Source organism: Peromyscus leucopus, chromosome 8b (genome assembly GCF_004664715.2).
Source record: "Peromyscus leucopus breed LL Stock chromosome 8b, UCI_PerLeu_2.1, whole genome shotgun sequence".
NCBI classification, from domain to species: Eukaryota; Metazoa; Chordata; class Mammalia; order Rodentia; family Cricetidae; genus Peromyscus; species Peromyscus leucopus.
In genome coordinates this window covers 104858886-104980781 of record NC_051086.1, presented here as the reverse complement: position 1 = coordinate 104980781, position 121896 = coordinate 104858886, and the positions used below count along the sequence as shown (strand labels likewise).

General features: G+C 54.4%; 1 protein-coding gene, 2 long non-coding RNA genes and 1 other non-coding gene across 5 annotated transcripts; 2 read left to right on the top strand and 2 right to left on the bottom strand.

Annotated features, from left to right (window-relative positions):
* Positions 1-11902: 11902 nt before the first annotated feature.
* On the bottom strand, positions 11903-12009 carry LOC114680648. Its single transcript, XR_003732803.1, has one exon. It is a non-coding gene; the product is annotated as a U6 spliceosomal RNA (small nuclear RNA).
* Positions 12010-20460: 8451 nt separating this feature from the next.
* Positions 20461-79324, bottom strand: Bahcc1 (BAH domain and coiled-coil containing 1). The gene is given in 29 exon segments (XM_037201317.1): positions 20461-23006; positions 23168-23404; positions 24554-25725; positions 25871-26047; positions 26209-26328; positions 28472-28580; positions 28716-28791; positions 28890-29004; positions 29088-29235; positions 29315-29422; positions 29582-29883; positions 29966-30144; positions 30804-31096; positions 32046-32160; positions 34867-34995; positions 35595-35731; positions 35862-36064; positions 39220-40038; positions 41243-41573; positions 41736-41983; positions 42243-42401; positions 42532-42603; positions 42606-42721; positions 43030-43138; positions 43360-44079; positions 44082-45110; positions 47987-48109; positions 57116-57295; positions 78936-79324. Coding segments are annotated over 29 exon segments (7911 nt in total). The 5' UTR covers positions 79114-79324; the 3' UTR covers positions 20461-22799.
* Positions 29151-34198, top strand: LOC119087008. Of its 2 annotated transcripts, XR_005090423.1 has the most exons (3): positions 29151-29239; positions 29369-30764; positions 30928-34198. It is a non-coding gene; the product is annotated as an uncharacterized LOC119087008 (long non-coding RNA). The 2 variants fall into 2 exon arrangements; XR_005090422.1 differs by having other exon boundaries at positions 29369-34198.
* Positions 79325-97142: 17818 nt separating the features above from the next.
* Positions 97143-98261, top strand: LOC119087007. The gene is made up of 2 exons (XR_005090421.1): positions 97143-97179; positions 97285-98261. It is a non-coding gene; the product is annotated as an uncharacterized LOC119087007 (long non-coding RNA).
* Positions 98262-121896: the final 23635 nt, after the last annotated feature.

The following is a 121896-nucleotide window of genomic DNA, read 5'->3' as shown; positions in this document are numbered from 1 at the left end:
TAATCTTTGCTTATTTCCTGTGTTCCTGTCTCCCTTTCTAAAGAAGGACCCTCTAGAATATTTGTTTCTATTTACTTAACTCTGAGACAAGGTCTGACTATGTAGCCCTGGCTGACCTGAAACTCAAAAGAGATCTGGCTGCCTCTGCCTCCTGTGTGCTGGAATTAAAGGCGTGCATATACACTGCTCCTCCCCACCCCCCCCTGCCAAATATTTGTTTCTCAATTGGCTCTGGTGTGCAGTTGGAAAGAAACTAGCTGTGGCTTGAAAAGAGGCTACACATTCAGGTTGAGTTTTGTGTGTCATATGCATGTATATAAAGATGTGCATGTCTTTTTGTGCACACGCAGAGCCCAGGGGTCAATGCGGGCTGTCTTCCTAAATTGCTTCTCCACTTTATTTATTTTTTCATTCATCTGCTCACTCTCTCTCTTCCCCCCACCCCCACCGTGTGTGTGTGTGTGTGTGTGTGTGTGTGTGAGTGAAGTTACTCTGTATAGCCCTGGCTATCCTGGAACTCACTCTGTATACCAGGATGGCCTGGAACTCAGAAAAGAGCCTGCCTCTCTGCTTCCTAACTGCTGGAATTAAAGATGTGCACCACCACCATCCAGCTAAAATGAAATTAAGGAAACAACAAAACAGATTTAAGCATTGATATATAAGCCAGGCTGACCTCAAACTTGTGGCGATTTTCCTGTTCAGCCTTTCAGTCTCTTGGGTGCGGGGATTACAGGCACGTGACCCCACAGTGAGTTTAGAATTAAATTCAGAGTGAATGTATGTCCACACTCTGTTGTCAGCTTGAGGTAGACTGGGAAGACAGAAGGTGTGGGACGTGGTCTCCCTTAGTGAAGGGAAAAGGGGGTCACTTCCAAACGCTTTCAGCAATATAAAGCTCAGGAGCCATTTAAAAAAAATCGCATATATGGTTACTGCTATTCACTCAAAGCAGGACACACCCACACCTGGATGTGTACTGTTCTTACCCTGAGTACCTTTAGTGCTTAAATCCGTTAAAAACCTCATCTTAATAAACTGCATCTCAGAATTCTGGCTTCATCTGGGTAGTGTGTGAAAGGATGCCTCAGACAGCTACAGGCATCAACGTGGAGCTGTCTTTTGCTCCCATTACAGCTGACAGATTAACACAGATTTCCTTTCTCCCCTGCCAGGTAGGCCTGACTCAGACACTAGCTGAGGGAACAGGTTATAAGTCACTGTGTACTGGCCACAAAGGAAGGAGGAGCCAAGACTGCAGGTAGAGAGGTCCATGGAGGGAGGGCCAGTGTCCCCGAAGTGAATGCTCTTGGTCCTGGAACCACTTGGAGGTTAAAAGGGTGAGGCAGGTGGGGCTGTGAGTTCCCACGTGTCCTCAGGGTTCTGAGTGAGAAGAACTACGCAGTGCAATGCAGTCGTGTGACACTCAAAGCTGAGGACACACAAAGCTTTACCTTTGGTCCAGCCAAGGGTCCACAAGCCCCACCCACCCCGTGGTCGGCCTGCCTTTGTTCCCTCCCTCTATGGTTTGGGGTTCCGGATCCAACCAGCTGACCCTTGCGGAGCAAGGTCCAGGCCAGGGAGGGTGTTATTGACCGCTTGAAGCGGTTCTGCTTGGCGTTGGAAGGACGTCCTCTGGTCCCGTGGCCTCAAGTGCAACCCGCTGCTACTGTGGCCTGGGTCGTCTCCTTCATCAGGGCGGAAGGAGTCCAGGGCAACGCGGGGGGCCAGCGCAACCCCTATGCACCCCCGGGCCGGGGCCCTCGCCGAGGCTCCCCCGCGCCCCGAGCGCGGCCCCGGCGCTTTGTCCTGGGGTGAGGGGCGCGCCCCCGCCGCCAGCGAGCGCCGAGTCACGTGGGGACTGCGGGACCCATCAGCCCGCCCCGCCGTGAGCCTCGGACCTCCCGGCGTGCGGGGCCCAGTGCGCACGCGCGAGGCTCGGGCCCGCCGCCTTCCTAGCGGGCGCTCGGACGCTGTCCGTTGATTGGCTCGGGCTGCCGTCCTCTCAGCCAATAGGCGCGCGGCTGCTGGGCGGGCGTTTGGCGGGGTGTGTGCTCCTCGGAGTCTCCAGGCGAGGTGCTGTCTCCGCCTTGACTGCGGGCCGAGAAGGGAGCCCCTGCAGTGCGAGCCCCTGATTCCGGACGCCCTGACCTTGGTAGTTCTCCCCCTCTCCTTGTTAAAGGAGGGAGGCTGAGGTTGTAGCCAAGAGTGTTTGCCTAGATGTGCAAAGCCCCATAAAACTGGGTATGGTGGCGCCCGCCCGCAATCCCAACACTTGAGAGGTGGAGGCAGCAGGATTAGAAATTCAAGGCTATTCTTGGCTACATTGGGAGTTCAAGGTCAGCCTGAGCTACATAAGACCCTGCCTCAACAAACAAAACAACAGGGCTGGAGAGATGATTAAGAGCACTGGCTGCTCTTCCAGAGGATCTGGGTTCAGTTCCCAGCTGTCTGTAACTCCAGTTCTAGGGTATCTGATACCTTCACACAGATGTACATGTAGGCAAAACATCAATGCACATACAATAAAAATAAATAATCATTACTGCTTTAAATTGAAAGGTGCCATAATGGACAAAAAGATGGAAACTTGTCCACCCTGGACAAATGAGTAAGCAATGGTGGATATACATGTCCTAACAACAACAGAGACCTTGGTAAGGTCCTGTAGTAAGCTGGCTTTTGAAAACATGCTATGAATAAGGCAATCACCTAGGACAAACGCATGAAACATCTAGAGTAGGATAATTAAAGTGCTTTTTCTTTCTTTCTCTCTCTCTTTCTTTTCTTTTCTTTTTTTTTTTTTTTTTTTTTAAGACCGGGTTTCTCTGTGTAGCCCTGGCTGTCCTGGAACTCTCTCTGTAGACCAGGCTGGCCTTGAACTCACAGAGATCCACCTGCCTCTGCCTTCATAGTGCTGGGATTAAAGGCGTGTGCCACCACTGCCTAACAAAGTATTTTTTAAAAGAGTTACTTATTTTTTTTAAAGATTTATTTATTCATTATGTATACAGTGGTCTGCCTGCATTTATGTCTGCAGGCCAGAAGAAGGCATCAGATCTCATTATAGATGGTTGTGAGCCACCATGTGGGTGCTGGGAATTGAACTCAGGTCCTCTGGAAGAACAGCCAGTGTTCTTAACCGCTGAGCCATCTCTCCAGCCCCGAGTTACTTATTTTTAATCTATGTGTGTATTTTGCCTGCATATATGGTGTCCATGAGGACTAGAAGAGGATATGGAATTCCCCTGGAACTAGGATTACAGATGGCTGTGGACCAACACATGGGTGCTGAGAACCAAACCTTGATCCTCTGCAAGAGCAGCGGGTTCTCTTAACCACTGAACCATCTCTCCAATACTATGATAACTTAAAGTTGGAGAGGAGATAGAGGGTGGCAGAGAGGTGGCTTCTGCTTAATGAGGGCAGAAAGTCCTGCCATAGATGGTGGTGTGACTGCACAGCACCGTAAATGCACTTAAGGACATTAAAGACACTTTAAAAATTAACACTGAAGTGTACGCAGACCCCGGCAACCTGTGAATTTTATGTTATGTGTAGATTGTGTTTCAGTTAAACTGTTACAAACTTCACTGCTTATGGTGGAAGCAGTCCCTGCTCTCCATCTAGATGTGGCAGGATTTGGTTCCAGGAAGCAACAATCATCTGTGGGTGAGCCAGGCTGTGCTTCCCTCCAAGAGGAAAATCACCAATGCCCACTGGGCATGTGCTCCTTAGCTCAGGCTAGCAGCGGGGCAGGAGAACTCCCTTGGAAGTCACCTACTTGAGGGCTTTGGGGAAGTCAGAGTTTGACGAAGGCCTTATTTTTTTTTGGGACACAGCCTCAGGCAATGATGATAAATCAGGCTGGGCTTCTGACATGGTGCTCCCCAGCTCCCTGAGGAGTGCTCGCAGGCTGCTTCTTGCTTTCAGTCTCTATCCGTGTATTCCTCCTAATGTGACAGCCCTAGCTCCTGACTGGGCAGGTTCCACTCTGGGTCGGTGACCTCTGGCTCCACCCCTTCAGGACCCTAGTGGAGTCGCCCGAGAAATGTCTTTGTGTGTGTGTGGTGCTTGCATATGAATGTGTGTCTTCCAGGGCAGTGTGCCAGGTGTCTTCTATTCTCTGTTTGAGACAGAACTGCTCATGGAATCAGAAGCTTGCTGGTTACATTAGGCTGTTTGAACCCTGGGCTCTCAGAATTCTCCCGTCTTCCATCCAGTGCTGCTGGGGCTATAGGGCAAGTGCACAGCTTTTCACCTGGTGCTGGGGGTTCAAACTCAGGTTCCCTGCTTGCAGGCCAGTGCACTTAGCCACCGAGCTGTCAGCCAGCCCTTTGGTTGCTGTGTGTGTGTGTGTGTGTGTGTGTGTGTGTGTGTGCACACCACATCTGTGTGGGAGAAGTCAGAGGAGGGCATCAGATCTCTTGGAGCTGGAGTTACAGACAGTTGTGAGCTGCCTGACATGGTGCTGAGAACCAAACCCAGGACCTCTGGAAGAGCAGCAAGCACTCTTAACTGCTGAGCCATCTCTAACCGCTCTGGTTTGTGTTCTCAAAGCAGGTCGCACTGTGTAGCCTAGGCTGCTCTCAGACCCAGGATCCTCCAACCTCAACCATCTGAGTTAGGATCACAAGTGTCCACCATCACACCCAGCATAAGAGACATCGTACCCTTCCCTATCCACTAAACCGTTCGTTTTTTTAGTTCCCACGTTGTCCACGACCCACATCAGGAGCATTTGGATCCTGGAAGCATTCCCAATCCAGATCCCACATTGCTTCCTTCTCTTCTCCCGCCAGCTGCCATACCGAAAATGACCGCTGGAGGGCGCTCCCACATCGCTCCTACTGGCCAACTGGCTCCTATGGGAGGAGGGCCCCTGTGTGTGCGCGCAGAAGATTGATTTCCAGATTCTCATACTCAGATTGTAAACGCAGAGCCAGAGCTTGGGAGGTTCCAGAAGCGAGTTCAGACTAAAGTTCCCCAACCCACTTGGCGGCAACTTCGTGTGCCAGGCTCGAGGTCATTCACTAGGTCAGGGAGGCAAAAATAGGGAAACAGCTTTGAGCACTAACGCCCCGTCCCTTTTCCCTCTGCCTGCGGTGGGCTGCTTGGGTGCCCAGTTTCTTTGCACGACTGGAGTCATGTCCAACATGGATGAAATAACGCTGCCAGATGCTTACAGGCTGCACATGTGCAGACCAGCCAAGGCCCTTTCTCGAATCCCATGTGGTCTGTCACCAAGCCTTCGACACTGAACACAAAGGCAGACGTGGGGTGCCCGGTGACGGCGACTTTCATCGTCACCTCTGTCCTGCCCTTCCAGCCTCTTGGCATTTACCTCCCTTTTATATCCCCTCCTGGAATAGCGTGGTCATGTGGTCAGGAGTCAGCCCACACGTGGGGCCCATGACTGTGGTCCGGACACCTGCAGAGGCTACTCCCACCTCTGCCTTCTGGCCCTGTCTCCGGTTATTTCCTGCACTCTTGACCACCCCCTCCCCTGCCCCGCCATCTCATGGCCAAAGCTCTCCCAAAGCATTCTGACCCCGGGGCTCCTGATTACTTCAGATCCCTAAGTACTCTGCCCTCCCTGGGGGTTTACTGATGACATGCTCACTAACGGTTGCCTGATTTCCAAGAACAGGGATGGTTGGACTCTCAGGCTGTGACTGCAGGTGACCACGCTGTGGCGTGGCGGGGAGCTCTGCCTGAATCGGAGCACACCCCTCCCTCATCAACACTAGTCCTGATCTTTGGAGAAAGGCACTCAAGGCCGTCTAAGAGCAGCCTGGACAGGAGGGACATGGTAGCAGCTTAGGGCCCCAGGAGAGGTCTGTCCTAGTCAGCCGGTCACAGAGTGTCTCGTATCTAATTTTTATTGTCTGTCTGGCCTGAAGAAGAGGATTCTGCTCCTGGTGGGTGACCCAGGCCCTTCCCCATACCTCTACCACAGTTTCCTTTCTTCCACTGTCCCCTCCTCTATATGCCCGGGAGGCCTCATCTCCTGGATGCAGACTCCCAGCTCTTGTAGAGCCCTCCAAGACCAAACTGCTGGCTGGCAGCGGGAAAGCCCGAATGCTGGAGGCCTGAGGGCACACAGCCCCCACTGGCTCCCCACTGGAGTTTTTCCCACACCAACCACCTCCAATAACTTCCACTCTCTTATCAGCACAGGCTGTCTGGTCTCAAAACAGCAGGGAAAGGGGTGTGTTTGAACTTCATGGGGTCGGGTTGTCTCAGGAGCCTGCGATACTGCCCTCTTCCATCCCATTCCCTGTTCCCAGCCCCCCAGGGAAAAGCACAGATGTAGTCCAGCACCCCATGCTTAGGACGCACACACCTGCCACAGGCCTGGGGCTGTCAGGGTGGTCCAGAACCCTGTACTGCTTGCTAGGGATGCATTCTGAATGCCGATATAGGTTCTTTTAGACTCCCAGTTCTAGGAGGGTGACCTTGGAAATGCCCCCACTCAGGCCAACCTACTCTCTCCTCCATCAACCTAGGAGCTTTTCCAAGTCCATCCACGCATGTCGTGAGGATGCTGAGGGTTCCCAGGGCCTGATCCCTTCCCTATAGGCCGTGTGCAGAGTGGGCGTCTGTGTCCAAGCCTACGGCACTGTGGCCTCTCGGCAGTGAATGCCTGAAGCCATGGCTTTGCTGGGGAATGTGCTGAAGCAGTTTCTAAGTGAAAGGTGTTGAGACCAGAGGTTGGGAGAACCATACCTGAACCCCTGACCCCCCAGTTCAGCCTAGAGCTCTCTCTCCTGCTGCTGGCTCCATGCTTCTGAGGCCGCCACTTTCCACACCAGTCAGAGTCCACACCCACTGACTGACTGAAGAAAGGGTGGGCCAGGCGGTCATAGCGCACGCCTTTAAGCCCAGCAGAGGCAGGCAGATCTCTGAGTTTGAGGCCAGCCTGATCTACAAAACGAGTTCCAGGGATGTTACACAGAGAAAACCTGTCTTGAAAAACCAAAAAAAGAAAGGAGAAAGAAAGAAAAAAGAAAAAGAAAAAAAAGCGGGTGATTTAGGAGAGGGTTAGCACGGATGGGCAGTCAGGGCGGGAGTTCTGTCCCATTCCCACCCAGCCCAAGTGAGTCTTGGCTAGAACAGGGAAGCTCATTCTGGAAACAGGCTCAGGTTAGTAAAGACCCTCTCTAGGCAGTTCCCCACGTGGCCTCTCTTAGGAAAGACCAGAGCCCTTATATCACTGAATGTTAGGTTTTAGAAACATCCCGTGCTTGCTGCCAGGTCCTGTTCTTCGCCACAATTCCTACGAGACAAGGAGAAAACGAGGATAAGAAACCCGGGAACACAGAATGAAAGGGCCCGTCCAAGGTCAGACCCTGAGAGGGCTGCGTTGCAGGCGGCTGTTCCTAGCTCGCGTGTGCGAACAAGCGGGGGGTTCCGGGAGGCGCGCGGGGCCGGAGTGGGCCCGCAGGTGGCGGGGCCGGAGCGGGCGCGCGGCGCGGGCGCCAAGAACAAAAGGGAGCCCCACTCCCGCCCCGCCCGCCCTCGCTTGGCCAATCGGCGCGGTCCGAGCAGCAGAGGCCCTCTAATTGGCTGCTCGGCGACCAATCACGCGCCAAGGCCGAGAGCCCCTGCGGCCCCACGTGGGGCGATGCTCCTTGCTAGGGAAGGGCGGGGCAGGGAGCTGGGGCGCGCACGGAGCGCCTCGGGGACCTGACGGCGACCCGTGCTGCCCTGGGGATCCCCTGCAGTCCCCAGTGGACCTTGTAGCCTCCGGTCCCCATGGGGGCGTCGTCAGGCTCCTTCAGCGCCTTGGGAGTGCAGAGCCTCCCGGTCGGGCGCTAGTGGGGCCAACACGGGGCTGTCCCCAGCTCCCGTGGGAGGTGATGGGGGAGGCAGAAGAGCGCCACCTGGGTTTGGCTCGGAGGCTGAAGCTGGTGGGGTGCGGGGAAGGAAGACACGGTCCTGCTGTTTAGTGGCGGAGGCATCAATTCATTCTTGGATGGAGTCTGGCTTTGACACCGCTCATGCCTGGGGACACAAAGAGAGGTGGCCCCTGTTCAGGCTTGGGGGCTAGCCTCCCTTCCAGACTACTCCAAGTGGAACATACAAGGATGTTTTTTGATACGGGCAATTGATACGGTCTTACATTTTTATGGCACCCTCAGACGGGACATTTGAGGAGAGTTGAATAAATGGAAAGTACATGAATTAAAGGGGAGATGTGATGTGTAGTACCCAGGCTAGCAACGAAGGGAGCTGCCACCACCCCAGACCTGAGGGGCAGCTGCAGTGGAGAAATAGAGGCCTTGGAAAGGGGACACTGTGACCTGGCAGGGAGGTGCTGGGTGGTATATACTTTTCCCAGGCTTTCTGGTGCTTCCTACTGACCGAATCCAGGCCCAAGTTGGAGCAAGGGAAGCTGGGCTGCCATTGTCTACAATCAGTTTCTGCTGTGGACAGGGGGGTGGGGTGATGGTGGTGTGTCAGGGTGCTGGGGTCCAGCAACAGGAGTGCCTCCTGCACCTGCTCTCAAGTGTAAGTAAAAGCGTGTTACAAGACTTTGGGTTTTGTTTTGTGAGCAGTAGGTAGATGCAGCATAGGTGGACCCGTGTGTCCTACTCGGGCCGGCTTGTGATGGATAGGTGGGATTGGGCTGAACTTTTTTTTCCCTAAAGAAGACATCTCATGAGTGGCAAAGTGAGACAGATGGAGGACGCTGTTCAGGCATCTCGGCTGCCCTCCTAGATGCGCCCTCGCACTAGGTCCTTTTACATGGCCGCAGTGGGCTCCGGGCAATAGTGGGACCCTAAGTCTGTCTCGGGGACTTGGATTCTGTTTACGGGTGTCCTTTCCAGGGCTGCTGTGTCTCTCAGCACACACCGGAGTTTACCTAGATGACTCTGAGTGAGGGAGCATTTATTAATTTAGTAAGTCTTTTAGGAGAAGTCTTTCCGTACCAGGATAGGCTCAGCCCTGGGGATGCCCAGGAAAAAAGGGCACGATCCAGGCTTGGAGAAATTTATGGTTCATTGTGTGGCCATAGTCAAGTCCAGATGAAGTGCTGGAGCCTCAAGAGGTCCAGAAAGGCCTCTTGCAGAATGGGGACAAGGGAAAGATTTGGTGCTTGAGGCAGCTTTGAAAGGCAGTTAGGGGTTGGATGGTTGAGACGGTGGAGAAAGGGATGACCCTAGGTGTCCCAAGAGTGTGGCATCTAGCAGATGTGGCTGTGTGCAGTGGACCTCTGACACGTGGACTTTGGGGACACTGGCGATGCCCCCTTCCATGTGGTGACACTGACAGGATTATTGGGTGGGCTGTAAGGAGGATGTGCTGTGTGCAGCCCAGTGTCTCACAGTGGGCAGTTACAGGCTCAATGCACATGCATCCGCTGTCAGTGCGGGCACTGGTTGCAGTCGGGAGGTCTTTGTGGCATGTGAGCTGAGTTGTCCGTGAGGACTGTGGATGATTTCAGGTAAGGACAGCTTTCTTGCTCTTCTGTCACATGCAGAGAGCCTCATCTGTCCCCAGTTGCTGTCCTGTAGTGTAACAGGTCTGCCCGCAGAGTCCTCAGCCTGTCCGCTACCCCAGGCAGTCTTCTGTTGGGCAGGGGCAGCAGAGACAGGACTGCGCTGCTTGCCAACCCCAATTCCGCTGTTAAAAACTGTTTGTGGGTCTGGAACCAACCGTGTTAGGTCCAGATTAGGCTGCTCTGATGCGCCCTCGCACAAGGCAGCCAGAGCATGGTGCTTTGGTGGTGACATGGGCAGCCTCTTCAGTGGAGCAGCCCTGGTTGTGGTGCTGGGGTACAGGTGCCCTGGGCAGTTGGAACAACCACAACATGCCAGGAAGAGAAGACATCATCTGATGAGAGCACAGAGAAGATGGTCCGGGGTGGCTGGAGAACAGTAGCTCAAACTGGGGGTGGCGCTATAGAGCCCAGAGCCTCCAGTGAAAGCCAAATGCTCTGAACAGGGAAGGAGACAGGAAACACAGAGGCTGGTCTGGTGGTTATGGTGAAAAGACAATTCCTGCAGACACACATGTGGCAATGTGACATTAGACTGATCCATTGTGTGTCTGTCTGTCTGTCTCTACGCATGCATGTATTTTGTGGTGCTGGGGATTCACCCCAGGGCCTTGTATGTTCTCTCTACCTCTCTACCACCGAACCACACTGCAGCTCTGCCTCCTATTCCTAAATGTGCAAGGTAGAACTTCTGCCCTGGTGTCCATGCCCCGCTCCCTGAGGCAGGAGTGCTTTTCCCCGCCTGGCCTCCCTGGGGAAGCCACTCACTGTTGCTCTAGTACCCAGGCCTTTTGCTCTATAGGACTGGCTCATGCCCCACAAGCGCTGAGGCCACCGTGTGGTCACCGGCTTCTGTGAACATCCAAAGTCACTGGGGCAGGGCGGCAGCTCTCCGGGAGGAGGGGCTCGTGGCCTCATATCCTTTCAAGCATTTTGTATTTCCATCCATTCCTGTCAGTCATGGGGGGAATCCGGGGGAATACATGTCACTCCATAATCTTCCCAAAGCTCCAAAGGAGTCTCTCACCTCTGCCAAACAGTGCCCCTGGGGAGACCTGGTGAGTGTGTGTGGGGGGTCCATGCTCCACTTACTTCATGTCTGAAACCAGAGTTCAGAAGAACAGGCTGGGCTTGGGTCTACTGCAAGAAGGCTTTGGTATCAACAAGAACAGGACCGGGAAAGAGGCAGCAGGGTGGGGATGGGCAGAGTTCTGGGTCAGAACAGACTCAGCAGCAGGTGCAGCCTGGGAGCTGAGGACAAGATGGAGATGTGTTCTTGTGCCCAGACCCCTGAGTGCTGGGCACACTGTGGTGAACACCCAGGCAGGAGGCCTGCCATCATGTTAATGACAGTCCAGAGAAGGCAGCAGCCGAATAAACCCACAATAAATACATAATTGCAGACTGCGATGAGTTTTCCATGCTGTTAGAAGGCCTGACCTGGCAGTGACATTAAACTGTAGGAGATGGTGGCCTCAGGGACTAGAGTGCAGCCGGGACCCTTCAAGGATATCCCAGCAGAATGGGGTGTGTGTGTCCATCATCAGAAACACAGGTTCTTGTCTCATCATTCTACTGTTCTCAAATGTGGCTTCGTTCTCACAATAAAGAGGGCAGCTAACATGCCAACATTTCATCTACATTCCAACCAGCAGGAAGAGAGAAAAGGCACAGCTCTGTGTTTAAGGATGCTTCCTGTTACATGTTCACCATCTTGGGCCAAAACTCAGTTTCACGCTGGGCATGGTGATGCATGCTTTTAATCCCAGCACTCAGGAGGCAGAGCAGGCAGGTCTCTATGAGTATGAGGCCAGCCTGGTCTACAGAGCAAGTTCCAGGACAACCAGGGCTCTGTTACACAGAGAAACCCTGTCTTAGAAAAAAAACAAAACAAAACAAAAAATAAACCCACTCAGTTTAACAGCTGCATATAGCTGCCCGGGAAGCTGGGAGATGTAATTTTTACTCTGAAGGAAAAGGGGAAGGTTGGTATTGGGGCTCTTCCTGGTAGCTTAAAAAATGCTGATTCAGAAATCAGGAGATGGACAGAAGTCATTGACGCTCTACAGCCACATGCAGGACTCAGCCATGTCTTCCCTGAGGCTGTCTGACCAATGCCAGCTTTATCACAGACAAGGGAACTAGCTCCCAGAGAGCTGATTAGTCTGCCCAATCCAGTCGGGGACAGCCTAATGTGAGGCAGGCTAAGAAAGCCCAGAACTTTTGATCATGGGGCGCTCTCTCTCTCTCTCTCTCTCTCTCTCTCTCTCTCTCTCTCTCTCTCTCTCTCTCTCTCTCTCTCCCTCCCTCCTCTCCCTCCCTCCTCCCTCCCCCCTCCCTCCTCCCTCCCTCCCTCCCTCCCTCTCTCTCTCTCTCTCTCTCTCTCTCTCTCTCTCTCTAAACAGGAAACGCTTCATGGATCTGCATGTCATCCTTGTGCAGGGGCCATAATAATCTTCTCTGTATCGTTCCAATGTTAGCATGTGTGCTGCCAAAGCAAGCACAAGACGCTACTTTCCTCACGTTCTCCTTCTCCTTGGATTCCTTGAGAGGTCAGTGCGACTTTATTTTATTTATTTATTTGGTTTTTTTGAGACGGGGTTTCTCTGTGTAGTTTTGGTGCTGGATCTCGCTCTGTAGACCAGGCTGGCCTCGAACTCACAGAGATCCGCCTGCCTCTGCCTCCTGAGTGCTGGGATTAAAGGGGTGCACCACCACCATCCTTTCTTATTTTTTGAGACAAGGTTTTACAGTAGCCTTGGCTTGGAACTTATTTTTGTAAATCAGGCTGGTATAACTTACAGCGATCCACCTCCCTCTGCTTCTCAAGTGCTGGTGGGATTAATATGGTGTGCGCCACCATGCTACCTGAGCCTTAATCTTAGCCACAGTTATGATAGTTGCCTTGGGCACCCTCTGGTCCAAAGGAAGGAGTGCTGTTCTTTCTTGGTCCTGGGATCTCACAGGGATGCTCTGTTTAATTTGAAGCTGCTTCAGGACATGAAAGAAAATGCATGTGGCTCCACCCAAGAAACTACAAGTCAAGGTGCCCTCCTTTCCTGAGGTGCCTCCATTCTGAGTCTTCCATGTTGTTCCTGGGCAGAGCTGCAGATGGGAAGGCCATGCCCTGGTGGGAGGGCCAATCCTTATCCCTGGGATCAACCCCTGTGGTCTCCCCTGTCAGAGCGCAAAGGTCCCTCATCACATCAGCACATCACAGAGGAGCAGTTCTGAGGTTCCCTGTCCACAGGCAGGCCAGTCTGCCAGCCCACATCTTATCCTCCATCTCCCTTGGCCATGGTTGAGAGTCCTTGTCCCTGAGCCACCTGGTGACATGCCATAGTCCTCATGCTGCAGATGGCTCGGCTCTGACACAAGAGCAGAGGCTAAGCTCTAGACACTAGTGTGCCAAGAAAACTCCCAAATTACAGCAGGCTTTTTGGGACTGCCAGCCCCCAAATCTTGACAAGGAGACTTCATATTAATTATGAATGTCTGGCCTTAGCTTAGGCTTGTTTCTGACTAGCTCTTTTTTTTTTTTTTTAATAATTTATTTTTATTTTATGTGCATTGGTGTTTTGCCTGTGTGTGTCTGTGCAAGGGTCCCCTGGAACTGGAGTTACAGACAGTTGTGAACTGCCGTGTGGGTGCTGGGAATCGAACCTGGGTCCTCTGGAAGAGCAGTCAGTGCTCTTAACCCCTGAGCCATCTCTCCAGCCCCTGACTAGCTCTTATAACTGAAATTAACCCATTTCTATTAATCTTTGTGTGGTCACATGGCTTGTGGCTTTTACCTCTTCTTCTGCATGTCCTGCTTCCTCTGTAATCGGCTGGTAACTCCGCCTTTCCTCTTCCCCAAGACTTCTCTGTCCCCAGAAGTCCCTCCTAACCTCTTCTTGCCTAGCTATTGGCCATTCAGCTCTTTACTAAACCGATCACAGTGACACATCTTTACACAGTATAAAGGATTATTCTGCAACACCAACTCCTCTCCTTATTCCTGTCTGTGGCCAGGCCCTGCCCCAGACCAGCAGGGCCCTGGGTACCCAGGTAGTGGTGAGGGGCCATGACTCATCTCCTTGTGAAACTATTCTCACATTCTATTGCTGTGGAGATAGGTGGGGTGCTCTGCAGAGAGATCAGGGTTTGTCCAGTTCAGAGTAGTGTCCACTAAGGCCAGAACAAGTTACTGCCTGTGCTATGATGGAAGGGCCCACAGAAGCATGATATCACATGTGGAATCAAAGTATGAAGTTGTTTTTTTTTTTTTTTGGTTTTTTGAGACAGGGTTTCTCTGTGTAGCTTTGCGCCTTTCCTGGAAGTCGCTTGGACACCAGGCTGGCCTCGAACTCACAGAGATCCGTCTGCCTCTGCCTCCCGAGTGCTGGGACTAAAGGCATGCGCCACCACCGCCCGGCTCTTGTTTTGGTTTTTTTGAGACAGGGTCTCTTGTAGGCCAAATTACTTGCAAACTCTCTATGTAGCCAAACTAGTCCTAAATTCTGATCCTCCTGCCTCTCCTCCCCAAGTCCTGGGATTACCAGTCATTTGCCAGTGGGAATCAGTGGGAATCCAGGACCACTGGGCACATTACAGAGTCCCATGATGGGGTCCTCGGTGCCCACAAGCCCATCAAGTAGGTCTCTTCATTTACTCATCTGGGCCTTTGGTGATGTGCAGAGTCAGGCACAGGCCAACATGTCTTCTCCCTTCTATGCCACCAACTTCCTTTAGCCTCAGACACAGAGACAATTGCCCCATGCTTTTTATGTCTTTGGAGGTTTGTTTTGTTTTGTTTTCCTGCAGAGAGGCACTATAAGGTCTCAGATGCCTACTTGAGGCTGGGCTACCACCCTACAAGGAGCTGTTTGCAAAGCTGGGCTGCCACACTTTTGGCTAGCGGGCACTTCTCAGAGGCCATGAACGTGCCGTGAGGGAGAGCAACGCAACACGACCTCTTTTGTGCACATCCTTTCTACCCCATGCAGGACAGCTGGGTGCACCTGTTTGTGGCCCAGGGGGCTGAGGCATATCCAGTATGAATTGGACAGTTGGATTTCACAGTTGCTGGACTTAACCAATAAAATCTAAATTAGTAGGTTAAATTCAACTTCAGCTAAGGAATGAGTCATTTTTAGCATATGTATAGCCCAAATATTTCACGCAACATTTATGCTACAAATATTTGCTCCTTCTCTAAATTAAAATGAAATTCAAAGTCCTGAATTTATTCAGCACTTTACCAGTGGGTCTGGTTCCTGCCAGAATGTGCTGGAGGGATCACTGAGGGGCTAGGTCTATAGTGTCCCTTCATGACCATTCCCAAGAAACACTTAAAAGCTGCCGTTCTCTAGGATAAAGCCCTGATTGGCTCATCCTGGGTCAGGTGCCCACCCCAAGCCAATCACCATGGCTGGGGGAGATGGAAGTGCTGTGATTGGCCTACCCTGAGTCATGTGACTAGAGAGGCACATGGCAGTCTACAGAACCAACTGAGAACAGGGAAGACTTCCCAGGAGTCTGTAGACACTGAGTAGGCTCTCCACTATAGCAGCCTGGGCACTGAGGCTGGGGGTTTAGATGGGTTCCAAACTTTGAAGTCCTGCATGCTAGAAGCTAGAAGCCTCCTAGCAAGCGCCTCAGAGCACCATCACCTTTGAGGCACTCAAAGGCTAACCTCAGGCTGCCTGGTGCCCTGGGCCTCTTCCTGTCAGGCTCTTCCACACCCACCTCCAGCCTCTGCATTGGCCCTCTTGCTTGGGTTGTCCAGCTCTAGTCTGGCAGGCGCCCCCAAATGCGAGGCATTCAGGGCTTCGAGGTGCCCTAGGCCTAAGAGCTTCACTTAGGGTCAGAGAGGGCAGCTGAGGACCTGGAGGGGGAAATGTAATTACCGAGCAGTGTGGCGTCTCCTCACTTGCCTGCTCACCACAGCCCGAGACTGTTTCTCCTAAGTAGAAACAGATTTCCCAACAAGGGGCAAGATCATAAACTTCTTTGGAGGCTCCCAAATAAAAATGGCTGTTTTAACTTTCCCTCCTCAGCAAACCAATTGCAAGGAGGGCCTCTAGGCCCTCCCACGGCTGGGCGGGGGGCTGCGTGGAAACTTGGGCAAGGTGAGGCCTCAGGTGGGCTCCACATCAGCCTAAGGAGGATGGAAAGACAGACAGCTCAGAAGGAAACAGGCTGTGTTATGCAGGTCTGGATCACAGCCTTGTCCTTAGAGCTCCTCTCTGATGGCCAAGATACCACCACAGGACTCTTGGTAGTATGGCTAGTCCTGAAATACGGAGCAGGCTGGAGGTGCAGGGGCTGTGAATCTGCTGCTAAGGGACTGAGTAGAATGCGGTGGCCTGGAAGGCCTAGTCTATTCTTGTTAATTTCTCACACTCACATTCTGCAGATGTGTGCCGCCTGTCTTGGGGTGCCCCACAAACAGATAAGAACCATACTGAGAGGAGCCTGTGGACTCCACAACTGGAATGGCACTCGTGGAGTATCCCTGGACACTCACTGGAGGCCAGAGATGCAGTGGGGGTACTGAGCCCACAGGGCTGCTTTCCACGTTCTGCACCCTGCAAACCCCCCTTGGCCTCAGCAGCTGCTTTATGTTCCGCCGGGGTCTGCAGCTCCTCTGGCTTCAGGAAGGCCCTCCCCCAAGCTCTCAGGACTCCAGTGGGCTGTATGGAGGTCAGACGTGTCTAGAATGCAGAAATGCCGTAAGTGCCCAGAGAACTCTCCTTTCCTACTGCCCCAGACATACAGTGATGGGATGAAGGCAAGGCCCATTCCTGTCTACACAGCCTGGGTGCTCTCCAGGGTTCCTGTGGGTGGGAATGGGGGCCAAGCCCCTGCAGAGGGGGTGGGGACTGCAGAAAGTACTGTTTGCTCCCAGGGCACAGCCCCTCCCCCACTGCCCTGTCTAAGGCAGGATGGTTTCCAGCCCCTGGATCCACTTCTCTCCTAGGGCCAGCTCTATCTGAATCCCAAGCCCTGAGTCACCAATCTGGCTTTTTGGTCCACGCTCCTGGTGAAGAGGGTGTGGCTTCTCCAGAGCTGTGCATGGGCTCACAGCATCCCTCCATCCCTTCGGGGGTGTGGTCCTCAAGTAAATCTGATGAATATTTTCCTGAGATTGGCTTGTGGGGAAAAGGAGATGTGCAGGCTGAATGACCCAGTTGGGACCCTCCTCACTTCTGGACACCTCTCCCTACTCTGTCAACAGCCCTCCTGCTCTGCATGTCTCTGCCTCAGCCTGCCCAGTTGGGGGACCCGGGACCTTCCATGCTCCTGTCGTTGCTCTCCTCCCCACCCCCGCCTCCCACACAAGTGTGGAGAGAGAGGTCCATCTCAGACCTATCAGGTGGGCACGGCAGGCAGATGATACCTTTACATTTAGTGCAGCTCTCTGAGCAGATGAGTAAATGCAGGGCCCTCATGTGTCTGTCCTACACCCCAAGATAACCACTGTCACCTAGTCCTTCCTGCTTAGGAGAGAAGCTGGGACCACATCTCTTGACAGGAGGTGGAAACCTATTTTCCCTATGTCCAGTTGTCCAACTGAGGCCTCATTATGTCTCCATGTCTGAGTCCCACCAGGAGATGTTCAAACAGTGAACCTGGGAGTATAAAGGTGTTTTTCCTACATGGGAGCTGAGTTCATGGACACCCCTGGTAGGGACTGGGATAGCCATGCCCACATGCTGGTTCCAAACTCTTTTGCCTGTCTCCTGGAACCCTCACCCTAGTCTCAGAGCAGGTTGGGGACAAGGCCTGTGAAATCAGATAGCAAACACAGCAGGTCCTGGTCTTTTGCCTCGCCTGCCTCTCCCCAGAGTAGGCTGGAGGGCTGAGTCACTGCTGCTCAGGGGACAGAGTGAGGACTGATGTGTCTACCTGGAGGGAGGTTCATCACTGCTTGTGCAGTTTTGAGCAGGTGGCCTGTGGAGACCCAAGGGGTGTGTGGTGTCCAGGTGTGGCCCAGAAAGAGTAAGGCTGGGTCTCTGGTTGTCAGAGGAGAAAAGCTGTGGCTCCCGAGGACCTCTGGGAGGTGAGGGGACAGTCCGGAGGGAGAGTGAGGTCACCTCTGGAGTCCCGGTACAGGCTTGGCCGCAGGAGTGGTAAGTGCAGGGAACTACAGTCATTCTTCTGGCCACACATGCGTCAAGGCAGCCCCTCCTTACCCGTCTCTTGCCCCTCGATGCACAGGGTGCTCAGGCAGGGTTGTGACCCCAGGGACTCCGAGCACCTCTTGAAGTTGAGCGCCGGTGAGGGCCCCCCTGTCTGGCCTAAGTAGTTTCAATGCCCCACCCAGCCCCCAGCAACCTTGCCAGGGCTGGGGCCCGGCAATTAAAGCCCCTCGTCTCCAATTGGTTTGTAGTATTAAAAACGAATTGCGATCGGCCAGGTTGTCATTTCTACCTGATAAAACATCACTTTTATTGATCTCACTCACCCAGGGCCATCATTTATCTTGCTTCAGCATTTCACATAATGGCTCGTTTGTCTTGCTCAAAGTGTAGTCTTGCATGTTTAACCCTCGGGGCGCCGCAGCCTGTGTCCTCTCCACGTGCATCCTGCCCTTGGACCAGGCCCTGTTCTGAGGGTAGCAGGTTCTGGAAGGCCAGGACCACAATGTCTGAGGCAAGGTTGGAGGAGGGAGGAGCAGAGGGAGCCTGGAGATGTGCAGCCAGTGAAGCCTGCTCCGGCTGACTATGTCCCACCGTGTCTCCTGGAGCTCCTATGGAGAGGTCCTGAAATCAGGCACTGACTCAACTATGCTGGGGTCAGTAGTCGCCTGCCTGGGGCTTGTCCCACTTGGGTTCTGTGAGCAGCACACCTTAGTCCTGCCTTGAGCTCCCCCATACCAGGGCCTTTGTCTTGGTGCAGAATCCCTCCTGGATTCTGGGCCAGCCTGGCCCCTTTAACCCTGACCCAGGGCCACCAAGAAAGCCCCATCCTGCTAAGGGCCTTTAGTCTCTGCCACCCTCTGGCTCCACCCCCTCCCGGCCACTGTCTTCCCACTACCTGCTCTGCCCTCCCTGGGACTCCCTCCTCCAGGAAGCTGCCTAGATCAACCGAGGGACAAGCAGAGCCGCTTGCTCCACCCACCACGATTATCCCCATTAGTTCTGGAGCCCTGTGCAAGACACAGTCCTGTTGTGGGCCGGAAATGGCAGGACCCACCTTGTGGTGCTGTGAGGGAGTTTGCTTGGCCACCTGGCCCCAGTGCAGCTGCTGGCCAGCTGTCCCCAGTCTCTCCCGTCTGCCTGTCTGGGGTCTTGGTGGCTGGCTGTTCAGTTGCTCCTTGCCATGCTATTGCTCAGCACTGCTGGCTGCAGTGGAATTGGTTGGATACAGGAGAGAAGCCCAAGGCCTGCTGGGGGTTCTTCATGCCAGGCTTCACGGCAGATGTCACCGACACCCTCCAGGCTCTGGTCCACCCACTTTCTTGTATCAGAGCCTCCTTGTATGACCTCCTGAGCAAAGCAAACTTTTTATGTGTTCTCTCTCTCTCTCTCTCTCTCTCTCTCTCTCTCTCTCTCTCTCTCTCTCTCTCTCTCTGTGTGTGTGTGTGTGTGTGTGTGTGTGTGTGTGTGTGTATGTGTGTGTGTAATGTTACTGGGAGTAAACTCAAGGCCTTGCATAGACTAGGTAAACGTTCTGCCACTGAGCTACATCCCAGCAAAAACAGGCTCAAATGGGCAAAGGATGCCATGGTTAAACGTTCTGTCTCGGGGCTCGAGGAGCCGTGCCGAGGGTCAGCCCCACTCTGCCCATCAAGAACCCAAGCTCCCGCAGTTGGACGTCTCGTCCACAGAGGGTCCCTGAGCCAGGGGCCCAGCGCAGTGCAGCTGCATCCCAGACTCAACCTGCACCTTGTCGCAGTGTCCACTGCGCAGCTAGGAAGGACAGGACACCTGCCCCAAAGGTCGTGACCTCTGATCATCTCAGAGTCCACAGCCCCACACAAAGCTATTATTCCACTACCCCAAGCACCTGGCTTTGTGGCCCTTACCTACCAGCTCTTGGTGGGACTTGGAATCGGTTGAAGGGAGGATTTGGTGGCAATCTTTGTAGCAGGTACCTGCTGGACCACACAGGCATTAGACCATATCCTGCTTCCACAAGGAGCATCTCTGACCAAAGCAGTTCAGTGGCAGGCAGGCAGGCGACAGTGGAGAGAGAGACCTAACCGTCAGGCAGGGCTGTGTAGACGCATAACCAAGCCCTCACATACGGAGGCGGGAGGCGAAGGGCCCAGCCCCGCTCCCAGAATCCCATCTGCCCTGGGTCCCATCTCAAGGTATCTGCAGTGAATTACCAATCAGGGCTGTCTCGCCTGGCCAGTGTTGAGCTTTCTTAGGGTCTGCAGCCTCCTGATTAGGGGACACACGGTCCTCCCACTCCCACTTTACACCCATTGCCTGACTTAGAACTTTTTACCCCCTCCCCATCAAGAGACAGGCTCTTACTATGTAATCCTGGCAGGCTTGGAACTTGCTACAAGGACCAGGCCAGCTTCAAACTCAGAGGCCCATCCACCTCTGCCTCCCGACTAAAGGTGTGCACCCTCACGCCCATCAGGCGTTATGAGCTATTCTCTGCATGGCTGTCTGGTAGAGATATTTTTGTTGAACAAATCCTTTCAGACCCTCACCAAGGCAGCGTTCACAGTATGGAGGAGTGTTTGGGGCCGCCCTTCCCCATCGTCCTGTGTTCTGTGGGCTCCACGTGCCTATCTGAACCAGTTCAAGCTGGACAGGTGACCAACCCATTATTCATTCATACCCGACTAACAAGTCCAGCCCTAGGGTCAAGAAGGACTCGTGACTTGGGTGGGGGTAGGGTGGTGACTCTAAACTCATCTAGTCACTCAGTCTCCTCCCAGCCCAGACAGGAATGACCACGTGACACACAGACAGGAGGCAGGCAGAGTCACAACCTGGACTACCGAGCACCTGTACAATAGTTCATATATTTATTCTTAAGCAAGTTATCAATAAAAAATTTAATACTAAAATGCCTTTACATAGAGTTTGCTGTTCATAAAACCTTTTGTGTTTTTTGTTTTGTATTTAGTGTTTACATTGAAAACAAAAATCCGACCAGCCTCTTAGTTTACACATTTACAAGGATCGTGCTTTCGCCACGGTTAGCCACGGTTGGGGAGAAGGGGTCACGCCATTCACGTGACACACAGAAAGGAAGGGGGGGATAAAGACAGATAGAGAGGAGAGCGGAGCACAGGGAGAAAGAAACATCCAGAAGGTGGCCCACAGAGCGGCCTTTCCACTTGCTCCTGCGCCCTGGGTACTGGGGTTCCGAGCAGTGTCTTCCTAGCTCCAGCCTGGCGCGCGTTCCTTCGCTCACCGTCTTTCTGATTCCCTAGCTGTGAGCAGGACCTTGGTGGTCATCGCTTCCGATGACCACCAGGAATGAAATATTGCACTCGTGTGGAGAACAGAAAGCCTCAGGGTAGGGGGACAGCCAGGAATGGGGTACCCTTGGTTATGCTGTGGGTCACCAAGAGTGACCGTTTGGGCAATTAGTGAGATAAATGAAGTCCCTGGAATTGAGATAGACTCCTGGTGGGCCTGAGCAAAGGAAGAGAGGCTGAAGGGTCCCAGTTGGGTTGGGCTGGGTGCCCATCAATGCTCCTTGCTTCCTGGGAAGCGTTGGCCTGGTGGGACATTGGGGAGCACAGTGCTGCGCCACAAGGCATTTTTGAGGACAAAGGCCTTCGGTCCATGGGTCCAGCCTGTTCTTTCCATCAAGGGAGAAGAAGGGCTGCTGAGCTTTCTGGTACTTGGGGCCAGGGTGCGGGTACAAGAGGCCAGCAGGGACTCTTGTTATACACTCCATGCATGAGCCTGCCACGTCATCTGCCCTAAAATAGGGCCAGAAGCTGTCATGGGGTGGGGTGGACAGGGGGGCCCCAGGACCAGGGGCTGGGGTATGACAAAGGGAACCAGATGGGCCTTGTCCCCTTGGGTGAGCAGCACCTGACTTTCTACTGTTCTCTTTGACTCCAGTACCTCCGGCCCAGCCTCATCACCATCCACACTTGAGGTTAGTCAGAAGTGACGGTGCCCCGGGGAAAGTGTCGAGTGGGGGAAGCGAGTCTTACTGGTGAGGAGGTACTTATGCAGAACTGTGGACCAGCCCTAGGTGGGCCCCAAATTCTGGCCCAGAAGGGACCTGGACCAGCTGCACCATTGTGGAAGCCCTACTGCTCTTGGGAGGAGGCAACTGGTGCCCTGGAGCACAAGGAAGGGGATGAAGTGGCAGGGTGGAGGGGGTGGGGGCCAACTACACCCTGCTTGAGTGAGGCCAGGCTTCTCTCCCTGCAACAAACTGGCTGTGGAAACGGAAACCAGAAATAACTTGGAATATCCAGGAAAGGAAGTCTAAACATCCATTTTTCTTATTGATACTTCAAAGTATTTGTTCGTTTGTTTTGTTCCAAACAGAGGTAAGATCTATATGGTGCCGCCGTACTCCTGGGCTGCAGAGCGGGGCAGGCCGGTCCTGGCTGTTCTTATCTTGTGGCCGGAACCCCTCTCCTTCCGGGGGCCTTCATCACTGCCCCCACCCCCAATACTTTTATGTATGGGATGTACTGAAAGGAAATAAACTGGAGTGTAGTTTCCTTCACATAGTTGGCCCCCAAGAGACTGGAGGGTATGATTGGGTCTCATGTGACCATCCCATGGCCTTTGGCCCCCATTCCAGCAGCCTCTGAAGTCACAGATGCCCCTGTTGGAATTCAACTAGGCTGAGAACAGTGCATTTCCAAAGAAAACCCCAGGACAAAACCCTACACACATACATACATACACACACACACACACACACACACACACACACACACACACACACCGCCCTGCACGCACGTGTGCATGGGCGCACACCCACCCTTGTCACGAAGGTGGGGAAAAATCCTTTTCCATTTTTTCCCCATAAAACTTCCCCACAGAAATACAATATTTACATAGAGAAATAAATAGACAACACACCTGATTTCTGCTTTCCCTGGTGGGAGACAGTCGGAGGTACTAGGGAAATATGGCTTGGATTCTAATCTCTCGAGAACTGCGGTGCAGTGGCAGAGCAGCCGGTCTGTGGGACCAGCCGGCCCTCCCTCCCTCTGGAGCAGGCTAGGATGGGACTGGGGTCCAGCCTAGGAGCTCTCTCCAGAGAACTTCAAGGAGAAGCCTGACCCCGCCTGAGGGGGTTGCATATTTGCTCAGACCAGCTCCTGGCTAGCTGACCTCTTGGCTGCAGCCGAGGCAGCTCAGCACAGGATGGGCACGCCGTCAGCTGTCACCAGGCGTCCAGTGGTGGGGTCGTAGGTGCCCGCCAAGTAATAGAGGTCCTGCTGGTCCTGGTACTTGCGGCCCCGCATCATCTGCTCGTACTGCTCCCGTCCTACCACCTGGCACTTGTGGGAGATGGTCTGCACGTCGTTCTCATCCTCGTGGCAGGACTGGTACAGCGCATTCTGCGGGGAAGGGGGCAGTGTCGGCGACGGTCTCAGCCGACACCCCCACACCTGGGGACGGTCTGGGGCTTGGGAAGGGTCACCAGGACAAGGGGATGTTGGCTGTGGTCTCATTACTGGTCTCCCATTCTCCCAAAGGCACCTCAGCTCCCCCCCCTCACCTTCCCATCACTCTGGCGCTTCCCCAGCTTGGTCTCCTCGGGGTGGTAGAACCACTTGACCTTCACCACCATGTTGCCGCCCCACGACTCCCACAAGCTCTCGATGCGGCCGATATAGGGCAGGTTGGGCCGTCCGGCCGACAGGAAGACCGCACAGTCTCCGATGCGCAGCGTCTCCTTGCCTCTGACGATGGCCTTGTAGAACAGTTTCCTGGCCTTCCCCTTCATGCCTCTCCTCTGCAGACCAGCAGACAGACACACAGTGGTGAGGAGGGACCCACGGACCTTAAGGAGAGGTGGTAGCCAAGGAGACAGAGCATGCAGGAGGCATAGATGGCGTGTCTCTGTTTGCGAGGGCAGAAAACGGCCACACAATGGATAGAGAAGGGCCCTGCCATATAGTCCTTATGAGGTGGGCTACACTTGGATTCTCTCTGCATATTGGTCATGACAGAAAGACTGTAACAGAGTCCAAAGGCACACAGGATCTGAGGGCAGAAGCATGTATGAAATGTTCACTGCAGCTTGGTTTACAAGGGTGAAAAAAAAAAACAACCCACAGGCAGCTGAGCAAAGTGGTACGCTGTGTCTTTGATTCCCGCACTCAGGAGGTGGAAGCAGGCAGATCTCTGTGAGTTCCAGGCCAGCCTGGTCTACATATTAAGTTCCAAGCCAGCCAGGGGTCCACAGTGAGACTCTGCCGCAAACAAACAAAAATAACACAACACAAACAGAAAGGCTACAAATAAGCACAGGTCCACTACAGACAGACACCGGCAAAGAAAGCTGTGCGTCCGTCCGTCCATCCATGCAGTGGTGACTTGTAGCCTCCCAAAGCTGGCTAAGCAGCAGGAAAGGCTTCTCAGCACCGCAGCACAGCGCATGCAGAGCAAGCACAGCGCGCTCCCACGTGTGGGTCGTTTGTGTGATCACACAGGGAGGCCACGGCTCTAATGCGCAAATCAGTGCTGGTTATCGGTCGTATTAGAGTACTGGTGGTGTTTTGTTGTTGTTGTTGCCTTGGGGTTTCCAAATGCTTTGAGATTAAAAAAAATTATGTCTATGTGTGGATACCCCTGAAACTGGAGTTACAGGCAGTTGTGAGCTGCCCTGTGTGAGTGCTGGGAACTGAACGCAGGTCCTTTGCAAGAGCAGAATTTGCTCTTTACCACTGAGCCATCTCTGGCCCCTGAATGCTTTATGTGCAAGTGGAGAAGAAGAAGGAGGAGGAGGAGGAGGAAGAGGAGGAGGAGGAGGAGGAGGAGGAGGAGGAGGAGGAGGAGGAGGAGAAGAACGACAGAAGAAATGTTTGGGGTCTGAGGGTGGAAGCGAGCCCATTTCTCTGTTGACACTATGCTCTGTGCATCAAGGAGACAGGCCCCCTACCTGTGTGGGGTTCCCGGACCACTTCCAGAGCTGCCGGGCAGGCAGGAAGGCTGAGATCTTTGGCCGGTTTTCCACGGAGGGCAGCCGCTGCCTCCGAGAAAGCTCTTTGGCTTTGGAGAAGCTCAGGGCCTCCTTGCGCTTGAACTTGGGTTTGCCACCACTGGGGCCAGCACCAGCACCTGCACCAGCCACTCCGGCCCTGGACAGGAAGCAGCGCTGGGCGTGGGCGTGGGGGCTGCTACCCTTGGAGCGCAGGGCTTCTGGGGGGGCCAGGAGGGCGGGTACAGGGCGGGTGAGACAGGTCCGCAGCAGCAGGGCAGGGTCCTCATCATCGGAGCTGTAAGAGGAGTCCTCGTTATCTGAGGAGCAGAGGCTGGAGGTGGACATGGAGCCTGAGGAAGAGGATGTGGAAGAGCCAGAGGAGGAGGAGGACATGGAGAGGCGGGTGAGGAAGCGGGAGGGCACACCGGCGGCCAGCCCCGGCCCGTCCTCATCCTCATCTGAGTAGGAGCTGGGGCAGTCACTATCACAGGGCAGTGGGTACTTGCGCAGAGCCAGCCCCATGGGTAGTGGATGCACGGGTGCCCGTCCCTTCTTGTCCTTGCCCATGAGGGCTGGGTGTGCATAACTGGGGCTGGCCAGAGGCCTCCCCAGCTTAGGTCCAAAGTCTTTGTCGCCCATGAGCAGAGCCTTGCAGTTTTTGTTCTTGGGAGAGGTCACACCCTCATGGTCCAGCTTAACCAGGAACTCGCCGCCTGCCCGCCGCCTGCCGGCCTTTTCCGCTTCAGCCCGCTCAGCCTTCTTGGCCCGAAGCAACTTGTGGGCTCCCCCTGGCAGACCTGCCCCGGCCCCTCCAACAAAGGGTGTGTAGGAACTGGCCAGGCTGCTGAAGGAGTCGGCACAGAAGCCGTTACCAAACACAGGAGCAGCCATGCTGTGCATGGGAAACAGGGTCTCCCGGGCCCGCAGTTTCTTGGTGCTTCCATTGAGCTGGAAGAGGTTCTGCAGCACCCCGGGCCCTTTGCCACCCGCTGCTGCGGCTGCAGCCACTGCTTTCCGCTTGGTCTGAGCCACTGCAGACCAGCTCAGCAGGGGACTGCCCCTGCGGCCAAAGAAGTGGTCTGAGGACCCCGTGGGGGACTTGGCACCTGAGGTTAGGAGGTCGACTTTACCTGGGGGTGGGAAAAACCAGAAGAGTCAGCTGTACCTGCTGGGCCCGCCCAGCTGTCTCCACTTACCCACCAGGTCCCATGTGCCTCCCAGTGACCACACTCCCAGGAGCCCTCCCTTCCCAGTTCTCAACAGTTCTGCAAGTACCAGCTTTGTCTTTGCTGATGGATTTCTTCCCCAGGGTCTTGGAAGCTTCAGGGCCATCCTGCACTTTAGGGGACAGGCTGGGAGAAGGAGCTTCGCCAGGCTGGGGGGCCTCATTGGGTGCCTTTTTGGTTCTCCGGCAGCTGCTGGACACCAGCAGGGCTGGAGAGGGCTCTGTACCTGTGGAGTGGATGAGGGTCTCATCACAGGCCTGCTGGTGGGTGACTGCCACCCTTTCTGAACATTGGGAACATTTCCCGTGTTAGTGAGGCCCAGGTAGAAAGGGCCTCGGGGAGCTGTAGAGGAAGGAGCGAGAGCCCCACCCTTAGGTAGATGCTCACACTGGATCTTGAAGTCTGGAGGCAGCAACCTGATGTTAGAGACAGCTATGTGGCCTGTGTCTCCGTCGTCAAACTCGACCACGACAGAGTCCAGGTCCTCTTCTTCATCACTAGAAGCACCTGCAATGGGGCATGCCCTAAGCACGTGGCCAGCCCGGCTGGCCAGAAGGCAGGAGAGGGCAGGAGGACAAGGGATGCTGAGCCAGGATGCCACTGCAGCCCGACTACATTGGCACTCTGATAAACCAGTACTACTTCTGTTGGCCACCTGGTACTATAGCCACACACAGACCCACACACAGGCCCACACACACAGGCCCACACACACAGGCTCACACACAGGCCCACACAGGCCCACACACAGGCCCACACACACAGGCTCACACACACAGGCCCACACACACAGGCTCACACACAGGCCACACACACAGGCTCACACACAGGCCCACACACAGGCCCACACACACAGGCTCACACACAGGCCCACACACAGGCCCACACACACAGGCTCACACACAGGCCCACACACAGGCCCACACACAGGCCACACAGGCTCACACACAGGCCCACACACAGGCCCACACACAGGTCCACACAGGCCCACACACAGGCCCACACGCCCACACACACAGGTCCACACACACAGGCCCACACACAGGTCCACACAGGCCCACACACAGGCCCACACACACAGGCCACACACACAGGCCCACCACACAGGCCCACACACAGGCCCACACACACAGGCTCACACAGGCCCACACACAGGCCCACACACAGGCCCACACACCACAGGCTCACACAGGCCCACACACAGGCCCACACACAGCTCACACACACAGACCCCCCCACAGGCCCCCACAGGCCCCCACAGGCCACACACAGGCCCACACACAGACCCCCCCCACAGGCCACACACAGGCCCACACAGGCGCACACACACAGGCCACACACACAGGCCCACACACAGGCCCACACAGCAGCGCACACAGGCCCACACACAGGCCCACACACAGCACACGTACACACGGCCCACACAGGCCCACACACAGGCTCACACAGCACACACAGGCCCACACACAGGCACACACAGGCCCACACAGCCCCACAGGCCACACACAGCACACGCACACACAGCCCACACAGGCACACGCACACACAGGCCCACACACAGGCCCACACACAGGCACACGTACACACAGGCACACATACACACAGGCCCACACACACAGGCTCACACACAGGCCCACACACAGGCCCACACACAGGTCCACACAGGCCCACACACAGGTCCACACAGGCCCACACACAGGTCCCACACAGGCCCACACACAGGCCCACACACACAGGCTCACACACAGGCCCACACACACAGGCTCACACACAGGCCCACACACACAGGCTCACACACAGGCCCACACACAGGCCTACACACACAGGCTCACACACAGGCCCACACACAGGCCCACACACACAGGCTCACACACAGGCCACACACAGGCCCACACACAGGTCCACACAGGCCCACACACAGGCCCACACAGGCCCACACACAGGTCCACACAGGCCCACACACAGGCCCACACACACAGGCTCACACACAGGCCCACACACAGTCCACACAGGCCCACACACAGGCCCACACACACAGGCTCACACACAGGCCCACACACAGGCCCACACACACAGGCTCACACAGGCCCACACACAGGCCCACACACAGGCCCACACAGGCCCACACACAGGCACACGCACACACAGGCCCACACACAGGCACACGTACACACAGGCACACATACACACAGGCCCACACATAGGCACACACAGCTTCCGGACACACACATACACACACACACTGGAGCGAAGACCTCTCTCTGCAAGTCCCCCTAGGAGTACCCAGTGGACTCTTGTCCATCTGCCCAATCATCTTTAGACCATGAGTCTTCCTGCCCTCAGGGCCTTCCATGTCCTGTTTTGCCCAGGGCAAATGGGCTGGGATGCACACTTGATGGATTTGGTGACCCAGGTACTGGGATTCTGGGCCTGCTGATTAGCTGGACATGGGAGTCTTCCCTCCTCACCTCTCACTTTCTCATGGCTACTGGTGAATTCATCTTACTGTCCGTCCACTTACAGCAGACCCAATCTGCCTTGCTCCAACCCCCAGGAGAGGCTGGACTGTGTGGGTAGGAGGAGCCCTTCCCTGGAGCTCTAAAGGTCACAGAGGGGCCTTGGCCCTAGTCCTGGCCTCGGGTGTACTTACCTCGAACCACATTGCCTGGATACAGGCACCGAGACTTCTGACTCCAGTAGGCGCAGACCCGGGTACCAGGCGGAAGGTACCTACTGGACTGTGGCCGGACATCAAGAACCTGCAGGGAGCCGTGGAACAGTAGCCTATGAACAGGAGGGTCGGGCCACAGGGCTCACTGCAGGGCCAGGCCAAGGTCTTCCTAGCGGTGAGGAGAAGCCACTCGGCTTGCCTCCCTAGGCAGGAGCCACCTTACCGCCTCCTGCAGCAGCTGCTCCAGTGAGTAGATCCGCTGCCGGTTCCCTCTCTCGCCCTCAATGACGATGCTGTAACTGAGGGCGTGGTAGGGGCACATGAGGCTCCTGCAGGAGTCCCGCTGCCCGACAGGTCACACCCAGCATGCATTCCTCCCACCAGGCCTGGGCCTCACATGTCGGGGGGCTGCAGAGTCCTGACGCTGCCGGCATACAGCAGGCTGTCCTCCTTAGGGATGAGCACAGGCAGACCGTCCTGCAGGTCCTCCTTGTGGATGGTGCAAGACCGTGCTGCAGGGGAGGACATCAGTGCTGGGCCTGGGCCCGCCCTCCATTCCCTCCCCCGTCAGCTGGCGCCTCTTCAGCCTGCTTACCCAGGGCGGCGCTCTGCTCTGCACTTAGCTGGACACTGGCCTCCTCCTCTTCCTCTTCCTCATCCGAGAAGCTGCTGTCGTCGTCAAACTCGAAGTCGTCCTCCACAGCGAAGCTCTTCAGCAGCCGGCTGACGGCTCGGCCCTGGCCCTAGGTGGACCACAGGGGTCAGGGGAGGAGGCTGGAGGGGCTGGGCCCCACTGGGCTCCGGGCCTGGGAGGGCTGCTACCTGCTTGCTGGCAGTCTCTCTCTTCACCTTCGTCAGCTTCCTGCTCTTTCCCAGGATGGCCTTGGCATTGCGGGCCGACAGGGCGATGGACAGGGCCCCATTCTTCCGCTGCTCAGGAGAGGACGGAAGACAGCAGTGAGGACCGGAACGGCTTCTCTCGCCAGCGTGGGCTGTGACTCGGGGTTGAGTGGGAAGGCGGGGAGGCCGGACTCTCCCCCTTTGGATGCCCACTGACCACCCTGATGCCCACTTGACCCCCTGGCCTACCCTCAGTACTGGCTGCAACATGGCGCTCTTGCGTGTGGCTCTCTTGAGGCGCTCACTGGCAAGTTTGCTGCCTTCCTCTCGGCAAGCAAAGGTCCGCGTGGGGCCGAAAAGGGCATCCCTGCTGGCGGCAGCCCCAGGCTCCGCACAAAGGCCACTTTTCGCCTTGCCCTTGGCTTTCTTCTTGCCCGGTGCACCTGGGGGCCTCCGCCCTGGTGCCCGCTCCAGCTTGGGGCCCCCCTTGCTTTTCACTGTCCGTCTTTTGATCTTAACCTCGCCCTCAGGACTGGATAGGCGGCAGGCCCCTGTGGGAGGGAGGGAAGTGGTCACTGGGACTCTGGTATACAGGGTACACGGTAAACCGGTCTGCTCTGGTTTCTTGGTTACCTAGCAAACCCTGCCTCTCCTTTTTCTTCTTGGCCTTTTGGTTAGCTTCCATCTTGACCACGGAGGAAGGTGAGGGTCCCAGCAATGCCACACCGGCCCCCGGGTGCAGCACCAACCCAGGCTCCCTGGGAGCCGCCTCCGTCCCCAGGAGTGCCTGGCAATCCTCACTGTCATAGCCGCTGCCTGGGGGACAGCAGAGAGAGCTTGGTAACTGATGTTGAACCTGGCTATTTGGGGTGGACCTAGGCAGTACGGCCAATGAAGACATCATCGTCCTCTGGGCTGCTCCGGGGTGGGGGCAGGAACCTGGGGTATTTGGCAGGAGAAGGGAATGGGGTTTTCTTTCCTGCAGTCCCACCTTGCAGAACTGAGCTCCTCTCTGGGGAGTCCCTCCCTCTCTGTGTCCGCTGGCCCAGCCGGCCCCTTGCTTCCTGCCCCCAAAGCAGCGTTTCCCTCTGCCTTCTCTCAGCCTCCGGCTCTGGAGGAGGAGCTGAGAGGGAGGAAGCATCTATTTGTCCAGGCTGTTTCTGGACTAGTCTGCTGGGGAAGGAAGAGATACCCCACCAACTCGCCGGATGCTGAGGGCAGAGGTGGGGGAGGCTATTTTTAATGTGTTTCCAGGGTGTGTCCAGAGCTTCTTGCTGCCCTGAACGGAGAACTACTGAGCCCTGGCCTGGAGACAAAGGCCTCTTCCCCAGCCTTTCTCAACAAAAAGTTGTCCCTGGACCTGTCCATCTCACAAACTCCACCTGGTTCCTGTGGTAGCCATGACCCCTGTGCACCCCTCCTTCAGCCCCAGGTGACCACGGCTCAGGCTTCAGTCACTCACACCACCAACTTGCCTGCCTCATGTGCCACAGCCACTGCTGGCTGGGCTGGGAAACTGGGCATCTCCCTGCCACTGTCCCCATCGGGGTGTGGCCGCTGTGCCGCCCCTGACACCGTGACACTCTTGCCTCTAGAGAGCTTCTGCCGGATGCGCCCACCTGGGGCAGCCTCTTTGCGCTGGAAGGCACCGAGGCCAGCGGGCAGCCCTTTGCTCTTGACTCTCGGCTTCAGCTGGGCCACCTTGTGGGCCACCGAGGACGCCAGCGCGGCCTGGCCAGCACTCTTCTTGCACCGGACCTTCTCCTGTGAAAGGAGGTGAGAGCTGCATGCTCGGCACGGCCCCAGCCGCAGCCCGACCTGCGTGTGGGTTTCCCGTCACCGTGGGGCCCAGAAAACAGCATCCCCGGGGACCTGCCCTGAAAAGGGCCCTGAGGACGTCTGGCCTGGGACAGGGGGCTGCCTACCGGGGCAAACACCACGCCCATCTACCTCCCCCCTCCCCCCCATTCAACTCCGGCTGGTAGAACAGGGGAAGCTGAGATCCGGAGAGCTCCTGTATATCATGGGTATATGCTGTGCGCTTTTGTGAAAAGAAAGAAGAGCTCCTCAGGCAGGGTGACCAGCCAGCGTCCCGCCCATGCCTACAGCCCGTAGGAGGCAGAGAGGGAGGACAGCTCCAAGTGTGGGAACAGCATGATCCACAGAGCAAGTTCTAGACAATCAAGGAGTATGGAGACAGAAACTGCCATCACCACCACCAGCAGCAAACCACCCCCAAAACAAGCAAGCGCGCGGGGGGGGGGGGAAAAAAACAAAAAACAACAAAAAAACCCCAAAACAGCCTTCTGATGTTGGAGGCAACAGGACCGGTAATCAGAGGCCCGGGACCTTGGAGAGTGAGAAAAGTGGGAGGGCCCAGGATTCCGCCCGGTGCCGTGGACGTGTCGAGAGTCAGGCACTCTGCGGGTTCCTATCCTCAGTACACTGCCATGCGTTTTACTTCTACTGGAGTGTGTACGTGGCAGGGGATGGCTCAGGGGACCAGTGACAAGCCACACAGGGGAAGCTGTTGCCAGTGAGGTGGAGCAACCGCCCCCCTGGCTACTACATCTGCATATCTGTGGCATCACTTCCTTTAATCAAGGTATCAGAGGCTCACGAACCCTGGCAGGTTCACCGAGCTCAATGCCTCATTCCTGACGCCGCATGTATGGTGCCCACCTGAGGTGAGGGCGGAGGTCTGGAGACTCACCGAGGAGGCCGACTGCAGGCCTGGGTAGGCACTCTTTTCCAGTTTGCTTCTCTTCCTCGTGGGCTCGTCACCGCGTAGCTCGGCACACAGCAGACTTAGGCTAGCACGCACAGCCCTAGGGGGAAGGCAGTGGTGGGCACAAGGCCAGCCCAGCAGCCGGGCCTGGGTAGCATCCTTCACACAGTCCCCGGGCGTGTCCCGAGGGGCAGCCCATGTGCCGGACACGGTCTCCCGTCTCACCTGCTAAAAGCAGGCACTGGGGGTGTCCAGCCAGTACTGAGCCTCCCGGCCAGTCCCTCCTGCCTACTGACTACCACCAGCTCCTGGTGGTCCTTGGGGCAAGGCTGTGCTGGAGATAAGACGTCTTTCCCTTCCTCCACTCATCTTTCCTCCCTGCTGGGTTGGAATGCCCTTGGGGTGTCCAATCATGAGCCAGTGACCTAAGGCCCAGGCAGAGGGATTTGGGAGCTGGTGAAGACATTGGGGGTCCCTGGGATACACCCCAGTACTTGTGAGTCAGGGTTGTGTAGTAACTATCTAACCTCAGTGTTTGGGGTCTGTGGCCTCACTCTCCACCTGGAATATGGGAGAGTAACATAGGCTCCTGTCTGTGGAGCTGGGGTAGGGAATCACTCAAGTCTGGGTTTGGCCCTCAGGATATGGCCAAGTAGAGGCACACACCTGTAGTCCCAGTGCTTAGAGGCTGAAGCAAGAGAGACTATCAGAGCCAGGCAGGAAGACCTGGTCAGACCTTGGCTTTGAAAAAAGGCGGGGAGGGAAAAGGATATTGGGATACAAATATGGTCCACTTCCGGCAGGGCCAGGGTGAGGACAATAGGCAGGAGTAGTGGACTCCTAATCCTAGACCTCAGAGGCTTGCTGGGGGGCCGGTCCTCGGTTTAGGATCCTGTAAAGGAGGCTCACACATCAGTGTCCATTTTCCAGATGGGACCAGGAAACTGGTTCAATTTTCTTGGGGGTGTCGGCCAGTACTGAGCTTCCTAGTCGGTCCTTTCTGGCTGCTGAAGCTCATGGTGGCTTCGGGGCCCTCCCCGAAACTCCTCCAGCTTTAATTTCCCCATGTCCCATGGTGAGCTATCTCCTCTAGGCTGATAGTTAGGTCAGGGGTCAAGATAGTCAAGCAGCTAGGAGGAAACAGAGGGATCCTGCGTGATCCCTCTATATGGCCTGAGTCTCATGTGGGCAGGCTTATGTCTCCCAGACATCCCAGTGTGCTCAGTGTATGATTCCGTTTCCTTCCCAGTACCCCACTTCCCACGAGGAAACCAACACTGCTTGTCTGCCTGTGGCTGGGCAGAGGCTGGGCTATGGCCTCCCACCTGCCAACCCCTTAGCCCTCACAGTGCAGAAGGAAACTGGGTGCTCAGGAAAATGGGGACTGAGGGCCTGGCCCAGCCCTGACCTCATACGGCCAGACACCACTCTCCACTTCCTGTCCGGCAAGGAGGCTGGACCTGTGAAGGCAGAGGCGACTAGGCAGGAAGCCCCTGCCGCTCCGGGAGCCTCCTTGACCCCCGTTTCCTGCCGCCTTTCCTGGCCTCACACTTCCTGCACGGAGGAGGCCTAGCCCTGGGGCCCAGGGCCTGCTACCTCAATGGGTTCTAGAACAGGGCTTGAGAGCCCAGACAGAGGCTGAAGGTGGGGAGACTGCCAGGAAACCCACTCTTCGGAAAGAGAGGAACCTGGCTGTGGATCCTTCCCAGCCTCAGGCTGCTTGCTGACTTCTCTGGGTCACGGGAGAACTTGGCTGCAAGGTGGCCACAGGTTAAGCTTACTTACTGGAATTTAGGCTAGAGTCTAGCATGGGCAATGTGGCTAGAGCTGGCCAGGGACAGAGAGGACAAGGTTTGGGGGTACATTATTGCCCTCGAGCAGGCTCCCCAATGTCCTCCACTGGACCTCAGCCTCCAGGGGCCTATCCTGCTCAGCAGTCCCCAGGCTACAGACTGTTCTCAAAGGAAGGCCCTTGAGGTCCCTGCTGGGTGACACCTGGGTAGGACAACGGGACATCTCAGTGAGGCCCCCCAGCCATATGGTGAATCCCCTCCATTGCCTGCAGCCCACACAAACTCCCCCGCCCATAACCTTCTCTGCATTTGCTAATGTTTTGTGACATAAAGCCCTGAGATTAATTTTTTGCCTCTGTCTTAATTGAAGGAACCATTTAGTGCCGATTTAACTATTATTACCAAATCATCAGGATTGATGCAGTGCACACGCGTGTGCGCCAATCGTGTTTGGAGGAGCTCGGAGGATTTATGCAAATGGGCCTGCCGGGAGAGGCAATTTGTAGCCTAGAAGGACAATTATACCCGGCCCGGGAGTGCGCCAACGACTGCGCCGGGCGGGTAATGGATAATAACATCGCGCGGCAGCCGTGAGCAGCAGCGCAGCGTGACCAACGACTTTATACAGTGCAGATAAAGAGCCTTTTACGCAACGCCGCCTCGTATGCAAGGGGCCAGGGCTGGCTGGCGGCTCTGGTGGGGTGATGCCACCGCCTTAGCCACAACCAGGTCCCCAAAGTTGGTGGAGCCAAGCCTAGGCCGTGGCTTCCCAGGAGGGGGCGCTGATGCTGACGGCCACGCCGGGAAGACCATGTCGGTACTGGATGGTGCCAGTCCCCAGCAGGGATCTATCTGTTGGACACTTGTCAAGGCCTCAGGTTCTGAGAGGGGACACACCAGGCCTTCAGACGTTGTGTGCAGGGAGCCAGCAGTTCCTGACGCCATAGAGGAACTGTGACCCTCCGTGGTGCCCAGGCCTGTCCCACACTCCTGTCCCCATACTCCAGACTCACCTGGCTTTCCTGCCTTCACTCCTGGCAAGCTGGCCCCCGGGACGCAGAGTGGGCAGCGAGCTTGAATGTTTGCGCTTCCTTGGCCGGCCAGGTCCCCGCCGTGCAGGACTCCGTGAGCTCTCCTCTCTCCTGAGGGTCACAGGGGGTATGTTAGAGACTTCAAAACACTCCATCCCGAGGCCCACTGGAGGGCACTGCCCCGCAGAGGCATGTTGGGACAACAGTACTCGCCAAGCGTCATGGGTGGCAGGTTGGAGAGGCTCAACTAGGTCCCTGCTGCCCGAATCTGTGTAGGAGGGCAGCACTCTCCTGCTGCCCGAATCTGTGTAGGTGGGCAGCACTCTCCTGCCTCATCTGGGGTCTAACTGCCTTGCACACACTGGCCAGGAGGCTCCCATTGCCCCTCATGCAGCTGAACACGTTTCTTCTCTCCTGGAGTAGGTCCCAGCTCCCTGATGGCTTCCTAGTCCTCAGTCACACTCAGTGGCTTTAGCCACCATGGCCACTGCCCCACCGTCTTGCGGACAGGCCTCTATACGCTGCCTCTGCTGAATGACCGGCTCGTCCACCCAGACTTTGCCCCTCGGTTTGTCAGCCCAGGTCTCCAGGCCGTTCCAGCTCAGCCTCTGCCCACAAGGTGGCAAACAAGGCCAGGAGCTGCCCTGCAGAGCCTCCCCATGCACTGGGCTAGTAGGGAACAAGGGTGCCACCCCCACCAGGTGCCATACTCATGGTCATGCCTGCGCTGCAGGCGCGCCAGCTCCCGCTGCTTCTCCTTGTAGCGCCTCTGCAGCTCTGCCAGCTGCATGCGCATCTCCACTTCCTGTGTGTCCAGGCGGTCGATGGCAGCCTTCAGGGGACATACCTGTGTGCGAGAGTTCAGGAACCTGAGCACTGTGACCAGGCCGCAGGGTGGTGTGGGAGGCAGCCAAGGCATGCAGAGCTCTTCCCACCTGTCACGGCACTGGGTAGTGTGTGTCAGGGTTCTCACTTACGGGCTTGGTTTTCGGGGCCCAGGTGTCCTTGCGCTGCAGGATCTGCATTCTAGGGGTGAGCCTGGGGCCTCTGTCTGGGTCGGCAGCTGGGGCCTGCGGTGAAGTGACTGAGTTGTCCAGGCTAGCAGCCTCCACCAGGGACCAAGCTGTGGCCAGTGTGGCCAGGTGCTGCAGGTTGAAGGCCAGCACATCCTCATCCTCTGCTGGAGGGAGAGGTAGGGGTCACACGCTACCCCTCCAAGAGGCTTTGGTGTCAGCTCCCTTCCCAGCAGTCCCAGCCCGGAGCTGCCCAAGTTCCTCAGGATGTGAGAACCGAGGGTGGAGCCAAACCACAGGGAACAGCCTGCCTGCCAGGCCACAGTGCAGGGCGAGCAGGTCCACGCAGGCCCAGGACAATGTCTACAGGCCTGCACGTGTGCACCGCTCTTCTGGACACTAGGAAACGAGCCGACTGAGGACGATGAGGCTTACACCTCAAACCAAGCACAAAACCAGGCAGGCCGATTCTCCTCAAATCCGGTGCAGCTGAGCTGTGCCCTAGAGCCTGACTTAGAGTCACGTGCAGCTACCCACTCCAGCCTGTCCTACAGTCCATCCACCCTTCCACCAGCATGAGTTAGCAGCTAACCACAGAAGGAAAACCTGGGTTGGGACAGGGCAGAGGGTAGCATGGATTCAGGGAAGAGACTTGGGGCACAGATGCCGTGAAGGACTGGGGATGACTGAGCTGATCCCACAAGGACATCTAAGAAGGGTCACAGACGCAATCCAGGAGGAGCCCAGTGGGGTCTGAGTGGAACAGCAACACCCCACCCACCCACCCCGGGGCAGCAGGCACCGGATCACTCTGGTCAGTCGCACTGACCACCTTCTGCACCGGAAGGAAGTGAGGCTCCTCAGAGACAGCTGAGGCTAGAGGGCTGCGGGGTGACTCTGGAAAGCAAGGAGGGGCTCCGAGCGTGACGACGGGGGCACGCGGAGCACACCCAAGGGCTCCACCACCCAGACCCAGGCAGTTTGGTCATCAGAACCAAGGGTGACAGCAACGGACCACTGCAGCTGAAGACTCTACACCAGGAAGGGCGCTGAGGTCAGAATGGCAATGCAGAGAGGAAGAGGCCTCCACAGCTCCACGGCGCCTCTGCACCAAGGTTCCGCACCACTGAGGGGCAGGCGAGAATCATCTGCACCAGGCGAGCCCAGACCACCAGTGACAAATCAAAACTTCAGCCCTCTTGACAGTGGACAGATGCCTTGGAGAGGTGAACACAGCTTGCCCTGGAGGCCCAAAATTGTGCTACTGGAATCTAGTCAGCAGGAACATCAGGGAAGCCCAGCGGAGCTGCCCCACGGTGATGGGGAACACCCATGTCAAGTACATGCGGCAGGAGGAGGCAGGAGGAGGCAGGAGGAGGCAAGGGTTCACAACACAGGGAAAGACTGGAAGACCAAGGACAGTCTCCCTTAAACGCTGCTTCTGGCTGGGCAGTGGTGGCTCACGCCTTTAAGCTACACTTGGGAGGCAGAGTCAGGTGGATCTCTGTGAGTTCAAGGCCAGCCTGGTCTACAGATCGAGTTCCAGGACAGGCACCAAAATTACACAGAGAAACCCTGTCTCGAAAAGAAAAAAAAAGGGGGGGGGCTGCTTCTGTGATGCCAGGAGGTATCTGCACAGGCAGCTGGCAAATACCGAAACCTTTCAGCATAACTTTTTACCGTGGGATACCTTGCAGCCTAGACACAGGTTGTAGGTCCCTAGCAACGAGAGAGGAAGCAGGCCTGGCTTTCTCTTTAAGAGGAGGGCGGCAGATTCCTTCACCATCTGCAAACCTAAGTCAGATGTGAACCCTATACTCCTTCCTTTGCCGTGGGTGCCCTTGAGGCCAGGACTTGGCACAGAGGGCTCTGCCAGGCCTGGGCCACCCAAGGGTCTCCCTTTTTTCCGGTACCAGCAGCCTGGCTCAGCACCTACTCTTCCCATTTGTCTCCTCTCAGATTGTTTGGTGGAAGAAGCTGGCCTGAGTGACTTCGTAAAGCTACGATTCCAGCAATGGCTTAGGATCAGTCCATTACGGGGCCGGGAGAAGGGTAGGGTATGGTACTCTAGGAGGACCAGGTAGGTGGACATGGCATAGCTGGGCAGCTGCTAGGACTCTACTTTGTGGGATCACACTGTGACTGAAGCCACAGCACGGCTTGGCAGCTACAACACCCACACTGGATACGCACCCCACCCCCGTACAGCTAAAGGTATTTACTCCATGAATGGACTCCAGTCTTGCCAGCATCCACAGGCAGTGTGGCAAAAGCAAACCCTGTGCCCAGCATCTGATTGGTGTCTCACGAGTCCCCCTCACGCTACTGTACAACCTTCCTATGGGAGGCCCTGGTAGCTTGGCTTTGACACAGGGCACCCCACATGACTCCAGTGAGGCCTCAGCAGGGGTCCAGCCAGGGTTCCTGGTCTCTCAGGCTCTCAAGCTACTCCAGGGCCTGTACTTCCTGGCACTGCCCATCCCCTCCCCCGTAAGAACAGGGGCCTACAGGAAAATCAGTTTTACAAGAACATTCCATCTATCTCCTCAGAACGCAAAGACACAGGGGCCTTGGGAGCTTTAGGCAAAAGGAAAACACAGTTGAACCCGAAGACTTTGTACATTTTGCTATAAATAACATGCTGAACAATGGCTGGCTGGGTGCTCCTCAGTGAGGGACTTCCTTTGCAGCCCCAAGGGAAATGCTGTTTCCTTGGCACTGAGGTGGGGGCTTCAAGCACAGGGCAGCTGGGGCCTGTGGGGTCTCTCTGCTGAGTAGACTGTTCGGGCTCCAGGCCTCATCCTATTGTACTTCTCTGAGGGCCTCTAAGTGGTTGGCTGGGTGAGTAAGAGCACCTTGTCCCAGAAGTCGGCCTGAAGCAGGAAACCCTGCAGCCGCAGCCTGTGAGATATATGGGAACCCTCCTGAGGCTTAGGGGTTCAGCGATCCCAGTCTGGTGCCACCTCCCTGACAAAGCAGTAGACTGGGCTTCCTGGCCCCTCTCCTGCTCCTAGGCCCTCATCTAAACCTCTGCCTCAGGTCTCAACATCTTCTGCTTGAACCTGCCAAAGAGGAGTGGTCCTAGTCCCAAAGGTCCTGCCCAGAGTCAGTGGCTCCTCCAGGCTAGAGTGGATTCTGTGGCAGCTGGCACAGCTGCATCTGATTTCCATGAAGGAGGACCCATGGGGGCAGGAAGATCCCCTCCCTGGGGTTTTCCTTTCTTCAGGGACAACTGCACCAGGTCAAGGCTACTACTATCCATGTCTGACCTGAGGGTCCAGCTCCCAGGGTTCCAGGGAAGGATGCTGCAGCTGGGGCTCACCTTGCATGGCCAGTTCGCTCTTCTGCCGCTGGATCTCCAGGTCAGCTAGCTCACTGAGCAGGGCAATCCCATGAATCCCTGAGGTATGGGGCAGAGGGGCCGTGCTGAGGGGCACCGAGGCTGCTGGGGTCTGAGGATCTGGCAAGTTGATGTCAGGTAGGTCCCCTAGGTCCACAGTGGCAGCCACCAAGGCATCCAAGCCTGGCAGCGCTTTGGGTGGTGGGTGGCTGTGGTTGGGAGTCCCCCAGTCCTCCTCTGAGTCCCCCCCATTCTCCTCCAGCTGGGCTTCCTCCTCCTGCAGCTGGGCAGCATCAGTGACCTTCTGTGAACCTTCATCCTTGTCCAGGGCAACTGGGCTCCCTGCTATCTGTTCCAGTGCTTGAGGGGTAGCCCCCGCAGGGGGCCGTAGCACCCCCTGATCCATAGTCCTCTCGTTTTGCATCCCTCCCTGAGTAGAATTAGTCTGGCCAGTAGCCTCAGTGCCCCCTCCCTCAAGGAGGTCTCCAAATCTCAGTGCTTGTAACCCTTCAAGTGGACTGGGGTCCTCTGCCTTTCCTGGTGGGAGTCCCTGCTCGACAGGGTGGGGTATGATGGCAAGGTCCTGGGTGGTCTCCCTGGCCCTTGAGAGCAGCCCGGGCTCCTCTAGGCTCCTGGGACTGCAGTGGGGTGGCTCCCCAGGTAGGAACGTCCTTGTGGGCTCAGGCCGAGTCCCTGGGGTAGTGGTTTGCATAGTTTTGGGGTCTGGGAGGTCAGAGGAGTGCACATCTGCAGGGAGGGAGAAGTCCACACCAGCCGTGGGGGCCAATCCTGGAGGCAGGTCTGTAAAAGAAGGTACAGTGAGGCGCCTGCTGGGAACGGCAAAAACATGTCCCCACTACAGGATGGGGAACAGAAGCTTCCTGGCCTGAAGGACACGAGACACATGGATGCAGGCCATGCTACTCTGAGGTGAGGCTTCAGAACCAGCACCAATCAGGGACCCACAGGGATGGACCCTCAGGAGCAGCTCTGGTGTGGCTGTCTGGGAAAGAGGGTTTGGTTTTGGTTTTTGGAGACAGGGTTTCTCTGTGTGGCCCTGGCTGTCTTGGAACTCACTGTAGACCAGACTGGCCTCGAACTCACAGATCTGCCTGCCTCTGCCTTCCCAAGAGCTGAGATTAGAACCAGCCTGGCTGGAAAAGAGAGGTTTTTTTTTTTTGGTTTTTCGAGACAGGGTTTCTCTGTGTAGCTTTGCGCCTTTCCTGGAGCTCACTTGGTAGCCCAGGCTGGCCTCGAACTCACAGAGATCCGCCTGGCTCTGCCTCCCGAGTGCTGGGATTAAAGGCGTGCGCCACCAACGCCCGGCTGGAAAAGAGAGTTTTTAAATCACGGTATTTGAATTGGGGTTTTCTCTGATCTAAAATAAGTTGGCAGTATGAGCGGCATTATGTCCTATTAATTTAAGACGAAACAAAACAAAACACTCAAACACAAGACCTCTGCTGACTCGGCCTCCTTACTATGGAACTGGGACAGGCTTTATGTTCATCAGATGGGTTTCCAAAGTGCTCAGCCTGATTCAGAGAAAATCATAGGCTACTAGGAAGGTGGTGGGTGGCAGACACAGGATCCCAGCACAGCCACTTTCCTTGCCTCAGGCAGGGCAGACTGTTTCTCTGGCCCAAATGGTGACACTGTCCCTTCGCTCAGCTTTGTTAAAAACCTGGGGTTCCTGGCTGGGGACGGGTCCCCAGTCTGATGCCACCATCTGTGGCAGGCCAGGCACGCCACCCCTCACCGCTCCCTGCACTGGCCAGTGGACGGGGTGGATCTTGTTCTTATTTGGCCCCATTTACCCAGAGTAGAGGTGGCCTAGATCTGGGCCGTTACACTAACCCACGGGTCAGAGGAGGATTGTCGAGGGGGACCAGAGGAGGAGGAGAACTTCACGGCCTCCGTATGGGAATGCCTGGGTAGAGGAGTGGCAGCCCCACCCACCCAGTAGGGGTAAGACTCGCCAGACCAAAGCGGCTCATTCCCTCACCTGGTTCCAGCGTGGTGAGGTCGGCTCCAGCCCGCTGGCCCTCCCCGCTCTTGTCCTTGGTGCTGGGCACCTTGGAGCCAGGCCCTGGGCTGCCAGGAGGACAGACGGATAAAGTGCAGGGGGCGCTGGGACGAGGTGGTGGCGTGGGGCAATTAGCCGGGGTCTTCAGAGTGGGTGAGTGGCAGCAGGGTGGCAGCTTGACCAGGTCTGTAGTGGCAGATGAGGGGGTGCCCTTGGCCATGGGGGTTAAGGCAACTGGCTTGTGGGTGGACTTTGGGGCCTTCTCCTGGGCAGGTTCCTCCAGCTCCACGTGGCGATCCTCAGGCTTGCGCTGTTGAGTGGGGGGAGAGGATCAGACGGCCACACCCTCAGTACCCCAGTGGCCCACTGCTTGGTGGGAGACATGCACGGGTATCCTGGGGTCATCTGCATGGGACCGGAGGGGTAAAACAGTCTTGGGTCTCAGGCTGAGTGGCGGTTGGGAGCATGGTACCTGGAACTGGACCGCTCGCTGTAGCTCCATGGCCTGGGTGGTCCGCTGCTGCTGCTGCTGCTGCTGCTGCTGCTGCTGTTGCTGCTGCTGTTGTTGCTGCTGTTGCTGCTGCAGTGCATACAGCTCTTGCTGCCTAAGCAGCTGGGACCGAGAGTACACTGGGAGCTGGCCAGGGTGCTGCATGTGTGAGGCAGGGCCCCGGGCCCCATACATGGGGGGCCACAGTGAGGCCTGGTCCATAACTTCAGCTGCGGGCAGAGCCAGAGGACTATCAGTTCCAGCTAGAAATGAAGGACCGACCTGGGCAAATTTCCCCCTTATCAACCAGCTCCATCTCCCTTCAACCCTCCTGAGCCCATCCCTAGCCACATGCCTCATAGTTCTCTCCTGGGTCTCAGTCAGCACTTGCCTACTTGGTCCCATCCCTCCTACCAAGACTGCGGCCCTCCTCAGATCCACTGCCAACAGCCCCGCATGCAAACAGCCAGACTGGAGAAGAGTCCTTACCGAGTGTGTGAGGGGTAGTGTGGGGCGTAGGTTCCGAGGGCAAGATGACTAGCTGTGGGGATGCATCCTGGGGAAGAGGAAACACTGAGGGCATGGAGCCGGGCACAGAAGCTGGGAAGCCAGGGGGGAGGTTCTGGTGCAGGGCAGGGTGTCCGAGGCCTGAGGAGCAAAAGTGTAGTGTTCAGGCCAGAGAGCCCACATGGAACTCAGGCTTCCCACTCCTGGGTGGCCAGGAGAGGAAGACCTCCAACCCCAAGACAGCCTCCCAGTCTGCTCTTGGAGCACTGACCATAGGAATGTCCCCCCATCCACAAGGAGGGACTTCGGGTGCGGGGCAGCCAGTGGGGGTGGGCAGGGTGGGGTGGGGGGCCGGGTCCCCGCTCAGCTGGCCGCCTTGCATCATGAGGTGGGGGGGCAGGTCTCCAGGACAGCTGCTTGAAGGGTGGATCCGGGCAAATTCCACGAGGTCTTTGTTGTCTCTGTAAGATCATTAGCGTCAGCTTGGCCCCCTCCCTTGCCCTAGCCAACCCCAGCCCCTCCACAGACTGTCAACCTGCAAGGGGAAATGGAGCTGGAAGGCTCCTAGGAGACCCCAGGCCTGGGCCTCAGTTCCCAGCAGCGGTGCTGCTGGCCGAGGGTAAGTCAGCAGAACCCTCTGGGAATGTTGGAATTCCGTGTATGCCCTGCACATGACAGGCCAGTGCCTGATGCCATGGTTATGACACCTCCCTTCCTCCCATGAGGACTCTGAGCGGGCAAACCCTCCAAGGGCCTCCACTCGGCTTACTGTAATAGCAGTTCGCGGCCAGGCAGCCCCAGGCGGTCATCACATATCCGGGTCCTTTCCTCCTCACTCTCCAGGTCCAGCGCATGGGTAGCACGGGATCCTCCAGCAGCTGCACAGAGTAGAGATGACAGAAAAATCAGGCTGTGGTATCCAGAGCCACTGACTGAAGCACACCTTGAGTTGGGGGCTGATGCACTGAGGCAGGGTCCCCTGGCCCTGGGGGTTTTGGAGGATCTTGTAGGGGCAGAAGTGGGGAGTCCGTGGGGTTCACAGGCAGGGAAGGAACACTGGATGCCGTCCACCTCGCTCCCCTGACCGAGGATAGCATACCTTTGAAGGAGGGGGCGGACCTGCCCTGCCGCCCACTGTTGGTACCGTAGGCCGTGTCGGGTCTGCTGACCGTGTCCTTCTGCCGGGCCAAGGCCACCGCAATGCCCACAGGTGGCTGCCGCACTTCCCCGTCTCCATGTGGAGCCTCGTGTTCCCGGCTGCGGGCACAGTCGGGTCTCTCCACTGGGCCTGGGCCCTTAGTGGCTGGGAACTTGGCTTCCTGCTGGACACAGCTGGCCTTGAGGCCACCCAGACCCACAAAGGGGGCCTTCTGGCCTACGACCAAGGCTTGGTTGCTGTACTTGAGCAGGTTTTTCATGGCCGAGACCTCATCTGGTGGAGTGGGGAGCTCCTGGGACAGGAGGGTTGCCTGCTGCAGGCCACTGCCGAAGGGGTCCAGGTAGGCACTGCCCTTTCGTTCCTCGCTGATGGCCATAGAGGTGCTGTGGCTCGTCTGGACACCCCATGGAGGTATATGTGGCCCACTATAACCCAGAGAAGCCAGCTCCACAGACTTGCGTTTAGCCTCAGCACCACCGCCTCCTGATTCTACCTCGGGAGCCACCAAGTGCTGCTGGTGCCGGATCCTGGCCACCTTCTGGGCCCCTAGAGGGCCAGCAGGGACTTCTTTGCTGGCCATTTTGTCTAAAGTGCAGCAAACCTGGGTGGCCTTCCCACTCAGCGAGTCTTGGTGATTGGGCCGGGCACAGTCCTGCGAAGCGTAGGCAACTCGAAGTAGCCACTTTTGTCCAGACCACCTTTGGGAAGTCCAGGGAAAGGGGCCTCGGGGCCTGCACCGAGGTACTCCAGGCCCTTCAGCCGGGTGTGGAGGGCCGCCTCAAAGCCCCCAGGTCGCCGTTCACTCTTGCCCTCGGCCTTTAGGTGGGCGTAGGAGACGCCATAGGGTGCACCATGGTCGGGGGCCATGGCCCCATCCAGGTGCCGGTCCTTGCCATCACCTGCCACGGCACAGGCCTCTGCTACTTGGAAAGGGCGGCTCTTGTCAGCCAGGTGTCCCACAGAAGGCACAAAGGTGGACCCGCTGGCCTTTAGGTCCCGGGAGGAGACTTTGTCCTGCAGCGGGCAGAGCCCATCTGGACCTGCATGCAGCTGCAGGCAGGGGAAAGAGCCTGCAGGACCTGTGCTGAGGGGAGGGGGTGGCCCGGTAGGCAGGCCAGAGGGTACTGTGTAGGACACAGCGTGATGCAGCATCTGCCGCCGCTCCAGGCACTCACTGAAGGCTGGCCCAGGCTCCACAGGGCCTGCCACCTCCTTGGCACAGCGCCCAGGTGCTGCCACACCCGTGCTGGGTCGGCCTAGCATGCCCCCTGCGCAACTGGCCAGTGAGGCCTTGCCCACGTCACCATTGAGTACCTTGGTGTTGAGCAGGCAGGAGGTGAGGTGCTTGGGGCGGCCCTCACAGGACCCCCGGGGTGCGGGGCCCCCCTCCTTGCAGGGCCCCTCGGTGGGCATGGGTGGCACCAGCTTTTGTCGGTCTTTGCCGCTGTCCTCCTCTGCCACTGGTCGTTCTCTGCCCTCCGCTACCTTGCTGGCTTTCTCTTTGCCCAGCTCTTTACCCATGAGGAAGCGATCGAACTCCTTAGGACCCTTCTGCAGCGGGGCAGCCTCAATGCGGTCCCGGCTGCAGGATCCGATGGGATGAGCAGGGGCGGCTCGGGGCACTCCAGGGAAGTTGTGGTTGGCAGGTAGGATTGTGGGCTGTGGGGGCAGGTTCCGCAGGTAGAAGTTTTCTGTGAACCAGAAGTGCCAATGTCAACAGGAAGTGGGGAGCAGCCAGCCATGAGCCTAGACTCGCGTCCGTCCGTCCGCAACCCTGGCAAGGTTTTGTTTTGTTTTGTTGTTTTGTCAAATCCAAGAGGGGGCTGGAGAGCCGGCTCAGTGGTTAAGAGCACTCACTGTCCTTGCAGAGGACCCAGGTTTGGCTCCCAGCACCCACCTGATAACTGACCACCATTCCTAACTCCAGCCTCAGGAGAGCTAACACCCTCCTCCGACCTCTGTGGGCATCAGGCACATAAGTGCTGCACGTACGTACATGCAGGCAAAACACTCATGCACGTAACATGAAATTTTAAAAAACCAAAAAATATGTTTGAAATCACAGACACATACCTACAATATAAAACCACCACCTTCAACTGTTCGGTTGGGGCAGGCCCCCAAGTACAGTTGGAGCATCACCACCATCCACAGCCAGAATTTTACCAACTTTCCGAACTGAAGCTTCCCTTCTAAACACCGGCCATGCCCTTCTCCCCTCCTCTGTTTTAGCCCTAGGAGGCTGGAGTTGCAGGACCTTGGCCCTGTCTTTTCCTAGCCAGCTCAGTGTCTTAGATTTTCAGGGTAGAGGTGGGTATCTCTGCCCCCTGCTACCTTGCTGGCTTTCTCTTTGCCCAGCTCTGCCCATGAGGAAGCGATCAAACTCCTTAGGACCCTTCTGCAGCGGGCAGCTCTACAAAGCTCCGGCGATGTGCATCCTAGAACAAGCGCTGTGGACAGCCAAGTGCCCAGGGGTGCAGGGGCAGTGACGCCTGTAGTTCCTGCCCCTCTCCGATACCAAGTGCTGTGACTGCCATGCTGAGAGTCAGTCCAGCGTATCTGAAGATGGGATGGTGTGGGAGACCCACCTCTGGGGCATTCTGAGGAGCGCCCCCCACCCACCAGACTGCAACATCTTTTTTGACTCTCTCAGATTAATAGGATTGGGGCGGGGTTGTGGGGGGACCAAAGTAGGGTGGACAGGAAGTGGTCTCTGGTGAGACAGAATTACCCCCCCTTGCATCCCAACCCCAGCAGCTCTAGGTCACCCAGCATGCGGATGGTAGCTCCTGAGGATTCCCTCTGCAGTTGGGCCCTGGATCTGGGGCAAACCCTTCCTGTCCAGTAGGGTCAGCTCCAGGCTGTCATCAGTAAGTCCTGGAGACACCCACTCTCTGCCAGCCAAACTAGAGCCACATCAAGCCTCTGGTAGACCCTAGGGGCAGCCCTGCCTAGCTGGGTGGGTGGACAGCAGGACCAGGGCCCTAGCTAAGGGAAAGCACCAGGCAGGGAAACAAAAGAAAAAAACGTTTGCAACTTGTAAAACTGTCCTCAGTCATGTAAATTCCTTGTCAATTTCCTCTAATTAGAAACAAGGGGGAAGGGGAGAAGGAGAGGGGTAGCCCAGGAGAAACCTAATTAGCTCAATTTCCAAAACCAAATAATGTTCTTGGACGAAGCTCCACCACAATATTGTGAAAGCGGAGAGGCCTGGCCAGCAGCCGCCAAGACACCAGGCAGCCCTACCGCCCCGGAGGGAGTCCCTGGGCCCAGGTTCACCAGTCTGGTTTCTAGGGCTTAGCCTAGCCACCTGCCCACCCTTGACAGATGCTGTCAAAACAGCTGCAGGCATGGGGGGGGGGGGCTGTGTGACTAAGGGCTTGGTGGATCCAGCCCACAAGCGCTCAAGTCTGATCCCTGGGAGCATGTGGCTGGGCTGTCTAGGATGGATGAAACCAGGCCCCTAAGTGGGGCTGGGGTAGGCTTCCTGGCCACACCCCAAGCAGGGTAGCCTGCACCATTCACAGCTAGCCCAGTACTAGCAAGGCCAAGGCTATTCTGAGCTTCAGAGACTCTAAGGCTCTTCCATGCCCAATTGTGCAGAACCATTCCAAGGATCCAGACATGCTAGACACCCTCAGGTCCTTAGTTCACCTTTCTGGTCCAGGAGGGCTCCCCAAAGGCACTCCGTCCATATCTCAGTTCCTAATGACTACAGGCAAAGAGAGGGCACTGCCCTCTACCTCAAGTGGAGCTCTCTAGGATTTGTTGAAACTTCCTACCCTCACTCACTCTCCACCCACTGCACATCAGTGCCTCGTTACATGGGAAGCGCCTATGTCTCGCACCCCCTGGAAGGCCCCTGGCCTCCATCTCTAAGTTGACTTTACCTCCTCAAACTATACTTAATCAAGTGGTCCCTCCTACAGCTGGGCTGGAAACGAGGGTCCTGAGGAAGACAAGCCTCTCTCTGGTGTGCATTCCTGAGGCCACCAACTCTGGCCTTATGGGACTCTATGTCTGGGTTTGTGTCTTATCTCATCATGGGGCCACCTCAAACTGAAGCGTGGCCACTAATCCAATGCCAGCCCTGCCTGGGTCTAGCCACACCACAGAAGAATGTCCCAAAGTGCAAACAGCCCCCTACCCCAAACAAAACACCTCCACCTAGAGACAGAGACTGAAATCTCTGGCTTTAGCCCCAGCCACCTCTAGCCAGGTGGGGGCTGATCCCTGCTCTTGTAATGCCTGCTTAAGGAACCGTCTCATGGGATAGGGGCTGGAACAGGGGCTCCTGGCATCTAGAACTAGCTCAGACCCAAGAGTAAGTCAGGGATGCAGCTTCTGTACCGACCCCCAGGACACTTCCTGTCCTGATCCTTGGTCCTAGAACTTGTGGGCCAGCATGGTTGCTTCAGAGTGCCCTCAACTAAGTGCTGCGCCTGCGCCTGCGCCTGGCGGTGGTGCTGGGACTTCCTCCTCCGGGCACCCCCTAGCCTGGGGAGGGAGCCCACCCAGCTCACGCCCAGCATGCGATGCACCCCACACCAAGCCCCACAGCACTTGCCTTTTTGGGTTCCATAGAAACGATGTTGCCCATAGAGAACATTGCTGTTTCCATGGTGATCCAAGTGGCTCACGGGTAGGAAGGTAGATGCCAGACTCCCCGAAAATCTGGGGTACGCAGGAGCTAGGGAAGCAAAGCACTGGCTGTAGAGACGACCCTTAGCGCCCTGGCCCTTACCACCCTGACCCCAAGGAGTCAGGAAGTAGGCAGGCAGCCCGGGAGCCGCACCCCGCGGAGCCTGCTCACAGCCCGCCAGTGGGAAATCAACCCATCAATACATCATATTAACTCTGACTCGACTAACACCATCCCTCCGGTGCGGCACAAATTGAATTGCGGATGGGCTAGGGGCTGGAGGGGGAGGGGCTGGAGGGGGGAGGGACTGGAGGGGGAGGCTGCCTTTGGCTCCCTCCCGGCAGTGCTTGGCGTGGCTGGAGCTTCCAGGCAACAAAGGGGCTTGGAGGGCCGGCTTGAAAGGAGGAATGCAGTATGGACTCTCCATGAGTTCTCAGCCAAGGGAGAGCAAATCAGAGAGGGCCTCCAGCCTGCACCCTCCACAGGCACCCAGGAAAGCAGATGGTCTTGGTAGAGTTGTGCTGTACCCCACAGCTGGTCTGGGTGACTCACACTCGAGGTAGCTGAAGCTAGGATATGGCCAGTTCCCACTTGTTGGTAGCCACGGGTCTCTCCCCTCAACTGGCTTTTCTATGGGGACCCAGCATCACATCTTATGTTCCTGCCTACAAGGCCTTAACCCCAGCTGCTCCCTGTCTGCCCCTCAGAGGCAGCCAGAGTTCTGAAGGGCCGTACCTACATGGCACAGTAATGCTGACCACAGCCTAGAGCCAATCCCACCCTGCTGACCTCAGGCCTACAGTGGCTCTTGTCACCTGGAACAATGTTCCTTTTCCCCTCACCCATGAGGTCCCAGCTTGCAAGAAAAATGACCGATCCCTGACAGCAAGCCTGAGGAGGGGGCACAAAGCTGTAATACTGCGAGCTGGAGAGATGGCTCAGTGGTTAAGAACACTGGCTGTTCTTGCAGAGGACCTGGGTTCAATTCCCAGCACCACAAAGTGGTTCACAATCACCCATAACTCCATTTTCAGAGAACCCAACACCTTCTTCTGATCTCAGTGGGTACCAGGCATACACGCGGTACAGACATATATGCAAGCAAAATACTCACTCACATACATAAAATAAAATCAGTGCATCTAAAATATTTTTGAAAAGGAAAAAAAGCTGCAGTATTGCAGACTCCTCTGGGGAGGCTCAGAATTGGAGACTCGGAGTGCCACCAGCCCTAGTACTAATGGCTTCTTGGCTGGTCCCTCCCATCAGGCCTGACAGGAGCCGGGGGACCTGGACCTCCATCAAACCCACCAAGGAGTCTTGGCTGCTGGTAGCTACTACCCCTACCCACTGCTGTTACCAAGACAGTTGCTAAGATATGGGGAGGGGAACTTATGTCTCCTCCAGTCTGGCTCACTGGCTCCGGCAGCTGGCTTTCTCTGTTAAATGGGGTGAGGGATCTTCGAGGACACTGGATCAGACTGAAACCACCCCTATAAGGGACTGCATATATCCTCAGCAGCATCAAGGTCTTCAGTCAACTCAGTATGAACCTAAAGGCCAGTTGTGGGTACACGAGGTTGGGGCGCCCTGAGGCCTGTTGTGAGCATTAGGCAGAGGCTCCTTGGGGGTGAGCTGGAAAACCTGTAGGATCAACTCAGAGATGCTCTGCCCGGTGGGCAGGCATTTCCCCGCACTACAGAACAAATCAGAACAGGGCAGCAGGCTGGGCCCAAGTGGGGTCTGCATATATGCTGCTCTGGACATGTCCCCATGGTCAGGCATCAGGACTCTCTCGGTGTCATGGTGAATTCAATGACAAGTCTCGCTGGAGACCTGCTTCACTCAGCCTTGCTTTACTTGGCTCCCCTGATTCTTTTACCACAGAACTCCCAGGCTGTTGAGGTGGGGACTTCTTTGAACCCCTCATGGATGAGAGTTTAGGAGAACAAGGTGACATCCTGAAGAAGCAGATCCAGAGCCACATGACCGCTCTCTGGCCATGTCTGTCCTGTCCCACGTCTCCAAAAGCTGATCTGCCTGGATGCTGAAGTCAAGGAGGCCTCTGTGGCTGGGGCCAGGCAGCTCTGGAGCATCCTTGACACTCAGCTCAGGCAAAGGACTCAGAGCTGGTAAACAGTTCACAGCACACACACAAGCAGAGACCACATGCTACACTCTAATCCCATGGGACTACCACTCAGACCCCTGACTAATGACACTGTGGGACAATCTCTGGTTTGGTGGCTCTTGGGTGCTGTATGTAGGAAGAGCTCTATCTTGTCTGACAGTGCAGTCTTCCATCTGAGTCACAAGGCCGTGGGGGGGGGGGGGGAGCGTGTGAAGACTCAAGAGATTTCTGTGACACGGAATCCTGCCCACACAGTGTAGCGCCATCTCTCAGATGAGAGTGTACCCTCAGACCACCCGGGAGGACTTGGAGACAGTGCCCACTGCCAGGCTTCTTCCCTCTTGTTGAAGAGCAGGCTGAGACCAACAGAACTGCCCCATTGGCCTGGTGTGTGTGGACACATCTGCAGCAGATGTTAGCCAGATTAAACTCAGCTCCTGGAAGACTTGACAAAAGCGGAGAGAGGCCTGGGTGGGAGCAGCTGGGCAGGGGGGTTGGGGCCTAGAGGGGGGTGGGGGTAAACCACTGCAGCTGTCCCTGTAATTGGCTGCTGTTAAATGTTTTACGGGCCTCGTTTTTTGGTAAACAGAAGTCTGTAAATTCCTCCTTCCCAGACAATGTTTCCAGGCTCAGAACCCCCCTTGCACTCCGAGGAGGCCTGGGCCTCTTCCTGCTCTCTGGGGGCAATGGGTACTTGGCTAACTGAATAAGGGACTCCCTTCCCACCCATGGTACTTAGGATGCTGTGAAAAGGTCGGTGGCTGCCAAGTCAGGGAGCGGGGCTGAAATCTACTGGCCATTCCGACCCATGGAGGTTCTTCATCTCCCAGGCCTCAAATGAGGGAAAGGACTAGAGAAGGAAAAGGAGAAGGGCAGAGTCTGGGAGATGGAGTGAGGAAAGGGGGTCCTCTTAGCCCAGCAACAGAAAGGCCCCTTTCTTTTCCCCAAGACTACTCCTGAACTGAAGAGGAAAATAAAAAATGACTTTCAAATCCAAGCTGCTCTGAGACGGGAACCAAGGCTAGGAGACGCAGCATCCTGAAAGGCCTGGGATGGGAGGATCCTGGCGGGGAGCCAGGGTCACCGGGGAGACGACCCTAGGGCAGAGAGAACTCACTTCTGACCACCAGGTCTACTCGGCCCATTCTCCTGCTGGAAGGTCCAGATCCCGGGGCTTCCCCTGTCCCACAGCCTCTGCCCATCTCAAGCTGGAGCCGCTGGGATGGCTCCAGTGATCACATGACCCATCTGAGGACACCTGCTGACTTGGGGAAGGGGCCCTGGGTAGGTGTGGACGCCGGGCTGAGGACATCCCATTCTGCCCTGCACTGCCACAGCTACCAGAGACCCTGACGATGGTGAAGGTGGGGATTCCCGATCAACAGGCAGAAAGAGAAAAGATGGCCAGAGGTGAGGTCATCTGGAAACAGCATTCAAAAGACAGGCGGGCAGACAGGTAAATGGGCAGCTGGGCAGGGAAGCCATGAGGTGGGGGCTCCTCAGACAGGCTGCAAGCCTCCACCTTCCCACTGGGAGACATGGGGCCTGGGACCATTTGCTGTCACTTAGGATGCTGTAACACGTGGATGCTCACCAGGAACTTGGTGCTAGCCCTCTCCCCATAACACCCCTTTCACTTACCGCCAGTGATTTCCACTGCAGTTCATTCAATGACAGACCAGAGTGCTGGGCTAAGAATCCTAAAGCTAAATTCTCATGCCGCTTAATTGACTAGTAATGTCTGCCCTGGGAACAGACAGGATGTGGCAGCCAGTTCACAGGACGCTTGCCATCTCTGCTTTAGTGGCTGAAGGGAGTAACCTAGCAACAACCCAAGCTCTCTCTGCCAAATGCCCCTGCTTCAGGGTCTCCTCATGCTATTGGTCAGAATCCTAGTCATCGAGGCCAGGATTTCAAAGTGCAGCTCCCAGGATTGACCACCCAAGTGGCTGGAGATTAGAATGGCAGCCTTCAGAGTATGTCTCCTCCCTAAGGCCTGCAGAGTGCTGACCCATAACTGCAGGGAACAGGGCCCTGCAGTCTCCATGTCCCCAGGCTGAGAGGAATAACTAAGAACCCGAAGAGCCAGGCTCCCACGGGCAGGCTGCCCTGGATCCAGAGGGACAGTCCTCCACATCACAGGGAGAAGCATGGCACTGGCCAGTGGGGGGCTGGGGAAGTCAACTGATGATGGGAAACCCTGGAGCAGGAGTTTCCTGATGTGGCCCCAACACCTTTCTGGCATCTAGGACAACAGTTCTGTCACCCACACCTTCTGCAGGAACCCCAGATGGTCTATCCTGCCTGGGACTCCACTCACCCATGGGCAGTGAGCATGTGCATCTGAATGGCAACTGTTTTTGCTCAGGTGAGACCCAAAGATCCAGTAAGATCTTTGCTGGTGACCATGGCCACTGCCCACCCCACAGCCTCCAGTGTATACCTGAGAAAGGGTGCTGCAGGCAGGAGCTACTCTCTGAAGTACTGGTCCTGTGTCGTTCTGTGTCCAAGCAGCTGGGTTAGCCAGCGTGGTTTACCAGTGAAGAAACATGCTCGGAGCCCCTAAGCTGAGCGACTGAAGCTAAGGCTAAGGCCGTTCTCGAGGCTGTGACAACGTGAGGGTGAGCCCCTAGGACCTGTTTCCCTCTGTCTGCAACGAGGCTGGCTGGAGTAGCCTAACCAGTGGGACACCCTGATCCCCAGGGCAGGGTCTAAGAGTTCACTCCATGATGTTCTCCAAATTTCAGGGTGGCCAGATTTTCCCAACTAGCTCAGCAGCTCCTTGGACATGGGGAGGGACACCATGGGACTTGGAGGACCTAGGGTGAGGCAGTGGACCAAAGAGGAAGGGCCAAGGTTCTGAGGGGGGGGGGGTCAAGGGGATATTTCATGCAGCAGGTGTAGAGATGGCTCAGCAGTGGGTACCTGCTCTTGCAGAAATTCTGTCTCCAGCATCCACCTCTGGTGGGTCACGATGACCTGTAACCTAACTCCAGGAGACCCAATGCCCTCTTCTGGATTCATGAGCACCTACACTCACATGTGTACACACACACCCCCGCCTGCCGCCACAGAAACACATTTATACACATAACTAAAAATAATCTTTTTTTTTTTAAGGGAAGAAGGAGAGGTTGCAGGGTACAATGGATCATGTCTATGTATCAGCAACGAGGAGGTGTGGACAAAAGGATCGCTGTACTTTCTAGACCAGACAACCAGCCTTCACGGCAAGGTCTAGGCCAGCCAGAGTTGCACGGTGAGTCTGTTTCAAGAAAACAAAATGAAAGAGCAAAAGAAAGGGAGAGCATGCCCAGGGGCTGAAGAAAAAGTGTTAGGGCACATGCAGCCACCAGGGGGCAATTCCAAGGCATGGAGTCCTCGGGCCCACCCATGTAGGTGGATGCTGGATAGGACCTGTCTTCCTGCTGGACATGTTCCAGGCCCTGCTTACTCCTGTGCTAAGTCTTGAGGTCTCATAAGGTATTGGGGGAGACAGAGGCAGCTGGGGAAATGTGGGAGTGTGTGGGGTCTGGAACAGCAGGGCACACTTGGGGGTGGCTCCTGTCTCACTGGGATCTAGCCAGGCAGGGATGGAGAAGTGGCCACCAGGGTGGGTGTGGCTTTGACAGAAGCTGGCCAGGCAGCCAGCCAGTGCTGGCACGTGTGTCATGGCTCCCCCTCCAGGTGGCACAAGAGACCACGACCAGCAGGGCCCAGTCAGCTTGGAGCTCCTGTACCCACCCCCAAGCCCCTAGCAACAGCATCCCCTTTCATTACCCTGTGGGTGGTCCCAAGCAGGCAGCTGGTGGGGGGGGCGTTGCTCAGGCTCGCTGACAATGGGGCCAGCTGTGCCGTACCACACCCCAACCCCGTACCACACCCCAACCCCGTCAACCCAGGCCAGGTTGGCAGTTAGCCACTCACCTCTGCCCCAGGCTAGTTCTGCTGTCCACCCTACCCCAAGGCCTGGATGGCCCACTTCTGGCAAGAACCATCATCTTGGGTGAGCCAAGGGGCCAGAAGGCCTGGGGCTCAGCAAGAAAGTCCTGCTCCAGGCCAGATGTTCCTAGGCGGCTCCTCCAACACCAGGGTGCATCCCTTGAACCCCCAGCTGTTCCAGGGACACAGGAAGCCCGGGCCCCCACTCTAGCAGCTGCCTTGCAGATGGTGAGGGGAGGGTGTCCTGGCGGTCTGCGAGTCCCCGTCAGGAGCGGGAGGGCACCCATGGCTAACTCCCACATGAAGTGCTACTTGTAGGCCCCATCCTGGCCTACCTGCCCTAGACACGAGAATGCAGGGAGGAGGCAGCGGGGAGGCTGAGCAGAGTCCCTGCATCTCTACATTCTGGGGGTGGCTGAAGGAAGCAGGACAAGGGCAAGGCTGGGCCTCCTGGCCGACTGCCCAGGAGGCCCCCATTGTGGACGGCCCTCTTTCTTGGGCCATGTCGCGTGCTCCCGCCTGCCTCGCCCCCCACCCTCCTGTACACACATGGCCGAGAAACAGGCCCTAGCACGTGGAGCCAGCTGGCACCCCGTCAGACTAGCAGCCAGGCACGCTGCCAGGGCAGGCAGCCAGGCTGCCACTCGCTCCCGCCCCGCCCGCCCTGGCCTCTACCGCACAGAGCAGGCTGCACCATGTGGCCCGTCAGGGAGTGAGGCTGTAGCCGGCAGAGACAGGGGAACCCCGGGGGGGGGGGGGGCAGTGAGGGGTAACCTGAGGCACAGGCCTGAGAAGTATGGGTTGTCATATGACTCCCAGACAGACATGTGGACTTGCTGCCACTCTCTGGGGGAACTTGGAAGGTTCCACTCCAGGACTGCTGCCTCCCCACACACCTGTCTCCAGGCCCCAGTGGACCCTGTGCTCTGCTGTGGGGAGCCGTGAACGTCCTGCTTCTTGTCCCGTATGCACCTGTGCACGCCCTCCCCGACCTGACCCTGGGAACTTCTTTTTACACCTGCCACACTGGGTGCCCAGCAGTGGGCAGAGACCCCTGCTGCCTTGGAGCTGGTCTCAGAGACAAACGCTTCTCCTTGGGACACAGCCAGGCCCCTATTCCTGCCTTGAATGTGGGACAGAGTGTGAGCGAGTCGAAGGACACAGCCCAGAAGCCCAGCTAGGCTCTGCTCTCCACAGCACACTGCTGAATACCGGCTTTCACCAGCCCAGTGGGCATCCTTGGGGCTAGGACATGAAAACAGACCCTACAGAGGCTGGGCTCCCTTCGGGGGCTGATGTTTGAGGCTACCTAGAGTGGGTTATAAGCAATTCTACCAGACAACCGTTGATGTAAGGGGAAGTCAATGGCTGTGGGTGCTGTCAGGAGGCCCCCGCCCACCCTCCTGAGTGAGTGGCCAATAGGGAACGGGACTGGGCTCTAGGGCAGGTGGTGGCACCCACAAACCGCCCTTCTCCCGGGTGGTGTCTCCTGGGGTGGGATGGAGCGGAAGCAGGCATGTGTGTCTTCACTGAGTAGGAGGTGGGCTGACATCCCCGGGCACTGATGGGGCACCGCTGGTTACAAGGATGGAAATCACGTCAGGTGGCCCAGGCACACCAGTTCACCTGTGGTCAGTGCAGGGACGCAGCCCTTTCATGAGTGGCCTCCACGGCTTGCTCCTTCTGCCTGGCCACCCTCATCCTTCCTGCAAACATCCTGGGAGCCAGATGCTATGGCCAGCTGGGAGATGCCCAGCAGACACAAAGGGCTGGTTGGAGAACAGGGAGCAAGTGTTTCCTTCAGGGCCTGGGGCCACCCACAGCTGCCCAGGGAGTCTCTTACCAGGGCCCAGCTCTGTCAACCCAGACTCCACCCAGGACTTTGCTGGGAGGGCAAGGATAGGTCTGGGCTGAAGACCTCACTGTCTCTTTGGTCCTCGGGACCCAGCCTACCCTCCGTCCAGGAGAGCCTGGTCCTTATCGCCTGTCCAGCTCGTGTGCTCTGGGCAGAGCCCGAAGCCAGATCACTCCAACAACTGGCCCTCCCTCGTCACCTGTCCTGTTTGGAAAACAGCCCCTTCTTGTTGCACAAAGAGGTTTCTCAGGCTTCCTGCAGTGCTGGGCGCTAATCTCTCTGCCTAGAACACGGACGGACGGACGGGCTGTGCGCCGTGTGTGGGTCCACTGCGCTCTGTAAACAGGACGCCTGAGCGCGGCAGTCATTGAGTTACGGCAGCGCCTGGTGCCAGGAGCGAGAGCTCTGTGTGCCCGCTGCCAACTGCAATTACCTCCCGCGTGCCAGCCAGGGAGGGGGGTTAACCCTTCCTGTACCATGGGGGATGCACAATCAAGAGAGCAGAAGCAGTGACCAGGCCGGGAGTCCTGAGGACCTGGGGCCACCTCCCAAGTTAACCTCAGACACCCGGACAGAGTACGCCCCAGTCTAGGAAAGGCCTGCAGAGGTTCTAGAGACCATCCTGTTTCATGATGTCGGAGTAACAGGTACTTCTAAGGTGTCAGAGCGTACCAAGTGCAATGCTGGCGGCCCAGGACGAGCTCTGTCACAGGCAGGACTGGGGTGGGGGTGGGAGCAACCATGGCCTCTGCCTGCTGACAACTCTCTTCTCCCTGCCTCTCCCTCCCAGCTGACACATCTGGAACCCATGCCTGCTTGAGTCTGGGGAGGTGGGGGGCAGCCATGGTGGAGGGCACGGCCCAGCCCGGCTGGCCCAGCTGCATTCCAGATTTCCTTAGTTCCCTGGAATCCTCCCTGCCTAACATCTGGAGCACACATCTGGCCAGGACCAGTGCCTACTGGGGCCACCCCCATTTCCAACCAATTACCGACTCCCCTGAGAGACTTCCTCAGCAGGGAGGCAGCCCCCTGCCCTAGCACTCTGGGCAGGGCCTGACCGCAAGGGCATCACCACTTGGTTCATGATTCCTGGGCACAGCAGTCAGGAGCGCAGGACCTGACTTACCTTCGTGAGAGTGGGAGAACCAGATCTGGGAGGTGGCAGGGTGGGATCCTCGGTAGGCTGGCTCCGAGGGAGAGGATGTAGGGCCACTAGGGTGTGCAGAAGCTGTGGATCCCAGGCTGCTGGTGAGGAAGCTGCCCATGAAAGAGGAGGCTGGGGGATTTCCCATGAGACGGCTGCTGGCTGTGGACACAGGACAAGAGTGAGTCTGCGGCGCCCCCACGGCGTGGACACAGGACACGAGTGAGTCTACGGCGCCCCCACGGCGTGGACACAGGACACGAGTGAGTCTGCGGCGCCCCCACGGCATGGACACAGGACAAGAGAGAGTCTGCGGCGCCCCCACGGCGTGGACACAGGACAAGAGAGAGTCTGCGGCGCCCCACAGCGTGGACACAGGACAAGAGAGAGTCTGCGGCGCCCCCACGGCGTGGACACAGGACAAGAGAGAGTCTGCGGCGCCCCCACAGCGTGGACACAGGACAAGAGGGAGTCTGCGGCGCCCCCACGGCGTGGACACAGGACAAGAGTGAGTCTGCGGCGCCCCCACGGCGTGGACACAGGACACGAGTGAGTCTGCGGCGCCCCCACGGCGTGGACACAGGACAAGAGTGAGTCTGCGGCGCCCCCACGGCGTGGACACAGGACAAGAGGGAGTCTGCGGCGCCCCCACGGCGTGGACACAGGACAAGAGAGAGTCTGCGGCGCCCCCACGGCGTGGACACAGGACAAGAGGGAGTCTGCGGCGCCCCCACGGCGTGGACACAGGACAAGAGGGAGTCTGCGGCGCCCCCACGGCACCACATGAGCAGCGCAGAGCCCACGGCGCCTATTCTTCCAGGTGACTTGCAGGAACCCTTGCTCCCATACGGCCCCTGTCTTCAAATACCCAGAAAACCATGGCAGGAAAAGCTACCCACACACGGCCTTGACAATCACACCCAGGGTCCTGAGCCTCCTGAACCCCTGGTGTCTTAGGAGTAAAACCTTTTACTTCAAAACCACATTACCGCCACCATCTGCACCACACGACCCACAAACCATTACCATACCCACCACAGCAACAACAACCAAAGCATCACCACCACCACCAATCACACCATCATCACCACCACCACCACCAATCACACCATCACCACCACCACACCACCACCACCAATCACACCATCACCACCACCCACACCACCACCAATCACACCATCATCACCACCACACCACCACCACCAATCACACCATCACCACCACCCACACCACCACCAATCACACCATCATCACCACCACACCACCACCACCAATCACACCATCATCATACCACCACCAATCACACCATCATCACCACCACACCACCACCACCAATCACACCATCATCACCACCACCACCACCACCACCAATCACACCATCATCACCACAACCACCACCAATCACACCATCATCACCACCACCACCACCAATCACACCATCATCACCACAACCACCACCAATCACACCATCACCACCACCCACACCACCACCAATCACACCATCATCACCACCAATCACACCATCACCACTACCACCACCACTAGCCACATCATCACCACTTATAACCATATCACTACCATCCCACATCACCACAACCCCTCATTCATATCACTCCTCATTAACCCCACCAAAACCCACACCAACAATGACCACCACTACCTACATCACCTCCACCCCCACCCCCACCCATCACCACCACCACCACTATCCACATAATTTGGTCACCATCATGTCCTTAACTACCAGTACCACCCACATCACCACTACAAACAGATCACTCCCATCATCACCATCACTATCCACTCCCATATCACCATTCCTGTCACCTCTAACAACCATATCACCACCACCAACAGCTATATGACCACCACCACTGCCACCAACAATTATATCACCTAGTCACCATCACTAACCACATCACCTGGTCATCATCATTAGCGTACACATCACCCCCACTGTGACAACCACCATCACCACCAATTAATCACATTACCACCACAATCACCTAACAACCATCACAGCCGCTTCCGTCACCATCATCACCAACTAGGTACTTAGCATGCCGTGAAAAGCACATTTAGGACTCTGGGTGGACAAACTCCCCTGGGCCTTCTCATTAGCACAGCTCTCAGCCAGACGGTGGCACTTGAAGGCCTCTCTGATGCCGATCGCTCTGTCGGCAAGCTCTGCCCATGCCTCACTGAGGGGCCCAGGTGACGCACTGGAGGCTGTAGGGGCAGAGGTCCCTGCCCTTTCCTGGGAAGTGTGGGAGAAACAGGCCTTTCCCCTTCCCCACACCACTTAACTGACCAGTTAGATAGGAGTCCCAGTCCCAGGTGAATAAGCAGAGACTGAATTGAAAGGAAGATGGACATGTCAGGCAGGGAAGGAGACCAGAACTACACAGAGCAGCTCTTCAAGTCCCTCTGGGTTGCTCGGGATCAGGGTCTGACAGAGCTGGCATTGAGCAGAAGACAGTCATTTATCTGAGGCTCAGACACTCAGAGTCCCAGGCTTCTTGGACGGGTCCAGCATTTTCCTCAGTGGTCTGTGAAGGCAGTGGATGGTGAGCTGCCCCTGGCTCCAGGCTGGCCTCCAGGGCCTGTGCACCCTCTTCTGCTGCCCACCAGCCTGCTACATCCTCCACTGGTGGCTGTCATGGTCTATGCACCCTCTCTGCCGGAGTCCAGCAGTCAGGGCCAGGCCAAGTAAGTCTCCCTGGTTGTCATGGCTACCAGCTCTTGTCTGCACACAACATACGTGCACAGAAAGCTTCTGCATACACGGCCGCTCGGTGGGTGGTCTGGGCTGCACTGTTGGCCCTTCACCCCAGCATGGTGCCCTGGTACCTTGCCACCTCTGTCCCTGGGCAGGAAGCCTAGTCCACGGCCAGCCAGCCCAGGGTGGAAAGCAGAGCACAGCAGGCGGAGCCCGGCCATCCCAAGGTGAGTCACAGCAGTAGCTTCCCGCCCAGGAGGCAGGGAAATTGGTGAATTGGTGATGCCTCATCTCGCCTGGCCTGGCCCTGGGAACTTCCCAAACACAGTGTGACTCAGCAGGGAAGCACTCAGGCTAGGGGAGGGGACTGCCCCGTGGGACCCTGGCATCTATACTGAGTTCCACTAGCTTCCAGCCTAGCGGTTGGAACGTGGCTTCTCCTCTTACTGGTGTGAAGGAATGGAGCGCACAGTGGAGAGGGCATGGCCACAGGAGGGGTCTGTGAGACCTAAAAGGGTCCTCTGCTTTGTGCAGGCCCATGAAGAACATGCTGATGGTGCCTTAGAGCCAGGGACTTCCCGGACAAGACCACACGGCTGGGGTTGCCAGGGGACCCTGTCCAGACCACAGGCGTGTCCACGACAGGGGAGGCGGCTCCAGGCTGGGAAGGGAAGTGCTGGCCTCCTTGCCCTGCTCCAGGGACTGTGGGGGGCCATGCTTGTGGGCTGAGTGTGGCTGCTCCAGCTGCAAACTTTCTGCCCCCGCCTCGCCTGCCCAAGTCCCTCAGGCCTTTCTGTTCCTCCTACCCCAACTCCCTCCTAGGGAAGCACCGCCCACCCTTTCCTCTCTAGACCATGGGAAGCGATGGAGTCCAAAAGTTGGGTCTGCAAAAACAATTTCTCCAGGATCTTGGCTTGGGAATGGTGCACCTTGAGTTCTCTCACATCACAGTGGACAAGCTGGCATTGACCCTCAGCTCAGTGTCCCACAGGACACATGGATCCATGAAACTGAGAGGTGGCAACAGGTCCCTCAGTCTCCTGGCAGGGAGGGGGACCAGCGCGGGTCTGGACATCTAGGTAAATGGCTCACAGCCTAGCAGGGTGCCTGAGTGCTGGGCCCCCAAGTCAGAGCCCAGGTTGTCTGAGGGCATCATCTGCCGACCCAGGATCCTGACCTGAGAGGAACTACAGTTGACACTCTGCTCCAATATTGCCCCAGAAGAGGGTCCTTCTGACTGGAGACCTGAGGGAAAACAGCCTGGTCAGCCCCTACCCTAGCTGAATGAAGGCGGGGCCTGCTCCAGTGAGAGGCTGGCAGACCTGTGCCAAACTCTTCCAGCCTAGGGCCCTCATCACCCCATACTGGCCTGTTTCTGACCTGGGGGTCTTTTAGGGGTGCTTTTTACAGCTGCTTCAGTTAAGCCCATTAAAGCAGGGGCTGCTGTCTGCAGGGTCTGTGAAATTCAGGGGGTTGGGGCAGGTCACAGTCCTGCCCCTCTGAACCCTCTGACAAGTCACCTCCTGTGGGTTTCTGGCTGTTCCTGGGGGTCTTCACTTCCCTCCCTTTCCTGATGAAAAGTGAAGGGCCGAGCATAACGCCCTCATCACACATGCCACATCTCCTGTCCAAGCAGTAAAGGCAGCGGAGATCCCCAGCCCTAAGGTCACTTCCATGAGTGTTTCAAGGGCACTTCTGGGCACTGGTGACCTTGGCATGGAGTTCTCCTATGGGGTAGCCAACTTCCTGGAACACTGGCCCAGGAGATATCACTCCCTTCCACAGTTCAGGATGGCCCAGGCAGGCCCCATATGGGCCACAGATGATAGTGACCATGACTCTAACTTTGGAAGAGTGGGATTCTCCTCGCCATCCTGGCCCTGGTGGGAAACCTGCGAGAGATCCTGTGGGCTTTGCCAAGTGGACGGCCTCGTGGTGGGCGGCAACTGTCCGGGGGAAGAGAAGCATTGCTATTCCTTAAGGCTTTCCTCAGCCTACCCGGCTTCTAAGGGGCCTGAAAGAAACCCCAGGACCTGGGATCTGTGTCCCATTGTCACCTCTGAGGACTGGAGAGATGGCACTGGTCCAGGCAAGCAGAGCCCTGGGCAGACCTGGCAGCCACCTTCCAAACTCTGCCTGCTGACCAGGAGCCAAGCGCAGGCAGGGCTGGTGCAGTGGCTGCCTGGGAGCCCAGTTCAGCTTGGGCCCTGGCCAGGGCCACTGCCTCAGGCCAAGTCCAGCCGGGAACTAGGCTGAAGGCCTTTCCTCTTGGCAAAGTTCCCTGTCTATGAATGCTGTGGTTACCAGCCTAGGAAGGACATGGCGAAGCCTGGTACAGTGGAGAGACCCAGAAGGGCTTCTGACAGTGAGGCCCTTCAGTCAGGCACTCAGATCTTCACTCCAACCACACTGGGCCCAGGTCATTGCCAGTCCCAGCCCACAGCCCCAAGGACCACAGGCTGAACAGGCCTGCAGAATAATGCCACTGACCACCCAGTCACCTGAGTGTGTACAAGCCCAGCCCACTGACTGAACATTTTCCCAGAAAAGATCTGAGACGTGTGAGGAAGTGACCTCCGGGGTAGGCAATTCTGTGCTGTGTGTGCATCAGACCCTACCAGCCGCTCTACTGGCCTGCAGCGCTGGACATGAGGCAGGTTGTGGTCTCAGCTCCAGGGATACCTCAGCTCTGCCCAGGACACCATGAAGGCCTGGCTTGAATGCCTGGCTGGCTGAGAAAAACATTCTGGAAGCCAGCACGCTGGAGGACTGACCCGACACACCTCAGACAATGAACACAGAAGGCAGAGCCCTGTCCACGGGAGGCTAGTCTGTCCCCATGCCAAGGCTAGTGACCTGCATGGGACCACAAGCCACAGCTGGATCATGGCTGCTCCAGGGCTACCAAGAGCAGGAAGGCTGGGGAAACTGCTGGGCGGAGCGGAGAATGGTCTGCTAGGAGGTGCCCTGGCACAGCACAGCCTTCAGACCCCTTTCTGGGAAGATGGTCTACCTGTGTGAGGAGGGAAAGAGAATGGAGTCCCTGGGCTTGTCAGGGCTCCTCGGAGGACAGGCCATCAACAGCAGCACAGGGGAGAACAGCCCCTTCAACCTGGCACTTGGGGATGTAGAGGCTGCCGTCCTGGGACACCCTGGTCCCGAGAGAAGCCGAACTGCCTAGATCAGGTTGGACTCTGCGTGTGTGCGCGTGTGCGTGTGTGTGAATCTAGCTAGCCAAGAGCCAGTAAGAAAGTCAGAGAATGGACTAGCAAGCAGTCTCCTTCCACGGTTTCTTCATCATGCTCCTGCTTGAGCTCCTAGTTCGACTTTCCTCAAAGATGGAACGTGACCTGGAAGTGTAAGCCAAATAAGCCAAATGGTGAAGTTGTTTTGGGCCAGACTCTTAAATCACAGCAACAGAATGAAACCAGAATACCTGGAGATCTCTGACCACTGAGACCACTGTGTGGTCTGTAGGGGTAGTAACAAACAGCACTGCCCGGGAGGCAAACGTGGCCTACATGACTAGATACAACTCTTGGCAGAGGAGGAAGGAGAGACAGCCCTCTTTCCTCTCGCCTATGTGTGCACCGGGCCCACGTGTCCACTGTGGCCATGACAGTCCACGGACCTGAAGTCATGGGGCAACCTGAGAGTGCCTAGGAGCGTGGATGTAGCCTGGAAAGGGTGTTGTCAGCTGAAGCCTTGGAGAACAAAGCCTTCTGGGTCTGACTGGCTGCCTCACACTGTGTCAAAGATCCCCAAGCATCTGGCCCACCTGCGCCCATTCCTGAGTGGCTGAATGGCCAGGTGCTAGCTAGTCGGTGCACCGGCTCTCTGGCCAGGCTGTCCCATCTTGGCATTCTGACACCATTGAGAACCAGTGGGATGGGAGAAGCAGAGCCTCGGGGAACAAGCGTTTGTTTTGAGTTAAAGCAAGTCACTGAGACAGCATCCTCCTCTTCTGGAAACTGTGAAATGGGTTGTAAAAAAAATAAAACCACAGCTCACTGAGATGGCGGCAGCTCCCTTCCCAGGCTCTCCTCGCTCCTGTTGCTTCCGGAAGCCCAGCTGACTGGCTGCTGGCATGGGCCTCCTTGGCTGTGTCTGGCAGCTGCACCCACTGCCTGTGCCAAGCTCCCACCCTCCTGCTCACACCCATTCACACTCCCCTCTACCTTCAGCATCAGCTTCTGGTTCAGCCTTCCTGGTACCCTGTAGGGCTAACCAGGCAACGGTGACATCTAGCCCACCAACTGGTCTTTGGTATCCCTAGGAAACACCAGGAGTGGCAGAGACCAGAAAGATGAGCACCCTGGGGCAGTTAATAGGGAAGAGGGCAGGCAAGGCTCTCCTCTCACACTGAGCCTGTCCCAGAGGGAGTAGAGGAGGAAGAGACAGCCTTTCTGCCCCACCCCACATTCCTCTCATTCCAGGAACCCTAGGGAGAACAGAACTTCCACACAGGGCTTTCGGAAAAGACAGAGGATCAGAAGAAAAGGCTCCAGTCTAGCCTGCCTAGTAGCTGGATGATATCTATCAATCCCTCCACTGCCCAGTGGAGAAGGGGTTAAGAGTGGGGATGTCAGGCCCTGGTGGAGAAGCAGTTCTGAGACTCCTCCCCAAACCAGGTGACTGGAAGCTACAGGGTTTAGAGGCTACCCTCCGGTGTGCACTGGTCTGTGGACACACAGAGACCCGTGGCATTCCAGTCTGCTGGAGTCAACTAGTTGCCCGAGTACCTGATGATGTGGGGAGTGTGAGCTACACACATGGTAGAGGTGGGATGGGACCCAGACAAGTGCTCGAAGGCTGTGTCTCCTGGTGTGTGCACACTTCTAAGTGTATGCCTATGCCTATGTGTGTGTGTGTGTGTGTGTGTGTGTGTGTGTGTGTGTGTGCGCGCGCACCTATGGCTGCATACAGCCTTTACAAACTCCATTCCAGGGCAAGAGGGCACACAGACTGAGCACATTCTCCAAAAAGCTATCTCCCAAGTGCTGGGGCTTTACCAGACTCATACTGACTGGCCGGGGTGGACCCTGGTAAGTCTGCCCACTGCCTCCCCTGGTGTAGGGGCACATCCAAGCGACCTGCAGGAGAAAGGGAACCAGAGGCTCAGTTCAGCCCCAGGCTGCAGCTCAGCACAGCCTTCCAGGTGCCCCTCTTGAGGTAGGAAAAGCCCAGACCTGAAAGGGACTCAGGAATTAGGAGTGCTCTGGAAGGCAGGCCACATGGCCAGGGTTGTCTCCCCACAGCTCCTGGAGGAGCAAGACCCGGCTTTCCTCAGTTTCAGTCTCAGATACCTCTTGGCGGGCTAGCTTGCTAGCAGGGAAAGAAAGTCCCTAAAGCTTCAGGCCCACTGCCAGCAGGTGCTGGTCTGTGGCTCAACATCATTAGGCTTCTCTGAACTCCCCCTTCTGTCCTCAAAGCCCTGGTAGTGTCTGAGAGCACCCGGTCTTCACAGGGCGCCCACACCACAAAAGCCATGGACCAGCCTCACGAAGGTGACTGGAGGAGAGAGGCTGGGACAGGCCCAGAGTGGGAAACAAGAGGAAAGAGCGGAGGGAGTGGAAGGTCCTGGAACCACAGCCTGGGGCGGGGGCTGAAGGGGAGGCCAAGAATGCTGAGCGGTGGGCGTTGGGCTTGGCCCATCCTGGGGACATGGGGGTGGCCTGGGAATGATCACCTCACCCGGGAAGCCCCTCAGTCAGTCCAAGAGAGCCTTCCGGAAGTCCCAAAGGAAGCCACTCTCAGGCCATAATAGGAAAGCTCTGTGGTTGCTGAGCCACTCCAACGGGCTACCATGGAAAAGGCCGGCAGGCAATGATGACAAGAGACAGGCCCGACCGACAGCCCAGAACTAATAAAAGAAAAGGAAAATCGGATATAAGTCTGGTTCTTATTAAAAGAGTAAATTTAGCCCTTTGGCTAGGACAGGAGGCGGGGTGGCCAAGGCTCCCCACTGCAGGGGGGGCGGGCTGGACTTCTTCCCAGAGTGATTCAGTGTCCCAGGACAGGCAGGCAGGCAGGGGCTGGAGCTGCAGGAGGGGCAAGGGGCACACACCCTCCCTTGTCGTCCTTCACACCTTCCCTTGCGTCTCCCTCCCTCCCTGGGCAGCTGGGTATGCAGGACCTCTCCCAGTTGCCCAGGACTCCCCTAAGGGTGGTGGATGGGCAGCATGGGTGTGAGAAGGTGACCAGGACTGCTCAGCACTGCTCTTTGGAGCCACACACCCCAGCTTGGAGAGCTTCCACTACCAAAGCAGGCACTTCCCTTCCCACTGCCTTGAAATAAGCTAGCCACATGAAGGAAGGCCACCCCAGTGTAGTTAGTTATCGGGGCCTCACACCCATGCACGCTCACATATAAAGCTATACATACATGTGCACCCGTGTTCACAGTGTACACTCACACAAACATATTTATACATATACTCTCATGGACCTACAAATGCACACACATGCTTGATGGGTCTCTTCTCAGGAGAAGCAGTGGCCCCATGAACAAGACTGGAGCTCTGATCCAGCTGTGGACAGCCAACATGTTCTCCTGTACCTAGCCTCTCACCCATGCCTGTAACCCTTAAGGATGATGACCCATGGTCAGGGAGAAGACAAATGACGCCTGACCAGGAACACAGACCCTCACTTGGTCATGCTCTCGGCAGGATGGGAAACTCTAATGCTTTCTAGTTGAGTAACTGCACCAGGCTGGCTGGATTTCCCCCTCCTGACAAGTGGACCGGTGCCTATGATGCTGTATGTAACCCCATGTCGATCCAGGACACACAGTGATGACATGGGCTGCATAGAGTAGATATTCCCAGGACAGGGTAGCCTAGAGGTTAATGTGGGGGAAGGTAGAGGTTACAGCGGCTAGAGACAGCTCCCCACCCTTCCCTGTGACCTCACGCTCATGGCTTCACTCACGCTCACACATCTCCTAGTCTCCTTGCCTAGGTGTGAGCCCTCGGTCCTTGGGGCTGGGGCCTAGCAATGTGGCCCACAGCCAGCGTGTGATGGTTCTGGGCACAGCCACACCCCCAGACCCACAGCACTGCAGGGTCACTGAATGTGCCCGGTGCCAGCGCCAGCTTCTGCCTGTATTTCCCAGCACTTCTCCTGCCAACCCTCCCCACACCCAGAGGCCACCTCCATTAGATATCTACCCAGCCTTGGCCCTGGAGCAGCAGACATTCATGCTGTGGCTCTCCTAGCCTGGGCCTCCTTGCTTCATACGGCACTCACAACTGGACAGACTGACTCCTAAGCCCCTTTCATGCATAAATTAATTGCAGGATTCCTAGGCCTGGCTGACACTGGTGGTCTGAGAAGTGGAAAGTACCACATCTGCTAGAAGTGAGGAAGGGCCCGTCACGTCCTCCAGACAGCTTCCCATGGTGCCTAGGGCAAGCCATAAGGCTGAGAGCTTGGGCTGGCTCGTACTCCCTGGAGGACCTGAGGACCCATCCAGTAACACCTAGCAAGACTCAGGCCCACGGGGCACCTCTGGTACTTCACACCTAGGCAGGGCAGACACTGGCCTGTATCGAGGAGCTTAAGCAGGTAGCACAGCAGCAGGACAGACATATACATGGTGGCCGTCATCTCTGGCCTTGGGTCGGCTGCCACACAGGGCTGGGAGAATTCCAGCTGGCCGTAGGAACCAACTGTCCTGATATCTGGGAAGGAAGGCACCCAGGGCCTGGAGGCCCGAGGGACACTACTCTGCGGGATGGCCACGGCATTCTGGGTCCCTGCTGTCAGAGTCAGAATGGTGTCACTTCCCAGACAACTGTCTCAGATATGATGGACTCCAGCCACTCTGAGACTTACACTGTGTTCTCTTTCAGGGGAAACTAATACCTGCCCCCCACCTCAAATCCTCAAGGCTTCCACTGAAGATCCCTGACTGACCACTTCTCAATGAAGGCTCCTCCCTGGAATTCCTCACCACTCCCCTTCCCTTCTGCTGCATGTCCCAGGGGCTGAGGTGGCATCTGTCTCTTGTGGTACTTGGCCTTGGGACAGGCATCACACCTAGGCTAACCTGGGGCAAAGGATCTCAAGCCTTGGACTAAGGAAGAGGGATGGTCTAGGAAAGAGCATGCAACACAGCAGCCCTGTGCTCTGGGAAACAGGAAGTTTGGGCAAGGGAAACCAGGGAAGCGACTGCCGACTCAACCCCAGTGCTCGCGCCTAGGGGCAGGCCCCAGTTCCCAGGAAGACCTCCCAGGCTTAGGTACTTCCACACCTGACAGGGTGGGAAAGGGAAGGACAGGGAGTCCAGGAGGCAGGGAGCAGCAGGCATGCTCAGGAGGAGCCTGGGCGCACAGCAAGTGCTGGGAGGCTTGGTGGGACTCAGCAGGCTCGGAGTGGGACGAGGGGTCTGGGGGTCCTGAAATGATGATCATTTCCCAGTAAGATTGCATCACTCTGCCGGGCTGCAGAGGTGGGGGGCTACTCAGCCCCTGAGGACACTGTGTCTTGCCTGCAAGTCCACACCCCCTTTCAGAGGCACAGGGGTATCCAGTACTAGCTTCCATGTGGAAACAGAGATCAGAAAGCTCAAGGCCACACAGTGAAACTAAGGACCACAGGACTCAGGCTGTGCCTGTTTCAATCTTTCCTGCCTCAGGAAAAGGGCTCTTGCTCTGGTGCAGGATGCCTTCCACGCAGTGCTGCTGTGGCAGACCGGCTGTTCCTGATCCCTTCCGCGTGGAAAGGAGACAAGGCTTTAGTCTCTAAGGCACCATGAGTGGAAAGCAAACTTCAACCCCAAGGCAGAAATATGGTGACTTCTTAGGATTCCGGTGAGCTGAGTGAGGGCATTTCTGGGGCAGGAAAAGTCATACTCACTGCACAGAGTTGCTCTGGATGGAGCCAGCTATCTGAGGAGGCCAGCCTAAGGGGGACTCGATGGACCTCATAAAGAGAAGATCCAGCAGAAAGGCTGGTCGTTTACCCACACATCCATCTCCAGAAGCCAGGTCCCACCCTTAACTCATCACAGCAGGCTGGCCACAGGGCACAAGTCATGGGGTCAGGGGTCACAGCAGGAGGAGTTCCCTCCTTGGTGCATATGTGGTGGGAGAGCAAGGAGACGACCTCACTGAAGCCCCCGCTTTCAGGGCAGGTCCTGATCTCAGGGCAGGGGTAGCAAGGCACCAACTCATTTTTACCTTGTCTACTTAGTTTGAAGGCCACAGGTGATCCTTGACTGGGGCCTGGTGCTGGGGTTGGCCACAGGAAAATAGAGTTCTTGGAGGTGTACCCCAACAGCTTTGGAGGACTAGCTTGGCCACGACTGACACATTCTAACACCAGACCCAGGGCCAGCTGCCTGCTGTAGGGAGGTGAGGGCCAAGGGTAGGGTACGGTCTACTTAGGGCCTTCCCTGAGCCTGGATGAACTCAAGGTTGGCTGTGGACGCACTGAGGCAGGCCCAGGCACACTGACCCCACTTGGGCAAGAGCTGGCAAAGGGAAGGCTGGAGAAACCAGTCCAGAACCGAGGACACAAACTGCTGCTATCCAGGCTACAGAATGAGACCTGTGTACCACGCAGAGGAAAAGTCTACCCCAGCTCATTCATTCGTTTTTGAGAGCCTATGTGGCTCCAGGGTCATCTACCCACACCCTAGCCCAGCAGGCATGGGTGGTTCCTGCAATGGAAGCCCTGTACCCGGACTTGCAGCCTCGGCCTTTTTCTCATACAAATCCACATGAACCCCTAGGTAGCGGCACAGCTGGAGAGCAGGCTTCCCTCAGAGCTCGGGCTGCTGGGCCTGTGGTAGACAGCAACGTTCTGACTGGGAAAAGTTCACACATTCCCAGGGGCTCTGCAGAGTAGGTGCGGCTCACAATGGAGTCTACAGCAATGATGGAGGGATCTGAAAGAGAAGCTGGGACAGAGACGTGGGGCAAGGGATGCTTGGGGTCAGCCTTGAGATACCTAGGAGCTGAGCTAGACACAGACAGGAACAAGGCTGAGGGGCAGAAAGACACCACTGAGAATGAGGCTTGAATTTGAAGGAATAAACCCCTAAGAAGAGGTCTCTGCCTAGGCAGTATCCAGAGAGCAGGAAGGGCAGGAGTGCAGGGGCCTGTTATGGCCCTGAGAGTACCCGGATAGCCTCCAGTGTTCTGGCACATAGCCTTTGTATCCCCTCCTAACACATACACAAGTGGTTGGGACCTCAGGTTGACTGTGACTAGAATGCCATGAAAGCCAGGGGCCATCTCCTCCAAGGGAGTGTGTAGAAACCATGGGTTCCGTCCCACTTGCCCTCTCCTCTCATTTGCTGAGTAAAGCTGTTGCCAGGCTAAGGACGCCCAATGGCCCTAGGACAAGAACTGGTGAGATGCCTGCAGTTCAATCCACCCCATGCCCCAGATTCCTGACCCACAGAATCCAAAATAATAAACATTTGCTGGTTTAAGCTGCTGACTTTGAGGATAATTTGATGCTATTTGTTAACTATCCTGCAAGAGCTAATGAATATACAGAGACGTGTTCACAGCGAACAAGGAGCACACAGGAAACCTCCAAGAAGGCAAAGGGAGGCACTGCAGTGGCCAGCACAGGGGCCAGACCTGCTTCTGCACAAGGAAGGAGTACAGATTCAGGTGTGAAACCATCCAGTGTCCTCCCCTGGCTAGGGAGGGTCCTTGGCCCCTACCATCCTGTGGCCCTGCCTTTCCTAGTCTCTATCTGAAGGAGTGTTCCCTGGCTATCTCCTACTGAAGGGCCCTCTGGATTTGGTCATTCTGGGTTTCTATTATTTACGACAAATCTGCAATGTGTTATAACGCACAAATATGGTACTGTGTACAGTTTTTTTTTCTTCACTTTACCTATGTTCAGAAATGATAAAGGCTTTTTCAGGGTTGGCTTAAGATATATTGTAATTTAATTTAGTTTTAATTCTAGTATTACTTTAAAGAAAATTAAAAGTTTATTTTTAGGATACCCAAAGGGTTGTAAAAAGTCTCAAAAAGGGGACTGATTTCCAGGCAAGTTTCCCACAAGGTGACCTGATGGCCTGGGGTGATAGAGTAGCACACGGTAATGCTGGCTGGTCAGAACAGCGACCCCTACACAGAACTGGCAGGGCCCAAGGGCCAATACTCTAGGGGTCAGCTCACCAGCTAGGGACAGAGGGGTCTGCAGAGAGAGGGCTGAGGCAGGACGGGCTGAACGTGAGCCCTTCCTATACCAGGCACAGGGACCAAGAGCAGAGACAATGAGTGCTAACATGGAAGAAAAGAGAACTCAGGGCCTGGAGGGGCAAGAGGCAGGGAAGGGTTTGTTGGAAAGGACTTTGCTGAGACATGTATGTCTGGGTAGAGGCATCATCTGAGAGGGGGACAGCAGAGCTAAGCCTGGGTGGCATTTCAAACATGGGGTTGGCAGAGCGCCAAGCTGGGGAACTGACCAGGACTCTGACACAGGGAAACAGGCTCGCTCACCTTTGTGAAAAGAAGAGTTAAGAGGGCCAGGCCAAGTTCAGGGGGAGCCCACAGAGGATTCCCCAGCATGAGGTAGCACTTGCACACTTAGAAGAGGCCTTGGGTGTTCCACAGAGGGTCAGGGTGCCTAGAGCTCTGCTCCCTCAGCAGGTGGCAGAGATCAAAGGAAGCTCTGGAGGAAGAGGACAGGCACATTGTCACCAGATGACTGTCTCTGCCATGGCCACTGGAATGTGACTCTCCGAAGGCCACTGGGGACCAGCACAAATGTGAGTATGGATACACACATATCGGGGGACCTGCCCCCAAGTGTTAAAACAGTGAGCTGGTGTGAACCGACACAAGTATTCATGGTGGGTGGGTGTGTGCGCCTCACCCACAAAGGGCAGTGGAGGCAGCTGGGGAGCTACTTCCGGAAGAGGGCACACTTGCCAGGACTAAAGGAATACCTACCCTAAAGGGTAGCTCCTTCGCCACAGTGTCCTCCCCCAAGTTTAGACTCTTTAGGTTTCCACCGTGGCATCCGCAGTGTTCGCCTCAGCTCACCCCTCCCACTCCTCACCCTGCTCTGCCCCTCTCCCAACCTGCTGGCCCTGAGGGACCCAGCCTGCATCTAGGAATGGGTGTCCACATCTCCTCCTCTGAACCCTTCTGCAGAAGACAGGGAAAGCAAGCCCCTGATCTACCACAAAAGCATCAACAAGTGAGGAAGAAAGTGCAGCAGAGCCCAGCTCCTCCTACACGATGATGGTAGCCACCTGGTTCATTTCTTAAATGAAAGCCGAGTCTTCCCTTTGCGCAGGGCACCCCAGAAAGCACATCCCCCTCACGCTACCCTTTGCCTTTGCAGACCACCCCCAACCCCCGCCTGCTGTTTAGAAGCCTTTAGGGGAGGCATACCCATCCTCCACACCATTGCCCTCCCTCATTTCTAAAACCTTCCCCTGAAAACCAAGTCCCTACCCCAAGGTAGAAGCAGTGGGCTGCTCTGCTTGCCTTTCCAGTTCCAGGCACACAGTGGTTAGCACAGTGGTTAGCTCAGTGGTTAGCCTACCAATAATCCAGAAGGAGCAGAGCCGAGGCCAGCTGAAGAGCCTCCCCATCCAGACACTAGACTCTTTGTTGGGGGTGGGGGCAGAGGAAAGGAGACAGGGGCCGACCCACCTGTTCACTCCCCCAGGTCAGAATGAAAGAGATGCTTCCTGGCCCACGGAATCTGGAACCTAATCATGGAGACAGCTGCAGCCGCCACCTACACACACCAGCTTGACGACTCTAAGCTTGGACATTAGACACCCCTCCACCAGGCCTGAGGCCACCAGGCCTGAGGTCTGCTGTGAACCCAGAGCTGATCTTGTAACCAGGGCCTGGGCTCCCCCGTTCAGCACCCACCGACACCTCCCTGAGCCCACACCCCACGCCTGTGGCAGCAGCTGCTCACAGGACCACAGGAGGCAGTGATATTATATATTACGACAAACAGGGGCAGCCCACTGACAAATAGGCCTGCGTGATCTAAACGGTATATTATCCCATAAAAACGTCAGCGGGCAAAGCATCGGAGCCAAAGCAGAGTGCCGTCCCATGCCGGAGGCCCTCGAGGCCTTGCTCCTTCCCAGCACGGCAGGGCTGTGAGGTGATTTTCTAGGCGTTGCACAGTGCTTGTGATTCTGTTTTTTGCTTGTTACACCATGTCTGTTGGGGAGGGGAATGAGGTCCCAGAGGTTAATGGGGACCAGGAACCCCAGGGGAGACGTTCCCTGGCAGGCAAAGGGGTTGGACATGGGACAGAGCAAGTCACCTAATTTGCCAAAGAGGCAGGGCACGTGCTTTGAATTCTGAAGCCAGTTCACAGCTAGTCTGCAGACTACGGAGATATACACACCCAACCTGGAGGCCTCCTGGGCAGGCCACCTCTCCTGCAGTAGCAGGGACTTCAGAACCTCTGGACCCAGATCCAGGGGCCTGCCTGCCAAGGGCCTGAGGCAGCTGTGTCTGGGTTTCTCTTGGGAAACCTCCAGAATCATTCTGGTCCACAGTGCAGAAAGGCATTTCCTCAAGGACTCCCTAGGCAGAGACCTCCCAGCCATGCCAGGCCCTGGGCAGGGCCACCAGGCCCCTCCGATGTGATTCTTTTTTTTTTTTTTTTCACAGTTTCTTTGTATTTGCTTTCTGAGCTCACTGGAGCCAGCGCCTCGACCAGAGCCGCCTGCCCCGTGCGAAGCGTGCCACCACGCCCCTCCGATGTGATTCTGAAGGAGGACAGAGGCTGACAGAGGCTGAGCTGGGGCAGTGGTGAGGAGGTAGGGAAGAACACCCTTGGGACTTTGACCTCTACGATCAAGGCAGCTGCACAGGATATAGGGGACAGGGCAGTATATCCCACCGTGGGGATTTCTATTCAGATGTTTATGGTGAAGAGGACGATATCAGGACTCCAGGGGCCCCAGAGGAAGACGGGCGAACAGGCACTGGAGTGACCACCATTGCTCCCTTCCGCTGCGGAAAGTTTGATTCCCAGTGGTGCTGCTTGAACTTTATCATCTGCGCTTGGGTATTACCAGTGTAGGAACCCGAAGGGTCCCAGGCTCAGAGTTGGAAGCTAGACCAAGGCATGCTGGGAAATGTAGTCCTTGGGGAGGAGTTAGGAGGGTCAACAGGAGGGGGGCTTGGGGTAGTTAGGGAAGAAGAGAGAGCCAAGGCTGCCACCCTGACACTAACTTCAGAGTGGAATTTAAAATGCCCGGAAAACAGATTCATTTGAAATCTGCGCCTAACTTCACATGCTTTTTTCTGAACAAGAAGCCCTGGCCCTTTTATTTTGGTGGTTGTGGTGGGGGGGGGGACCTCCTCAGAGAAGAGGGTCCCAACTGAATCTCACGAGTGGAAAGTAGTGTTCATTCCCCACATCCCTTTCCTCCTTTGGCTTAGGGCCTCCAGACACGGGGCGGGGGGTTGAGGGGCTGGGGTGTGACCTGCTGCCTCCCCTCCGAGAGCCTGCGAGCATCCTGAAGCTCCCACATTATTTATGTTCACAGCCTGCTCTAATGACATATGTAAGTTGACAGTGAGCACCCTATCAACTTGCTGGAGTGTATCTTGATTGTTAAAACACACTCTTAAAGGTGTACAATCATTTATCAAATTAAAATAGCCAAGCTTTGCTTGTTCCTTCTCTGTCTTCCTGGAAGAGCACCGAGCAGCCTCCTGTATTAGCACTAGGCTCTGCTCCTCAGAGACCCTGCCCCTGATGCCTGGGACCCTGGCCTCAGCACACCCTCCCCCTGCCCCAGGCCAGGGCAAGCCCACTAATCGCCAACAAGTGACAAACGCCAGAAGCCCCACCAATTAAATTTAAACTCACGCAAAGCTCAGTGGCTAGTAAATTATTATTTTTATTAGCTTGAACCAAGTTCCCGTAAGAGAGAAAGTCAACTTGCTCCCATGAATGGCTCTTGTATAATTTATTTAACTCTGTGCTCTTTGCCAAAGCCTGGAATATTTTTAGCTCGTTCTGTTGTTGGATTTGGCTTTTTTATGTGTGTTTCTGAGGGGTATTTTTAGCTTCATCCATGTTATTCTAACAACCTCCTATGCGTTTTTGTCCTGTCTGTGCGGGCTGTTGAACCCTGTCTCACAGGGAGCTGAGGGAGATTTCTAAGAATAACTGGGGAGTGTTTGGGGGTGCGGTGTTTTCCGGGGGACATGTGCTATTTGCACTGTGCCACTCCTGCCTCGGCCACCAATTTGCCTTATTGCTCACGTGACCTGGATATTCCAATGGAGAACTCGGCGTTTCCCTATAGGAATGATCAGACTTGGAGGCAGCACAGGCCCCACAGAGAAAAAACCCACATTCCAAAAACAGCTTTGGTGGGGTGGGCGCGGCTGCCACAGCCATCCCAGTCTATGCAGCCGCCAGATTCCCGGATCCCCGCGGCTCCGTTGGGCACGGCGGCAGCTTTGATGTCTAGTTCTGTCACTTATGGAGCAGGATGGGTAGAAGCTCGGAAAGTAACTCTTTTCACACCTACTTAATGTTGGTAACTGCTGCAGAGACACTCTATCGTGCAGTGGAGTTAATGAGGTATTTACGAAAATGTATTTTTCTTACAAAAAAAAAAAAAAAACCCATGTGATGGGAGGGACACCTTCGAAGGGGTCTTTTTTTTCACAAGAAATTTTTTTTTAAATCTATGGGGCTAGGTGGAGTTTGTGTGGTTGGTTACTGTATTAGTTTACTAGAGACTGGTCATCCAAAGTGCCTTTAACAGGAACTAGGTTGGCAGTCTTATTCTAGAAAGGGCCTGCCTGAACCCCCCCCCCCCCCCCCCCCCCCAAAGCTGCAGCCAAGACACATGGATGCACAGGCCAAGTTAAATCACATCCCAAAGCCAAAAGGGGTGGAGAAGAGTCCAAAGAGAGGATTCACACCAAGAAGTGAACCAGCCCCTTGGTGGAGCCCCAGCCTGAGGGGGCTCCAGGAGGACAGGACAGGAGCTGACCCAGCCGGAAGGGGGGAGGGGCGGGCGAGCACACAGCTCCCAAGCTTCTCCCCTGGGGCCAGCTGCCTCCTGATTAAACCCGTTCCCCTGGAGAGGAGAGATCCCCAAGAAACTCCAGGCAGTAAGACGGAGGAGAAAACCTAGGTTAGTTCATGTTGATTTTCCTTTTTTGTGTGTTCCCCCATCCCTAGATTTCACAGCTTTGCCTCCGGACCATCTGTATTAAAGACAAAATCTAACACTGCACTAAAAATAATGGTTCCAAACATTTTAATTGCACCTCTCAGTGACAAGGTTAAGGGAACAGCACTTTACCATAAACCCTACAGCTCGAATATAGAGCTACTGGCACTTTCATTTTTGGAAAACAATGGAAGAAACCTGGGAACCCAGCACCCCCTTTAGGGTCCCACAAGCAGACACCAGGAAAGCACCAGGTGGGAATGAAATAGGGCGGCCGTGGGGGGGACCCTCAGCCTCGTCTGAGCAGTTGTACCTGACCAAGCAGGTGGGGAGAGCATGCCATACAAGGAAACTGTTTCTGGGGAGCCGGGGGCTGCAGCCTGGATGTCTGCATCCTACGCAGACACAGGGAAGAATCTTCCCTAGCAATTTGGCTTTCAGCTCCAGCAGTTGGGGCAGGGAGGGGCAGGCTGGACTACTGCAGCCTTGGCCTTTGGGCCAAGGCCATCCACAGAGAGAGGGAGAGAGTACAGGAAGGTGGCCGTTTAGAAATTTGCACACAAAATCCACACACAAGACCCAAAGACAAATTCCTTAACTTCACCCCACCTTTCTCTTTCTAAATGAGGACCCACAAAGACACACACTAAAGTACAGGGATCTCAAGATAACTCCTGTTTTAAAAATACATGTAGCAAGATTCTAAAAACGAATACGAAATCCTGGCTATCCTGGCTCTTAGCAATTGCAAAAGGCTTTGCACACAGCCCAGCCAGGCTTCGAATCACAACCAAGTGCAGGATCTCCAAACACAATAGGTTCCTCTGGTCCCCAAGGGGATAGAAACTGGGCCTTCAGAAGCAGAAGATGCACGGCCCTCCAGCACTAAAGAGGGAGCCCTCTAGGGCCCCCAGTGTATAAGGAAGCAGGAAGGGTGTGGGGTCACAGACTAAGACCTGGTGCAGTTTCTCACAGCTCTCCGTGGCCTGCAGTCCAAGAACCACGTGGTCCAAGTTAGCATGAGCAAGACAAAGGTCCAGGCCACTTCCCCACATCCCCACCTGGCTGGGTATTACCTAGGTCTAGAAATAAGGGTGAAAAGAAGGAAATGGCTGCTGAGCAAGAGCTGGCTGGGCTGTGGACAGTGAGGTCAGGAGGCAGCGGTGGCCTGAACTGATGGGGAACTGGGCTTGGCCCGGCTGCCCTAGGGGGGCACAGCCCCAGCCAGCCTGGGCACCACTGTGACCTACCAGCCTGGAGGGCACTGCACACTGGGGGAGAGGCCAGAGGCTTCCTCTCTGCGGTTCAACCCTGCAGACTCAGCCTGCCCAGCCAGGAGCTGAGACGGGAAGGGAAGCCGGACACTTGTCCCTGCGGCAGCCACCACGTCAAAGCCCTCCCTCGGCTCCCCAGTGGCCCTGAGAGGAGTGGGCAGCATCTCAGGGCAGCGGAGGGAATAGACAATAAGCACAACGATATGGGGGACATGGGGGAAAGGTATTTTAAAACCACCAATTGCTCAGTCAAGTACTTCTCTTTCTCTTTCCAGTTATAAATCGAGAAGAGAGGAAAATGGAGAGAAAAGAAGAAAAAAAAAAAGCGGTCTACAGAGAGGAAAGCACAGCCTCCCCAAGCTCCAGCTGGAAAGGCAAGCAGGCAGTGTGGGGCTGACCCCGCAAGAGGCTGGCCACTCTAGCCCAGGGCTGCTCACTCAGAATAACCTCGTGTTGTAAAAGCTGGAGGCCCTTTAGCAATTAAGCAATTTCAAGTTTTTTTTTTTTTTTAAGGAAATGCATTTTTTTCTTTTTGACTGCCTTCCCTTCCAACATTTTCCCCTTCTAGCCCCGTTCTTGCCATCCGTTTTAATCCACACACTAATTGTTATCCCATTAAAGCAGATATAATTTTATTAGTATTCATGGTTCATCAAGCTAATAATAACTGTTACTGACAAACTGAAAAATAAAAGCAGCAAATAATATTTCTGATGTTTAGAATAAACTGTAAACAAAAGCAAGCGACCTGCGAGAGTGACCCAGCAGGTCCACGCGCAGTTCCTCGGGCTCCCCCAGCTCCACCCACGCTGGTCAGTGACTATCCCGCAAGCCGCGGCTACGCTCCAAGAGACTGGGTAAGGCGCAACCAAGAACAGACCCTCTGGGAGGGGAACACAAGAGGACTGCAACGCGGGCACGTGCCGGGACTGGTCAGGACAACTCAAGGTCTCTCTTCTTGAAGCCAAAGCGCGCGGACTCGCCTGCACCGAAATCCCGAGCCAGGCGCCTCTCTGAGTTCCGCTGCGGGATGCGCGGTCTGCACTCAGGCCACGCTTAGTCCGGCGTTAGCAGGATACCAGAGGCACTTGTTAAAGCGCATGCATCCCCTGCAAACCCATTCTCGCCCTGACACTTCAAGGCTTTATATAGAAACAGGATTTTCTCGTCTTACACTAGCAGTTCCCATTAGCGCTCCCGGGGCGCACACCACTCTAATCCGCGGGCCGGGCGCGCTCTGGCCCCCTCCCCCAGCCACACGGTCGTTCTGTCCCCCGCAGAAAGCGCCACGGTGTCTCAGACGCAGAACGTTTTAACGAGGTGAATGCAGAATGCAGAAAAGAGGCTTCTGCAAGAATTTACTTCTGCAGGAAGGGGTGGGGGAGGGTGGCTAGGAGTAAAAGGCTCGGTTTGCCGCCTGCTCTCGGGCTGCCCTGCGAGACCCAGGGTAGTCGGAGAAGGCTGCTGGAAACGGCGCAAGCCCGTGGGCTGGCAGAATGCACGGCCCGCCCGGCGCTGCGCAGGGAAATGAAACCAAAGCTCCAAGAACTGCTGCGAGGAGCGAAGGGGCCGGCGTTCCTTGCACTCGCCACAGTTGCCAGCTGCGGCGGGGCCTCTGCATCGCAACCGTCCGGGCTGAGCACTGACCTGTGTGCGACGCCATCGGCAGCGGCGACGGGAAGTACTTTCCGGGCTGGAAATGCGCGGCCGGCTGCGCGGCGGGGCCGGCAGGGGCGAGGCGCGCGGCGGCTGCGGCGCTGCGGTGGCCCAGGCTCCCGCGCTCCGACAGCAGATGCGGCGGCGGCGCGAAGTCTCGGCCATCCATACCGGGCCCGGCCCGGCCCCGGCCCGCCGCCGCCTCCAGCAAGCAGCGCGGCCGGGGCCTGGGGGCGGCTCGGAGTGCAGGCGGCGCGCGGGCGGCGCGCAGGAGGCGGCGTCTGGGGTCACCGGCGGCACAGACAGCGGAGCCGGTCAACACACCGGCGGACTGGGCTTCTCGGCGGGCGGCCGCGCTCCGAGCCGGCGGCCGCCGTGCAGGTCCATGGTCTGCAGAGGCAAGCAGAATAGATTCGGTGACTCGGGGGTTCCTCTCGCCCGGGGGTCCCCGCCCCTCCCGCTACCAACCCCCTCCTCGCGCGCCAACCGGAGTGGCATCCAGACCGGACAGCGGGGCTGGGAGCGCTCCGAGGACTCCCTACTGCACACGCTTATGCGCCGGGTCACTGAAGCCGCCCTGCACGCGAGTCCGCGAGCACACACGCACCGTCCGAGCTACGCTTGGCCTGCGAGAGCCAGAAGCAACCCAACCGCGCTGCGCGCAGCTTCCCTTTCTGGTCCCTGAGAGTCCCTGCGGCGGAGGCGCCGTTGCGAAGAGGCTGCTGGCTCCGCTGGGTGATAAAAACCCAAATCTGCGAAGCCATCACGCACACTCGCACGCGCGCGCACACACACACTCACACACACCCTCTCCCCTCCCCCGCTGCCCAAAGGTGTCTCGGAGGAAAAAGCCTGGGGTCCACGCTCCCCCCCCCCCCGGTCTTTCTGAGGTCCAGCTTTTACTGCATTCCGCTTAACCGAATAACCATGCTAATTAAGCGAGTAATTTTATTGATTGTAACTCAAGAGTTTTTTTTTTTTTTAAATAACCTTCCTTTTCTCCTCTCCCATCCCCCCATGCGTCTTTCAGTCCATTCTTCTGAATGTCGTCCCCCACTCAGCCCCAGCGGGACCGGCCCCCACCCTCAAGCATTGTGCCACAACCGCAGACTGGCGTCCCGGAGCCCCGGGCGCCCCTCGACCGCCACCGGCATCACCTGGGCCGCTACGCCGCAGTGCCTGGCCTGCTGTCCCCGAGCCCGGAGCTTCCTAGTGAGGCTGGAACAATCACCCCGCCCCCCAATCAAATTCACCCAGGATCTTCCTCTGCGGATTGGGGGCTTTGGGGGAGGGGGCTCAGAGTCAGAAATTGTTTTCTCTCGGCCTCCCAAATCGGCCACGACGTTTCTCCATTCAGCGCCCGCCCTGGATCACCTAACCAAGGCTGGTCCCCGCGTGGCACCCAGATCGACCCTGCAGGGAGGGAGCAGAGACCAAACAGAGCGCAGCTTTCTCCTGTGTCTGGGTCCCAGCAGACCTTGGTCCTCGGTCTTCCATCCCCACCTCTAGCAAGGCCGACTTAAAATGACCCTCCTCTCCCTTTTCCTCTACCCCTCCCATCGTGAAATGTCTACTCCAGGGTGAAATCGCAGACAATTTCAAACTCTGAGAGGAGCAACCGAGCACGCGATATAAACTGTACACCACCATGCACGTGCGACCAAAGTCTCTGCCATCCTCCATTTCGAATACTTTCTCCTTATTTCCGAAATACGAATTGTTTTAATGCTTAGTCTCAGCTCCAATAGAAAGGAGGTATTCTTAATTGTGAACTTTGTAGAAAATCAAAATCTTTTTTTAAGCCATCCCACCGTGACAACAAAGCGATTAAGATGTTTTCTATTTCGTAAATACCATTTAAATTGCTATATTTTATGCTCTGGGTTCTACACTGTCTTATTTGCACACTATTTTGTGTCTGATTTAATCTATAACCGAAAACATAATGTATTAAGTGAATACATATTTGCCCAGGTGATAAGCTTTTTTTAATATTTATTCGGAGAATTTTGCATTGTAAATAAACGGGGCTACACAAAGACTTCTCTTTGTGTTCAAACTGCATACAAAGGGGTTTGAGGCTCTCTTCCCTCTGGGGAGTTTCACTCTCCCCGGGTCCAACAAATAACTCGCCTCTCCACCGCGCGGGCCTGCTCAGCGATCGCCAGGGCGCGGGAGGCGCGGCAAGGCCCAGGCGCTGCCGGCGCCAGGGTTAGGGGAGGGGCTGCCCAGGGTCGGTGAGGAACTTGCGCGCCCTTACCCAGGCCGGCGCCTCTCGAACCCCGGAGGGCGCTGAGGAGGACAAAGGGAAAGAAGGAAGGGGAGGGAGGTCAGGAACCTGCCGCTTCAAAGGCGCCGAGGGCCGGAGTGGGGTCGGAGGCTGCGCGCGCGGTACAAGGCTTCGCGACGGCCTCCGGGGAGTCGTGTGCGCTGGGCTTTTGTTCTGGGCCCCCACCCCCAGTAAGACATTTCAAAGTAGGGGCGAAAAGTGGGGGCTGCAAGCGATTCTCGGGACGCGGGCTGTGAGCTCCCGGAGCAGCTTTGCTCTCCACCCCCTGCGGGCCGATCGCTGGCTCGTTCGTGCCTTTCTCTCAAGCCCACTAGACTTTCTACGCAAACAAGGGCTGGATTATGTCGCCAGTGCCCGCTGCTGAGCTTCTGACCGCACTGGAGGGGACTTTTCTTTGTGTTCCGTCCTGCTGGAGAGCTGCCGCGCCGCCCTGGTCTGCTGGCTCCCTGGGCCTGGGAAAGCCGGCTCAGTACGGAACGAGGAGGACAGCCACCGGGGCCACCGAGCGAGGGCCGAGGCCCGGAGCTGCGATGCAGCGGTCCCCGTGTCCCGAGGCTCGGAGGCCTCCACGCGCCCAATCTCCGGACAGGACACCGCAATGGGCCCGGGACAGGGTGGCACCGGAGGAAACAGAAAGTGGCGGAGAGCCCCGCGCGGCCGAGAGTCGCCGATAAGAACAGGTCTAAAGTACCCGGACCCCAAAAATTCTCCCCCGGATGCTGGGCGTGACCCCCCAGAGCCGCAGTTCCTTAAGAGGCTTGGCCAGCACTGGTACCCTCGGCTTCTCGAGGTTTGCTTTGTTTTCAAATTTTGAATCTAAAAGCCGAATCTGAGACGCCTTTGTCCTCCCATGGAGGCCAAGCTCTGGGGTCCGTGGGCTCCCTCCAGCCGAGTTTCCCGCGCGGGTGGGTTCAAAGGGGCCTGCAAGGCCAGGCCGCAGCCAGGAGCGCACCGGACGCGAGTGGCTCCAGCGTGGCTGCACAACCCGCTCCCTGCGAAACCCGCCCCCCCCCATCCCGGAGAAGAACGAGAACGCGGTGGTGCGAGACCCCGGCTCTGGGACATGGACCCATCCCTGGACCAAGCCACTCGGGTCGTGGCCTTGAGCCCGCGTGCTGCCCAGAACGCACCGCGTGAAAACGCCCCACTGTTCGGCCCCCCTCCTCCACCCTCTCTCCAGAAGAAGAAGAAGAAAAAAGAAAGAAATGTTCCGAAAAGAATTAAGTCTGTGGGGAGCGAAACCTGAAAGCCCGCCGGTACCCCTCCAATCCCCTCTCCCCTCGCTGAGGCCCAGGAAGCAGCGGCCGTGGCCACCGAGAACCGACCGTTCCCTGCGCCGGGGAGCGACCGGGCGGGGCCCATTCAAGACTGCTGGGGGAGGGGAGTAGGATGGGGGAGCAAATAATTGGGGTTCGCTCGTGGTTCCTCCAGAGCTGGGCTCTCACTGACTGCCCACTCGGGGCTACCCGCGGGGCTCTTGCTGAACGAAGCGTGGCCGTCTCTGTCCTGTCTCGATAATTTATTTTTAATGTAGGGTGTCGATCGAGACAACCAGCGCTCAGAGCAAAGCAAGGACGCATTACGGGGGGAATTTTAAACCGATCGATAAAATTTTTCAGAGAAAAAAATATCGTACTAATATATATAGTCCATCGGTTTTTTTTATATTAAAAAAAACCTTTCAGCATCATAACGGATTTTAAAAGGGAAGATCTATTATTTCTTAACACCACAAACCTGAATTTCTTTTGCTTAAAAAATGTAAATCCCCAAAAGCCAAAATAAAATAATAAAATAATAATACAAAAAAAATTTAAAAAATGAAAGCAATTTCAGTTACTTACTGGAGGCTGTTTCCTGGATACAATTGAATGCAATACAATTAAATCAGTAAATGTGACTTTGGTTTGTATTCCTATTGGTATTTTCAATGTGCTGACTGTTGCACTGTGAATGCACGGCTTCCACAACAACGACTCTAGCGAGCCCATCCAGAGCGGCTCTCAAACCTGCAGCCCGGCGCGGCGAGCCACGGGCCCTGCATACTAATAAGCTCGTGCCACTCAACCCGGAGCAGCCTGCGCGCTGATTGGCCGCGCGGCCCTCCACGGCCCTGAGCTCGTGCCACTCATTCGGCGTAAACAGGCCTCCCAATAGGCTGGCGCCGGGCCAGGGAGCTGCCAATCAGGGAGCAGCAGGGCTACTACCAAGCCTGATGGCGCCTAATTCAAGCCCAGCGACTGCGCAGCTCCTCTGCGCAGATCATTGCTGCTGAATGGGAATGTGGTGGCGCAGGGCGGGAGAGGAGCACCGGCGAGTGAGCGATTGAAAGCGCGTGTCCATGTCCAGGGGAGATTCGGGGATTTGTTTTTCCTTCATTTGTCAGGTCTAATGTTTGGGGTTTTGTTTATTTGTTTTGCACAGAATAAAAAGAACAGCCTTACGCCATAAACCAGAAGCCCTGTCCACGCCTGGGGTCTGTCTGGCAGGTGACCTGGATGCAAGAAGGCCCAACTTCCAAGCGCAGAGGCCGGATTGTCTTGCTGTACCTCCACTCCCAGGCCGCCACCCACTCGGACCCGAGCCGGAGAATACACTTGGGTCTGAGGAGTGGCCACACAAACTCCATGAGTGCTTGCCTGGCCCTTCCTCCCTCTGCCTGAGAGGCAGGGAGATGGACCTTTCTTCTCCAGCCATCTATCTGTCCGCGCTCAATTTTATCTCCCTCTGCCACACTCCGCAGCGCAGCAACAATCGAAATGAAAATCGAGGCTCTGTTGCTAAGATAAGGATTTACTTTTCCCATCAGCTCCTAGATTTTAAAAATATCTTCACTTGATAATTTTAGGGTGGTTGTCATGGTGTGAAACCGTGCTTAGCATTTCTCAGCGCCTGTCCTTACATATTCACAAAATTTCTCACTACAATGGAAAACAGCCTCTAAACAATTCTCTTTATCATAATCAGAACCAAAACCACTTTTAGAAATATTCTGCAAGCAAATATTTCGGTTAGAATTTGGTTGCCTACCCAAATGTTATTTATTTTCAAGAAGTAGAGGTGATGTCTTAGTGGCGATGAATACATAATTCCTGCTCCTCTTTTTCCGTGTTTGTTGGGGGCATATTTAAGTAGATGCCCAACAACACCGCTAGACTCCTTTGGATTTCTCCTGTTTCTTTCCGGCGCCGACACGAAGGAGTTAAACCTGAGGTCTGTGGTCGCCACTCTTTCCCCGCCTTCCTCGCTCCTGCGGAACCGCCATGATTGGTTGGCACTCGGCCAGCGGGCTGTCCATCACCAAGTGTAAACAAGGCGCTGATTGGCTGTTATCCAGTCCGCACAGGGCCTCCTGAAAAAAGCAATTACTGGCTCCGCGGTTTCAAGGCTGCCCAAGGCCGCTTGATGAAAGGAGATAAACCGAGGACCGTTTCCAGGATCCCCGCGGGCCGACCCAGGCGGCTCCCGAGCCGAGGTGCGGCGGAGAGCCCGGGGATCAAAGGCATCTGAAGAGAAAGGGGAAGCGGGCGCACTGCCGGGCCGGCCTGGCCCCCCGCGGGCCGCGCTGACCTGGGGTGGGGGCGGCGGGCGGGGACTCCGGGACTTCCCGCCCGTTCGGGACGGGGCCTCGGCCGGCGCCCGCTCCAGGTAAGCCCGGGTCTCGGCGGGCTGCGCCGGGCCGCTGGACGGGGCACGCGAGCCCGGCTGCGGGCTGGGGACCCCAGCGGTCAGCGGGGACTGGGTCCTGGCCAGCGCGGTGGCCGCGGCGCGCCGGGGAGCACGAGCTGCGGGGAGGCTCGGCTTCCGGAGGTCCGAGGAGCGCGCGGCTGCCCGCTGCGCGGTCGAAGCAGGCCGGCCCGTGCGGGATCGGTGGCGCGGTGGCGCCCCGACGGCGAGCACAGGTCCTGCCAGGCTTGAGGGCGGCTTCGCTGCTGCAGTCCCGCCCGGCGGCGGGCAGCCGTGTCCCGCTTCGCACGCAGGAGGAGGAGCGTCCCGGCTCGGGAGAAACCGCTGCGGGCGGGCACCCCTGTCCGCTCACGGTCGGCGCGCGCATCCCTGGCCAGCCGTAGGTTTTCTGCGAGGTTTGGAATCCGAGTTCCTCATTTTCCTTACCAGATCTTATTTTTCCGATCTAAGAGTCTTTATGCCTATCTAACTACATCCCCATTTAAAGTATTCTCCCTCACCCCACCCTCAAAGAGAGAAAAGTATATGGAAAATCACTGGGTCCTCTGAGCTGCTGCAAGCTCGTGGGGACCCGGAAGGCCGGGGTGGGGGAGGGGCGCGCCTCGGTCGCTCCGCACCCCACCCTCCCACTGTGGGTAGCGGGGGTCGCCTGGGCCCGGCCGGAAAGATCCCTGAGCCTCGCATCCACCCCCCTTCCTCGGCGGGTGGGGACTGGCAGAAGGGCCGTAATCCAGCCGATTTCAGAAAGGCCTGTTAGGCATGGGAACGTGAGGCTTCTTTTCCTCCGCAAGCCGGTTTAGGATCTTGGGGATCCCTAATCTCCGGATCCCTAAAAGTTAGGCTTGAGGATTTGTTTCGAACACCCTCACGTGCTGCCTCTTACCCGCCCCCCCCCTCCGCCTTCCGTGTCGCTTCCCTGAGAGGCTCCCCGGGTGTGAAAGGCCTCGGCTCCTTGCTGTCTCGTTCCCACCTCTGCGTCCTTTCTAACCCCAGCGTTCACTTAAGTCTAGTGGCCTTTTTTCCCTCCTCCTCTCAATAGTGTTTCAAAATAGTTGTTACAGCAAATAGCTGCCGATATGCCTCTGGATGCCGCCAGCAGCTGGCAGCTGCCCAGCGCGGGCGCACAGCCCCCGGCAGTTCCACAAGACCAAAATAAGCTCCCGTGTTCCTCTCGCAGGGCTCGGCCTCTCGGGCGGGCCCGGGCATGTTTGGCTGGGCTCGCTATCTGCTCAGAGCAAACCATCCTGGTTTCCTACTTGACTTCCTGCTGTCCGAAACTAACAAGTGTTTTTAATTTTAGAAGAACATGGCGTGAGGAACAGGGTACTTCTAGAGCAGTGGTTCTCAGCCTTCCTAATGCTGTGACCCCCCAACCATAAAATTATTATCGTTGCTACTTCGTGACTGTAATTTTGCTAATGTTATGAATCGTAATGTAAATATTTTTGGACTTGGAGGGTTGCTAAAGGGGTCGCGACCTACGAGTTGAGAAATCTGTTCTAGAGGGACAGGAGTGGGGAGGGTTAGAAAGAGGAGACTAGACAGGGTTATAAGCCAGAGGTCTCTGCTTTGGAGTGTCCAAATCTGTGCAGTCGCCTGAACTCTTAAAACATTGTAGGTTATTAACGCTGCAGCCACGGATGCCCAATCGCTAGCCCAGGGCCCAATAGCCTCTGAATGCCTGGGCCACCTCCACAGCCTGACAGATACCCTCCGTGGTCTCCTCTAGGCTGGGGTGCCCTACACAGCCAGCTGTGCCCTGGCACCAGAGCACAACCACACAGATCACGCAATAGCATGTGCACCCATGGACACTTGTGCAGTTTTGGGTGTGTGCTCAGTCTACATGCACATTCTGTGGGCTCACATCATCCATATCTAGAAATACCACAAAATGGGTGCTGGCACACGTGAGTCTCACATCACACTAACCACGTTTGTGTGCATACAAAAAAAAAAAAGCAAACTGGCAAGGTGGCTCAGCAGGCCGACGCTTGCCAAACCTGACCACCTGAGTTAGATCTTCGATCTCTTGGTACTTCCATGGTAGAAGGAGAGAACCTGACTCTTGCAGGTTTTTTGCTGACCTCACACTCGTGACATGGGTACAGGCAGGTCGGCAGCGTGCAGGCGCACACAAAAACAAATCATGTAATTCAGAAGGACAGTCTGAGTCTCACACACAGCACCCTGACACACGCCACACATGTGCAAGCACTCTCGACCACAGCGGGCTGGACTGTAGTGGAGCAGCCCGTTACCCACAAACCCTGGTACCGCCTCCAGCGTTCCCCACTGCCCCTACAGGGCTGGAGACGAAGCAGGCCTAGGCCTCCCAGCTCCCAAATGACCCAGAGCCCACTGTGTGAACTCATTGAATAAATAATCACTTTTTAATACAAGGGGGTGGGGTGTATCTCGGGTTACATAAAATTGTGAATTAGTCGCTGCTCCAAATAAATGCGTGCTTGGGCCAGGGAGCAGCAGCGCTGCACTGCCGGGTAATTGTGTGTTGGGTGCCTCTCCATTGTTCCCTGGGCCATTAGTCAAAGGGCAAATTAGAAACAATTTCTTGACGACAAAAAAATTGACTCTTAATTCTTCCCACAGAAGTGAAGGGACAGGTCCAGAGGCCTCAGGCTGGAGCTTGGTCTGGAGGGTCAGGGGGCCCAGAGGGAGAGGGAGACGAGCTGGGTTTTGCACCTGGGCAGTACAATAGCATGCAGGCTGGATAGCATGCAGGTTGGATCAGGCTGGGGAAGGATGGACGGGGAGGGGGTGATTCACAGCACCTGTCTCCCTCAGTGAGGTGACCGTCAAACTCCATCCTCGATCTAGAATCAGGGCTTGAAATGACAGCTGGGGACATTGGGATATTGCACCCTTGTTCTCAAAAGGGGTCAAATTCAAAAGCCTCCGGAGGTACTGGCCTGGTTGGAAGAGGAGGTCCTGGATCAGTGAAAATCCTCTACCATGGCAAGGTCTTGCTAGAAGTACCTCCGAGGTCCTAGAAGGAATACTGTCCTCAGTTACCTGGGTCACCCGAAGGTAACTGCTTGGTGCTCTGTGCCTGGGAGCATGGGCATTCTTTGCTAGGTCTTCTGTCTTTGAGGCATAAGTTTATGCACAGACTTGACTGGAAGGGGAGAAGAGAGCTGGGATGCCCTAATCCCAAGACAAACGGGCTTCTCTCCCCCAAAGAACAGTACTTCAAACAGCCCATTTATTCAGCTGGGCACAAGAGGTGAGGGAGCACGAGGTGCTGCCTTGCTCTCTGGGGGTATCCCTGCCCCCAGCTCCTGTCCCCTCCCAACTGGAGAAGGGGCAAAACACAGAAGCAGAAAAGGAAGAATTGCACGATCCTACCCTATCATAGGATCTATCTGCTGAGTGTCCCCTGCTCTCCGCACACCTCTGGAGGCCTGGCTGTGTCCCGGAGGCATTTCCCTGACACAGCTCCAAACCAAGCCAGGATCTTTGCTAAATTGAAGCTGGCTCAAGCCGGAGGGACCCCTGTGGGAGGCGCAGGTTTTCCCTTCAAGGCCATAGACAGATCTTAAGACCTGCTTCTAAGTTTTAAAAGGCAAGGAGAAAAGCCCAGACCACTTTGAAGTCAGGTAAACAGCTTCTCCAGCCTCTGCAGCTTCCTCCCAGGGAGGTTTAAATTCTGTTGTTGCTGATTTCCTCCAACCAGGTCAGGAGGCTGCCCAGCCCCCTCCCTGCAAAGGAAAGGTGCTTGTTAAACACAGTCGTAATTTGTGGCTAAATATAACCCAGTGTGTTCACACGGAAAGCATAATTCAGAGGGCTCATTGCATGAGGTTATCAGTGAGGAGACCCATCTGGGTTAAATTAAAGTGATTTTCATAAAGGGCAGAAGCATCTATTGCCAGGCTTCTCCTGGCCCTTTCACTAGCGATAGAGTGATATTTGTGCTAAAGGGGCTGGAGGAAGGTGGGAGGACACCCTGCACCCCAGGGCTGAGGAGGCAGCTTCCTGGGTCTGAACACTGGGCCTCCCCATTATAGGTCTCTTCATCCGAGGCTGGATGTGGCTTCTGCTAAGCCTGAGAAGGTTCTGGAGGAACAGGGCAGGCTTTGGGGGCATGGGAGAATAGCTTTGGGGGTCTGCTAAATAAGAAGTGATTGATTTTCCTGTTAGGCTGACCCAGATAGCCCTCAGTCTTGGCAGTAAGGAAATCACCACCACCACCCCAGCGCCCATTCTAGGAGCCCAGGAGGGAAAGCCCGGATAATCCGAGGGATTCCCAATAATAGGTCAGGATGGCTAAGTGACTTCAGCAGCCTTGCTTAGGGACAAGCGCCTGGTCAGTCTTTGCGTTCCTTCCAGGTGTGCCCCCAAAGTGAAGCTGGCTTCAAGCCCTCAGACACCTGCTTCCACTGCTGGCTGCGCCAGGCCTGGCTTTGAAGGAAGTGCAGTGGCCGCAGGATTACAGATTTCAGCTGTGTGCAAATGTGTTCACACAGGTCACACGCCAGGCTATGTCTGGAGTGATTCTCTGGAGCCAGATTTCTGCTTCCTGGTCTCACAGTGCTGGGGAAGCCAGAGGAGGCTCCGGCCTCTTCTGGCCCTAGAAGGCTGAGTGTCAGGGACTCCTTGGATCCAGCTTTGCTGAACTCCGAGTCCCAGGTTTGCAGTTCTGCCCCTCTTGCCACCTCAGTTCTTCCGGCTCCTTACCCCCCAGCCCTGTCACCAGCCTGTCTCCTATTCTCTTCCTTTCAGCCTTTCATACTGTGAAAAGCCCAGCTTTAGCCAGACTTCGCCACCACAGAGGGGACCTGGTTGGAACACCCCACAGCCATGGGACACTCTTTTTCTGGAACTCTGCCTCCCTCTACCCCTAGCTCTCTGGAGGTAGTCCCGCTTTGGGCCTAGGACTTGACACTCAGCAGAAGACCCCCTTCCTGGGGGTTTCCACCAGTGATATGAGACACACACTGTGCTCTTTCTAATTTCTGGGGAGATTTGAGCCCTTGGATTGGTTACCTGCAATATTTATAAGCCAAATAAAATTTCCCTCCAAGTTCCCACTGAGCATCAGGGCCTGTGGCAAAGCTCTGTCTCAATCCTGGAAGCAACTGGACCACCTGATTACTGGCTACTGGCTGAAGTGTGGCATGGCCACCGTCTCTTTTGTTAACAGGACAATTGATCCATTAAATTAAAAATAAGTCAATAGATCCATTTTTTTTCTAATGCGGGTGAATACACATAACACCCTAATTCTCAGACATCAATGCCAGCGGGGATAGGAGACTACTAGGGGACATTTCCACAAGTGGCCTCAAAAGGAAACTACCGGGATAACCTCTTCACCAGAATCCAGAGAAACCTGCCTAGGGGCCATCACTGCGCGCTCCAATTCCCCCACCCACTTTCTAGCTTACTCCACTTGGGCAGATGCAGCAGTGCAGAATGCAGAGCTTTGTATCAGCCCCAGTGTGGCACTGGGAACCCAGCGGGAGGCCCCTTGCTCCTTCCCTGCACACCAGAAGGGAGGCACAATGGAACGGGGTAGTTGTCTTCCCACCATGTTTTTAAGTAGCAGGATTTTCAGATGCAAACAGACAAACAAAAAGCCTCCAGAGGTGGACGGTTAAAAAAAAAAAAAAAAAATCAAAGCCTCTACGTCCGAGCCAGAAACAAAAGCTCTTTGGAAATGCCGTGGCGGGAGCGCATCTCCAATCTCGTGGAGCTAGCTGCCCGGGACCCGCATCCGGAGAAGGAGTGGGCAGGCGCGGGTGTCACCACCTGCTCGCCGCTCAGCCCTGTCCCTGAGAGGAGGAAAGCGGCCAGAGGCACCATAACCACAAATTTATGGCCTGGGTGACGTGCTTTCCTCTCCCACAATGGGGCCTGGTGACATTAAACAGAAAATTGATGAGAGGGAAGCGAAATCTAATCTCTTTCTCTTCCACATCGGCTCTTCGCGCTTTTCGGGGAGGGGGTTGGGACGGGAGGAAGACAGTGGTTGCCTGGAGTTTGGAGCTCTGGGCCAGAGGCTTCTTTCCATCTGGTTTCTCAACACGGGTAGGCTGGAGGGTTGCGACACTTCATGGCCTGCCCACTCGCAGCTGCATTTCGGGTGGGATTTCGGAGCCAGGCACCCGAGTGGAATGCGCTCGGAGGCCCTGGACCCATGGGACATATCCGGTGCTCGCCCAAGCCCCGGCTCCCAAGAACACCCCATCCAGAGCAGAGCACCCCGCCCCCACTTTGGACGCTAGCGCCCACTCCCCTCCGCTGCACGGTCCCCCGGTTCCCCCGGGGGCGCACCGGGTGCCTCCTGGCACTGAACTGCTCTGAGTCCTTAAAGGAGCCGCTCTTCTTCCAGCCTTTGTCAGAGCGTCTAGGGAAGGTCACTCCAAGAGGATGCCAGGACAATGCCCTAAGGGGCCTGGTGCGGAACCCTAGGCCTAGACGCTCCAGGCTAGGTGATGCCACCTGGGCTGTGCTGGCACAACTGACTGAGGTCTGAGCTTTCAACTCATGCCTTGCTTGCCTCTAGGACGTGAGTGTCAGATTCTAGCTCTGTGAACACTCCAGACTTCTCAGGACCCACCCAGGGAGAGGAGGATTCCCATTTTACAGTCACTAAATAAAGGCAGTTTGACAAGTAACTTGTCCTCCCAGGATCTGGATATGTAGACGCTGGGTCCTGGGTCCTGACACTCATGGAGTTTCCATCATTCACCCTGATCAGCCCAGAACAGAAATAGGTGGGCCTAGAGACCAGCATTGGGTGTATTGGAGGACCACCACACCCAAAGAATGTTCCAGAAGTCCATTTTCTGGGGTCAGCCCCTCTGAAGGCTACACTCAGCACCCTGTCTGAGTCCCTGGGATAAAGCCTAGCAGGGCAGTTCTCCCTCCCAGAGCTTGGAGGAATAGCTGATGTACAGTGGGAATCTGGAAGCCAGATTCCAAAGGGTCAGGTTGGCCTGAAACCAACAAGGTTACGTTTAACAGGCTTGAAGTGAACCTCTACTCTTAGGTTCAAAAATCGGTTGTAAAAATGCAGGCAGCTTCCTGCTGTGGACAGGAGGAGCCAGCCACAGCTGCTGCACCATTCAGGCTGGGCACACACACACACACACACACACACACACACACACACACACACACACACGCCTATTCCCAGCCAGCCCCCTTGTGAATCTCCCTGAGTGCCTGCAGCTGAGCTTGGCCCCAAGGGTGGGGGCTCCCAGGATGTCTGACCCAGAGCTTCTGATGTCAGGCCCTCTGGGGGAGGGGACGCAGCTGGCGGCAGCAGAGAATGGGGTCCTTGTGCCACTGCCATCAGGCCCAGGGCTTCGATGAACACAGCTTTGTTCGAACCCACACCCCGTGGTGACCACGGGACCAGAGGATCAGTGGGTCTCAGAACGAGAACTGCCTGCCTTTTGGCTTCTTGGCCTTTTGGCCTTGGTTAACTCTTAAACAGATATTGGCCGAAGTCTCCCCAGCCATGTGCCGAGGGGCAGGCAGGAGAGATGAAAATTCAGCCCGAAGTCTAAGGTCAGAACCAACTTTGTTCAAATTTTCTGTTAAAATGACTGTAGCCAGGGGTGGAGGTAAAAAGTGACTAGGTGAAGGGATCTGTGTAGGGTGCAGCTGACATCCTCAGCCTCCCTTCGGATTTCAAGTGCAGCTGGCTGGCAGCAGACGCCCAGTGTGACTCTCAGTCTGGCCTGGCTACAGTGTGGAGCAAACCTCCTGAGAATCCTTGGTCATTCTGAGGAAGGTCCCACTCCAGGCATTGAGTAGCCAGACCAAGCCTTAGTCCTGATAAAGGGCCCTCCTACAGAGAGCCTCGTGGTGACTCCAGAGCGGGTGGGTCGTGGATCAGTCCCCAAGGGATTCCCGGAGGATAAGTGGGGGAGCTTTTCTGAGGCCTGATGATGAATGGCAGCAGTGAGTCTGGTTTAGAATGTGGGGTCCTCCCTGCGTCGTGTGTGAAGGTGTAGAGTGGCGAAGACGTTGGGACCCTGGGGACTGTAGTGAATGGTCCACTCGGGTCAACAGTCCAAGGACCCTGAAACCAGGGTAATGGAAGGATGTGTGAATTTTATCCCATTTATAATTTTTCCTATTTCTGTTTTCTCTTGAAATGTATTTATTTTGTAATCAGAAACAACCAGTCAACACTACCCCAGGAAATACACAGACCTGAAAGTCAGTGTCTTGTAAAGGTGGATCCTGTGCCTTAGCTGTAGGACCCTGTGCGGTCTCTGTTTTCGTCTTCATCTCTGCCCCAAAGGCTCCCAGCACATAGAGAATGCTCGCAGGGAAGTTGTAAATCAACCCCTTCCTGCTTCCCGTGGTGTAGCTGGTAACAGTTGTTTTAGGAACACACAGAGAGGCACCTCATCCAGGTTCAGGTTCCTGACCATGAGAAGCTGCGTGGCTCTGGGAAGGGCAAACCATTAACATACAAATATGCACGTTGAGAGGAAAAATGTACCAGGGATCCACTGTATCGGGGCTTACAGGTCCTGATCTTCAGGCTAGGACTGGCCTCCGTCAGGACTTCAGAGGTGAGGAGCAGGCCCAGCAATTCAGAGTCCTGTCCTTGGAGATGGGACTAGTCAGCTAGCCCGTGCTTGGAGCCATGCAGGTAAGCAGCTGCTAAACGTTGTGGGCCTTGGCCAGGCTGGGGTCCCTTCCACAACCCTTCACAGACCCCTACACCCTTGTGGTCATGTCTGCCTCCCCCTCATCTCACACCTGTCTCATCGAGTCCACCTGTGACTGGGGATGTCTGGCCCCAACCGTTCCCCAGTGTGAGGGTCCTGCAGGATTTTTGTCGTGAAGGGGGTGGGAGGTGAGCCCGGGGGTCACTGACTAGGCGCAGGGCTCAGGTGTGGTCTGACTTGTAAGCAGAATAGTCCTAGGACTCTGAAAACTCCAGGAAGGGTAGGAAAGTGTGAAATCTACGACACCAGCAAGAGGAGGTGTGAGGTAAGATGGTCTACTGCCACTCCACTGGCAAAAAGGAAGTGCCAGACACAGCAAGGCCCCAAGCCTCGTAGTGGCAGCTTCTGTGGGACCATTGGAGGTCCAGCACATAAAAAGGAGGGAGTCAAGGCTCACTCCCACAAACTCACCTAGGGAGGACACGGGAGACCTGCATGGACATGAACCCAGGTCATGCAATCCCAGCCCTGAGAACCCGGAGCATGAGGTTCAGGTTCTACCCGTGGAGTCCCAAGAAGGACCTACTGGCTGCTGGCTCAGGATGACTAACACTGACTCGGGGAGCCCCAGGTAGCCCAGAGGAGAGCATTGGGGGTTGTCTTGAGCAGATCCCATCCCCATGCCCCTTCACACCACAAAGCAGACCCCAAAATGCAAGTGGGGGCCTGCACAGGTTCTCCTGCCACCTGCTGTTTACCGCCTTCCTCACATGACGGGCGAAGTGGGGTACTGGGGAGAGCGGTGGGGCTGTCCCGCAGGGAGGGGAAAGATAAGTGTCTTGCCCTGATTTTGTCATTGCCCTCCTACCAGGTAATTCACATTATTAATAAACCGCAGGTCCAAAGCTCAAAGGTTGGAGTGGGAAATTGGAAACAGCAAAGTGAATGTCTCTCATAGTGAAGCAGGTGGCCTGTCCCCACATGGGGGGCGGGGACAGAGAGACCCATGTGTAAGTGGAGAGATCTGCCCCACCACATCTTGAACTGCCTTGACCACCACCCATGCCTGTGACCTTGTCCCTCCTCAGACAACCCCCAAGGCCACAACAGAGATTGCAGACTTATGGGCCACCTTGCTCCAGAAGCAGGGGTTCTACGAAGGACATCCTCCTCTTCCCTATCCCACATGACACTCTTTCCCATTCCTCAAGTCCCTTGGTGACCTGGCTGTCCTGGAAGAGGCCCTTCACTATCTTCAGTCACACAGGGTGACTAGGCTGTGACTTGCATGTGCACACAACAGGCAGAGATGCAAAGTCCAGGTCTGCGAGGAACTGGCAGGGAGAACAGGGTCTCTCACCTCATCCTGCTGTCCAAGTCGTAACAGGGAAGAACTCCATAGGGATTCGAGGAACTCGGTAGATGGGCAGCCTTCACTAATGTTAGGAACCCTGCTGCCTGACCAAATGCTTTCTTGCCACTTTTTATCTTGGTAAAAACACCTGTCCTGACAGGCATGGTGTTACACACCTTTAATCCCAGCACTCACGAGGCAGAAGCAGGCAGATCTCTGTGAGTTCATGGCTCATCCTGGTCTATTCTATATAGCAAGTTCCAGAATAGCCAGGGTTACATAAAGGGCCCTGTCTATATAAACAAACAAACAAACAAATAAGTAAAAGAACAACCATCCTCCCCCATGGCCAGGCCCTCGCCTTCGGTGCTGCTTCCCACTCCTGCCCAGGCTTGTCCCTCTGACTGCCGGTGACTTGGCTACAGCTCTCAAACCCACTTCTTGGTGGTAACCCCGTAGCCACAGGCAGGACTAGAAACGGTTGTAATGTCTGCACTTCTTTCTGGTAGCGGGTGGGGGTACACATGTCAAGGACTCCTGCCCAGGAACAAGAGAAAGGTGGTGATTAGTATTATTGTTATTTTTGAGACAGAATCTCACACTATAACCCAGACCAGCCTTAAATCTAGGCAACTCTCCTGCCTCTGCCAAATGCCTAGGAAGCTAGTACGTGATACATGTGTATATATATTGGCTGGCCATCTCAAATTGGAAGATTTTCAGGTAGGTTGGAAAACCCTGGGTTTGGGGCACAGAAGGATAAGCAGGGGTGTGTCCCCACATGCTGGAACCACAGGCAGGTGCTTTGGGAGTCCCACTGTAGTGAGCTAAGTGATGCCCCTCCCCCTAAAAAAGGAAGAAAGAAAATCCTCAGGCAAAGTCCACTCGGACCGTGCCTGACTTAAACTGAAGTCTTTTCATATACATTGAGATTATTAATAAAGATCTGGTGATGAGGTCATTGTGGGTTTGGGACGATGTAAGGGAGAAACAGGTAGATTTGATGCCTTGAAGGCCCTCCCTCTGTGGGACTGGGAGAGATATAGAGGCAGAGAATAAAGTGATGCAATTTTAAGTTAAGGAATCTCTGGGGCCACCAGCAACCGGAAGCAGCAGGTCTTCCTAGAGGAGGCGAGGTGGAAGGTAGTTCATGTTGACTCATCTACGTAGGGTTGTGGCCTCCGGGATTGGAAGAGCATGAACCTCGGGTTAAGTTGCCTGGCTTGTAGCCCTTCATTATTCACCAGGACACTGCCCACGAGGCAGTTTGCCTGTCCTTACACAAAAGGAATGGATGTGTTTTCCTGACGAGACCCAGACAGACAGGCCTGTGACCAGGGTGTGGGGAGGTGGCCTATATGGGGCATATCCACCAACTGGTTAGAAAATGACGGAGGTCTCCAGACCTGCTCCAACAGGTCAGGAGAGTGGGATTCAGTTGGGCAAGGTTTGGAAAATGTGTAGGTTTTTAAGTTGGAATGTGAGCAGTTCAAACTAGCTTCTCCCCCTAGAAAAGGTGGCAAAAGCTAGATGCCAGGGACACCTGGGTACAGGGAGCTGCCTCCTTCCACACGGTCCTACAAACCAGCCTTTGGTTCCGTAGGTGACTGCTGCCTTTTCTATGGGAAACTGTCTTGGGGACACTTGGGTGCTCTGTGGCTTCTCCAGGTCCCTCCACCTCTAGTCGGCAGGGTATTGTTTTTCTAGACTGCAAAGAAGGCCACTGAGGCTCAGCTCTAGAAAGCAGAGGGGACTAGCCTGTGCCTGTGTGGCCCTGCTCTTCAATTACCCCACCTTTCAAACTAGCATGGTGGTATGCCCTCATGATCCCAGCACCTGGGAGGCCCAGACAAGAGGGCCACCTAGATTCAAGGCCAGCCTGACCTATATAACAAGTTCCAGGCCAGCCTGGGCTACAGTATGAGTCTCTGATTCCAACAAAATCAAACCCCCACCTTTCTCTTGCCTGGCTGCCACCGGGGTGAAACAAGATACTGTAGTGGGCAGCCATTCCAGCTTTGATCTGGAAGTTCCGACCCCCATTGAGGCTTCAGCAACTGTCACGCCTATAAGGCGGGGCCAAGGGAGGACTTTGGAGACCCAAGATCCGGATGGGCCAGCATGGGCCAGCTCTCACTCAGTTCTGGGACCCTGGATGGTGGAGGTTGACCGAGCAGAGCTCCAGAGAACACCGCTGGACTGCGATACACCTTCCCCAGACCCCGCGACCTACCTATCCCTTCATTTGTAAGTCACCCACTAAATAAATCTTCCTTTTGACTACATGGGGTGGTCTTAATAATTGCACCAATAAGATACCACCTGGGTGACTTTGCTTTTCTTTCTGGATAGAAGTTTTGAGGCCTGGAGTGCTTCCAGTGGATGGCGATCAGAACGACCTTCTAAGGTCCTCACTGGCTGAGAAGGCCTGAGCCACTTCTGTCAACAGGAGAAAACTCCTTTCGGGGTTCTGATTGTTCCCCAGACACCAGAGACACTGAAAGAACTCGCTCAGATCTGTCACCTGGTATGGTCACAGGGTGTAGAGAACCGGTCTTCTATGGACATGTGGAGGACAATGAGGTCCAGAGAGGAGGAGTGACTTACTCCAAGTCACACAGCCTGTGAGGGGCAGCCAGGCTTTGGTTTTGCCTCTCTCATTTGGTCATCCCTTGGGCTGGAGGCCTAGCCAAGTGGTGCACTTTCTGGCCTCAAGCCCCAGCCTTGAAAACCTGGATGACTCTGGGATAAGGCTAGTGCTGCATTTATTTAATTAATTGATATTTAATTAATTGATATTTACTCATTTAAATTTATATTGATTAATTTTGTTCTTTGACAGTTTTATACATGTATATATTCCGATCACCCTATCCCTCTTTTCTAGCTCTATCAATCCTTCTTCCCTCATCCCTACCAATCCAGAGTCAGCACTTTTGGTTTTATTTTCTATCTAGTTAATTAGCTCAGTTTTTGGAAATAGAGTTTCATGATGTAGGGCAGGCTGGCCTTAAACTTAAGAGATCCTCCAGCCTTCGCCTCTGCCTTTGGGATGCTGAGGTTAAAGGCATGGACCACCATACCTGTCCTATTTAATTTTCGAAGAAGGTTTTCATGTACTCCAGACTGGCCTCAAACTCACTACATAATTGAAGATGGCCTTGAACTTCTGATTCTCCTGCTTCCTCCTCTCTCATGCCAAGATAACAGGCCTGTGCCACACATGTTGTTTATGTGGTGCTTGAGGCTGAACCTTCAAGTACATGTAGGCAACCACTCTGTCATTTCATCAGTTCCTATAAATAATTAAAATCAATCTTCTTACTTTTTTTTGTTTTGCTTTGTTTTGTTTTGTTTTGTTTTGAGATAGTGTTTCTCTTTGTAGCCCTGGCTGTCCTGGAATTCAGTCTGTAGACCAGGCTGGCCTTAAACTCACAGAGGTCCACCTGCCTCTGCCTCCTGAGTGCTGAGGTTAAAGGCATGCACCGCTTGCCTTTTTACTTTTTATATTTTGGGTCTCTCTACATAGTTCAGGCTGACCTGGAACGCATTTATATAGCCCAGACCATTGTAGAGCTTGCTGCGATCCTCCTGTCTCTGTCTCCCACCTGTTGAGATTGCAGATGTGAGCCACAGTACCCAGTTTCTAGTACTATATGATGTGTCCATGCTGTTGTCTTTGTGGCCAGGATCGGCAGAAGCACAGCTCCCTGCCACACTTTTTCCGGGCTCTGGAGGAAGCTTTAGGGGTTCTCAGCCTCTGAAGGAGGAAAAGGGTGTGCTGTGGACAGAGAAATATGGCCCAAGGCCTGGCAAAGCACACGTGAGCAGGAGGCAGCCCTGCTCTGCAGGGAGAAGATTGAAGAGAGGAAGAAAGAGCCCCTGGATATGAGGCAGGGGTAGGAGTGACCAGCTTCACGCCAAGGAAAGTAGAGATCCCACAGCCTTCTAAAACCGAGACAGTGTGAAAGAATCTCCCTCCGGGCTTCCAGGAGGACCCAACTCTCCCCAAATGGACTTCAGGCTTCCAGCCTCCAGAACACTGAGGCAGTAAAGGTGTGCCCTGGGCTGAAGGTGGTACGTACACTCTTATTTGGTCACATAAGCCCGTGTTTGCCTTCTGGATTATCTTGGGGTTCTCTGGACAGACACGACTAACCTGAGTTATGCTGACACCTATGCTGATGTCCACATAAAGAGGCTTGTTAACAGTGCTTGTCTCCTGTGGTTGTGGGGCTGATAAGTCCAGCAGTGCAGGGCAACAGACAGTGCTGTTTGTGTTCCAGCTCACTCGGACTGGAAGAAAGTCCCTCTTACTCTAGGGAGGATCAGCATTTTTGTTCCATTTCTTTCTTTCTTCAACTGCCCATCAGGAAGGGCAGGCCTCTGTGCTCAGTCTACACGCACCCTGTCAAAGGATGACCTCATTTGGACATACCCTCAAAGACACACCCAGAGTCAGTGTCTGGGCATTTCCCAGCCCAGTCAAGCTGACACAGAAAATGAGCCACCAGCTGTTAGCTACAGCTAGGAGTGTGACACCATCGGCATCAGAATGTGTAGAAGCGGCCAAATGACTATTAGAAGTCATTTGCTAGGGTTGGGGATTAGCTCAGTGGTAGAGCGCTTGCCTAACAAGTGTAAGGCCCTGGGTTCGGTCCTCGGCCCAGGGGCGCGTGCGGGGGGGGGGGGGGTGTGCGTCATTTGCTGTGCACTCTGTGGACATGAGGGAGTACCCAGCTGTTTTCAGTCTCACTGACTCAGAATTGTCTCTCTCGCCTTAGCTGTTCTAGGAAGTATGAGGTAACATCCGCAGGACTTCAGTGTTCCTTTCCCTGATGATTGGTAAGGCTGGCCATTTGTTTACCTCCAGGGGAGCCATTTTGATGCCTTTTGGGTCGACAAAGTGAGTGTTTGATCATTTAAAAACTGGTTGCAGCCGGGCGTTGGTGGCGCACGCCTTTAATCCCAGCACTCGGGAGGCAGAGCCAGGCGGATCTCTGTGAGTTCGAGGCCAGCCTGGGCTACCAAGTGAGATCCAGGAAAGGCACAAAGCTACACAGAGAAACCCTGTCTCGAAAAACCAAAAAAAAAAAAAAAAATTAAAAAAAAAATAAATAAAAAAATAAAAACTGGTTGCTTTGTTGTTTTCTTACTGGTTTGTAGGAGTTCTTGCTATAGTATGGATGCAAAATCTTGACCAAACATCTGTCTGTTCACCTATCAAGATACACAGAGGTGTGCTGGGCAGTGGTGGTGCACGCCTTTTATCCCAGCACTAGGGAGGCAGAGGCAGGAGGATCTCTGTGAGTTTTAGGGCTGACTGGTCTACAGAGTGAGATCCAGGACAGGCACCAAAACTACACAGAGAAACCTTGTCTGAAAAAAAAAAAAAAAAAAAAGATACACAGGTAGGAAGGGGTGTGGCTCACCTTTCACTCTCCTAACGGCACCTCCAAGTTCCTAATGTTTTCCCTGCTCTGTGGTACCAGGGATCAAACCTAGGGCCTCGTGCATTGTTAGGTGAGCATTTTACTACTCAGCTGCACAACTGAAAGGTTATTGCTGGGCTGGAGCAGCGGTTAAATCACTGGCTGCTCTTCCAGAGGACCTGGGTCCAGTCCCAGCACCCACATGCAGCTCACAGCTGTCTGCACCTCCAGTTCCACAGGATCTGACGCCCTCACGGAGGCAAAGCACCGATGCACATAAAATAAAGATAAATCATTAAAAAAATTGCTGTATTTATTTATCTGTGTGTCTGCATGCTGACATGCCAGGGTGCACATACGGAGGTCAGAGGACAGCTTGCAGAAGTCAATTCTCTCCTTCTTCCATGCGGGTCCTGGGGCCGGAGCTCTGGTCATCTGGTGGCAGGCACGTTTACCCACAGAACCCTCTTGTCAGCCCAATTTCACATTCTTGTTTCATGGTTTTCACGGCTGCCGTCTTCGGTGCCACTGCAGCAATCTGCTGAACACACTGCCTGGAAAAGCTCCTGTATTTTATTCTAGAAGACTTGGGGTTTATTTCTCGCCCTCCAGTACACGATTCACTTTTAATTATATATATGTGTGTGTGTGTTGCCATGCTGGACTGAGGGCAGTTTTTCCTGTCACTGTCCAGCTGATGTGGCACTCTAGAATGAAGGGCTGGGCCGCCTGCTGCACTGCAGTGGTCTTTGTTATAAATCAGCGGGTGGGGGAGGGGGGCTTTCTGGACCCGCCCTCCTGTCCACTGGTCTATTTGACTGTGCTTGTGCCAATCATCTGGGCCTTTACTGGCTACTCCAAGCCCACCCACAGGTTTAGGCAGAAGGGCCTCCAGGTGAGGCTGCAGGCAGGCCACAAAGCTTGCCAGTGTTCTGGCCCCAGGTGTCTACTCAGCTCCCTCTCCCTGCAGAGTTAGCTGCGTTCTCTGCTCTGTGCGATCCTCAGGCAGTGAACTGAGCCGCCTGACCAAGGTTCCCAGCTGCAGTTCCCAGGCAGGGCCTCCTCAGGCCGGATCCAAGCTAGACAAGACAACCTCCAGTCCACCACTGTCCCAATTAGGGTCACCTGAGGTCTGTTTTCGGAGGCTGGGCATTAGAGGGGACAGCTGTAGGAAAGGGACATGCCTTCCTGCCCCCACTGCACAGTTCAGCCACCACTCATGCATGCACCTAGGGCCTTGCAGGCCGGGCTTGTGTACAGGAAAGAGGGATCCCACATGGAGCCGGACGCTGGGGCTTACGAGGAAGCGAGGGCCAGAATATGAATGAGCGCACATGTTGGGGCTGCCTGGTGTCTGGCAGGCCATACAATGCTGCCGTTTTAAGTCAGGTCATGCTGACATCTGAGGACAGCTGCGGGAGGTGAGAAGCAGGTCCTACAGGTATGGGGAGTGCTCCAGGAGGAGCACAGGCCCTGAGGCTTCCAGAAGGGCAAGGAGGCCAGGAGCCTTCCTGTGGGATAGGAAGGGGAGACAGAGGAGTGACAGCCTGGAGGGTCTGGAGGGTGGGGACAGAGTGGCTGGATTCCAGAGGTCTTTCAGGCCACCAATGCCTCTAGCTTCGAGACTGAAATGTATGGAGCCAGGTCAAGGCCTTGAGCAGGAGAGGACAATAACGGCTGCCTCTGGAACTAGATAGGAAGGGTCAGGCTTAACAACGGGGCAACAAAGAGAAGGGCATCTGGTCGCCAGGGAGAGGAGAGGCACTGGGCCTAGGAAGGACAGGGCTAGGACTGAATTTTGCATGATTTCTGGGGCCCCCAGGGATGCAAGGGTTGGAAGGGTGGAGTCACCCATGCCTGCAGCCTGGGCCTGATCCAATGATCAAGGGTTGGAGAACCTCTAAGAGACCTGGGCTCTCTCCGTGTGGCAGTCCACCAGACTGACAGTCAGGAGCAGAGCTGTGTGAAGTGTGCCCTCCCTGATGGGCACACGAACTTAGGGACATAGCAGGGATTGGAAAACAGTAATGCAGATAGGGTCATGGCCGGGGCAGGATGGGACAGGATGGGACAGGATGGCGCCTTAGGCAGCAGGAGGTCAGTGAGGGGACAGCACGAGGCTGGCCAAGGTGGGGTCAGAAGGCCTGGAGAGGAAGGCTTCTCTGGGAAGGAGCCACCCTGGGACCCTCTAAGGTGGCTTGAGTGGTAGCCGGCGGATCTGGTGCTGTGGTGGCAGTTGGTGACCCTCACTGGCTCTCGTGTCTCCTCGTTTCCTTGCCTCAAGCTAAGTCCTAGCCCATGGGGCTGACAGCTGTGTGGCCACTGAGCACCAGGTTGAAGCCCTGGAGCCCCCTCACTGCCAGGGCTTCTGGCCTATTTTTTTAACAAATGAATATATACATATAGGCAAAACACTCATACACATTAAACAAGCAAGCAAGCAAACAATAAATAAATGCTTTTTGATAACCACAAGCTCTGCAGATTAGTCAACAAGAAATCATTTCCTCACAGTTGGGGAGGCTACAACCCTGAAACTAAGGTATGGAGGGTGGTGCCTCCAGTGCTGAGGGCTGGCTCTGTGTCCCAGGATGATCCACTCTGCTTTCCAGCATGCTAGTCAGGTGGCAGCCTCGATGTCCCTGCTGTCCCTGCTCCATATTCATGCAGTTCTTTGGTCTCAGATGCTCCTCTGCCTCACCCGGGCTTTCTCATATATATATGGGAATATATAAATATAGGATATATATATGGGAATATATAAAAATATACATATTGCTTTTGTTTTTTGAGACAGGGTTTCTTTGTGTAGCCCTGGCTGTCTTAGAACTCACAGAGATCCGCCTGCCTCTGCCTCCCAAGTACTGGGATTAAAGGCATGTGCCACCACTGCCCAGCTTCCCATATATATTTTTAAAGTTTTATTATTTTATATGTATGGGTGGCTTGTCTGTCTGTCTGTATGTGCACCACATATGTGCTTGGTGCCTGTAGAAGCCAGAAGAGAGTGTCAGATCCCCTGGACCTGGAGTCACAGAAGGATGTGAGACACCATATGGGTGTTGGGAATCAAACCTGGAAAAGCAGCCAGCACTCAACAGCTGAGCCATCCATCTCTTTGGCCACATTTTCCCATATTCTTCCTGAAAATTCATGTTGCAAGATGAGGAAACAAAATCAAATAATGAAGTAACTTGACTGGTGGAAAGGCTGGTGTTGGAGTTCCAACCAGCTTGACCTTGTGTGCTTGAACACTGCTGTCAAACTGCGTGTACCTCTAAGCCCGCACACAACTTCTCTTTAGTTCTCTGTGTAAGTACACTGAGAGCTGTTGGGGTGTCATACAACCCAAGGGAAGGATGTCTTGTGTGTGTGTATATATTCCTACAATGACACTGTGCTGACTTGGTTTATGTCAACTTGACATAGGCTAGAATCATTTGAAAGAAGGGAACCTCAGTTGGGAAATGCCTCCATAAGATCCAGTGGTAGGGCCGGGCGGTGGTGACGCACACCTTTAATCCCAGCACTCGGGAGGCAGAGCCAGGTGGATCTCTGTGAGTTCAAGGCCAGCCTGGTCTACAGAGCGAGATCCAGGAAAGGCGCAAAGCTACACAGAGAAACCCTGTCTAAAAAAAAAAAAAAAAAAGATCCAGTGGTAGGGCATTTTCTTAATGAGTGATTGATAGGGGAGGCCCAGCCCATTGTGGGCGGTGCCATCCCTGGGCTGGGTGACCTGGGCTCTATGAGAAAGTAGACTCAGAAGCCATGGAGAGCAAGCCAGTAAGCAGCATCCCCCCCATGGTCTCTTGCATCAGCTCCTGCCTCCAGATTCCTGCCCTGTTTGAGTTCCTGCCCTGACTTCCTTGGTGATGGACCATTTAACCTGGAAGTATAAGTGAAACAAACCCTTTCCTCCAAAAGTTGCTTTGGTCATGGTGTTTCATCACAGTGATGATAACCTAAGACAGCTATGTTCCTATTCGTGTTAGTTGTGTGTGTGGACATATGCACATGTGGTCAGAGGTCAACAGTAAGCATTGTTCCTCGGGAGCCAATATCTTATTTCTTGAGACAGTGTCTTGCTGTGTAGCTCTGCATGACCTGACACTCATTATACAGACCAGACTGGATAAAGTCATGATTGTCCTCCTGCCTCAGGGCTCCTACGTGTTGGAACTATAGGTGTGTGCCACCGTGTCTGATTCTTACTTATTCTCACTTATAAACTGGCGAGAGCAGGCAAGACAGCTCAGAAGGCAGAAGTGCATGCTACATGCTATCGTGCATGCTACACGCTATCGTGCATGCTACACGCTATCAAGCCAGATGATCTGGAAAAAAAAAATTTTTTTGAGACAGGGTTTCACTGTGTAGATGTGTCTGTCCTGAAACTCACTCTGTAGACCAGGCTGGCCTCAAACTCACAGAGCTCCACCTGCCTCTGCCACCAGAGTGCTGGGATTAAAGGTGTGCGCCACCACTGCCTGGCTAATGATCTGAATTTGAACACCTGGGCCCACAGGGTAGAAGGAGAGAACTGACCCCAGCAAGTAGTTCTCTAACTTCTACATGCTCCATTACACACGCCCCTGCCAACAAATAAATAAATAAATAAATATAAATAAATAAATAAACAAATAAACAAATGGAATAAAAACTGTTACTCTATGTATATATGCAAATAAATTTATATTTTAACATCTTTCTAGAATTATTTGGGGTGCATCAGGGCTACAGAGATGGCTCAGCAGTTAAGAGCACTTGTTGCTCTTGCAGAGGACCCAGGTTCTATTCCCAGCACCCACATGGCAGCTCACAACCATCCATAACTCCAGTTCCAGGGAATCCAACATCCTCTTCTGGCCTACCAGGCACTTCATGCATGTGGTGTACAGCCATACATGCACACAAAACACCCCCACAAAAATTAATAAAAAAAATTTTTTTGGCTGGGTCATGGTAGTGCACCCCTTTAATCCTAGCGCTCAGGAGGCAGAGGCAGGCGGATCTCTGTGAGTTTGAGGCCAGCCTGGTCTACAGAGTGAGTTCTAGGACAGGCACCAAAACTACACAGAAAAACCTTGTCTTGAAAAAATATATATATATAGTTTTTTATTTTAGGTGTTTTTCCTACGTGTGTGTGTGTGTGTGTGTGTGAGAGAGAGAGAGAGAGAGAGAGAGAGAGAGAGAGAGAGAGAGAGAGAGAGAGAGAGAGAGAGAGACGTGGATGCACTGCCTGCAGAGGACAGAAGAAGGCTTCAGATCTCCTGGAATTGGAGTTATGGATGATTATGAATGCCATGTGGGTGCTGGAAACTGAACCTGGGTCCTCTGCAAGAGCAACAAGTGCTCTTAAAGCCAGCACCTGTCGTCCTGTAGGAGCTGCGACTCCACTTCTTCAGGTCTCCAGAGTAAGGAGCAAGAGCAGCTTCCCCAGGAACCCTGTTACCACTGTGGCACCCTAAGAGCAGAGGCACTGGCCACCACAACTGGTCAAGCTCAGGGCTATCTCTCTTCTTGTCCTTGCTGAGGGGTCCCTCATGAAGACAAGAGCTGCCTGTCAGCTAGCTGGTCCAGAACCATTCCATTCCCAGTGTCCCCATAAAGTAGCTCACAGGCCAGGCGGCAATGGCGCACTCCTTTAATCTCAGCACTTGGGAGGCAGAGCCAGGCAGATCTCTGGGAGTTTGAGGCCAGCCTGGTCTACAGAGCGAGATGTAGGACAGGCACCAAAACTACACAGAGAAACCCTGTCTCAAAACCAAAAAAAGTAGCTCACAGCCCCCAGGACTGCAGTACCCACATGATCTAGAGAAAGCTAGCAGTGTGCAGGATCCATGCTTCATGACCCTACACCATTCCCAGAGGAGATGTGATAAGCAGAAGGAACCCAGGGGCCAGCAGTCCTGTGGCCTGACTCTAGGAGACTCAGGGTACCACACTCTGCCTAAGCTTGCCTTGGATCAGTCTGGCAGAGGTGAGGCTCATCAGTGGCTTCTAAGTCACCCCATCATGCTTGGGCTCCTCACAACACTGTGGATGAGACCTGCTTTCGCTGTGGAAGAACCCCAGCAGCTGTGCCTTCCACAAGCCACTGCTGTCTGGAATCTATATGTGTGGGGACCACCATGTGCCCCGAAACCTCTAGAGTAGCCACACAATGGCAGGACAGATAGCCTGCCTGTTCCTCCCCCAGCCCAGGGCAGAACAGAATCAGTTCAGATATCCACTGGAATATCCACTGAAACGTGGGCCCAGGGATCATGTTTCTGCTCCCTCTTGTCAGTGGGGGTCAGTTTCTGTCACCCCTCTGCCCTGTATCAATGAGGTACAAAGGCTTTGTCTAAGGGCCAAAGCCCAGGCAAAGCCAAGAGCAGCCTGACTGAAAACAATTTACCTCTTGGCTCTGTGGTTTTTGTTTTTGTTTTTCAAGCAAGGTTTTTCTGTGTAGCTTTGGCTGTCCTGGAACTTGCTCTGTAGATCAGGCTGGTCTCAAACTCAGAGATCTGCCTGCCTCTGCTTCCTGAGTGCTGGGATTAAAGGTGTGTGCCACCACACCTGGCCCTTTCTTTTCTTTAAAAAAAAATTATTTTTTTAAATGTGTGCATATGATTGTGCACCAGTTGGCGCCTGATGCCTAGGGGTCAAAAAATACATTGGATCTCCTAGAACTGGAGTTAATAGATGGCTGTGAACTACCATGTGGGTACTAGGAACAAACCTAGGTCCTCTGTAAGGGCAGCAAGTGGTTTTAACTGCTGAGCCACTTGTCCAGCCCTAGCTAAGGATAACTTAGAACTTAGGATTCTCCTGTCTCTGCCTCCCACGTGCTGGATGGCAGGCATGCACCACCATTTCTGGCTGCTTCTGAGAAATACACTTAGGTGCTTTTGTTGTGACTTCTGGTCAGTCTTGACACATCCTCCTTTCCCATAGCTCAAGTGTCTGTAGTCAGAAGGTTTCTCCAGTCCTGTCCAGCCACACAGTCAAGACAAATCTCTCTCACCTGAGGTCTGCAGCCACTCAGACCCAAGTAAATACACAGAGGCTTATATTATTTACATACTTTATGGTCTATGGCAGGCCTCTTGCTAGCTAGCTCTTATAAATTAACCCATTTCTATTCATCTATGTTTTGCCACATGCTCTGTGGCTTACAGGTCTGCTGGCATGTTGTTCCCTGGGCAGCAGGCTGCCATCTCTCTCCTGGTGGTGCTGGTGTTTCCCTAGACTCCACCTTTCTCTTTCCTGTTTCTCTCCTTGGATTTCCCACCTGCTTCTAAGCTGTCTTGCCATAGGCCAGAGCAGCTTATTTATTAACCAATGGGATCAACATATATTCACAGCAAACAGAAAGACATCCCCCGGCAAGTGTCCAGGTATCCATATACCCAAGTACTCAGACATCCAGGTACCCGGGGACCTGGGCCACTCACAGCCCTGTTGACAGGACAAACTCAGGTTGTCAGGCGTGGAAAGCAAGCACTGTTAGCTGGTGAACCTTCTGACCAGCCCCCCCCCTTTTAATCTTTTTTCTTTCCTTTCTTTTATTTGTTTTTCCCCTCCCCATCCCAGTGCTGGGGATGGAATGGAATCCAGGGTGGGAACTTATTCATTCATGTAAGCTTTTTACCCCTGAGCTACATCCCAAATCTACAGAAAAAATTTTTTCCAAAAATTTGAAGGACATAAAAGATTCTGAAGTACAAGAATCATGCAGGTGTGCAGGGCTCCCCCTGAATGTCTGTCATCATACAAATACAGGCAGCACACTTGGTTTTGGCAGCGACAGCACACGTGGCTCAGTAGTTTGAAGATCTTTTACCCGGCTTCCCTGTTTCTTGTGGTCCACCCTTTGTGTTACCTCCCTCAACCCACCTCGTTCTAGGCTCTGTGCTGGAGTCCAGACCAGCTGTGGTGAAGTGGTTCCTGTGTGCCTTCCTTCACACCTTGTTGAGGGATGGGATGAGACTGGAAGAGATCCTTAGTGGTGGAGCTGCTGGGTGGGGAACGCTCCATCTCTGGGGTGAACGTTACTGGACAGAGGACCCTGAAAAGTCTTATCAGCTTGTCCCATACATACATGGGAGGACTGAGAATGAGGCTTACAAGGAAGGGCAGGCCCAGGTCATGGCCTCCAGGATACCAGTCTGGCTGTACACTAGCTCAGCTTTGGCTTCTGCCTGTGGGCATCTTGCAGAAACCCACGCCCAGTCTTGCCCACAGAGAGGCAATGGAGCAGTGTGCCTAGGCTTCAGGAATGCACGCCTATCCCTAAGGTTGTTGATGGACATGCAATTAACTCGCCTGTGGTTATGTGGGCAACTGAACTGGAACGGGAAGTCAGTGTGGAAACTGGGGCCTTTCAAGTTATGACAGATTCATCAAACACATGAACCCATGAGCAGGGAGAGTGCCATGGCCTTCTTCGGGGAGCAGTGTCTGCGTCAGCCCAGGGGACAAAGCCCTTTCTAGCCCTTTCTCTGAGGCCAGGGCCCAAACAGACCAATTCCCTGCAGTGGCTCTTCTGGTTTAATGTAGTCACTGGCAGGTAGGGTGCAGTGCAAGACTGGTACAGACCCTGGTGTAGCTAGAGTTTTCCTGCCTTGCCCACAGTCAGGACAAATCTCTGTCACCCGCCAGTCCCACAGCCGCTCAGACCCAACCAAGTAAACACAGAGACTTATATTGCTTACAAACTGTATGGCCGTGGCAGGCTTCTTGCTAACTGTTCTTATAGCTTAAATTAATTCATTTCCATAAATCTATATCTTAAAGTAATCCATTTCTACAAATCTATACCTTGCCACGTGGCTTGTGGCTTACCAGCATCTTCACATGCTGCTTGTCATGGCGGCGACTGCAGCCAGTCCTTCTGCCTTCCTGTCCTTTTATTTCTCCTCTCTGTTAGTCCCGCCTATCCTTCCTGCCTAGCCACAGCCGATCAGGTTTTATTTATTGATCAATCAGAACAACTTGACATACAGACCATCCCCCAGCACAGCCAAGTGCAGACCATCTCAAACACCTGCACTCAGGCCCATGGTCCTAATCATCCTCTATACGGACCTGCTGGGTAACGCCACAAAGAACCCAAGAAGGGCTCCCACAGGACATACAGATCATCCCACAGCACCCTGGTGTGTCTTTTGGTGTCTGTGTCTCTTTCTGAGCCACCTCTCAGTATTGTCTGATGTTTTTCTTGGATCCCAGATGCCAGAATAGGCTTGAAGTAGCTAAAACCCCATCAGGAGAGAAGAGGAAGTTTAGGAATCCATGCTCTCCAGGAGTGCCGGGTACCCAGCCTCCTGCTTGCAAGGGGAAATGAGCCCAAAATGATTATGGAGGACTTGTGCTCACTGCTCTAGGGGTGTCTTAAGTTTTATGGGAAGAACAGATTTTGGTCTTTTTGGTTTTTTTTTTTTTTTTTTTTTTTTTTTTTTTTTTTGAGATAGGGTTTCTCAGTGTAGCTCTGGCTGTCCTGGAACTGGTTCTGTAGACCAGGCTCGCCTCAGCCTCACAGAAATCTGCCTGCCTCTGCCTCCTGAGTGCTGGGATTAGAGGTGTGTGCCACCACTGCCCTGCAGGGATAGGTTTTAAGATGGTCTGAAAGCCAGACACAGTGACAGCAATAGGTTCTCAAGTTTAAGTCCAGTCTGGGCTACACAATGAGGCCCTATCTCAAAGTAAATAAATAACAAAATGGGCTGACGCCTGCTAAAGTTAGCACCACAGCTGTGGGGTATGTACAGGAGACTGACTAAGGTGGGCCTCTGGTCAGACCTTTATCTCAGGGGTAGGAATCTGAGCATTAAAAGTTCTGCTCTTGATCGGGCAATGATAGTATACACCTTTAATCCCAGCACTCGGGGAGGCAGAGGTAGGTGGGTCTCTGTGAGTTTGAGGTTAGCCTGGTCTACAGAGCTAGTTCTAGGACAGCCAAGACTACACAAAGGAGAAAACAAAAAGTCCCGCTCTTGCTTCAGCCGCTGAGCTCTCAAGGTCTAGCCTTGGAGGGAGGCATTCAGCTGACCCCTCAGGGACCTACATGAGTATGAAAAAGTTGTGCCAACTCCAGTGCTGTCCAGCCAACTGAGGTTGTCCCTCCACAGCTGAGCAGCTCTCCAAAAGGACTGGAAAAGGGATGCGATGCACAGAGCATGCTGCTGTCAGGGAGAAGTACACCGTTCCCCAGGAGGGCTCCTGTCTCTGTAGCTGGAGTGGGCAGTAGCCCTACCGTTTGAAAGGCCCCTGCCCACAGCCTCTCCCATTGCCCTACCGCTTGAAATCGGCCTCCGTCCCTGGATTGAATTTGGATCCAAATCAAAATGTCCTAGAAGACCACAGTTGCAAGCCCTGGGGGCTCATCACAGACAAGGGGTCCTGACGACTTTGGATTGCATCTCCCTGGGCTACATAGCAAATTCTAACCCAGCAAGTTTGGTGAGAGGTCTCACCAAAACCAGAGAGAAGACAGAGACAGAGATTGATTTTGAGATTGAAGTGCTGACCCCCAATACCTGTGACTTTGGAAATAGGGTCCTTGGACATAACCCAAGGTTAAGGTAGTACTGTTGACAATTGAACTGGGCAGCATGATTGATGCTAGAACCATGGTTCAGACTCAGAGACTAACATCCTTATAAGGTGACAGTATTTGCATGCAGAGATGAATGGCCTCAGAAAACAGAGGGAGCTTCACACCTGAAAGTCAGGGGCACCAAGGGTCATCACTAGCTGGACAGAGCACACAGTGAGTCCTCTCTCAGTTTCCCCCAAGAAGACTGCCCCGTGTATACCTCATTCTCAGCCTTCCAACTTCAAGATCCCAGTGAAAACAAATGTCTGTTGTTTAACCCCCAGTTTGTGGTCATTCGGGGCCCCAAGAAGGTCACATCATTTCTCCTTCTTCTCTTCCATTCCCTTTCATGGAACACAAGAATCAGGGAGTGGTTCTGAAGAGCTGGGAGGCCATGGAGATGTGCTCTCACGAGCCGCTGAACACCGGTAAGTGACAGGATAATGGTGCTCGATGCCCCTTAGAGGGGGGTGTGGGCACTGGAAAGAGGACAGCACTGGGCTGCAGCTGTGGCACTGGCGTGAACTTCGGTTTCTTATTATAGACAGACCTAGAAATAGACACGGGAGAGTGTATGTCTAGGTCTGGCCCAAAGGCAGCAAAGTCCCAGCAGCAGTGAACAAGCCCAGTTCGGAGACACCTTCTCAATCCTGAGCTAACAGAAGTTAGGGGCTCCGGGAGGAGTCAGGCCCAGGGCTGGACACAAAATATGCAGGATGAACCCAGATGCCTCCGTGTGCCAGAAAGCCAGGAAGTGCTCAGGGGACAATGGAACCACAGGGAAAGACAGGAACTGGCCGGAAGGGCTTCCCTTTGGCCAGACCTAGGACAATCTGAGAAACACAATGTAGTAATGGATTGCTATCTTTATTTACCATGTAAATAATTCATGATAAAAATAAATGATTGAATACGTGAATGGGGGAGAAAGCTGACTCCCAAATGTAGGAGGAATAATGGGACTAGAGAGCTTCCATTTGGCAACCAGCTTATTAATAATTGATTCAGGGAAGAATCAACAGCGGATGCTCCGACTCCTGGTGAAAGGTCAAAGGAAGCAGGCTATTTACTTAGCCTTGACTATCTGCTCTCAAAGCACTTGCTAATTATTACTTAGTAATTAGTAAGTTCAAAATACTAATTAATTAACTGCACCATGGAGGAACCTGGCAGACATCACCTTCAGCCAAGTGGCAAATATTAGTATCACCAGAGAGGGATGAACAGACACCCGGGACCTCCTCACATGCTGTGGCAGAGGCGTGCAGCATCTCTTCTGAGGGAGAAATGGGACCTGACATGACAAAGAGACAGACAGTCTGAACTCGGGGGTATTTTGCATCATCTGCCTGGACTCTTCAAAAATGAAACACAGAGAAGGAAAACTCAAAAGAAAATTTACCAAGCTGTGTATGGGGGCACATGCCTGTCATCCCAGCACTCAGGAGGCAGAGTCCGGAGGATCAGCAGGTTTAGTCTCAGCTACATAGAGAGGTTGAGGCCAGGCTGGGCTACATGAGACTCACCTTCAAAAAAGAAGGAGGTTGCCCTGGGTGTTTCCAGGGCTGAGGAGCAAGCCCTTACTGGGTCTTAGGCATTCTTGGGAAATGCTCTACCACTGAGCTACAGCCCTAGCCCGAAACTAACTTACTCATGTTTCAGTTGAGCTGTTTAGAAGTGACCCTCCGAATCACCTTGGCTACCTTATCAAATGACAGCGACCTCCAGAGGTCCAGTTCTGGGCCTTTGCGGTCTTAAGGAAAAGGCTGACACGCCCAGGAACCTCACTGTGGGCGACTGTGAGACCTTGAGTGAGCGCCCTGGCTTCCTGCCTTCATGTACACATCTGCTAGACATCTTCGCCAAGCCAGCCTTCCTCCCTGAATTCCAGGCAGCTGATCTAACTCTCAGACCAAACCGTGGAACAAAATCTTCACAGGACCGAGTCTCACAGGAAGACTGAGCTCTGAGTTGACGGGCACCGCAGAGACACGACAGCAACCGTGAAAGACTGGACTGTGTTCTGGACTTACGAGGACTGCAGTGGGCAGATTGGTAAAGCAGGAGCTGGTGGCAGTCTCAGCTGCCTCGAGGTCCTGATTTGGATGGCTATGCTGCCTCGGTGTGGGGGTTGGCCAGGAGATGGCGGGCAACTGTGTACAACAAACTCTCAAACTGTTCAAAAATAGAATAAGAAAGTGTGGAAAGCGGCTGACACTTTAGGAATCAGGGTGAATAGGATATAGGTGTTTTCTTTTGCACTAGTCTAACAACTTTTCTATAAATTAGAAATTATTCAAAAGTAAAAGCTAAAAAAAAAAATGCTGAGGCCAGGCGGGTGGTGGCGCACGCCTTTAATCCCAGCACTCGGGAGGCAGAGGCAAGCGGATCTCTGTGAGTTCGAGGCCAGCCTGGTCTGCAGAGTGAGATCCAGGACAGGCTCCAAAACTACACAGAGAAAACAAACAAACAAACAAACACGTGAAAAGGAACAGGTCTGGGAAGACGGCTCAGTAGTTGAGAGCACCGACTGCTCTTTATGAAGATGTGGGTTCAGTTCCCAACACCCTTGTCTGGTGGTTCACAACTGGCTGTAACTACAATTCCAGAGGCATCTGTTGCCCTCTTCTGGCCTCTGTGGGCACTGCACACACGTGGCATACAGTGAGGCATACACAGATACACATAAATAAAATAAAGTCACAAAAACAATGGTTAAAAAAAGAAAACAGTATAGAAGATGGAGCAAAAAGATGATGAGTGGCTGTTTCGTTAGAGGTGAAACAGATGGCAGATAAGCAGAGACTCCAGCTCCTCCTTTGTCAAGGAAATGCAAATTAAAACCACCAGATGATATCAGTATATTCCCATCAGAATGGCTAAAATAAAAAATGGTCACAAAAGCATATGCTGGTGAGGATGTGGAGAAACAGAATTAGTCACTCATTGCTGTGAGAATATAAAATGACACAACTTTGGAAAACACTTTAACAGTTTCCTTGGAAACAAACATACTATGAAATAACCACACAACCGCATTCATGGGAATTTATCCCAGAGACATAACGATTCATGTTCACACAATATCCTGAAGGGAAATTCACACAGTAGGGGATGGAGAGATGTCTCCGTGGTCGAGAGCTCGACAGCTCTTCCAAAGAACAGAGTCCCAGCACACACGCCGGGCAGCCCACAACTGCCCGTAACTCCAGATCCAGGTGCCCTCCTGGGCCCGGCATGTACTTCACTGTAGTCACATTATACAATAATTTTGCCATTTTGTTTTGTGTCTTTTGAGAAAGGGTATCTCTATTATGTAGCCCTGGCTGTCCTGAAACACTCTGTGTAGGTCAGGCTGGCTCTTACATAGCTCAGCCTGACTCTGCCTCTTGAGGGCTGGGATTAAAGACATGTGCCACCACCATGCCATGCTGATCATTTTGAAAACAATGAATCTTTGCCAGGAGTGGTGGTTCACATTTTTAACCCCAGCACTTGGGAAGCAGAGGCAGGAGGATCTCTGTGAGTCTGTTGAGGCACTATAGATCTGGGCAAACTAGAGCTACAGTTTTTGAGACCCTGTCTCAAAAAATTAAATATAAGTAAATAAATCTTTAAAAAATAAAATTCACACAGTAATTTTGCTCCTTGCTTTAGTTACTTGACTGCTGCTGCTGTGGAAAAAGGAAAAGAAAAACACATGACCAAGGCAACTTATAAAAGGAAGGGTTTATTTGGGCCTATGGTTCCATCACCATCACAGATACTGTGTGAACATGGATCTTTATGTCTCTTGGACATGAAGTCTCTGGGATAAAGTCCCAGGAATGAAATTGAGTATCATTTCATAGCTGTTTCCAAGGAAACTGCCATACTGTTTTCCAAAGTTGTGTCATTTTATGCCTTTAATCCTAGCACTTGGGAAGCAGAGGCAGGCGGATCTCTGTGAGTTTGGTGCCAGCCTGAGCTACAGAGCAAGCTCCAAGCCAGTCAGGGCTACATGGAGAAACTCTGATTTAAGGCAGAGAAAAAGTTTCGTGTTGTATAAGGCTGTTGATACAACATCTTTAAAATGACAAGATTATAGATGAGTAGAGAGTCATGGTGGCTGGGTCTGGGTCGAAGGAAGGGGGAGCTTGTGGCTATTCAGGGCAATCCAAGAGTCCTCACATGGCTAAAACAGCCTGAGTCATGGCTCTACCCACATCAGTGCTGGGGCTTGGTGGGGAAACCAAGTCAAGGGCATTCTGATCTCTTAGTGTTGTTTCTGATAACAGCATGTGCATCTACAATTATTCCAAAGTAAATAGCTTACTAAATAAAACATCCTGACAAATTTGTGTGTGTGCACATATATAAGATATATATCATAGGTGTGCGATTTTATGTAATTACTAAATCCACATTGCTATATTTATTACACATATTGCATACACTTTAAAATTATAAATGATTAAAAAAAAAAAAAAAAACAGGTCTTCGAGGTCCCCCAGAGCCTCTATCTGCCAGGATTCTGAAGTCAGCCTATTTCCAGGCTGACTCATGAGTGCACAACAGTCTGAGATCCAGGAAGACCCCAGGTCTGTAGAGCATGGCAACATGCCTTCCAGATCTCAAAGCCTACTAGGCCATGGGCTGCTGTGGTCTCTCCTGTCATGATTGAACGGCCAAGGCAGAGGCAGACACTAAGGGCCTTTGTGCTACTCATAGACAAGGAAAGTGGCATAGATGTTTCTCAAATGGGGTGCCCCGGGAGCCTGCATCCAAGTCACTCAAAATAGAGCACACTCTGAGTCCCCTAGGTCCCACCTAAGGCATGGATCTGAATGCTAAACCCACCTAGACAGCCACGCAGAACCTTTGTCCCTGGGATCAGGGCAGGGGAATGGAAAACACTTCCTGCCAGCAGCAGTTTGAAAGCAAACGCTGGCCACCCAGTTTTGGTGCTCCTCATCCCGAGCTCTTACTGTGCAGGCTTACATCCTCTCCCCTTGAATGAAGTTGGCCTTGGTGGCTTGGAGGGCTGGTCTAGAACAGTTCTGCAGCTTTGGCCCAGTGAAGGTATTGTGCTGTGAGGAAGTCTATGCCCAGGTCCCCACTGATGTAAAACCAAGTGAAGAGGTTTCTAGATGGCTCTGGCCCTGAGTCACTTGCAATGGTTGAACACTGTGAGCTTAGGATTGGCTGTTATTCGGCATTATGTACCCAACACAGGAGAATGCTGCAACCCAAACAGGATGCCCCAGGCTCCTGACCTCGGGAACCTGCCTGCATATGCTCTTTCCCCTCTGACCTACAAGCCAGCCCAGGTCCTTCCCTGTGAACCACAGGAATCCTGACCACTGGGCTTGGCCACAAGGCACTATGGATATCCAAGTGAAAGTGACCAAGGGCAGGACAGAAAGCAAGCGGCTGTGGCTGGGAATCGGCAAATTCTCAGCATGTAGGTGCGACTAAGAAATCAACACCCCAAAACAACCATCCAGAAGAGCATTCTGAGAGGGAGCAGCAGGAGCAGATGGCCATTTCGGAGGTTTGCAGAGAAAGGAAGTCACCAAGGTCAGAGAGAGAGGCAAAGGGCTGCTGCTGAGCATGTGCCCCAGGATTCATGCTGCCAGTTTAATTCCCAGGTCACTGGAAGATAATATTTTGGAGGTCATTAGGGTTAGATGAGGTCCGGGAGGTAGGGTTCTCACAGTGGCATAAGATTAGAGAGATCCAAGGCGGCATTCCTGTTCTGAACTGCCACGCAATGCCCTTGCCATGCTAGCATGCCAGACAGACTGTGCTCACAGACTTCTCAGCTCCCGTACCAGGTGCTAAATACACTTTATAAATTTACTCAGCCTGAGATGTTTTGTTATAGCAACAGAAATCAGATTGATGGGGACAATGTCAGTGAAGAAAGAGTATAGAAATCAACAAAGAGTTGCCTGGATGTGTGTGTGTGGGGTGTGTGGGTGTGGGGGGTAGGGGGATGCTGAGAAGCCATAGGTCAACTTTGGGGACTTTTGTCAGAGCATGTAGGGATAGAAGCAGACGTCGGCTTGTAGGGTGTGGCTGGGGTGCAGCTCCATCAGAGAGGACTTGCTCAGTATGCTGGAAGCTGAATCCCCAGCACACGTGGGTGGCACAGACAGCAGCTCTGGTGGCCCTGCGTGGCCGCAGACACACGCCCACCCAAGCCGCTGCTTTCCTTGTCCATGTCAAGATAAGTGCGGGAATTGAAAGCCAGCATTTAGCATTTTTATAGCGGTCTGACAGTACTGCGATGCTTGTTGGACCTAATAATAAAAAATTAGGGCCTGCATGTTGGATGTCTTTGGGGATTTTTTCCCCATTTTTCTAGTAATACTTTTTATTTTATTTTACAAGAGTGTTTGTCTGCAATGGATTGGAAACAAAACAAAGCAGAAGCCAAGCACGGTCTATTCTTTCCAGATGCTTTCATGAGAGAGGAGCCGGAAGGCCGGGGCGTTGACCAGAGGGGTGTTTGGTGCGGAGGGAGGTGTTTTGAGTTCCACAGTTTACTGTTGCTTGTGTCCAGATATCTGTCCTAAGGAATGGAGAAATTGAAACATGTCTATAAGAGGAGAGAAAAATGCTTGAGAAAAAGATGACAGGCAGCAGAGGAAGAAATAACTGGTGGAATAAAGTCACCTCCTAAGCTGGGGCCAGAAAAAAACAAAACAACAAAAACCAAAACATTGGAGGAGTTTGTTATTTTGTCTTGTTTTTCAGTGCTGGGGATTGAACCCAGGACCTTGTCCATGCTATGTGAGTGCGCTCTAGCAGTGAGCTGCACAGCTCCAGCCTCAGACTTAGGACTTCTTGTTGTTGTTTGTTTGTGTCAAGACATGGTCTCACTACACAGCTCTGGCTGTCCTGGAACTCACTATGTAGGCTGGCCTTGAACTCACAGGGATCTGCCTGTCTCCCAAGAGCTGGGATTAGAGGCGTGAGCCACTGCATCCTGCTTCAGACTTGCGATGTTTAAGTTATAAGAATAAAAGACACAGCTGTGAAGGCTGTCACACACCTTTATCCCATACGCACTGATCCCCACACGGATACACACACAAAGAATTTTATAAACGAAATCTGTGTTCTAGCCCCCCTGTGAACACAGATACAAAATCTCTGATTCTAGGCCTCTCTGCGGCTTCTCACCTGGTTTCTTCAATTAAAGTGTGATTTGTCTCTTTCTGCCTATTCTGTTTTCTAAATGTACCTGAAGTGTTATGTTTTTAACTTTCTCCTCCAGGCTCTGACACAGGTTTTGAGATTTGAAACCCTTTATGATACTTCATCTTCTTTTTCTTTCTTTCTTTCTTTTTTTTTTTTAGATTTATTTATTTATTATGTATACAGTGTTCTGTCCGCATGTATGCCTGCAGGTCAGAAGAGGGCACCAGATCTCATTACAGATGGTTGTGAGCCACCATGTGGTTGCTGGGAATTGAACTCAGGACCTCTGGAAGAGCAGTCAGTGTTCTTAACCTCTGAGCCATCTCTCCAGCCCCCCATCTTCTTTTCCTTTTAAGAATTATTTATTTTATGTGTGTGTGTTGCCTACATGTATATCCATGTGCATGCCTGGTGCCTGTGAAGTCCAGAAATGGTTGGGTCCCTTGGAACTGGAGTTACAGATGGTTGTGAACCACCATGTGGGTTCTGAGAACCGAATATGGTTCTTCCCATGCAACAGATGTCCTTAACCGCTGAGGCATCTCTCCAGCCCCTGCTTGTCAATCATAAATAACTATTATTGGGTTTTTACATTTTTCTTTATTTTGTGTGTGTGTGTATACATGTTCATGTGTATGTGAGCTAGTGTGTGTGTGCGCATGTGTGCACATGCACGTGCACACACACACAGGTGAGCACATGTGGAGGTCAGAGGGCAACTTGCAGGAGTCAGTTCTCCATTTCCACCTGTGAATTTCAAGTATCGAACTCACATTGTCAGGCTTGGCGGCATGTGCCTTAATCCACTGAGCAATCCCCTGTCCCTGTCTTGGTTTATGAAATAAGGGTCTCATGCTGGCCTTGAACTCTGATCCTCCTGCCTCCACCTCCTGAGTTCCAGGATTGCAGGTGTGCTCCACCACACCTGATTGGCTTTAGGTTGTAATTGCCATGGTATCACGTTGTCTCTATGACCCAGCTTGTCTCCCATTTCCTGCTTCTGTTAGGTATATCAAGTTTCTGCTCCATTTATTTAGAAGATTTACATCAAATTCTCTTCACCTAGTGGTAAATTCTTCTAAACTAATTGATCATTTTTACGGTGCTGAGGATGGAACTCAGGTACATGATAAGCAAGTGCTCAACACTACACCTAGTCATTCTGTGTGTGTGTGTGTGTGTGTGTGTGTGTGTGTATGTGTGTGGTGTGTTCATGTGTCTGCACACGGGCAGATACACATGACTCCCAGAGGTTGACAACAGGTGTCTTTCTCAATTTTTCTGTACCTTAAATACTTTTAAGTTTTCACTACTCTTTGTTTGTTTGTTTATTATTAGGGTGGTGTGGAGGTCAGAGACATTCCTGGGACTCAGTTCTGTCTTTCTACCTTCACGTGAGTTCCAGGAATCGACAGGTTGTCAGGTTTGTACCTCAAGGGCTTTGACCGGGTAAGGCATCTCGTGGGCTTTGCTTTCTCTCGCTCCCTCTCTTGATCTCTCACCCTTTTTTTTTGTTTTTTTTTGTTTTGTTTTTTGCTTGTTTGTTTTCGAGACAGGGTTTCTCTGTGTAGTTTTGGTGCCTGTTCTGGATCTCGCTCTATAGACCAGGCTGGCCTCGAACTCACAGAGATCCACCTGGCTCTGGCTCCCAAGTGCTGGGATTAAAGGTGTGCGTCACCTTATTTGGGTGGAGTCACTGAACTTGAATCTCAACTGGCTGTTCACGAGGCCCAGGATCGTCCCATCTCCACCTCCCCAACAGTGAGGTCTCAGGTGCACACCCCCACACCTGGCTTTCACGGGTGCTGAGGAGCAAACTCAGGTCCTGTCCATTACGAAGTGAGCACAGGACCGACTGTGTTATCTTCCCTAACCTCCTGCACTCTGAGCAGGGACTTGGCCTCCCCTCTTTCCACCACCTAGAGTCATCGCCCATCTTGCCGATTCATTTCCCCTGTCTCAGGGCACTGACCATTCTGAGTTCACTGGGATCCTCCCCCCAGGCCACCAGGAGCATTTCCCATTATAGTCCCTGATGAAAGTGGACTCAGCTCCGTACCCTCCTTGCCTACCTCTTGAATTTGTTATTTGCTTATTTAGGATTGAGTACTCCATCTAGCAATTATTTCAGATACTATGTGTTGGAAATAAATTCTCTGAACACTTGGCACAGCCAAAAGTGGTGTTTGTTTTCCCCTGGCACTGAACGGCTGTCAGGCCAGGCATGACACTTTAGGCTCAGCTAATTTCCCCTATGGATGGTGAAGGTGCCCTCCATGTCTTTGAATCTTGAGTTCCCAACATCAGTTATCTGCTCCTTTCTTTTTTCTGGAGGTAGCATGTTTTCCCACGGGACCTGCATCTCTCTTCCTTATGTTCTGAAATGTTTTCCTAGTGTCTCCCTCGGCCCTGGACAGTTTTATTATTTCCTTAACTATTCCTTCTCCTTCTTTTCATTCCCCGGAATCTCATTTAAATGGCTTGTTTTGCATGTTGCTTAGTTTTTCCTTCACACTTTTTTTAGGGGGGAGGGGCCTTTCACTATGTGTTCTAGAAGATTCTTCAGCTTGACCCCCTCCCTCACTGATGACCCGTGGACCAGCCCATCCTCTTCTTTGGCTTGCTAAGAGCATTTTTTATTTCAATGGGGAAATACTTTATTTCCCAAGACATCTAGCTGACTTTTGGAAAATATCTTTTTAAGTTTATTTTTATATTTCACATAAACATGATTTTGTTTTTTCCTGAATACATAAATAATATATTCTTGTAAATTTCTGAATAATACATAAAATTGTAAAGAAGAAAGTAAAATACCACCAGAATATTCAATTCCCCAGATTATTGTATTATTTTGTCTTTTTTTTTCTTTCTTTCTCTTTTCGAATCCAGGGTGGAGCCTCACATATATTGTCCACACTCGGTCATGGAGTTTCATTCCCAAACCCTTAGCTTGATGATTGTTCAATTTCATATAGTCTCACCACATAGCCCAGGCTAGTCTCGCATTCACTGAGTAGCCCAGGCTGGCCTTGAACTCATGATACCACGGCCTCAGCCTCTTGAGTGCTGGGTTCATAGGTGTGCACCACTTCACTTGGCTGCACTGTTCTTACGATTCTTCTCTCTGAAAATATTCCTAGTGCTGTTTTAAGACATCCTATGTGGGGCTGGAGAGATGGCTCAGTAGTTAAGAGCATTGGCTAGTCTTCCAGAGGTCCTGAGTTCCCAGCAACCACATGGTGGTTCCCAACCATCTGTAATGAGATCTGGTGCCCTCTTCTGGCCTGCAGGGATACGTGCCAGAACACTGTATGCATGACAAATAAATCTTTAAAAAAAAAAAAAAAAAAGAAAAGAAAACATTGCAAGTGTAGCTGGAAGTTTTTCCCATGTGTTTTGAAAACTCACTCTTCTCATGTTAGTGCAAATCAAATCTCTGTATCCAATAGACCCCAAGCTTGGATGCCCATGACATCACAACAGTCTGTTCTTTCTGGCCTACCCAAAGCAAATGTTCTGGTTGAGGGGCTGGCATTCCAAGTAGCCAATGGGGTATGAGAACTGATGGCTGCCCTGCCATCACCCAGGTGGCATCTAAAGCAGCTGTCTGCACTCTAGTGTGGGAAGAGGGCATCAGAGAGGCTAACGTGTGCCTGGCACAGGGACAGTGTACCTGCTACATTGTGTGGTGACCACACCTATTACAACAAAACCAGAAATGTAGCCCAGCCAGAGTACCTATGAGAAGTACACCTTTGG